The 144,179-nt window shown below is 39.6% G+C and overlaps 1 protein-coding gene and 1 long non-coding RNA gene across 12 annotated transcripts; one reads left to right on the forward strand and one right to left on the reverse strand.

Annotated features, from left to right (window-relative positions):
* Positions 1-9,908: 9,908 nt before the first annotated feature.
* Positions 9,909-112,706, reverse strand: RBM33 (RNA binding motif protein 33). Of its 11 annotated transcripts, none has more exons than XM_074868756.1 (19): positions 112,470-112,706; positions 102,190-102,268; positions 98,465-98,513; positions 95,745-95,821; positions 93,346-93,646; positions 92,109-92,219; positions 85,789-85,960; positions 78,497-78,705; positions 76,414-76,570; positions 70,660-70,718; positions 53,454-53,613; positions 51,683-52,014; positions 50,589-50,840; positions 49,503-49,790; positions 41,309-41,956; positions 27,996-28,205; positions 26,371-26,559; positions 13,362-13,450; positions 9,909-13,165 (listed from the first exon to the last, which is right to left on the reverse strand). In XM_074868756.1, the coding sequence occupies exons 1-19, from the start codon at positions 112,495-112,497 to the stop codon at positions 13,117-13,119; spliced, it is 3,459 nt and encodes a 1,152-aa protein (XP_074724857.1). In that variant the 5' UTR covers positions 112,498-112,706; the 3' UTR covers positions 9,909-13,116. The 11 variants fall into 11 exon arrangements, 9 of the variants coding, with proteins under 9 accessions (XP_074724857.1, XP_074724847.1, XP_074724837.1 ...); XM_074868746.1 differs by having other exon boundaries at positions 27,996-28,202; positions 76,414-76,732; XM_074868736.1 differs by having other exon boundaries at positions 76,414-76,732.
* Positions 112,707-132,135: 19,429 nt separating this feature from the next.
* Positions 132,136-134,694, forward strand: LOC141953699 (uncharacterized). Its single transcript, XR_012631973.1, has 2 exons — positions 132,136-132,369; positions 132,724-134,694. It is a non-coding gene; the product is annotated as an uncharacterized LOC141953699 (long non-coding RNA).
* Positions 134,695-144,179: the final 9,485 nt, after the last annotated feature.

The raw sequence follows: 144,179 nt of genomic DNA on the forward strand, positions 1-144,179 counted from the left end.
AGAGGTTTTTAGAAAGGACAGAAGCAGCTGGACAAAGGAAAAAGCCTGAAGGAGAATAAACCCTGAACCACTCACTTTTTTCAGGAGAGAGGAAAACTCATTTCTTTCTGGCTGTCTCTGCACCAGAGCATTTGGTTACCCAGACTATGTTTCAGCACTGAAGGTTTCTCCTCACTTTCCCGTAGGTTTCCTCCTGACTCCTGGGGTGAGCATTGCCTTCACCTGACTCCTCACCCTGCTGCCAAGACCCCTTGGCTTGACATCCCAGGTCTGGTTCATCTCCTTCATTGTAAAGGACATCAGCTGGATGTTCACAAGTCCATGGGCCTGATGGGATTCATCCCAGAGTACTGAAGGAGCTGGTGGATGTTGCGGCAGGACCCCTCTTGATCATCCACTGAAGGTCCTGGGAGTCTGAGGAGGTCCCCACTGGCTGGAAGCTAGCCAGTGTTATCCTAATGTACAAAAAGGGCGTGAGGGAAGACCCAGGGAACTACAGACTTGTTAGCCTAACCTCAGTTCCTGGAAAAATTATGGAGAATATTATACTGAGTACTATTGAAAGGCATTTAAAGAATAATGCAATCATCAGGCACAGTCAACATGGGTTCACAACAGGAAAGTCCTGTCCTCAAGGTTTATTTTTTAGCAGACACATGAAGCTGGGAGAGCTGCTGGGCAATCACTGGTGACCAGGAGCATGTGCTTGAAAGGCATTGATAGTGGATGGGAGAACAGAGTCTTTCCTGGTTGGGTCTTTCCATTTGGTGTGTTGTCTGATTTTGTGGGTGGGATTTTTGGGTTCTTTTGGGATATTTATTTATACTCTTCTCATAAAACAAGTATTTCTGTGCTCAGTAAACCACCTGCTTTAACTGTTCCCATGGAAGGAGAAGGAATCGTGAGGATGCAGCAGCTCCCAGACACATTTCTTAACCCTTCCCTTTCCCAAAAAAGAAAAATGAGTAGCTCCTTTCCTACCAAAACAGAGAAACAGCCAGCATCGCAGGGAGAGGATGCTCAGAGCATGCTGCAGCTGCTCTCCCCCAGCTTGGTGAAGATGCATCCTCCGATGAAGACCACCAGTGTCGGCCAGGGGCTGTCACTGGGGTGGCCGTGAGGTTCGGCGGTCTCTAGCACACTGCTTTGTAGCCAGTGCCCAGCCCATCTCTTTCCGAGACCAAACCAAGGGGGAAGAAGCTAAGAAGGCAGCAGCTTAGATCAGGAGGAGGCCAAAAGGGTAACACACTGTGTGTGCACTAAATGGCCTGTTACAAACCACAGGACCTCAGCCATTTCATGGGTGAAATTCTCATCTCAAAACACAGAGTCATCAGAAACAGCCACTTAAAAGAGGACTAATGACAGAGAGACCAGTGCAGAGCCTCACTGAGCTGTTCTTTCACTTCTGAGGCTCCACCGGGCCCTATATGCACCATGGTGGCTCACGGCAGCCATCTGGTGACCACGGTCATCATCTTCTAAAGAAACTAGGTGAGTGATGGTGACAGAGCATTGTCAGGCTGCGGCCAGAACATCCTCCCACCCTCCTGAGCTGACCTGAGATAGTACCTGGCTTTGCTTGGGCAGTATGCAGCACCACTTTGAATGGACTTTTGCACAATAACAATTAATTTAGTCGTATGTTTCAATGTATCCAGTGTTTGCATCCTCATCAATGCAGTAACATAACTAATAAAGCCAGAGAGACAGTGGCATTCAAGCCATCACCAGCATGCTTATTTTTTTGTCTCATTTCATGGTTTTTTGCATGCTCAAAATATTAAGGGTTTGAAAAAAAGAGGATTTGGCTTCAGCATGATCTGCGAGAATGCAGGTTTCACACTGGAGCACTGCAGGGCCATTCTTTCCCTGAACACCCTCTCCAGCCTGCAAACAAATGCACTCATTATATTTGTTCCCTGGAATTGATTAGAGAAGAAGGAAGACAAAAAAAAAAAAAAAGATGCTTTTAGATCCTAATGCACATCTTTGCAATAAGAAACACAAGGGCTCTTGCTTTGAAATAAAAGCATTAAGAGACACTTGCCAGTTTTAAGCAATAATGCAGGGAATATTTTGGCTCTGGGTTTATCCCTGTTGCGTCAAGGTTTTGAACCTCCCTGGGACCAGAAAAACAGGAGAGATATGCTGAGTCACTGAAGGACATCACCCTGTGAGAGAAAAACTTTAGTGCAAGATGCTCGTGAGGCATTTAAGCAACCAAGATGTAGGCATAGAAACTGTCGGAAAGGATCCTGCCTTCTCCTGGGACAGCCCCTTCATCAGCAGCATTCATAGTGTGAGGACCCATTTCACCTCTCTGAGAGGGGGTAATTATTTCTTGTCAGTTAGACTCAATCACTGAACTCTAAACAGCTGGTGGTAGAGAACCATTTAGCCTCATTTACCATCGTGATAGCCTTTTAGCTCTTCCACATTTCACACGGTCTCTGCCATTTCACCCATAAATTCTCCTTTAAAAAAAAAAAATCATAAAAATTTATGAGGGGAAAAAAAACCGCATAAAATGGAGGCAGCTAAGAGAAAAGGTACTAAAATTTCCAAATGAAGATGAGGTTATGTACCCCCAGCTGTTTGAAGTGCAGTGATTGAGGGTCTCACTGATGAGGGATGATTATATTCCTCCTCTCCTCACCCCCATTAAAGGTGACATACATCCTCCCTCTGGATATGGCTGATTAACAGTAACACAGGGAAGACCTGGGAACAACCGCATCTTCCCTGTTTTGATGCGATCCACGAATTTTCCGGACCTTAGTGATTGAAAACAAGCGCTTTCCAATAAGATAGCACCTTTAAACAGTCTGAAAGGTTTACAGCAGTGAAACTAGGTATCACTTTGCAGAGGCCAGTTTATAGCAGTCTTTAAGATGGAGAATATACAAAGAAATTATCTCCTCATTCAGTTAAATGGGGTTTGGCTTCCAGGACTGCTTTTTTCACACAAAAATCCAGGCTAGAAATAGAAAAGGACGTATTTACAATGCAGGGGTTCTCAAACAGTACCCTGGGCTCCATCAACCACATCCCAGTTATTTCCCTGGGACCCAGATTTTGCATCCAGCTGTTGTTTGCAGAAGCCCCAGTTTCAATAATAAGGTTAATAACAGCAATAATAATAATAAAGCAAATTATAGGAGGTGACAAAGAATAGACAGATATTAATGCAGCTGAGTATCTGTAGAGAAATCTTAAATCCATCCCAGAGCAAATTCACAGCAGCCCCTCTGTTTTATTAAAGACCTATCCAAGCACAAAGTAGTAAGGATTCAGATGATGAGTGTTCAGTGTTATCTGTAATTGGATTTGCTATCAACTTTTCTTAGAGTGTTAGATTTCAGAAAGATACTATATTTAAAAAAAAAATTAGACCATGCTAGTGAACTAGATTTTGCCTGCATGCAAAATACTCTATGCCAGCCGCCACTAACATAAATATTACCCAGAAAGCACCCTATGCTCATGACTACCTGACCCAGGACCATTTTGCTCTGTGCAGCACTAAACAGACACTTCATACTTGAGAAAGCACCCAAACTCCCTGTGATGTATCTTGGAAAAAACAGCTTGAAGACCCCAGTCTCCTCTGCAATCAGGGCTGTAAGAGCAGCCAGGCATCCCAACCCCCTGAATACCTTTTCACTGCTATCAAAACAAATGGAACAGCTACCCCTTACCTTTTTCTTTGAAGCTTTTAGCTATTTGCCCAGCCCTCAAGCCCTGCAGTGGGATCCATGTTAACCAAGGGTGTGGAAGGCACAGAGCACTGTGTCATGGAGCTGACTGACTGCATACATGCATGAAGGAGAAAAAGTTTCCAAAAACCCTCCCTCTCTGTTCTTACTAGCTTTGCTGCAAGGAAAGATTGTGTGATGCTGTACAGAAATATCCAAGTTTCAGAAGACACAGCCTAATTCGTTCATGACCCAAGAAAATAGGATTGGAAAAGGCTCCTTGGGGCTAGTCAATCCTCTCACCCATTGCCTTAGAATTCTTCTATGGAGTAGAATCCTCTCATCAGTAATTTAATGAAAAGCAGTTGTTAACTTGCTAACAATTAGTAGAATATGGGACTAGAAACAGAAGAAATAGAAATTCTGAACTCCCAAGTCCTCTCCAAAGCATCCTCAATGCTGACCACACCTCTATAGAATGATTTTCCAAATTCAGCATGTTTAATTTTCATCAGTTGAAGGTGCATCTTCCTCTGGGATCTTTTCAAAACAGCACAGATGAGTGAAAATATTTAATGTATATTCAGCAGTTACCAGGACTGACATTTGAAACCAAGGAGCATTGGCACTGTGTAACTAGTAAATTCTCTTCGATCCCATCTAAGGATGTTTCTGCAGCTTAAGTCCTTGTCTTTGAAAGGCCAAATGTGTAGAGCAAAAGGAGAGAAAATCCTTGATAGCTGAACCATTCAAAAAAGCTCCCTAAAATAACCATGCACAGGGCAGGTTCTACTCAGGACAGTAGGGAGGTGGTTGATTGGGTTGCTATTTTGAAGTCCAGCACTAAATCTTTATACTACACATACTAAGCTCTCAATTCTGGAAGTGCCTGACCCATCCATCCTAAAAAGGCAGCCGTCTTTTTTCTCATAGTTCACCATATCTGTAGATCAGCTATCTGCAATTAATTCACTGCTCGTTCTTTTCCCAGTGACTTTTACAGCAAAAATCCTTATTTATTAATACCAGAGTGCATGCTCTTGCACTTTGCAAGATTAAATTTAATCTCACCTCTATTATTCCAATTCTCTAGCTCATCCAATTCCTCTAAGATACTCCAATCCCCTTCCTCATATGAGCCCTCCCTCATGCATCTCCCAACATAATTGGTGATCACACTCTCCACTCTTCCTGCCCAAATAATTACAAATTAAGGTCAGGCAAGACCAATTTTTGAAGCACTCTGCTAGGCACCTCAAAATTTCATTTTAAAGGTTTATCTGTACCTCCCTCGGTCACTCCCTTTCCATCCTTTCAGTAACTAGTTTTTAGCTGCATTGATTTCCTCCATCACTTTGCAGTTGTCAGCCTTTGAATTCTCAAAATACATCCCTGCATGAATCCTGAAATCTTGCAAAATTACAAGTTCATTAGCAGGACATTTTAACTTCTAAAGACCACATGGACTTGTATGCTTGATCCCTAACCTGTGCTCTCAAAGAGAGCTTGTTTTTCCCCTGTACTGTGCAATGGTTAACCTGTTTATTGCAAGAGTGGACTGATGATTTGATGCTCATTGGTGCATCAACTTCACCAAAACACAAATTCATGCCCCAAGGCTGCAGATCGACAGAAGCAGGGAAAGAAGGTACAAAGCAGCAAGGAGATACAAACTCATCAGGTCTGGGTTTTAAAGAGTTTTGGTGAGGTTTACTTTTGCTTGGAGCTTTCTGTAGAGATGTGGAAGAGGTGATGCTGCAGTCGAATGGGTATTTACAGTGTGCTCCTACTGTTAATTCAAATCAAAATTGCAAGTTGAAAACCAGGTCAGAATGGTTATTCCTAAACTGCTCACCATAAAAATCACTGCATCAGAGGTGGTTTTTTTTTACCTCGATGAGCTTAAGGTCACTGTGTTGCTGGCCACTAACATGCCTCTTTATCAGGGTACAAGCAGAAACAAACAACTTGGAGTATCACTTGCCTGCCCTCAGGTAACAATGTTCTCTTGAGATCTACCCCCAGTAATAATGTGACATGCTAGTAATGCTTCACTGAAAACGTACGTGCTGGATCACAAGTAGCCCCTTCCAGTGATACCAGGGTGATAAGTGGGATTTTTTTACATTTAACATTGTGAATAATTTTAACAAACTATTTAAAAAACCCTGCAAAGTGCAAGGCAGCTGATTCTGACTGCTTGTCTTGATACACAATACACCAGTGGAATTGGCCTCCATTTATGTTGATATAATTGTGTTCAGAATAGAACTGATGGTGACCATAATGAGCTCGCTGAGAGCTCCTCTTTACGTCATATATTAAGACAGGCAATTTTTGAAAGTAGAGATCTCATCAGACACATCACAACAGTTGAAAAGAAACAGAAAAGCTTTTACACTCACAAGCTTTCCTCCTAAACCTATGAGATCCTTGTTAGCCTCCAGACCCTTTGAACTAGCCACACAAGCACAAGCCCCTTTTACCATCACCTATTCTCACTCGTTTTTCTACCTGGGGCATCTTTCACAGCTCTGAAAGAACCCCATCCTATGATGCTGATGTAAAAGTAGGGGCCCAGAGATGCTACCATAGTAAAAATGGTAGAAGAATACAGTATGTGAAGCTTTTTCTGACAAGTTTGAAGTTCAAGTTGTACATCAAGCAACAACAGAGGAAATATGATAAAGATCAAGTTTTATTGACATCTTGGGTACAATAAATATATATACATGTTGACATTTTAAACATGGAATTACATGTAAAAAAGCTTGTACATGAGATCATCTTTGTGCTTCCATTTTTACATTCACTTAAATACGTACGACAAAGATCTTTTATGCAAGGGAAGGATTTGGTATAGAGTTCAATATTACACTCAAGAAATTAGTAGTAAACACCTCGTGCAGATGACGCTGTAGAAAACATGAGGCAGACGAACCCCCAGTGGAGTCAGTATGATACAGTCGGCTGTTGAATTTATATCCTGAACTGCTAGCAAACAAACTCTGTAATCCAGATTAGAGCAATACATTTGAAGTGATTCTCAAAACACCCAAATATATACAGTGTTTAAAACTTTACAGGTTAGGAAGGATCACATTCAGTAATAGTAATAGGAGGTAGAACTGTGTCGACAGTGTTCATATTTCTACATGGCAATAAAAAAAAGTGCTATTACTATCACTGAATTCAAGAACAGAACTCCTGAAAAAGTGAAAAGGATAAAAGAGTTGTTAATCCTGTTTTGTCTGGCTTGCCACAAATGCTAGAGAACACGTAAACAAAATGTAAACGAAATGTAAACAAAATTCTCCAACACAGGTAGAACTGCAAAATAAAACCGTTAAGCGATGATTCTCCAGTGCTTTGGGATGGCCAGCATCTTCTGTGGCGACACCTGTAAAAGCAACCTCAACTTTACATATCGAAGTCTGCAAAGAGAAGTACAGTACAATGTGCTTTCAGGGTGTGAGATTTGGGCTTCAGGTATCCTCAGAAGAGCTACAAGAACAGAAAATAGAGCAAAAGATTGAGTGCAATGCACTTAGATAGGAAAAGGTCTGGAGAGATGATCAGGGATTGAAGAGACCAGGAACATAACAAGGATACAAATATCCTTGTGGGAATGGAAAACAGGGGGCAAATGAGATGGTAATGAGGTAAAGCACAGGGTAGAGGCAAAGGGTACCAAAGGAAAAAAGAAAGCTGACTTATTCTAAGGGCACTTTGTATCAGTAAAAATTGAATGCAAATGGCACGAAAGATCAGCTGTGAATAAACGAGCATTAGCATCTTGTCTTTGCTGTATCTGTAGGTGAAAATGTGTATTAATTGGAAGTTAAACTGTTGAAAGATGTTTCACCATCTGAAAAAGAAATCCTGCAAAATAATGGTTTTGTTATTATTTAAATAGAAATAAAACTGTAGGGTTCCAAAGTCAGCCTGACAGACACTAGGAAAAAAATACAATGCATATTAAAAACCATTAAATGCACACAAAGAAAATCCTGAACCACTGAAGAAACATAACATTAATACAGCAGTGTTTTAAATTGTGATCTTTCAAGTGACTACACACAACATTGCAATACAGCCACATTCAACTATACACAGGTTCTTTTACAAAGATATTCTTAATCTGTAATACTGTTTAGAATTATTTAAATGGTAAAAATTGCTTAACCCAAGTGCAGTTATGTTAAATAAAAGCATTGTCACCTGTTGAAAAACAGTGTATATATCAAGCCCATTTCCAGTTAGTTAGAAAAATCAGTGCATCCAACCAAGAAGTGAGAAAGCAACACAGGCACCTAAAAGACCCAGTGAAGTTAACTTTCCCCTTGAGGTTTTCTTTAGTACAACAAGGACCACACTTTCCACCAAAATAAGCACAGAAGTAGAAAAACAGAGGTGTTTTTTTAATAAAAAACCCCAACCCTGCAAAAAGCAGCATTATAAAGAACAAAATGATCCTTCCCAACCATATTATACCAGAAGTTGGTATACGTAAGGATCCAATATGAATCAGTGTTTTTGTACACAAGACCCTGTGCTCATGTGGATAAGTCATTTCCACGATTAAAAATCAGGTTACAAAAAAACCTTACATAAAATCCTTAGGATTTGATACTAATTGAAGATAAAATACTTTCAAATATGTTTAGGAATGAACTAGAGGTTAAGGCACGATTTAAGGTAACATTGAAACAAAAGCCCTATGTTACCCTAAATGACCTTTATAATATAGCTAACTTTCTGCAATCTGTTCAGTATTTGTATCCTTCACATTTAATTTCTCATCCAACATGCTGCTAAAAAAAAAAAAACAAATGCACAAAAAAATTTTAAAAAAAGGTTCATGTCTCTCTGAACAAAAATGCCTTTTTGACAGTGAACAGGTGAACCCAATTTTCCACCTTTGAGTATCACGACCCACATAAACACAGTACCACGCAGAGGACAAGAACACCACAATGCTACGCCAGAGAACAAATCCAGGATATCTCCCGAGTTAGACAAAAAACAGGCAAAAAAACCACCCATGAAATGAAACCCCACACCCTCCCACCCACCCTCTCACTCCAGCTATAAGGGCAACGCACCCACACACACATACAGACACGCAGTTACTGTGTGCAACAATAAGTGCCTACAGCAGCTTCTGGGACAACTGCACAATTTCAAGCTAAACAGACAAAAGACACTATGTTTAAAAAAAATATAAAAAAATTCAGCACCAAGTATAAGGTTTTTTCTTATTCCAAATAACTAGATAATGTTAAGAAAAAACGATGAAGACCCTTAAGGTTGTTCTGAAATAACGCACAGTTTTATAAAAAAAATCTCTTATCTATATCCTTGAAGTGGAAACCTAACATCAAAGAACTAAAATGCTCAGTCTGCTTGGCATTTTAATGGCTAGAAGGGCTTTTTTGCAGAAATTTGGAAATCTGAAGTGAATCTTCAGATTTAAACTGGGGAATAAACTAGGTATCTGAAGATACTTTACAGAGATGATGCCAGTATTTACTGTTCTTTCTTGAGGTCATATTAGAGATGTATGTGGGTGAAGAACAGTATCCCTGTCTAAATTTATTCTCTACCACTACTTAAGAGAAAAACATTTGCATGGCAGCTTCTCCAGCTGTGAAGATGCTATGGACCTGCCCTCCTCCTGCCTAGCATGAATTACATCGAGCTTTTCGAACACTGCACATCGATCCATCATACAGTATGTGTGCCACATCAGTTGCTAACATTGCGATGAACCAACGTGTTACATGACCAACTTGAATTACGTGTAAAACCAAAATATCCCAAACTTTTGAGAACAATGTTACATGACAGACCAAATTTGCACCTGTACAGCACAATGGAACAAACCTAGAAACCTCATGCCTTGGTCTGACAGTGCACTGTATCTCCCCTCGTAAGTTAAAGGACAGAGATTTTTTTTTTTTTTTTAATTAAAAAAAAGTAGAACATTCTACTAAAATACCACAGATCATACGGCCAATCCAATCTTTTAGTCAAGGCAAAATGGTTAGTTATAAAGTGAATTCTCCAGTGCTACAAGATGAAAACAAAATAATTTGAAAAAAAAAGTTGGCTCCATATAATCACCTACAGGAGTTGCCTATTAAAATAATTATAAAATTATGCTAATAAAAACTGTGAACAAATAATACACAGATCAGGATATATGTATTGACTTACTAGCATCTTTATAAAAATTTGAAGATATACACAAAAACACATCAACATTTATGGAACTGTATCCATTAAACTTAGATAAGACAACACAAAACTAACAAGTAGCTAAGATGTGGTGACTGTAAGCACTTTGAGTAACATTTTAATTTTAAAAGGTCAATATTTACATACTACATTAAATGCCTTTTTTTTTTCCATTTTGCATCATATTTTGAATGCATGATAAAGAAAGAACAAGATAATGGTTGCAACAGATCTTCCAAGAAAGTTAACTTAAGATGCTCAGATTTAACTATGTGCTGAAAGAGAACATGGCAAGAACACATCTGTCTAGCTTTACCTCTACTTCCTTCGGGTTTTTTTAGGAGGAGACAACAAATGGATCCAAAAGAGCTGTTACCATCCAAACTGATCATTGCCAAGAGACCCACTTTTAAGTTAGGATTTGAGAACTAACAAAACACAAACATTTTAACAAATGACTCACCTAATTGCTACTTTTGCTACTGAGTTTTTTAAGATATTAGATATGGTGACAACACAGGGTGTGAGTATGTATGTATGTGTATAATAAAATGCATATAGACATACATACATATAGTACATTTACATGTAGTAAGATACCCAGGTACTGCAATAAGCAGCTAAAATCACCACCAGCGATCTGCCCGTACCCTGCCTATGCACAAGCAATAATCTACTGCAACTGCCTTTAAAAAGGATGCATCTAGTCATTAAACAGGCATTGCTTACGTTGCCTCCTACATTTAAATAGATCCGAGGCGATTTCATGTCTTTATTCCAAAGCCACACATTTGTCTCAAAATTTTTTTTTAAAGAAACCCAACTGAATAAAAATTCTTAAAACTTAAGTTGGCTGAACCTCAGCCTCTTTGGGATGGATTCAAAACCCAAAGCAGGAGTGTTTCTAAAAACTTCTTTGACTTTTGAATCAAACCCATATTCTTCGGCTCCAAGAAACCCTCTAACCCCAATAACGTTTGCTTCTGACAGGACAGCTGATCAACTGCAGATGTTCCTACTGCTGAACTCAGCTGCTGGCCTGTCTGGCATTTGCATCTAACCCAGATTTCCAGACACGCACTATTATCGCTCTACTCTGAGATGACTTTCCATCCTTCTCATTACAGAGAAGCTGCTCCCTAACAGTGGGATGAATAACTGTTTAATGACTTGTTTTAAAGATAAGCATTTATTTCTTAAAAGTAAAAATTACATAACCTGAGGAGGCAGCGTAGGGGTCCTAGTACTCATGGTGTGAGGGGTTAAACAGCACTGGGCAGATCACCTCACAGGAGTCTCCTGGGTCTGCTCCCACCATGCACTTCCTACCTGCGGCTCATTCTGTCCTGGGCTTGGGTCTACCCTGAAGCACTAACAGCACCTTATGTACAGTAATTGTACTGGATGTTATTAAATATTATGCATAAATGGGGAACTATACAGATGGGTGTAAAACTCAATTCCATGCAAAAATTCTCATGCTACTGTGTCTTGTCACTAAGTTGTAAATGGGCTTAGAGTATTCTTTTATTTTTTTTCCCAGTGCAGTATTTCCAAAGTACCACATTACTCTGTATTATTTCAATGAACAAAGAGCAGTTTTACCTACAACACTTTTGACAGTACTTATTATTCAATCACTATTTTGATTAATTTCTACTTAATTGAAAATCTGGTCTAAAACTGTAAGAAAGCCAATTAGGTCTTTGTGACTTCATTACCATTAAATTTTTTTTAAAAAAATATAATCTATGGCACTATAAACTTGCTCAGTTCATCCTTCCACACTCGGCATGCCTATTTTGCACCCCATTCGCAGCTGTTTCCTTACATACCAATACTGTTCTTCTGCAGCCACTCAGGTAACAAACCTATAAGGTTTCTGCAAGTTCCCCCCGTCAAATAGTAGGTGAAGTGCTTAAAGTAAGGGATGAGGCAAAAGCTTCACAGTCTAAAAACTAAGGAAATGTTCATAAAAACTGGAATCCAATGTAAAGATGACATTTTAATAAGTTTATTCGGAAGTAAGTGAAGAAATTGTTCCTTTGGCAACACCATCTAGATGGTTCTAACCAAAAGGAAATATTACGAATTTTACTTTGAATAAAATATAAGCTCCTTAATGTTTGCATGTAATTTTTGGGAACTGTCACGTTCACCAACAGATTCACAATGTCCTTATAATCCTGTATTTATTGGGAACAACACATCAAACCAAGTCCTTTTGGTTATGGGTTTCTTATGGTTCAGCATTAGTCACAAAATAAATCTCAAAGAAAAAAAAAATTAATCAAAATAAAGCATAAGGCAATCTTGAAACACTAGCCCAAAAGAACTATTAGGAATGCGCCATTCTTCCTGTGTAACATTTTTGAAGTGAGCCACCAAATATTTCTTTTTCCTTGTATCTGGCAATGTCATTTAAAACCATCTAGTTTCAACTTGGAGTTCACAACCCCACGATGCTACTGAAGGGTAAAGATCCTTGTTTTTAAAAACCAAGGGAAAATACAGTAATGTTATTCCTACACAGGGTTTTATGGAGTAAGTGGAGTTGGAAGAAGATGGAAGTCTGTGTTGGAATAGAAAAATGCAAAGACAGACTTAGCTTATTTACAAAGAACAAAACTACAATTTTCCAGTGTCACCTCCAAAACTTCTCAGCATACTGCTATTCAGTGAAGTAGACCACGTTTAAATCTATGCAAGCATACCTTCTGTGCTCTCAAGATATACAACATAACTAATGTGTTTTGTTTAGAAAAGCGAGTTTTCATTCAAATACCTTGCACTGAAGATAAGAGCAACCATTATCAAATATTCTTTGCTATGAAGAAAGTTTTTAAATCTTTCGATGTAAACGTTCTCTCTCAAGTCACTGTGGTCACACAGTAGGATCTTGAAGAACAGTGTCTACATGCATTGAAAGCATTTTGAAAAAAAAAAAATCTGTACTTCCACGTGGTTACAACAGAACGTGAATAAACCAAACAGAAATTCCACCTTTGCAGATCCTCTCAAGTTCAGCTCTTCTGGAGAACATCTTGCTGCTTTCTGTAGTTCAACATAGCAATTAAAGACTAAGCCGAAAGGTTTTGCAACCCGATGGTTTTGCCACTGTGCCTCATGTAGCTCCACAGTATACTTCTGTTAGTGTCAGGGTTTCTCTCAGCAGACATCACTCAACTATCAGTGCCACGTTTATGTGGGACAGATCTATCATGTGCCTGTTAAAAGTTAAAAGAAATTTAAACCTGGTACTCGAACTGATTCTAGGGGTGGACAACAGACAAGGAGGTTCTATGAAGGTCACTAATAAACAGATGCTTGATTGGAATAAGAGAAACATTGAGCAGAGGAGACTGATTTAATCTTTTGAAGGGAGGGAAGGAACCGAGGCGGCAGAAGCACTTAATTATTTACCTGTGGAATTTCTGTTGAAATGCTAAAGCATGTGCTGGCTCCTTGAATTTTGCTATGGCTTTCCGTTGTTGAGGAAGCATCTGTAAACTCTGCAGAGACAAAATGCCAAAATATATTTTTAATATTCAAAGTTCCACTTTAAAAGACCCTTCATTTTGCACCAAACCAAATGAAATTCTTCCATATTTCTCTTCTCAGAAACATACTTCATTTCTCTTATTGGTGTCCAAGGAATGGAAGGAGAGGAGACCCAGTTGAAGGTGTTTGAGCAGGTGCATTAAGCAACTGTACCAACTGGAAAACTCAGACCACCACTCGTTAAGCAAAAACAACAGTTCTTCAATTCAATCCATACAGATGAACCAAACTCTGTGGCCAAACTCCCACCGAGTAAGAAACATTCACTGGGCAGAGCTCAACTTCACACACAAGCACCTGGAGTCATTCATCTGATGTACATTAAAGGATACAGGCTTTCCACGGCTTAAACAGGACAGAAACAGGAAAAAGAAGTGGTAGGTTTTGATCTCTAAACTGCATATCCTCACACTGTTTTAAAACAGTGGCTAGCTTTTGACAGACACTAACCACCACACAATCCCGATGAGATGACTCGGGTCACCACTTCCAAGTCCTGCTAGTAACAGGACACCATGCAACACTCACCTACCCAGACAAGTCCATCTGATAACGTGCTTCCCATACCATGAGAGCAGCATTTCACAATGCTGTAACTATCAAAAAACCCCCTGTGTAGTACTGAGGTCTCCACAACTACAGCACACCTCAGTCAGGGCTTTGGAGAACTCATGTCCTTGCTCCCTGCTGCAGCAGGAAGCCCAGGTAATGCCAAGATGATCCCAGAGAGCAGTCCTGTGGCCTTGGTAATGAGAAGTTATCAGACTTACTAAGACTGAATTTGATGCTCTGAGTTAGAGCTTCAGTTATAATAGCGTATTTTTCAAAAAGACACTTGAGAAATTCAAGATGAAGTTTTACACGTTCAGTAGGTACACACCCAACAATCAGTGAGAACATACGACTATTCAGCATCACAGAATATTCAGGATGGAGATGCTATGATCCTGTCATCTCACTGCCTGTGAACACAGGCCACAGATTTCACAGGAACTAGGTTAAAACAGATCTTCTGAAGGCTTCGGAAGTGTAATTTTAAAGCTCCATGTCACAGTGATTCCAGCATCTCATGGCAAGTTCTGGATATTTAATGGCCTATGCTGCATACATTCAAGACAGAATTGTTCTGATTGAGGTTCCAGTTTCCAACTGTTCTTACAACTTCGGATGCAGAATTAAAGAATTACTAACATTGCTCTCTGTGCATAAGTTTCTACATAAAGCCAATCCAGTTTTGTACTGAGCTTTATATGTATTTTTTTATATATATATATACTTACACATACAAATATATACACGCACACATATATAAAGAGAGACTTTAAAACTTTTCTATATAGAAATATTTCATTATATATATTTCATTATAACCTCCCAATGGGTAAGTATAAAGATAATTCTCTGCTCCTGCATCTCCCCTGGAACTCAGCAGCATCCTCACACATTTGGATGATTCCAGCACTCTGGTGGTCAGTCTCCAGGATTTTAAACTTTACCTGCAAAAACTCTGTATCATCATCTAGACTACTAAAGTACCACCACTTATCTTTAGACAAACAACTACTCCTTAGGAAACCATATACAACCCCACTTGTTGATACATTTTAAGGGTAACATACTTTTGAGATCTCTCAGTGAAAGAATTTTTAATTCAACTAATGTGTTCCCTGTTTGTTCAAGCTAATGCAGCATTTTAAGCAAGATGTCAAATGCCTAGATGAAATTTGCTATTAAAATTACCTACTTACATCTTTTTTTGAAGAGGTAAGACTCACGTTGGTAAGATGCTTATTTAGCAAGAGCTGCGACACCCTATAGTCATATTTCTTCATATCTAAGCCAGACAATTCAGCTCTAGGTTCTTTCTGTAACTTATCTACCTGTGATTTTGAACTAATTAATTTTGGCAGTAGCTATTTTGCACCTTCTTGTAATTGACAGGAAACCTCCCTCCCACCAGGAAAATCACAGAAGTTTAATACTTCCATCACTCCTGTGATTTCAAAGTGAAAGCTGAGGAAAAGTTAAAAGGTTTCAGCAAACTTGATAAGCACAGCAGGTTAATCTGCACTGTATAGTTTTTGGAAAGCTGCTGTGATGTAAAGATTTAGCTAAGTCACTGTAACTTCTTGGTTTCTCAGCTGGTAGGAATGGGATTTAGCTGTAAAAAAAGTAGAACACATGGCAGATGATTTTTGTTTTCTTAATCAGAAAGCTCTTGACAAAGTTAAGCACATTCTACCAACAAGAATACAGTCACGCTGCAGAAAGTGCCAATGAAAGACCCTGGACAAAGCTCAGCTCTTCTGGAGGCTATCTGCTAAAGTTTGTGTTCTTCTCCTTTACTGGTCACTTCATTATGATTTATAGAACTGTATCTAATACACATTCTTCGACATCAGTTTTCTAGCTAGAAAAGAACCAAGGACCAGGTAAATCCTATCACTAAACTTTGAAGACTAAGAATTAATCCCAGCCATTAAATAAGATTTAGAAACAAGAGACTTGTAAGAGTGGGAAAAAAAAGAATCTCTGAAGTGCAGTTAAAAAAAAAAAAGTAGTAGATCTGTTCCTTTCAAAGAACTTGACACTTAATATGAGAAAAAAACTGTCTGAATCACTGAAAGGACAACTATTTCAGAGAACAGTTGGAAAAGAGCTGGAAAGGAACCTGGGACACATCCCTTCAGCGGTACCCTGCATGTCCTGTTGTCACCCATTTCTCTCCCCTCTCCTCAACCATCTTCAGCCCTCCTGCTGACAACCAATCCTCACAACAACGCCAGGTCTCACTCAACTACCACAGGAGATTCTCCCAATGCTTTATGCTCCAGAGCCCTGTTGTGATCAACTGAGGAAGAGAAGCTGCATTTAGTAACTTTTTCCACAAGAACTGAGCTATTAGTGCATTAATATTCTGGAGATGCACAAAAGCAAAATGTGATTTTGCAGTTTATACTATAATGATAAATTATTAAGAAGCTGCTCATTAATCAGCATATAAAAAAATTGACTAAAAGAAGATATTCTGGTATAGTGCAGACTTACTAGCAAAATTAGGCAAAGTATCTAAATATTATTATAGATAACTTATTTATACTTTCATATGAATTACTAAAGTTTACTGACTGACTAGTTTGGGTATTATGTCACAGCCTGTTCTTATGCTGTATTACGGCTTTATTTTCCAAAGAAAAAAATGCAATCAAAGCACTAAATTCATTTTAATTTCAATACTCAATTGCTTTGGCAACAAGGCATCAATTCTTGGGTAAGTCTATTGAAAAGTATCTTTATCAGACTTAATTTCACTTGTCAATACAGACAACTGTGGAAACAAAACTCCAACCCATCTGATCCTTCGCTGAACTACCTAAATACCATCCATTAAACAGCCCAGGGTAAGGCAGTAACTTCTAGCACCAGGTTCTTCTCAACTACTGCAGTTACACATGCCCATGCTTTAACAAGAGAGAGAATTAAGGACTGCAAAATGAAAGGATAAACTAATGCTACACAAATGATACTTCTCCAGTTAGAAACTGTCAAAAAAATTTTAATTCAAACTGTTTTAATACAAATTCTCAGCCTCCACTGTGCTCAAACCATGGTAGTGAAAACGATGCAGAGTCACTTCATGTTTGTTTAGGTATATTAGGTATATACACCTTATTTAGGTATTAAAAAAAGTTCTGGTTTTATTTTAGCAAGAAAAAAGACAATTACTAAGCTAAATCACTTTGATGATATGACCACAATGGCCTGAAATATCACCATAAATATCTTTGCTGACAAAGATTTTTAATATCTCAACATAAATCGTGATCTACATTGTGTTTTCAAATGAACCCTCATCTATCATGACTTGCAAGTATGAACATTATTCATCCTCCTAACAAAGATTTCTTGAAAATTTATGTTCTGATTTTGGGACAATATCTACTTATCTGCATTATTATTTCAACTCTGAGTTTTATGCTTAACAGAACTGTCAGGCACAGAGCAAGTAGGTGCAATTTTGCCAGAGTGTGCAGGTCCTGAGCTGCTGCTATCCCACCCTGAGCAGATGAGTTATCAGCTGGGAATGCAAATGGGTGTTCCACTTTAGCAGAAACCTTAAGTAAAATAACTGCATACCCATCCTACTGGATTATTTCTGTCTCTTTGAATTTGGGATGATACACGGTTTAGAGCTGATCCTGCACTTAGATGATGTTAACAGCGATAGTTTGAAGAAAACACATTTTTTTGCGTAACCTGTGGAATTTTTGGACTACTGACCTCAGTGAAGTTAAAACTTCCATGTGAAGCATGAAATTATGGATGCCTCTCCTACAGATCACCAAGCCTTGAAGCAAGAGCTAACTAAAACAGCAAGAGGCTGAGAAGATCACTGCCAAAGTAAGGTGAGAATACAGATCTGAGAGGGGAAAAATAAGATAAAGAAATCCACAGTGTGTGACAATTAGTAGGAAGCACAACAATTTTTAGTCCTGAAGAAAATATTTCTGCTTGACAAGGTTTAATATGGGCAAGACTTACAAGATCCTTGGTTGCTCAGAATCTTGTTTATCCATCATTTGAGCCAAAGCCAAACGGACCTACAACTCTCTGTAAATATATCAGTCCTTTGTGAGAAGTGCTAGCCCTCCTGCAACACCAATTTCCAAAAATACCAAAGGATTGCTACAGAGGACCACACCAATGACCTGTTCCACTGCCAAATCCTTAACAGCTCGTGCTATGGCTGATACCCCGAGTGCCACAACACAAATGCCTTGCACACTACTGGTGGTAAGTTTTGGGTTTTTTTCTTTACAAAATCTAGATGACTTCTGGTTTGTACTCTAATGCTTGAGTAATGTGCTACGTGGAGACAGATACCTTCAAATCTCTATTAAATACTTCTTTCAATAATGTTCAGATACAGTAAGCACCACAGATTAATGGCATTTTGTGATGGGTTGACCCCGGCTAGATGCTAAATGCCCACCAAAGCCGCTCTATCACACCCCTCCTCAGCTGGACAGGGGAGGGAAAATATAATCAAAGACTCATGGGTTGAGACAAGGACAGGAAGAGATCATTCACCAATTACCACCACAGGTAAAACAGACTCAACATGGGGAAATTAATTTATGGCCAATCATACAGAGTAGGATAATGAGGAATTAACCCCAATATTAAAAACACCTTCTCCCCACCCCTCCCTTCTTCCCAGGCCTCCCTTCTTCCCAGGCTCAACTTTACTCCTGAGTTCTCTACCTCCTCCTGAGCAACACAGGGGGACAGGGAATGGGGGTCGCAGTCAGTTTATCACCTGTTGTCTCTCCTGCTCCTTCCTCCTCAGGGGGAGGACTCCTCACACTTTTCCCCTGCTGCAGCATGGGGTCCCTCTCACAGGAGACAGTCCTCCACAAACTTCTCCAATGTCAGTCCTTTCCACATGCTGCAGTTCTTTATGAACTGCTCCAGCATGGGTCCCCTCCATGGGGTGCAGTCCTTCAGGAACAGACTGCTCTAGTGTGGGTCCCCCCACAGGGTCACAAGTCCTGCCAGCAAACCTGCTCCAGCGTGGGCTCCAGTCCACAGGTCCTGTCAGGAGCCTGCTTTAGCGTGGGCCTTCCACGGGGTCAAAGCCTCCTTCAGACACCCACCTGTTCCAGCATGGGCTCCCCCAGGCTGCAGGTGGATCTCTGCCCCACCATGGACCTCCAAGGGCTGCAGGGGCACAGCCTGCCTCAACATGGGCTGCACCACAGGCTGCAGGGGAATCTCTGCTCCAGCGCCTGGAGCACACCCTCCTTCTCACTGACCTTGGTGTCTGCAAAGTTGTTGCTCTCACACATTCTCACTCCTCTCCCAGCTGACATTGCACAGCAGTTTTTACTCTTTCTTAAATACGTTATTTCAGAGGCGTGCTACCACTGTCGCTGATGGGCTTGGCCCTGGCCAGCGACAGGTCCTTCTTGGAGCCGACTGACATTGGCTCTGACAGACACAGGGGAAGCTTCTGGCAGCTTCTCACAGAAGCCACCCCTTGTAGCCCCGCCCTACTACCAAAACCTTGCCATGCAAACTCAATATACATTTCTGAAAAACTAATTCAGTGTGTTGGTTTTAGACCTGAGGTAGTATCACAAAGAAGGTAAGAGCATCAGACAGGTCTTCATATAGTACTAAATGACAGATGTTCTCTCATTTTCAAACACCACATCATACTAAAGTAATCCTTAGTCTTATGACCTCCATTATAATGATAAAAATATGAGTCTATCTTTCCAAAAGTATCATGCCTCATTAGGAATTTGATTTGAAATTAGTATTATTCTGTAACCTACTGATTTTGAAAGGCCAGGCAGGGGAGGCAGGGAATGACCGGCCATGGAGCACTGCCTCTGGAGATAAGCTGGTTCTACCGAGCACCACTTGGCCTCCCACTTAAAACGTTTCCTCCCCAGGAGCTTTCCCTATTGTCACACTGTGCTCCCCTAGAATTCTCCTTCTACCATGAATTCCTAAACTGAAATATCACAATCCTCCCAAACATCACAGCTCTGAGAAAACAACTTCATTCACATCTTCTCTTTAAATTGACCTAGTCAGATGTTCACCAGAGGATGAAAACCCCTTCTCGGATCCACTCAGGTGTAAAGGATTGACAATACATACAATAAAACTTCCAAGGGATTTCAAATGACTGGTTACTTTACGGATTCAGGTATACAGATCCACTGTACAGCACTTCCTGAGACTAACTTGAGATCAGAGGTATTCTGGGCATGTTCCCATTCAATTCTGGGGAACAGAGATTACATTCTGACATATACCCAGCATTAAAAATAAAAAACTGGTTTAGGCTGAGGAGGAGTATTTTATATGGAAAGGATTTAGGCAACATAGAGCTCATACTGATCTTGATTATTTCCTTTTTCTGCTTCCTTAGGCAATGCCATGGGAAGATACAAATCTTGTGCTGAATGGAAAATGGAACAAAACCAGCATTTCATGATCACTCATGCTTTTGATTAAGAGTTTGCCTACAAACTGTTTTAAAACATACTATTTAATTCAACAACATAAAAAAATCAGCAGCTCTGTTTTTTTCTGCAACTGAACTATTACCAGTGACTAATCATAAAATGACCATTCCCTCTGCAGACGTTTCTTTAGGCCTGCAGACCTACACTACCATCAAATTTCTCCTTTACACACACTCTGTAATTAAACCTACACTTTTACAATATCAGTAATATTTACAATAATATTGGAATAGCCTGTATGATAACAGCAGCCCAATAATCTCTAGTGAAGCTTCACTGCAAGACAAAGAGCCTTGAGACAAGCAGCAGGACATCCATGAGTAGAAAGCAAGAGATGGCTTGCAGAAAGCAAACATCTTTGACACCAAAACTCTCAAGAGGTTACACAGAGAGGAAGAAGTTAAAAGGGAGATAACAGAGCACTGGGATATGAAAACCAAGCAGGCAGGAGTTGAGACTGGAGCAAGAACTCATTTCAATTATAGGAGACACGTGGGAAATAAAAGTTTTCTCCTTAATTTCTTTCACTGAAGTAAATGAACTACCTAATAGACCACACATTCAGTTCATCAGTGAGTTTGGGATTAGGAGTAGCAGTCCATACGAAGCTGCTAAAAAAGGATCTATGTAAAAAGAAAGTGTAAACTTTCCTAACCAACATCATCTCCAGTGAGTGATCCAACCTGATTGGAGTAAGTTCAACAACAACACGGCAGACACTTTCTAAAAAGAAAGACTGGATTCTATTTATTCTTCCCTCCCATCAATAAATGCAGACACATTTTTATTATCCTCACAGTCTCCTGACAGCTGGGAGCAACACTTCCTAGCCATTACCAAGAGACATGGAGGCTGGGACAGAATGTATTTGTTTTATCCTCAGCTGTTGTAACTGATCTCTTCCACCTTTTGTCCCTCCTTACTGCTTTTCTGCCACCTTTGACTTCCTACTGTCTTCCTTTAAAAGTGCTCAGCTTTCCACCTCCGTATGCAAGATGAGATGAGAAGAAAGGATCTGTCATTGAGATGGGCATCTGTAGCTCACATACCGCTCTACAGCAGGGCTGAACTGGACAGGCTCACGATGGAGCTGCTCCTCTCTTCCCACAGCCCCAAGGATTCAGCAGAACCACCCATGTCTTCTCTCACATCTTCTGCAACAGTTAAAAAGGTTTTTTACAGGAGGAAGACCACATAGGTCACCACACTGGCCCTGCATGCCTCGTGTGCCGTGTCACACAGAGTACGGCCCTGCTGATCTGCAAGAGCACTGATGTTCTGGGCACGCTCATCCACAGGTACTTGTTTCCACGGATATCTCTTTAAGCTAAAAATAAATTCAGCAATTTTGAATACCGTGTCAGTTCAGAGAGCTGCCTTTACCCTGACTGAGCACTAGGTAGCACTGTCACTCTAAGAAAGCAAAGAGAAGCACATCAACACGGCAATTGTTTTTCCCCTCTGAGACCAGAAAAAAAATGACGTTACCAGAGTAAAACTCGGTTTTGTAAAACTACTCAAAATACACCTATAGTCACAACATTCTCGTCACCTCTGATATACAACAGTGGTGTTTTTCAAGTATTTTTCTCTTAACATCAGAATTTATGATCTTAAATCTTCACAAAGCAATACTGAGATTTTGCACTGATGTTTTGTTTGCAACATTTACTGTAAGAAAATATGATTAAAGACGATGATGAAACAGCTCCACAGAACAGTCACTCAGTGCTCAAATTACCTGGCGATCTAGCAAATGATCCCCTCTACCTGCTACCATCCAAAAAAAAAAAAATCTGAAGGTGGCAATAAGTAGCTGAACACAAGGCTCTTTAGACAGTATAAACATTAAACCCAGATTCAAGAGCACCAAAGAAAAAAAATGCGCTGGGTTTTACATGACCGTTGCAACTTATTAGTAATCTACTTTAGCAAGTGGTTCTGGATGGATGTGTACTGAATGTCACTGCTCCAGCATGATCCCCAGGAGGCTTTATTTTGGTGGTGTGCTCGGAAATCTTCTGTAGTTTCCAACACTTTGGAATGCATAATTTTATTTACAGCATGTAATTATCTTAGATTCAGCACTCAGATTTTACTGCAGATACATTGTGTGTGAAAGCTTACCCTCTCCAGAAAGAGTCTGACAGCAAACCTTATGTGGAAAGGAAGCACTTTTCCTGCTAATTTAATCATGTTTGAGTTGTAAAATGCAGCTATGACTAAGGGGCTCTTCCTGAAGTGCCAAAGATTTTCTTCTATTCAGTATCTTGAGATGGTATTTTTAATGGTATTTTTTTCTCCTATGTTAATAACAGAGAAGCTTTAATGAAGCAAGGATGAGAATTAAGAGTCTTCAGTGATTAAGGAACAGAAGGTATTTCAAAGCTCATATATGGGAAAAGATAATTTCCTCCATTTCTAGGGTATGGAAGGGAAAAAAATGCTGAATTTCCAACTTCATCTGTAAGTCTCCTTCATCTTCTCTTATGCATGCCCAGCTATTCTCAAACCCTGACTCAGAGCTACCACCTCAATCCTAGCCGATGGCAAAGCTAGGAGCACTGAACGTCATAAATCGAGGGAGGTATTCAACCTCCCTTCCCAAGGTTTGTACCTCAATAATGATACTGACATGAAAAAGCTTAAAAAAAAAATTCCAATCCTTTTGTACCCAGAAAAACAAAGTAATGTCTTCTTCCCCATTCACTCCATTGATAAGTTATAGACTTTTTCCATAAATACGTTAAAACTTTCTGTTATGCCAGGAAAGATCCTCCTCCTGAGAAAACATATGCAGGTAAAGTGCATTGCAACAAAACCAGGAGCCAAACTATATATCTGAAAATAGGAGCCAGTGTGGGATCAATTGCTCTACAGATGCTCTACAGATGCAGTAGTATGGAAGGTGCAGGTTAAGCAGAGAACCTGTACTAGGTGGGACAAGTGCTCACAATCTGTTCTTGCTGTCAAAGAGCAGAGAGATCATTGGAAAGTATTTCTGCCCCTTCTCTGGGAGCTAGCCTCAGTACAGTCATTCCCACATTTGTGTGTTGACTGCAGCAGAAATTGATATACAAGAGGCAATATTCAGATTTATGAGCTGCGTTTGCACGTCACTGTGAAGCAAGATGCTTGCTTATTACCATCCAAGGCGTATGTCCTACAGTTTGGGAATCTTTACCGTTAACCAAGGATTTGGGTGTTGGGTAATCAGCATGTGTCATTTCAAGACGCTATCCAGGCAGGAAGATAACTCCTTAAGTTCTGATTCAGATTTTAACTTTTTATAATAATTGCAAAAAATAAGCATGAATTTGACACTCACATGTCCCCCTCAAATAAAATTCAAGAAACAGAGTTCAGTTCATTAAGGAAAGTTTTGCTGAATATAATCAACAGCTAAAGATACAATATTCTACATCCTAAAGATGCAGTCAGCTACAACTGACCCACCTTTCCCTCCTCTATCTTCTTGAACTTCATCTGAACAGCTAAAAATACGGGCACCTTCTTTAATTTCAAAAAAAAGCAGTTAGAATTTCTCAAAACAGCCATCTCCCCAAATCCCTCTTATTTCAGTTCATCAGGCTGCAACACTTCATCTTAGAAGATTACGAGCTCTGCACTACCTGAGATCTCTTTGCTCTGGCCATGGCCATGACCTGTCCTTGCCTCTCCCACATACTGTCTGCACACATGAAACCCCCAAAGCCCACGTGGCAAGGAATCCTTCCATCCACTACTCAGCTCTCTTCAGTAGCTCACTTCTGCACTCCTCATTGCAAGCCACGTACATGAAACACATTTTAAAGGAAGGATGAGGAAATAACCAAGCAGAGTATCCCTTCACTATCCCGACCACTTCCAGCTGCAGGTGATTTTGTACAGCCCTGAGCACAAATACTAGTAAAAACATTAATTTACAGCCACAAGAAAATCCACTTATGTGCTTCAGGATATTGATCTCTTTGAAAGATCTAGCACCATCTGTGTAAGAGTGATTTTTGTGAATAGGGCAACACAGATTTTCAAACATTTTGGTTTTAGATTTTGTCTTACAAGGCACTTAAAACTGCTGCTGCCTCTTCCTCATCTGGTGTGTTAAGACTTCTGTGGTACCACCTCTCATGGTACCAAAAAAAAAAAAAAAAAACAAAAAGCTAAATATTGCATATGGTGGTAGTGTCTCATATTCTTCCCTCAAAAGGATCGCTTCTCCCCTGCATATTTCACTATCCACACTTGTGAAACATCAGTCGCAAACAAGCCAGGAAATTTCTAGGCTTCTACAAATCAGACTTGAATTTCAAGTGGAGAATTAGCACAAAAGCCTTTTACATCATTAGCTAAATTCAAGCATCTCTTTTAAGTACTACTTCTAGATCTCTAATAAGGTGAAAATAGGTGATGATTTAGAAACCATAATTTCTAAAAGGTACAGCTGACGCTGCTGCAAGAATACCAGTTCTGTAGGGCACAGGGATGCATCAAATCCCACTATAAAATTTGTTGTTTTTTTTTTCCTGTAAGTACATCCTTCCACACTGGTCTGTGACACTGAATTGAGAGACCAGAGTTCGGAGTCTGCTATGAAACAGCAAGTACTGAATAAATTTTTTTAGCACATTCTCAATAACTTCTCTCAATTGTGAGTATTTCCTAGCAGGGTTTTTACTAATCTCCTTCTAATATTCTCATGCAAGATTTAGCAAGTAAACACTGAATAAATGTGCTTTGGAACTGTATGAATTATTTCCTTGAGTACTACAGAACATCAAGGGACAAAGTATTTTGTGAGAGTATTTTTGCTTTCACAAACAAATTAAACCTCTCGGAATTGACGATGTAAATAATTCAGCATTATTCCATTTACTAAATTGGGAAGAAGTGAGGCAGAGTGTACATCTTTAGGAGAGCAGCGTGTTTTGCAAAAGAAAGATGATCCCACTAATAGTCTCACAGAATAGCTCCAATTCATGCACTGCTTTTGTCTGAAAATGTTGATCTTGTCAAAAGGAACACTCAGAAGGGAAAAAAAAAAATCAAGGAAAAAAATTCTCCTCATCTGTATGTTTCATTATTCATTAACTGGTATTTTCAACAATAAGTCAGACAAGGCCTCTGAAGTCCTTCAGTGCTTTGAAAACCTCCTGTTTTCCTAAAGTCAGTTTAACTGATACATCAGTTCCAGGAGGCAGTTTACGAACAGAAGCTTCACAGTAGATATACAGCATGTGCATGTGTCATAACCCTGCTCACAGGCCCCTCCTAAAGAGAACTTTATAAAAAATAAAGGATAAATACAATCCTTCAAAGGAGACTATGTTTTCACCTGAAAAGATAGATGGTGCTACTACATGGTACAAAATCTCCACTGAGTAGCAGTCATTAAGTGCTCTTACCCCAGGACTGCAATGACAGGAAAAGGTAAATGTCAAAGAAGAGAGTAGGTGCAAGTCAACAATAAAAACAAGGACAGCAACCAAAAATACATTTTCTTTAATATGTTAATTCGGCTTTAACAACCTCACAGAATGGACAGGGTTGTATTGTCTAAGAAAATAATGGAGATAGCACAGGAACTCCAAAATGAAGGAGACTCTTTTGCAGCAGGAATGTGATGGTTAGCAAAATCCTACCATACCTCCCCTGCCGCAGTATCATCATGTGCTTGTCTTTGCTACCAGGTGTAGCATGTGTGAGTGGGGGTGCCTTCAAACATAAATTACCAATAAACACACATTGTATTTAGTGTCAGGGAATTAATTGAGCTTTCCGGAATGAAAGCCTTTTGGCACAAAAATGATAAAGCGAGGTTGACCTACCTGAATGGGTCCCACTGACATCAGCAGGTTTTTCAGTTGGACATCAGTAGTTGATGAAGAAAGCCCTTCAACTGACACAATACAGGGCTGAGGTTTGCACTCCACCACTCGCAGGTTCTGTTTATTTGGCATCAAGCGTCCTCGGCCCATCTGGCCTGCTACTCCTCTGCCTCTGCCGTGCATAATGACCTGCCAACAACAAAAGTAACAGTATTTTGATTTACTTACCTAGTGCTTCTGCTCACTGCATCTGACAGACAATATAAAAGTTGGCGATTTACTAAAAGACTTGATTAAAGTACGCGTTGATTTAAAACAGCTTGTTGCTGTTTGCCCATTTGAAAGGCCACTTATTAACATATTCATCCACTGCTTATACAGACCTCTTTTAGAAGGATAGCAAGTTATATATTGAGTTACATATACTGCATTGAGGCTAAAAGCCTTTGCTTTAGCACAGACTGACCAAGCAGTGGAAGGTCTCAGACCAAAATCTATAACCTAGTTTTCAACAATGATCACATTAGCAGCATGTGTTCAGCTACCATATTTTCAGCCTGGCCAAAAAAACCAACCAGTGATCCCTCTCCTTTTTCTCTTCTCATCCCACAAATAAATTTAATGTCTCCACAAGACCAGCAAAGTGCTTTCAAGCACCGCCAGTCTCTTTTACTAGCAACTCTTGGTCTGATATCAGGATGGAGTACTTGCATATGCTAAGTAACTTTAAAACAACTTTTTTTCAAAGTTCCTTTCCCCCAAATCCTGTAGGATCTGGCACCACAGTATTCTCTGGAGTAGGAAATGTGTGGGTTTTGTTCTTATAAATTAAAGGTTGAACAGTTGGAGAGAGGAAAAATAACAATGCAACGAGAGTAATGAACATTAAACAGAGTTAACACTTCACATTGAGTTAACACTCAACACAGTTTCTCGATTCCTACTTGAAAAGCCTATGGAGGGTAACGACTTTTCACCCCCCTCTGTATCAGCAAGGAAACTTTATCCTTACATGTAGCAGGAAGATTATACCCAACAGTTCAAAACCAAGAAATAACTTAAAAGCCAAAATACCAGCTATCTTCAGGGAGCGTGCCAGTTTGCAAATGCTGAGAAGGCACACGCCACTGCCACTCAAATCCTCTCCCTGCCTCCTCCCCGTGCATGATCAGTGCAAAAATCAAGTTATGAGATCACCAACTGTTCGGAGTGATACCAACTCTGAGGATCGACCAAAGAGCATCCTGAAACAGTCACTGTGTGCTTCCACGTATGCAGGAAACAGCTGGAATAAAAGCTTAAGCACAACTTCGGAAAAACTCTTGGTTTTAGAGCCAGAAAGCAGGTTGGATACCGTCTCCTACAGTAGCTATGTCGGGACGCGAGCATTTCCCCCAGGGAGTACTGTGCTGGCCAGAAAGCCAGCAGATGAAACAACCTGCAGGCATCGCCAGTCTGTGCTGGACACAAACAGGTCTCTCTAGATTAAAAGCTTTATATGCAATTATGCATCTCCTGAGTCATGCAGCCCTGCGCTAGCAATTGACAAACAGAATGCTAGTTATTAATAGAGCAACACAGCTAGACAGTAAAACTTCTAGCAGCAATATGCATCTAAAAATCACCTTTTTAGGTTGATGGATTCCCTGGATGTTTTTGACTCCTTGAGGAGCTGGTGAATGGATCTGAGCCTGCTGCTGCTGTTGGTGCTGCTGCTGTTGCATTCCCTTTGTCAATGTGACCTTCCGCACTGGCTGCTGTTTCGGCTCCGGGGGTTGTTGAGGCCGCTGGGGCTGGCCCTCTGGGTGAAAAAAGCCAGCATCCTCTCCCCCCTGCTGAAATCAACAACACAACAGGCGGCTCAATGTCCAGGCACTGCAAACCCTCGCCCTGAGCAGCCTCCTGCCACATCCAGCTCGCTCAGCGCACAGAGAACGCCCAGCAGTTTGCCTGCTAAAGCAAACTGGCGGCCATGGCAAGCGTGTGCAAGGGCTCAGCCTGGAAATTGTGCTTCAGCCTAAAATAAATCCACGGTATCTGAAGAACAGTTTACTTTGTTCAGACTTTATTATAATTACAATGTTCAAAAATGTCTTTTCATATACAAAGCATCAAGGCGTTTTCACTTCTCTTTCCAAATTATTCTTCCTTCCCAGGTTACATGTGAACTACGGTGTGTGTTATTTTTTTATTACTTTTTTTTAAAAAAAAAAAAAGACACATACACACTGCAGAAGAAGGAGCAAAGAACTGTGAAGGCTGGAAGAACCAGGTGAATACTCTGCTCATCTTTAAAACTTCAACCTCTCTTTAGTTAAAAGCTGGTATTTCTTTTGAAGCACGTACTTATTCTGCTAACTTCTATGCCTGCAGCCTTTTAAGCAGTCTCCTTCCTCAAACACTGTCCATACTAGGAACACTTCTTCCTCAAAGTGGGGGGTTTTTTGTTTGTTTTATAAAGCTATTATAGATATTTATAATCACAAGTACAATGAAACACCACCTCAGTGCCTCTTTCATCCAGTGCAGCTCTTTCCACTACATCTCTGAGTGCAATGAAGCTCAGCAAAAGCATATGCTGCAAGCACTGAGAAATAATTCCTTTCCACTGCCTCTACTCAAACAGTTCAGCTTCTTCTACAAACAGAAAGTCGATTCTTGAATTTGTGTCCTGCTACCCAGATCAGCTCAGTCACTCAAAAATATCCCATGGAGCAAGAGACAGGAGAGCCCAACAAATGATCAGGTACTTTTGCAACTGTAAAGCACATCGGATTGTTGCATGGTTTCAACAGCAGTATCTATACCTTGACTCCAATTTTAGAACTCAAATATTAGTGAACATTATATATCTGCACACAGAAGGCTTTGCCAAAGCCCCTAAACCCACCTCAGGTAACCCCGCAAAAGCTCTCAAACAGAAGGCATGTCTAAAGAAAAAAAAAAAAAAATTAAAAATATTGTGAAGGCATCTTTATTTACATAGGGTTTTATTCACTCTCCTTAAATATTCACAAGTCAAAACTCCTTCTGCATCTGTAACATGTCAGGAACCAGAGGGCTTCATGTTTCAGGTTTATGGTCTAAGAGCGAGATTGACAGTGTCAGTCATTATGTCTCCAACAGAATTACAAAAAGCAAACAAAAACACCTACCGAGGACTGGTTACCAAGTCTCTTCACCATCATTTGAAGATAGTCAGTCTGGTATAGGTGATATCTAGGATAGTCTCATGTTTGCAAGTTCACTAGTACAGAATTGACATCCCTAAAGTACTCTGTATTATCAAGTATATGCAGGCAACAGCTTCTCAAGAACTCAACTACTTCAATCCCAAACAAATCAGGTTCATCAGCCCTTGCACCATCGACGCTTAAAAACCACAATCCGTCATAGGGAAAATCTTTACGGTCTTCCCACTTAAGGACTTTCGTCCACAGTGTCCAAAGCAAGAAAGCAACTGAAAACTGCATTTATTTTTTCCGTTTCTAATCAAATATGTTTTTTACTCTGCTAAACTGAATGGCTCTGTGGTGTCACAGAAAATTTTGTATATAACCTTTGAGAGCAGTAACTAGTGAGAAATTATAAAGCTTTCCTTTCAGAGTCTCTCTCTCTTCAATTACTGCTCAAAAATGTAAAAGTAACAGCTCTCCTCCTCCCCTGAAAAACCCAAATGTATGCGCACAAACAAAACCTTGCCAGGAAACCAGCATTAAATCCCCCTCATTTTAGTATTAGTTCCAATATCAGCATCACCATAAGCCCTATGCCCTGATCAGTAATTTATTTTATTCAACCCTACAGCAGCTGGGAAGATGATGAAACTAAAAGGAACAAAAAATTTCTAGGTGGGATTTAAATGCCGTAATTGGGAGTTAAAAACTAATCTCTACTAACTGCCTGCTGTGAAAAACAATCATAAATATTTGCAACAATTTCTTTCCAAACCAAAAAGTAATCCCAGCATATAGGAAGAGCATCTGAGGGTGAAGCCCTCAGGTACAAAACACATAGAACATGCTCATTACAGAAACTTCAAAAGCAAAGAATCATTTCCCATAAAAGGCTAGGATGGCCAACAACCACGTAATATTTAACTACCAAGCCCAGTAATCACTAAATAAAACTTCATAAACTAAAACACACAACTATAACAGAATCAAAGGCATAAGCACGCAAAATTGGTTCACACTGACGAAAAATTTGACGGAGTTTGTTCCCTGTTGGGGTCTCAAATGCCAGCTTTGTGCTTCACTGCTAGCATGATGCTCCGGCAAAAATCTGAAAAGATAGAAACATCTCCAGACTCAGAAATAAGACCACCTATACAAACCAATATAAGTCCATAGGATAAGAAAAGGGGGTGGAGCAAGGTCTGCTTGTTCCTGCAAGAAGGAAGAAAGGGCAATCGGATCAAACCCTTTCTTTTACTATTGCTTTGAACATCTACTTTTTAAGATGACTTGAAGAGGGGAAGCAGACATGAACCTGCAAGCACCACTTCTCAAGAGAGATCTGTGAGCGAGCGACTTGGTGCTCAAGGACTAACAGTGCTCCCTACAAGTCAGCAAGACATTGTTTCCCATTACAAGTAGCCCTGGCTTCAACTGAAGACAAAATCCGGTGGTTTTCTTAAGAAAATGAAAACCAAATGCAACTCCTAGGTCACTATGTGCCTAACAAGTGAAACAACACAGGCTCAGATGATAAATTTTAGCACCAATTCCTTTTTCACTGGTTAAAGACATGGCAGCGCAAGGACAAGCACTGTCCGAGCCAAAATGAACAACCTATGTAGTACTTAGTGGCAGATTAGACTCACCATCAACATCATCCTTTAAACAACTTTTATGCAAGACAATTAGCAGCTTCTTCAGGCACACCAATGAAGAACTGAGTCAAGCAAAACACCCACAAAGAGCTTTTAAGATCTGGACTTAAACCTGTAAAACCTCTGAACATTACTTACAGGTCATATGCTTCTATGAGAACATGAGAGTTTTGGAGGAAAAGACATACGATTGTAAAGATGACTGTACATCTATTGACTCCTGATTTTCACTCATGAGGTATACAATAAGCTGGCACCCAGAAGGTAAATCAAAACACACAGCAAAGATATACAGGCAAGCAGCTAAGCGAACTGAAGCTGTACTGCAGAAGCTACCCAAAATGACATCTATATCATAGAAGCTAAACTGCTAGCATCTCTTCTACTTAAAATGTCTCAATTCTAGCTCATCTGAAATCAACTCTTGCTTTTCCTAAAGACAATTTCTGTATTGTTAATTTTTCGTTAGCTTACATGACTGCCCTCCCCAAATTTAAACACAGAGCAACAGAAGAAGGTATTAAAATTTCAATTTTTCTCTTGTCAAAATACAGTTTATCTCATTTTTTCTATAGCATTTTGGGATGTACAGGGCAACACTAAATTTTTCAGAGATGCATCTATTCATCATCATGGTCTGCCTCATACAATTTGATGCACAAAGTGCTGAAACCAGGTAGAATACTTCTCAGTCCCCCACAGAAACCTGAGATTGATTGATACAAGCTCTGCTATTATACTGCAAGTTTCCTCTAACTTTCTCAGCAGAAAAGTGAATTTCCAATCTTTGTTTGTGAACAAATAAATGAAGAATGTTTTTCTGTTATTGTCTACTGCATAATTTCTGTATCACAAATCATTCTGAGCTTCAAGCTCTGAATTTCCAAGTTATATAAAGGGTCGACCTTCCTAACATATAGCCAGGAAAGAGCTCTCTTGAAACTTTACCACCATTTGGTTAATTCTGGAGTAATGAAAATGTCCTTTTTTTACGTGGCAGGATTTCAGTTCAGGGGAAAGTATAAAAGCTATCTTTCACATTTCAAGTACTGCAATATTGTTAGTGATGCCAAAACAAGTTAATTTCAAATACTGTATGTAATATAACTCAAAAGATTGCAGCAAAAAGGTTTGATCTACATGGTGAATGGTTCTTCTACTGTGGAAGAGTCTATACAGTTTTGAGCCGAAACTGGATTAACAAAAAAGGGAAATTATGCTACTCAATAGCATAATTGGCCATGAATTTTAGAACTGATTCCCTGATACTTATCAAGGATGTTTTTCAATAGTGAGACTCTCTCACTATACATATATATATATAGTCAGCGTTGTGTTTTGAGAAACTTAAAAGACCATTCTGTCAAATATGAGATCATAAATTCTAAAAGCAGACTTTTATAAGGGACTGCTTAAATTTAGAAGCTGAAGCTCTCTATCATAATCACGATGACAGTTTTACAATGAAGATGAAGTTTATTTGCCACCAACATTAGCAGGACAAATTTATTTATAACAAATGCTTTAAAATGTACTGATAAAAATGCCTATTGATACTGTCAGAGCTGCTTGCAATTTGACAGATCAAATCTTATTTTCATTCTTAAACCCCATGAAGGAATGGTATCACCAACTTGCATTCTGTAGTGAGCAAATTGATTAATCCCCCTCTATAGAAATCTCAACTCTTGATTACACCTATCAGACGTTAAGCAGCATTATTCTAGAGTGACAACACTTGACAAATTCCCAAACCATTTTTCTCAGCCTTTGTGGCCCTGCTAGCTTGTATTAACCCTGATGAAAAATTAATTTTCCTTATCTTCTGCTAAACCCCAAAATCCAAATCCGCCAAACTGGCAACTCTTTCTGTAAAGGTATTATGAAAACCTCTAAAAGATTAATTGCATGTCTTCAGGTGACATTAAATTAATTTCTGTACTCGTGACAGACATTTGATACTCCGTACTGAGAGGACAGATAACATTGTCAGGATACACAGAAGGACAGTGGTGCAGTGTCCCAGGGCAGCCTCTTATGAATTCTCCTTTCGATAAGGCCATACTTCACTGTCATTGGCACTGTTAGTGATCTTGCAGCCCATAGACCTCACTGCACAGGTTTCTATTAACTACGACAATGCTGTGTCTATCCATGTAATCTTTATAAAGCTAATTCAAAAATCACCCAATAGTAAAGGGATGCGTATGCCAGATAAAGCACTTAAAGGAAATAAACTCAGGTTGATTTGTGTAAAAATAACACAGAGAAGCAAAATGTTTTCAACTTTTCTCAGATGCACTATAACTCAAATTGTCTGTAGCATGATGGAGGCTTAAATCTTGCAGGGAAATCTCAATCCAAAAATGTCTTGTAATTGATTTCCTTTAAGAAAGGAGAAACCCCTCATCTGTCACCAGCCTAAGTCAATATTTCTAGAAATGAGTACCCTCTACAGTGTCACAGTAGTTAAGAGGAGGAAAAAAACCCCATCCTTTAGGTTACTAAATTAATCTTCACTTCAAGGACAAGAGAAATTGCTATTCATCAGCTATATAGGTTTTCACATGTTGCATTTTACTGATACTGCAATTGACTACAGTAAAAAAGTCAGACATCTGCACTGACAACTGTGATCCCCATGCAACAAAGAGATAGAAACAGTAAAGCAAAAACCATGTAGGGCAAGAAAACTATCATCTAATATATACGCAAGTATTTTCTCGTTACAATTATCAGAAACGTGTATTAATGGCAAAGCTATTTCTCTTTGGTGCTCCAAATGCTTTACCACTTTGATACGGCCAGTTGACAGACTTGGGAACAGGAAGCCTTATCACTTGCCAAATATCCCACAACCAAGTGACATGATCAAGCACTGCTCGTGAACAGGTAAAGATTTGCTTTCTATCTGTCAAACGCCAGTGAGACACATCGGGAGACCCTTTTTTAAAGGCCTTCTAAGACCTTTAAAAGTTTTCTTTAAAATTCAAGAATAGCATTACTTAAACTCCTGCTCTCCAGCCAGGGAGGAATACACTACTCCATCAGCAGAAAACTCATCATTAATAACTGGTTTAAGACATAGTAATGGTCTAGTTCTGACTCAGAGTACACACAGAACTAGGCTACATCGGGCACAGAAGGGTAGAACAAGCAAAGCACTCCCTGTTCACAGCAGAGAAATGATGCTTCTGGTGCTGGCCAGTGAATTATGGGGTTTTTAAACTTTTGCACGGGGCAAGCTTACCTCCAACAAGAGTACCCAGACTAAGCAATAAAATAAAATGCAGAAACAGTTCCCTTCCTGTGATAAAAAGACACCGCTAAGCTGCTTGAGCAAGCCATGATACAATGACTATCTTCTCTTCTGTGCCTAATGGTGTATGAAAAGCCAGGACAGCAAGATGAAAATGTCTTCTAAAAAAAGCAGCTAATTCCATTTAATCCCATGTACTAACAGAATATTTACCTTAAGTATCTCCTCATCTGCCAGGGAACTAAGGCATGGAGAAGGACTGGCGAAAGAGATGCTAGAGAATCCTAGTCATACCTGTGCTACATTGAAGTTTCACCAGGACTGATAGAAACACAGTTGATCAGACATTGAATCATGACTACGTGTTTTTCTAGTACAACCACCCACCCGTTCATTATGAAAAAAATATAAATTCAGTGTCAAAGCTACAGAAAAATCAAGGTTCTGGACTGACTATGCATAGTACTCTCAGAAGCACCTTTGTTTTTACTTTGTTGTCTGCAAAATGCATAATGTAGATGCCAATAAACATGTTTTTCAGCAAAGTTTCCTGGTTTGCTTTTCACTTGTCAGTTTCCAGGATAATTTTTTGTACAAAGAATTTTAGTAAAGATCAGACACACAGAGAAATCACCAAGAGAAAAACGCTCCTGTTGGAAAATATCAATGATTCAAAACTTCTGACAGCCCAAAGCTCCTGAAGGAGCACTTCTCAGCCAGACACCAGCTATGGCACAGAAAGCCAGTACTGGATATCAGAACCAGTACAACTGAGTTTCCCTTCTTGTGTCATGTCTAGTTTTTCTAGTTCATGTTCCTTCACCCTTAAAACTGATGCCAAGTTGAATCCCTCTGGTGCGTTGCCCTAAGGTCCTCATACATTCTTGACATCGACAAGTCATATTACCTCCCTCCCCAACCACTTACAGTGCCAGGATTCTCCCAATTCAAGAGTCACACCTCTGTACTGAAGGTCTATTCACAGTGGTCAAGCCTGAAATACCATTTAACAAAATCATCTGTGTCTTCTCAAAACATTAAATTTGAATTGGACAAATCTGTATGCTTCCCCCCCAAATTAAGAGATTGCATTCAATTACTTTTCATTTGAAAACTAGTTCTTTCTCTTTGTAATGCACTTTAACAATGTTACAGTTGCCTTTAGTTATTTCCAATCAGGAAACTGGGCTACTAGATAATGAATAACACCACCACTCTATCAATATGAATTTTGCCATATAACAGGCTGGCAGAAACACTCTCCTTTGAGACTTAATAAGAGCAACAAGCAATATCAAATGCCTTGATTTCAGGGTGTTCAGAAGGAAGCAGCACTCTTCTTCAACATACAATTTAAAAGTCTCCTGAGGAAAAGGAGAAACTTGTTCTGCAGTCTACAAAAGAAAGTACTTTATTGCACTTTAGTTCTAAGATATCCACAGCAAAGTTAAATTCAATTCAGGTAGATATCTCTTCCCCCTTTCTAGGATTTTATTTCAAACCCAGAAAAGTACTATCTGCGAGTGGTTTGTTTGTCAGTCCCTCTAGTTGCTAAGTGCATCCACGCATGACCTTGTATTTCATTTTTCCAGCAACTAAATATGCCCCAAACAGTACAGCATACCCCACCTCACTACTCCCAAGCCACGAAATATTCTGTCTCTACATGGACCATCCTCACTGGAGGTCTGGGAGGACAGGGTTTATTGCTCATTTTCAAATGTTTCCTGAAAATACTGTGTCTTTTTCATATCCAGAATAGCACAGGGCTCCCCAACTTCCTTTTTCTTATGTTAGTTTGTTGAGGTTTTTTGAGGTGGAATTAAAAAATTAATGCTCATTTGTGAAATATTTCCAGAGTGAAATCTTGCATGTTGTGGCAGGTAGACTCCTTTTCCAACAGCATTTACATTGGTACTGCTTGACAGGTCTTGCCCATTTTGACACTAAATGACAAACATGGTAGTCCGCTGCTGATAGAATATGGACAGCATCGATGTCTTCTTCAAATAGTGGGATACAAATAAACCACAACGCCATTCTCCTGCTTCTAAAAAGTGATAGTACGGTATGCAGTGAGAGTTCCTGTGTTGTTTCTTGCAGCTGGTAGCACTGCAGAGCTGGGTGAAGTGCTCCCTCAAGATCGTGTCATGTAAATGCCAAAGTTCTTAGTGTTTGTAATTCCTGACATATTTAGATGAAAGGCGCTACAGAGCTTTCAACTCAAATACATTTAAACTTGAACATACACATGGAAGTAGAAACAAGTACAAACATTAAGCAAAGTTGGTTGATAAGATTACATTATCAAACAATAATTTCTCTATCAGTATCTTTTTCCATATTTAGAACTCCATATTAATCTCTTACACTTCTCAGTTACTCTAAATATGAATAAAGTTGCCTATCTTACATTCCAATTCCCTTTTTCTTTTCACAATCCACGGACATTTTGTGTGACAGACTTCTCAAACAAAAGAACTTGTCAAATCTTTCTTCAAGCTTTTCAGATGAAGCATCATCTCAGGTTTTCAGGAATCATGACCACTAATAAGATACTGCTTCTAATCCAACAGGGAAAACAGATGTTTATGTATTTTTATATATACGTATTTATGAAAAACGCTCACTGTGCAGCTTTCGACAGAGACAAAGATTGGAGTGTTCTTGGTGCAGCATAAGAACCAGCATTTTCAGGCCTCTGGGACAGACACACACCTCTCTGAGCATGGCAGGCCATTTTCTGGCTAGAGAGAAATCACCCAACAACAATGTAAGATGACTGAATGATACAGATTTTAAGATATTACCATTTCCCACACAACCTCCAACTAAATGAAAAACACATTCAGCACATATTTCATAGGATCTTAATATATTTATGGTTGTAGCTGGTACAAACCTGTTCTTCCGTGAGTAAAGACACTTCTAATATATTGGCCTAAGGATTCAGTTGCACTTGGTACTAGAACTATTTACTGATAGACTGATCACAGAGAGCCCAAAGACGACCATCACCAACTAGGTATTAGAAAATATGTCCCAACAAGAGGGATTGAAGGATACTAGTGCTCAGAAACAGTTAAGAGATCTTTAAAGAGAGACACAGACACAAAGAAGGATATAAATTCTTTCCTATCTCTCAAAGTACAATACAAATAGTCATAGATTCAAAATTGCAGCAAGAAAACGTGGTTTGGTCACTATGAAAATTCCCCTAAATGTACGCATTAGACACTGGAATAGATCACTTAAGAAATCTCCAGTAATGAGATATCAGAAAAAGCTTAGACAAATCTGTCAGGAATGCTACAGTGCTCATCCCCCTTCAAGACAGATAAATTATTTCTACGGTCCTTTCAGCCCTATTTTTTATAATTTTATGATCCCATTTTTAAGTGACTTAGAGTGCTTCTTCCCAACAAACACTCTACAATCTCACTGAGTTTATTCTTATGAGTATTTTTGAATGATTGACTTCAGCCTCCGGGCAAATATCAGATGTTTTCTTAGTAAAATACACTAGTATGAATACTCAGCAAATACACTGAACTTTGTATCTGGAAAGGACAACTCTGAAGACATGCCACACAAGCCATAAAGGATATTGGATCCATCAAGAGATATTTGGGCCTCCATTAAGAAAACCTCCAAAAATCAAAATCAAAGTTCATCTGCTAAACACTAAGCAGCACTGCCTCATTTTCCAGGAACATAACATTTAAAGGAGTAATTAAAATGGAAGACTATCCACTGTACTGCCATTCCTGCATAAATTACAGGAGTATTAGAAAGGGATGGGTATATCAAGGGGGAAGGGGGTATTTGTCTAAAAAAAGCATCAGACAAAATCATTAATGACTACCTAATGTGTCACCTTCCTTTATATGTAGACTTAAGTCTGATGGTGAATCATTTTCTACTTCCCTTTTCTTTAAGTATAAAAAGGCATAAATTAAGGCATCTTATGCATCAGGTAAACTGGACAAATTAAAATATTTCTTGGAATTTAATTAGTAATTCTTATAATTCCATAAAAATACTTAAAAAGTAAAATCCGTCAAGAGAGAATACTGTGGAAACAGATGAAAGGCCATTTTACCTTCTTAAGAAACAAGGGATACTTCTACTTGGAGGTCAGAGATCCTCAGTAGTACTGCAGTGCCCAGCAACACAAAAAAACATAGTTAGAAGCTTAGACTGGGAATGATACTTGCCCTCAAGAGAAGAAATCATCCTCTTCTGACAGTATTTGTATACTATAAATCTCAGCAATACTCCAAGTACATCTCCTTAACTGTTAAACAAAAAACATCACAGCAACACACCACCATTTAATCCTGGCTCTACGGATGGTCCTACTAAATTTATAACAGTCCATGCTACCAGCTCCTGTTTTAGGTCAATTTGGTCTAGAGTTAGTATGGGTCTGGCCTCAATCAGCTTCTTCAACTGATGGCTCTACTATCATGCTGTACCACACTGGCAGGCTGAAAGAGAAGGGCCTTTCAAAGTCTTTACCAACACGAATCAAGAGAACTTCAAAAAGGAACCTGCATTGTGTCTAATCACAAGCCATCTCACTGTACATGGATATTCAAAACATCTCTGCACAAAAGAGCTCTAGAAAGGAAAAAGGGTACGATTAGACTGAGAGAAATGGCAGGGCTGCTTAACTGCAGGATCAGTCGGCGCATATAAAGAGATACCAGCCATCCCTTTGGCCAAAGGAAGGGAACTGGATGAAGCACCATTATATGCTAAGGAGAATGGCTAGGAAAACATGAGATTTGGCTTCTGCTTTATATCTCAGGTTGAGGCAGAAGTTGTGAAAATAAATAAAGCATGTGTCAGGACTAAACACTAGAAGTGCAAAATAAATGTGATCTGTGATCTTTATAGTATTCAGAGTTCAAGCAGCTTTTAATTCTTCTTTAAAATCCTGTCAAAATAGACAAGATTGGCCCCCCCACTGCTCAATTTTTTCTTTTTCCTTGTGTGCTCAAAGAAACAAAGTCATGGATTCAGCTTGTCACTAACTGATTAAAAATTAATCAACTATCTTGATCAGTGTTAAACAGCTAATTGCAATGCTTGCTTTTATTCTTCCACAGTTGGAAGGAAAACTTAAAATGTCCATGGCAATATGAAAAGAGTAACAAAGACTACGTGTAAAGAACCTACTTTACCTTCCTAAAGCCTTGGTATCTGAAAGTTAAGAAGGTCAGAGCAAATTGCTTCTGTATACAATGAAAGTGAGGTTACACATGCATTTAATGAAGCTAATTGCTCTTGCTTACCATGAGACTTATCTGAAACAAATCATTTATGGTTTTCCAAAAGAGCATTATGATAAAAAACTATTTCATTGTGAATGCTACTGCGGGCACTGATAACCATTTGTTACAAAGAGCTGTATACAGTGGTGACTCGCATTGTTTGGTTTCACCACATAATAAAAGAATTTGTGCATGACTGCTTTATTCAATTATTCATGAATAACAAACCTGATATACCTCTTGCAGGCCACTAGGATTCCCGCAGACATGTTTATATATAAATATTTTTAGACCAACAGAATCACTTTCAACTTGTACTTTATTCTTCTGTACTTAAGTTGTCTGAGGAACTAAACATCCTCCAAGTCAGGTTGTTTTCAGTTCTATGTAGTCAATAAGATCCTTTACACTAATATTTTGAAAGACCACATGGTCATTACAGAGTTCACAATTTTAAGCGTATTTAAGTTTTATGAGATGTAGAAAAACGTTTATAAAAAGTAGTTAAAAACTTTGACATTTTGACTTCCTCCCCATTTCTAGAGAGTATAGCCTAGCTTCCAAGGCCTTGTTCAGTCCCTGTTAACACAGTTCACTTCATTACAGACTTAGAGCAGTTCTGCAAGTTCCCCTAATTAATGCTCTGAGTAATTTAAGAAGCATTCTTCCCAAAAAACAGCTCCAATGTACCACAACATTAAACCACATCACATCCTTCTTTCCTCCTCAGCAAAAACCCGAGGGCAGATTTCATGACAACATGATCTCACTATGTCCCCTCATCTCCGCTTCTTCACAGCCCTAACAAATTAACTTGTCTTTTCTTTAAGACAGAACAAATTTGGTTGAGATACTTTCTAACTAAAGCCCCAGATCTTAAATATGCACACTGCCATCAAGACCAGCATTGTGAATCCTCCACAACACCAGTGCTCAAGGGACACTCTGCAGATAATAGACCCCCTCATCAAAAGATAAGGAAATCTCATTTAGATGCAGAAGTGAAATGGTAATGTTTTAAACCCAGCCTCTAACAGAAAACATCCCCCTCCAATATACTGCTTAAATTAAGTTTCACAACATGCTTCTCAAGAAAATAAAACCAATCTTGAGTACAGAAACCACACTAACACCAGCATCTGCACACAAATAAATCAGGTGACTTCAACTACCAAATAAGCAGAGCCTAGCTTTTTAACCAAACCTTAAAAACAGCCATTCAAATCTTTTTCTCCAACACATTTTTAGACCCATCAATCATAAGCAAAAGGAGCTCAGTTGAGAAGTCTTTCAGACTGAAGTTACAACTTAAAACTTAAAGAAAGTATTATTATTTTAGTGTGATTCCAGTGGTAACTGCCTGGCAGTAAAGTATTACAGGACATACTAATTTCTGAATAACTGTTAAAAACTTACAGCTTTGAAAATATAAAATACGAGGTCTGGTAAACCTGCTACTTCCCTTGTCAGCTTAGGCCCATTTTTTATTTTGGAATTACATAGAATGAAACACACAAAACCAAACCATGACAACACGCACACAAGAGATGAGCCTTGGAAACTTACCCCTCCTGACAATTTAATCACCCTGACTTTGCTGCCGACATGGGGCACATCTCCACTACCACTGTTTGTCCGCTGCATGACAGTCCGTTTCACGCCAGGTTTCAGTTCCTGGGGCCTTGCTTGTACTGAAGCCACTCGACCAGTCTGTGTCGTGGGTAGTGATGCTGCAGCAGGTTTTGTCTGTAACACTTTCTGTGGCGCCTGAGGCTGACTCGGAGGTACTGTTCTAGTCTGCCTCAGCTGCTTCACTGGCTTCATCTGCTGTCCTTGGTACTGCATAGACACCCCGACCTGTGGGAAATCTGGGGGTTTGGGTTGGGTATTTGGAACTATTGTATCTTGTTTTTTAACAAGGAGTCTGTTTTTCACATTTTGCCTGGTCTGTAAGCCCGAGTGGGGTATGTAAGGGCTGCCATTGGTGGGGAACTCGGAGGAGTCATCCTCCTGCTGCATGTAGGACTGTTGCGTAGAAGGTTGCTGCTGCTGCTGCTGCTGCTGCTGCGCAAGTCTTTCGAGCAATTCTCTCTTTCTAGCACCAGCCTGCTGCTGTCGTCTCAGCTCCTTTTGTTTCAGAATTTCTTCTCTTAGACGCTTCTGCTCTTCTATCTTCAAACGATACAATCGAGTTTCTTCATCTTCATCTGGATACTACAAAGGAAAAAACAAATGAATTTATAAAGTTCTCAACAAATGCCCAGCTTGGTCAAAACAACATCAATTGTTGTTTCAGATGTTGTAAAGCTATAACTCTCTGAAGAGCTTTTTAAATTATCCCCTGTACCAAACTAAGGCTATTAGTGGAGTATATCTGCCAGTAAGGTTTATTTGCTATTCATTACAGACAAACAGCTCAAATCTGGTTTAGGACTTAGATATACTACTTCCTAGACAGAAAAGCTTTAATACCAGTTGAGAAATCTTATCAGAATACTTTAAAAAAAAAAATAATGAAGTTTTACAAATTGGAACTCATTTAGAAGTTTCTAAAACCAATTAAACTATTAATATAATTCAAGATATCAAAATATGTTTCAAATGGAAAGTAACAATACGGAGGCAACCCACTGTCACACAGGTTTTATCTTGCTCTCTTCTGACAAAGTAACAAAAGGTAGGGTGGTAAATGACCTGAAAGGCTCTGATTAGAACTATTGATTTTTCTCACAGAATTTTCAGCCTGATCTCAAACTCATTTGTCACACAATAATTGGTTATAATGAACAGCACAAGTCAATCTCTCTGACCTTGAACTCATGCACTCTCTTCAGAATCAAAATGTTGCCAAATGCAGTGTTGGAATATTAATGGTATATAGAGAATGCCTTTAATATTCCAGCCCTGGGCCCTTCTGAAAGTATTACGCATCATCAAATAGCCTTTCTAAAGATTCTTCAACTTTGGCAGAACAGACTCTTATGAAAAGCTGTGTAAAAATGGACAAGAGTCAAGCAAATGCAGATTCTCATCATCCTGGAAAAGAAATGAAATTGCTCTTATGATAAAATCACATGCATTTTGAAAAATTACAAAGCGTATTTTTTTGTTTTTTCTTTTCAACCATTTGAAGTAGAGACTTGTAGAGAGTGCTTACAAATGGTAATGAGCACAACATTCTACTTAAGATATTATTAATCATCCCTAACAAAAACAGGCTCTCAAAGTAACAATACTTTGCATGTTGGTAAATTACAGCATAAAGAATGCTAAAATATTTCTCAAAAACTGGGAATCCATGATGAACAGTTATTTACCTTGCAGCAATCGGGGTGTAAACTCTCATCAACCCAAACGGCATTTTTTGCACATATACGACCCAAATATGCAACTTTTTTTTTTTTTAAATTCAAGTGTTTTTATTCCTGGTACACCTCAGAATTCTTCCCAACCCAAGAAAAAAAAAAAAAAACCAGAACAGATTCAACCATAAAGTTGAGATACAAAAGCCTAGTAGAGTCATAGTTGTACTCAGAATCCAGATGCACAAATCCTGCATGCCTGTTTCCTTCAGCTTCTTCCCTGTGCATGTATTGATAGGGATTATTCCCAGTTACTAAAAAAAAAAAAATAGCTGCATGTCTCACACTAGAAGTCCAACCTAAACAGTGGCTAATATAAGACTTCAACAAAACTGGAATTTTAAAATTTGTGTTTAGTTTTTCAATATGGGCTGTAGTTCAGGGATGAGGTCTAACACTGTCCTTTTCATGAGAATGCTTCATATACGAAAAGGTTCTGATCTTCCTCTGTATTTTTTGGACTATGATGGTGGCAATTAATGACTAATCACTGTAACAACTGGATTACTGGTCTTTGTTGATAGATGGTAACAGGAATGTACTTTTAGAGGAGTAAGCAAATATTTCATCTTATACTGAAAACTGGAGATGCTGGATTGTAGTAAAAAAAAGAATACAACCATTATAAAAGGATAAGACCCTTAAACATAGTTTGCATAGGATGAGAAAATACAGATAAGCTCTAGATAGAAGGAAGATGCACTGTTATGCAGACCCTGATGCAATGAATAAAATTTTCAGTCACTTTATCTCAGTTATTGAAATTGTCCAAAAAGAAAACTTGTTTCACTTCATGAATTAGTTTATTCACTTGCTTCGCTTTAGATCAGAATATTCTACATTTTATCTAAACAAGTTTGATGGATGCCAGTGAGCCAGTACCAAATTTACCTTTTGAGGTAGCAGCATATTTTTTTTCCTTATGTTCAATTGAAGGTGTCAATACCAGCATGAGTCTGGAAGAAACCAGCTCTTCTATCAGTTGTCCTTTATTTTTAGGGACTTGTCTGCTATTTTATCATCTAAGAAGTTCCGAAGGCCTTGGAAGATGTAGATCACAATGTGGTAGGTTCAAAACACTAACTCAAAGGTTATAGCAGCACAGAGATGTGTACTTTGCAGCACACTTAAATGAGTCTTGCCAGGAGACGAGGAATGCACATCCTGAGGGACTCTGACCAATACGTTCGTGCAACACCCCTTGGACAGATACACTTATCTCAGCTACACTAGCATTAAACACAGAAGATGACTGACAAGCTATATTACCAACACATATGATATTAGATGAACACTTAGTAGAATATTCAGGCAACTTGATCTCAAATATAATCTGAAATACTTAGGAATTCAGTAACGATCCTACGAAGTCAACCCCTTCGTGAAGGGTAAGCTTCGAAATCAAGAGCCAAGAGCTCTGAGGTTATATGACAATTGATGATCAGCCTGTTAACAGGCTAGGTAGACCTAAATCCTTCATCTTCATAAGCAAGTTGTTACTACTGTTAAGTTCTCAGTAAAATACCCTTGCAGCTAGAGGAAGACCAAACAATATAAAGGCCCTGTGATGATTAACAAAATATTTGCTTTTAGGAGTCAGGTTTTTTTGAAATTAGTTGTGCAATGACCCAACAGTACAGATTCAGAATGGCAAACTCCTTACTAGCATGAAAACAGGGACAGTTAAATCCTCTGCTGCTCAGCTTTAAGAGCACCTTATATATACACTATACTATAGAGTGTGGGTGTGTATATATATGACCTATAGTATATATAAATGACCCATAGTATGTAGTAAGGAGCTTCATCATACAGAATAGACAAGACAGAATATCGGGTCAAGGTGGAAACAGTACACAATGCCTATTGCTAATGATTTTCATCCCATTAGTTTAATAGGCCCAGTACAGATTTGTCCAACAACCAGCAGCACTGTCTAAAAAAAAAAAAAAAAAAAAAAGGCAAGTATTTTGCCCAAAAAAGCAATAGTAGAAAGTAGACATCCTTCAAAGTTGTCATAAAGTTCACAGCTCATGTTTGGAAGTTCGCTGCCAAAAGCAACATTATCTGTAGGTGAAGAAGCAGAAAAACTTAAAAGCCGCCTTTTCCTTGGATAAACTATTGTTGTTTCACACTTTTTCTGTAGAAAACTTTCTGTAGAAAACATGAAGAAATAGTACATTGTATATGGCTCCTCCTTTTACAGGAGGCTACAGAGTACAAAAGGCTGGAGATGCAAATCAGTTCCCTTGGTTTTGCGAAGGTGTACGTTTGTGGGTTTTTTGTTGGTTTTTGGAAGCTTTGTTTTTGTTCTGGTTTTTTTTTTTTTTTTTGGTGATTTAAGTAAAGATTCTCATCCATCTTTGAACAGATCTTGAACACAATGTATTTCACTGTGGTTTGAAGGGAAGACCGAGCCTTAGCTATAGGTTTTTCTTCTGCCTTAAGGTCCAAAGCAGCTTTGACAGTAGGTGCCAAAAGAAAACGTTACAGGCTGCTTTTCTGAGTCTAGCAGAAGAGCAGCACTAAGAGAAGCAACAGTCCTAACTCATTCTCCAGAACTCAGAATGGCACTGTTGACTGAGAAAAAGACAGCAAAGACGTGCTCTAAAACAAGGGATTAAACTTTCTGCTGAAATTTAAGTCCTAGTATCAGTAGCATGCTTTCAGTATAATGAATTTTTTTTGATACCCACACCTTTTCAGAGGTCTGCAGGCTTTATGACTCCACATTCAGTTCTATTAACTAGTAATAAGAACCAGATACTGTAAGTGTTCTGGTTTGCTATCAACAAAAAAAAAAAAAAAAAGGAATCATGCAACCAGGCTCACTTGTGTCCCTCAGCAGAATGGGTGCAAGGACAGAGAAATCAAAACAGTTTGATCTGTGGCATAAACACAAATCTATTCAGCAGGTTTATCTTTATTTTTTCAGCTGTAACATTAGAAACAAAAGAGGCTAGAATAATTTGTCCAAAAATTCACAAGTCTTCATAAAAGGTAAGGCCAGCTCCAAACCTCATCATTTGGCCACTTGTGTTCAAAAACCACAAAATATCTTAATGGCGCCTGCACACACACTACATTTCACATTGCTGATAACATCAGCTCCTCAACCCTACGAAGGTATGAGTCACCCTTCAAAACACAGGTGCTGTACATCTTGGAAAACAGGGGGAGAATGAAGAACAAGGTTACAAGATACTCTGAGAAGCACACTGCCGTCTTGTGATCTTCCAACTGGAAAAAGAATGCGGTAAGAATCTTTGAAGCACAAGACAGGGAACACCATTATCAAATTTGGAAATCAAGCCTATTTAAACTGGAGAAAACTCAAATTCAGACATGTACAATTTTTCAGGTAGTTAATTTCCAAAAAAGATGAAAAGATTTAATACATTTGGTCTAATAATTTAATGCAGCAACTATTTTCCATATTGCGAGCCTTGTTAAAAAAAGACAGAAACATAAAAGCCAACAACCCAACTTCAAAATTTACTATATTTGGGACAATGAAGTATGAAGGTTTTCTTTCAGTGTATCTGGAACATTAGCTGCAATATAAGTAATAATATCAGTACGCCTATGATTACATGGCGTTCTACTAATTTCTCTCCTGTTCTCAGCTCCAATATCCATTTCTTCTAAAGAGATTCACATCACCTTTCTACAGTCTCCCCCTTCTTTAAACTCAAAAATGCTTAATATTGCCTTAATTCCTCTTATCCTAAACTGACCTCACCATGAGCAGAACTAGGCCCACAGTCATCAGTCATACCTTGCAATTTCATTGGCAAAATGATTTTTCAGACTCAGGATATGCAAGTTTAAATCTTAGAGAGTAACAGCTATTCTAAACAATGGCATTTTAAGTCAGTATTTTGCAGCCTCACAGGAACGAGAACACAGCATACCATTAGTCAAGTAGAAATATAGTTTTTAATCTTCTAGTCACACTCAGGTTTCAAACCTTTCAAATATCTATTTTGAAGGTGAGCAAAACCTTTAATAGCCAATATTGCTATTTTTTTGGTGCTTCCTGAATGGTAGGGCATTCATAAATATGGCCACTGACTCTTCAGGAAGAAGGATGCAAAGAAAAGTCTTAATAATTTTCCAGTTGAAGACACTTGCAAAATAACCTGCCCGATTCAGTTATGAGCAATACAGCTAGAAAAGATGACAGAACTTAACTCTTTCCCATCTTCACAGAAAGCAAAAGAAAAGGACGAAGTTAGCTAATTACAAGTAAAACACACAAAAAAGACTGGAAAACATTACAATTTGCCTAAGGAGAGAAGTGTAATAACCTACATTGCAACAACAGCGAAGAATATAATTAAACGCTTGGAAATGAACATTACTAGTGCAGCAATCCTCTCTGTACAAGTGACAATAAGCAGCATGAGTGAACAAGACTACCACAGCAGCACAGCTGAAAAAGGACAACTGCAACTACGCTGTTGGCAGCACAAGGCTCTATTTCAGGTCTGCTTTGAAAGGAGAAGTGTTCTGCATGCACACACATTCACACACTTTTCCAGTACTTGCCAACTTGCTTATCTACGCAGGCTTTACTTTTACAGTTAATAATAGGAAACACTAAGAGACATCATTTTTTCCACGGCAACTTTTTTTTAATCCTGTTTTGCAAAAGCTTACATAAAACAGGTATCAAACTGTTTTCAAAGATAGCTTTGACATAGAAATAAAAAGAAAGCTTTACTTGTAAAACACCACGAATTCACCCAAGTAAGATTAGTTAAGTCTTATAACTACAGTTTTGTTAAGATATGTTTAAAACTTAAAACGGAGAGAACAAAATGACTGCTTTGGTTTTTTTGGGGTTTTTTAATTCACTTAAGAGGAGTGAAAAAATATTCATTCATTTTTCCAAACACTGTCAGAGATATTTCGGAACTAATGCCTTAATTTTCATACGACTACACCATGAAAGAACTTTTAAGATATTTTAGATGGAGAAGCCTGTGGCTGATTTGCTTCAAAACTTACCTTACTAATGGCCTGAAAGACAGAGGCTTCTCTAAGAGGCATTACATTTTCCGTGACTTAGATTATTCCAAGAGACTGAATTGAGAGGAAGGGGATTAAGTAATTTTTTTAAAAAAGATCAAAAATTAAAGCTGAAAAAAGGATATGTTTTATATTTCCATTGAAAAGCAAGTGCACAGGAGGTCAAACACTGCTAGCTATGGGTTTCTTTTGTGTCTCATTTGTGAAAATTAGTTATGACCATCCCTAATTCAAGAACAAGATAAAAAGCTAATCATGAGCAGCTTAAAGGGAAGACAGTATTATCAAAATTAGAGCTTTCAACAGTTGTTGAAGAAAACCTGGTCCTTGAGACAAGATTCATAGTCAACTAAACTACAAAGAATTACAGTTCTGCTCAGAATAATCTGACACTCAGAAATTATACAGGGTGCATTTAGCCATAATGTTCCTCTGGTACCTCCTGACGTTCAGGATTAACGGCACCATCAGTGCAATCCTACCCACTCTATCAAACTAACAGCGTTCATGCATTCTTCTCTAGCTTCCAGAAGAATCTGTGCGGGGAAAGGGTCAACTGTTCACACTGCATGATCCTGTGGAGCCCAAACCACCAGCATCTCATTTTCTGACCGTGCACAGTAATAGAAGAGCAAACAGCATTATTTTCTCCAAAATGGAAAACTTAAGAGCATTTGCTATTTTCCCTTCACACCAACAGGTTTCATAAGAGAGAGATTTTCTTCTTCAGGAGCAAGAAGTTCCATGGACAATGCAGCTGCAACCTCCTGCATGAGTGCTCAAGACCCTAGAGGAGACTGAACAGCCTAAAGGAAAACAGCATGAGGAAGACAGCTCTCCAAATAGCCTTTTTTTTTTTGAGCCATACAGCATCATAGGAAATGGAAGAGAAGAGGCTTTCTGACTTAACGTCATTATGTGGGGGGAAAAAAAAAGGGATCATAATCCTGGAAGATAAAAATGGGTACAATGGGTATTTGAGAGGCTTGTATCATTGATTACCTTTACTCAACCTCTGCCTTTTCATAATAGAAATAGTTCACTCCTCCTGCAAAACAGACTCACCACAGCCTTGCCAACCTTCCAGACTTCTTTTTTTTTTTGGTCAGTGGAGATCGTTTTTGCTATCACATTAAAGAGAAAAATGCAACTCAAAAGGGAGGCCTCTAGTGGCACCAAAAAATATTGGGTGAATAATACGTTAAGTGTGCTTACAGTTCACAAGTCAGACTAGATATGTTCTTAAAAGGTGGGAGTTTTTTGTTTCTTCTTATTTGTTTTTTGGCCATTTGCTGGGGGGGGAGGTGGTGGTGTGGTTTTGGTTTGATTTTTTTTTTTTTTTTTTTTTTAAAAAAGTGCCTTACCTCTGGTTCAGATTTTACTTCTGATTTTGCTTGACCCACTGGTGTGATCACTTTAGCTTTCATCTCAGGTCTGCCCTGTGAGTTTCCAACACCAGCTACAGACTTGGTGGCAGACATTGTGCTGGTAATGGGTTTGACCTGAGCAGCTGGGGTAGACGTTCGCCTGTTGTTGCTCATTTCCATAGCATGTGATGGTGCTATCGGCAACTCACGCAAGTTACTATTTCTTGGAGCAGTTGACTGTAGCTGCTGATTTGGACGCTTGACAATATTTTGTGATGGTGTATTCTGAAAAGCAGAAAGGAAGAAAACCTGAAGACTTCCACTACAAACCAGGCTAAAGTATTTCCTGTTTCACATTTTCATGATTTAGGTAAGTTGAGTGAAAAAAGCTTTTCAAAGAGGGACAATATTTTCAATGCTTCAAGAAAAATTATAGAAATGAGAACATTTTAACAGATTTTTTTTTTTAAATTAAAAGCAAAACTGAATCTCACTTGTTTAACATCCTTCTCAGAAACTGGCTTTACTGTGTGATTTACTTTACTAATCAAAGCAATTATTCTGAACTACAGTCACATTGTCCTGAGCACCGCTACACTGTTGTACTACTACAACTACTGAGCAACGGAATATGCTGCAAGGGAGCAAATCCATAAAACCTAAGTGGCACCATCTGAACCAGAAAGCTAATTAGCAGTGGTACAGAGAAGCCTTTAAATGGAAAGACAGCATCACAGAACTAGGCTCCCACACCATCAGTTTTAAAATCTTATTAAGCAAACCTATCCTCCAAAAACCATCTATTGCTAGTTCTTGGGCAACTGCATCATCTCTTATTGGACTCGTATCAAGAAAAATCCTGGAGGAGAAAAGAAAAAGGGAAAGATACATGTGCTACTTTTGGATGTAGATTATAAAATGTTCACGGCAGAAAAGGAGCAAGAAATGGTGAAAGAAGGGGACAGAGCAGGAACAGAATAAATGGGACTGAAAAACCACGCTGGTGAGTTTTGAAACCTGTGCTTACATGCCTGCTACCAATGCAGATCTATGCAAGACAACACTGATGTATGTGGTACTTACATGTCTTGGCTTCACTGGACCCTGTCGCGGCTGACACTGCATCCTGTTGTTATTTGGTTGCTGCTGTGTGGCCTGCATGTGAGGCCTGAACTGTGGCTGGTTCATGGGCATCAAGGGCTGTGGTGGCCCTTGGAGATGGTGATGGTGCTGCTGCTGCTGCTGCTGGTGATGGTGCTGCTGCTGCTGCTGCTGGTGATGGTGCTGCTGAGGCTGAGGTTGTGGCTGAGGCTGTAATGGAGGATGCATGGGACCCTTTGCATGAAGAAAAAGATTGGTTTTAGTTTCAAAGTAATAAACTCCTGAAAAGCAGCTCCAGCCTCCCAAGTACTCAAAACATCTGTCAGCAGCTATGGACAGGCTAAACCAAAAATATACTGAGTAAAAAAAACAGACTAACAGCAGCTGTGCAAGGTAGTTCCTTGTGTAAGTCAACAGCTGAAGTGGAAAAAAAGGAATGCAAGGGTTCCTGCTCTCTGCCCCCTTTTCTAATGACTTTTAAACTGTTTGGATTTTGGTGGGTTTTTTTCTTCCTTTGTTTTTTTCCTCAACATCACTAGACTGCGGCATTTGCCCCCATTCAACACACAGACACCATGAAAAGATCCCGCACAAAGCCCACTGAACATGCAGAGCCCTCCAGGTCCCCCGACACATCCCCAAAACATTTACCCTGTAGTTCAAGCGACAATTCTGCTTCCTCCCGGTTTGCGGGAGGCCACCGGCTCCCTGCCGAGCTCCGCAGCTGAGCGGCAGAGGGCGCTCCCGCCCCGCCGCTGGCCCCGCCGGCCGGCGCCGGAGGACTGGGGCCGCAGGACCGGGGCCCCTCTCCCTACCCCTGCGGAGCTAAAGCCATTTAAGTAGCCAGGGCCGGGGGCTGCAGGCTCGCTATGGGAAATACGTTAGTGCTGGCAACTGGGGAGAAAATTCATCGCTTTTTCAGCCACAGCAATAAAGTGCGTTACAGTTCCACCTGCCTCCTACCTGTAACCTCAAATAACTCCACTCCAGTTACCTCACTCCTGCCAGCCTACAAGGCCGCACTGCGCCCCTTCAAAGACCCCTCCCGCAGGCCCCTCGCTGCCGTGGAGCCGTACCTGCATGCTGGGCTGTGTGTGTGCAGCAAGGAAGGGCTGTCCAGGGGCCTGCAGGAACTGCTGCCTCGGAGGGATGAACGGCCGTGGATTTGCCGAGCCCGGCTGGTTGAAGTGGAGAATCCCCACAGGACCTTGAGGCTGCATGTTCGGCCGTACCGGCCGCTCTCGGGGGAACACGGGTTGCTGTCCCTGCTGATTGAACACCGGCCCGGGCTGGCTGAATGGCATCGGGTTTTGGGTGGGGACAGGATGTGCACTGTTAAGAAGCGGAGGAGGTGGCGGTGGTGGGGGGCTTCGCTGCTCAAACAAGTGATGACTTGGAAACCTTGGATCTGTGGGAAGCAGGTAAGCGATCAAATGACAACCTCCCGGGACACACGCACACATTCAAAACAAAGCTCTATTTTGATTTGGAAAAGTAACCTGAAATTTGTAGAAAGCAAAATTGTAGGGCATGTTTTAATTTTAAGAGCTACGTGTTTGTCTTGCTTCTGCCACTTGTGTATAAAGGGAATTGATGCTTGAAAGACCAGCACAACTGGAACTTTGCTGGAGTTAGTAATACCTTTTAGAAATTCTACTTTAATGAAATCAATGAAGGATTCCAGGGATTATAGTTTAAATCACACAAAAACTCATAAAATGTTGATACCATTTGCTGACCAGGTATTTGGCAATTTTTTACATATTTTGTGTGCATAAACTGTCCACAACATATACATTATATATATGCACATTACATATCTATGGCATATAAACATACACACACACGCACTTACTATCTCCTTTGTTTGCTATGCTCTATCACTTTAGCTAACCTTAACAGATTTCTCACAGTACTCACATAGTCCAGGCAGTTTAAAGAGTTACTAGCAGAAACCAAAGTGTATGGAGAGTACTAGTTAACTAAAATGTAACAAATTACAACAACTTTATTGCAACAACCACTTCGATATTAATCTTATTTTGTATCTGTATAAATATCCAAATTGATGGGAGTTAGATGGAGACATAAAATTACATCAAAAAATGTAAAAAGATACCAGACCACTGGCATTTTTTTGGCATGTATTAGTCTGGCTACATCGAATAGGATCTTCCAGCTTTCAGGTTCTTCTGAACACTTCATGTTACACAATACACACTGTCCTGGTTTTGGCTGGGACAGAGTTAACTTTCTTCCTAGTAGCTGGTACTGTGCTGTGTTCGGGATTTAGTGTGAGAATAATGTTTATAGCAACAACTGAAACACCAGTGTGTTAAGTAGTGTTTATCCTAAGTTAACAATTCTTCCATTTCCCATGCTCTGCCAGCAAGCAGGTACACATGAAGCATGGCAAGGACAGCTGACCTGAACTAGCCAAAAGGATATTCCATACCATAGAACGTCATGAGCCGTATATAAACCAGAGGGGGCAGGAGGAAGGAGAGTTGGCTGGGAAGGGCGAATCACTGCTCCAGCATCAGTCAGTGTGATGAGCAATTGTGTTGTGCATCTCTTGTCTTTTCTTGGGCTTTATTTCTCTCTCTTTTTGCTATTTTCATTACTATTATTATTTTATTTTAGTCATTAAACTGTTCTTATCTCAACCCACAAGTTTTACTTTTTTTTCCCCCGATTCTTCTCCCCATTCCACTGCAGGGGAGGGGGGAGGAGGAGGAGTGAGAGAGCTTAGTTGCCAGCTGGGGCTAAACCACAACACACACTTACACTACATAGCCACTTTACAAAAAGTGGATTTTGTATGTTAATAAAAAAGAAGATGCTCACCTGCTATGAAGAAAGGATCTCTTTCCTGAGGAGGTGGTGGAGGCAGCGGTGGTGGTGGTGGTGGTGGTCCTCTCCACTGGTCCTGGATTGGCAGCCTCGGAGCTTGGGTGAAGTTGGTAGGAACTGGTCCAGGTGTATGCTGCTGAAAGTCTGGAGGGCCCTATTAATAAGGCAGAACTAAGATTAAAACTACCATCCATGAATTTATCTATTGCCTGCTATAACTTTCTCTTAAAAATACAATTGTTTTATGAGTTACCTCCTATCATCTGGACAAATTGGCAGCCCTTAGTGAGTCATTCTTTCACAATGGAAGAGATATTAAACCCCAGTACAGTATCTTGAAATGAATTCACAACGTTTTAATAATCACTAGCACCACAGGAATGCCATTTCTTCTCAAGCTTATTGAAATCCATGCAATTATTGACCTTCTTTCCCATTAATCCAAAAAAATCTGAATGTCTACTTTAGAAGACATTCCTGACATTTATCTTCTTAAACTGTGCTATTCTTCACCATCAATTTAGTACAATGTAAGCTACAGAAGTGAAGCAGATTTACTTAAAAAAAAGGGGGTGGAGGGGAAGGACAATTTATGGCATCCATAAAATTAAATAAATTATCTTTCAAAAAAAGTAACAGGAGAGTAACACTTCTGTCTATTCACAACTTAGAATCTGAAGCATTAGAATGAAGAATACAAAATTGGCTTTCCTCCAGTGTTTTTTTTTTTTAAATGTAAAGTGAGCCTTTACGTATTGAGGAAAGCTGGATGTCAGTCCAAAAGCAGACCTTTGCAGAAGACACACTTAATCAAGTCACACTACCATTTTTTTCTCTTTTATATCAAAAGTTTACAAAATAATATGTTGGCAACCTCTTGCTATAAACAGAAGCAGCTTTGCTTCACGTAAGTCATTATATTTACAAGCATTTCTTTATTATGTATGAGTAAATCAAAGAAAATCATCTATGAACATCTTTGTTTTCATTATATGGATTCTGAAATCAGTGGTGGCATCTGTTCTGTCTACATACGCTCACCTTAAAGCTTCAAACTTGCCACTGCTAAAGACAAGTTTTTCAAAACAGATTTCAGACCAAACACTCCCTGCTAGACTGAAATACGGCCATCAGCAAAGAACTAAACTAAGTTGCAGCAGCTTATCATTTGTCTATTGAGCTGCCCTCACCATGCAGTATGTGCAGTCTCACTATCCTATTTGTACAGTAAAAATACTAGCATTTTAGGCAAATAATTTCTCATGAAGCAAAAATGGGTATTTGCCCTGGAAACTGAAGTCTACTCACTACTGAAGTAGCACAAGACAAAGCTGCTTCACACCTTTCTACCAACACAATACAACTGGGATTGGCAAAGCCCAAACAAGTAGATGAGAGGCACTGAGGATCACAACCATTATTAAATCTGTGGCCTTCTTGATAACACCTAAACAGGGATATGTGAGATACTAAGACCTCTTATTTGGAAGCACTACTGTGACTACTTATTTTATGTCATTATACAGCCATCAACTGTAAATACTTTTATCATTCCTAGAGATTAAAGGGTCTATCCCATTGCCAGTGCTCCTAGCCAGCCAGTCTCCTGTGGGTATTTCATTTAGCGGAAAGACACTATATTACACTCAAGCATGACAATCCTCATAGCATACATACTGCTTGCATGAGGAGCTGCTACGCTTCTGCAAGTGAACAGTTACCAACACAAAATATTCTTGCCACCTCAGAAGAGCCTAGCACCTTTGAATTTAACAGGCTGCCTGCAAATAACAGCTGGAGGAAGAGGGAGCTATTTGGGATGGAAAAAGTGACATTTATTTGTCCCATCAAAATCCATTCAGGTTTAGCTGAACAAGGCTGCTTCAACTGCACTGCCCTTCCCTCATGTTGAGCAGGACAGCACTGGCTGCCTGCCAAAAGAGCAACTGAACACAAACCTTGAGGATCCTGACCCTTTGCTCCGAAAACACACCTCTACCATCACCGCACGTAGGAGCTGCCAGATGTACTTTCAAACTAAGGTTAAATGCACTCCCTCATCTTGGAAGCCTTGGTGATAAAAGCCTATTTCTCAAAGCATTGTTCTTACAGCCATCCTAGCGAATACACAGCGCTCCTCGAGGAAGACACCCAGCGAACCAACTGATATTTAGCTATTTAGTTGTTAGTTTATCACTGCATAATGCATAAGGTCATTGCAACAGAGGCAGGGGAGAAACCAGTTCCATCAGGGCAGTTTCACACAAGATGGTTTTTATCTTGCATCTTATTTACTGCACATAGTCCCACGAACACAATGCACCTTGGGAGAGAAAGCAGTCTTGACAGACAACCTGCTTTTTCCTATTTTCTGAGAGCTTGACTTAGAAGCTCTGAAATTCTCCTTGTGTTTTTCTCTAGACACAATATATGTCTACATATACCTTAGGTATTTCTAAAATAGCCAGTGGAAAACAAATTATACAGAAACTTACTGAAACCTGGGCTAATAAAGTGTAAGTATCACATATTTGCCACCCGAGCTGAAGAACTGGCAGCAGTAATGATCTGGCTGGTCTTGTTTCCCAGCACCAAATGGTACTGCAGTGACCAGTCTCCTCTACCTGCTTCTTCCAAACTTGACATTTTCTGCCCTGTCAAGGTAACAGATCCTTATCAGTCTCTCCCCTCACTCCCTAACTTCAGTTTTAGGGCTAGGTTACAAAATACAGGCTTAGACTACAAAATAAGCAGGCATCTCCACTTCTATGGCCAAATTTGTAACCCAGTCTCAAGCATCTTCCCCAATATCAATTATTTGTCCAATTAGCCTTACTGTTCTCCTGGTCTTTCAGATACATTCTTTCATCCCCATCACGTCCTTCACTCTGCCCACTGGTTCCTAATCCCAGCATGGATCCAGCTTCCCAGCTCCCTGACTCCAAGCTGGTGGTCTTGTCTTGTGGCAGTCAGTCAGGAGCTCCTATTTACCCCACTCAGACCCTACCTTTCTTGTCTGTACACTTACTCCAGGCAATTTCTGTCCTTTTTCCTGCCAAGGAAGGAGAAGTAAATGAGAGCACAAGATCCTTTACTTGTATTTTAAATAAACGCTTCTTCGTACCAGCTTCCCCTCTCCTGCCAACCTGTACCCTCATTATTATGCACGGATCCACCTCATCCCAAAGCACCCATGAATTGCAAATGCATGGAAAGTCCTGCTGAACTTCACACAGCTCTTATGTACCAAAACATACTAAGTGCAGCCAAACTCAGTTTTCTTTCTTGAAAAATTGAGCAAAAATAAAACATGCCTAAGTAAGTCACTTGGGCATAACAATTATTTTTCCACTTTTTCAATCTTGGAATTAAAGTATTTGAAAAATTTCAACCAAAACAATTCAAAATGAGGCAGGCAGCCAGTACAACATCTTGGTTCAGACCACAGAAGTCTGGTAGTACTACACATGCTGAGAGTAGCTATTTCCCGTCATAAGGAAACTTTAAATCCTTATGAAATAAGCTTTAGTTAAGTTTTAGAACTGAGTAACACAAGGTTATTTTAGACCTAAAAAAGTTCACACTTAAAAAAATGAGATTATAGTTTATTTACTAAAAATTACAGAAACCAATAACCTGCAAGATATTTTACTGTTAAAAATATAAGCAATACTGAGTTCAAGCTCCATTCAGTACCCAAGGTGTCCATCTGTCTTAATTTAAGAATCAAATGTTTACTGTCCTCTAAACAGTTTAATTGATTTTAAGAGAAACTAAGAGTTATCCAACTGTTATCAAAAAGTTGGTATATCCAAAAATCCCAACAAATTCCCACCAAGATACATTGAGAAAATATTTTTTTTACTCTAGTCTTATTTCATAGAAGTATATCCCACAACACAAGTTTGAGTCAAAATAGCTCCAAAACAGTCCAACAAAATCAGAGCAAGGAGGAAATATTTGAAGTTTGGAACTCTTCCTATTGTCTCTCTCTTTTCCATTCCTCACAGTTAAGAATACTGGGATTTTTTTCCCCACTTTTTAAGTAAGATTCCAGTTAAACCTTGAGGCTGAGAAGTTTAAGATAGCAAGTATTTTTCCAATCCTAAAGCCAACCCTCCTTCTCTATTTAGCATTTAAAGTTACACGAAGATGCTTTTTATATCCTACAACAAACATGTTCCTCATTGTCAGGATTCATTAGTGCCAAAACAATGACCCTTCCCTGCCATAGCACTTACTCCACACACAATGGAAGAGAGGGCTGGGTGTTTTGAAACCTGAAAGTTTCAAAAATGGCAAAACTACAGAAGTACAGCTGATATAAATCACACCACAGTAAAGCTGCATGCTATAGAGACAACTGAGTATCGCTAAGAAACACCTACTTACTTGACCACTGAACAGGTTTTAACTTTATGTATATGACATTTTGAAGAACTACTAAAATATGACCAATAAATTTTTGGCAGATAACCAAAGGCCAATCATGCAAAATTAATTGCGAAGACATTTGTTATTTGCCAAAAAATGAATTACCAATATTTGCTTCTAAAAAAAATTATATGTATTATTTTGATTATTTTCCTTCCAACATCCGTGAAAAGAGACTGACCTCTACTTTTTTCCTAGATCAGCTTTGCTTCTACTGTCCCTAAAGAGTGAAATAAAATTCTGCCCTAATTACAGTAAAATGGGTAATGGGAAGCTTGTATTTTCAGATTTTACATTGCTGAGATTTTTCGTCTGAAAAAAGCTTTCAGGACTATTCCAACAGGAATTTAATTGTGTGATGGATCAATTTCACACACTACATGTGAAACTAAAACTCTAAGGTTCAACTAGAGCTACTACTTCCAGACACAAATGAACTTTACTTTCAAGAAAATATGTAAACTACGGTGGATATTTTTCCAAGTTATGAGGTGCTGATCTATTATTCTGAAATATCACTAATTTCCCCCCCCATTTAATAGGAATACACTAATAGTATAACTTCAACTTTTACTTACGCCAAATTCTAATCATCCTAAAAATAGTACGAAGTAATGTAACAGTTCTCAGTTACTTAAAAGTTTTTGAGGGTGGGTTGAGTTTGTTTTTTGCTTAACAGTAGTTCAACTATAATTCTAGGAGTGAATTATTTCACCATGAGTGTTAAACTCTACATTCAGCAAGTATTTGCTACTAATAACCCCCAAGTGTCCTCTGGTATTTCGTAGAAAAGACCACACAGAGCTACTAACTTCAAAAATTAATGAAGGGCAGGTGCAAAAGCCAGTTTTCATAAAGGTCTATTTTTGATAAAATAAGCATACTGTAACACAGATGCATAATAAATCTTTATATGCATAGTAGCTACTCCCATTTTTCATGGTTTTGCTATACGAACAGTTTTAAATTACAACCAACTATTCAGTACACACATCAACTAAGACTCCCTACAAAAAATTATTTTAACTATTACTTCACCACTTTTAAATGTTTTAGGAAACTTCTCTACTTAATACATCTCTCCGTCTTCAAAATACCCATTTTCAAGTTAACAGGTTTCAACCTAGCAAAAGAGAGAACTGCAAATTCATATGATCAGCCAAGGCTGCAAGGTTCTACATTTCAGTCCAATACTGGGGCCTCTCTGACACTAGTGGAAAGGAAAAAATATTTATTAATGCCTTTCCAGTGAGATCCCACAGGCTGGTTCACATTCATACAGAAATGGTTACAAAGACTGAGCTACCAAATGTCCATATCAGAAAAACCCCGCAGAGCACATACGGTAACTTCTTGGAGGAGCCTTCTCCCCTTCTCACTGGAATATACGGTATCATTATTACCGATTTAGTATCATTATTATTGACTATTTAGTATAATTATCAGATTGATTACTTAAAAGTGCATCAAATTGCAGGGAAAGACTCCCAAAATGAAGTTTTTAGCTAGATTAAAAGCTAGTTGCACAAAGAGCACAGAATCAGGAAACAGCATGAGACCTGAAGCAGATGTACCCATCACGCCACAGTCTGGCCTAGAAGTCCTGAACAAAGTGACACGTACCCCTTCACAAAACTGCCACCACTTCAGCACTGCAGTTCCTTCTAAACCACTACCTGCAGCCCTGGCGTTAACAAGTATTTCAACGACCTCAGCAAAAAATTGTCATTTTGGAGAGCTAAAGGGCTCTTGAACAGCCTCTCAGCAAGGCTTCATGGGCTGCAGAAGGACACAGCTCTGGCCATTCTTTCTTTTCTTCTGTGAAAACCAAAACATTTCAATGCCTAAACACTGAAAAGCAAGGTACTGAACATCCAAGATTTTTCTTAAACTACCAAAGAAAGTAATTTTTGGTCCGTACTTCTTCCTGTTTTTAAGGAGCGTGTTGAACTGTATCATTTAATTTATCCTCGTATAATTTCACTTTGAAAATTCTTACGTACCATCTTTTTTTGAATACAAGAACTGAAGTCTAGAAGGAAATTACATTGGAAAGAGGGTTCTGTGTGGATTTCCAAAGAGACCACAGTCAGACATCTCAGAAATACTTCAAAGGAGAAGACAGCAACACACTGAAATGTTACTGACACGTATTTTATTGTTTTATCTCTTTAATTTTGTGAAGCTTACTCGGACAAAGAAAAATAAAATTATGCACTCTTCCTCCCCCACACACTATAATTTACAGCACCTCAGGCTGACATTGTTATACAATTCCACATGCCTACAGGTTGTACAATTTCCCCTTTTACTAACTTCCATTATTCAATATAGCTAAGGCATAACTTATACCTTATCAATCACTTTTGGAAAAAAAATGCAATGCAAACTTGTGTCTACAATTCATTAGAGTTGTGAATAGCTCATTGAGCATGACTTTCACACTCTCAGGCAATCCCACCTTCTGAAAGAACATGAGATAAGGTTACTTTAATCCTTTCAAAGAACTCCACTATTTTGCCTCCCTTTTATCCCTTTAAATATCCTTCCTAGTTAAGAAATTAACATTCTCTCTCATACAATTCTTACACAAATTGTACTTTTACTTTTCTGCATCTCTTGTTAATTACATGATGTTATCTCCAATAATCTATTCATGAAGCACAGATAACTTTGGTTACCAATAAAAGGGAAAACTTAGCATAAATTGCTTAGCACAAAGTTAATCTTATAAAGCAAGGAATAAAGAGGATCTAACAGCTATTATATGACTTATCAGCTTCTCTAAAAGGGTCACTTTTTTTTCATGAGACTAATTAAATACCTTAACAATGTCATTGAAACTTCATGAATCTTTCAATAAAATATACCCTGCCTCTACAACATGTTTTCATTTATTAATCTCACTTAAAATGCAAAGAGCTAGGAGAACCCCATTGACAGTTAAGCAGGGCCACTCAGTTAATTCTTCTTATACGGTTTAAATGCAAAGAATAATGACCACTATAACATATGACAATTAAAACTATAGCCATCTGTCACAAGATGTTAATCCTCTTATTTCAGTCGCTACCAGACTTTTTGAAAAGCTCTCCTAAAAAGCCTACCTTCCAGTGCAAGGAACTGACTTTTCATCCTCTTATGTAGGAAGCCCTGCTTCATATATCTTGGATACGATTCAGAAATTTTCAAGCAGAAATATATATATGCCACAAACCATGTCTCTTCACATTTAAGTTTCATAGTATTCTTATTTACTGCGCACAGCATACAGAATATTATTCACCAGAATTTTATAATAAAAACATTTTATATTTTGTAATAAAGCTTATTGTGATACATCCTTAAATACAGCCTAAATAACTCAGTAGTGTCCCTGTGACGTCTATGACAATCATGTAATTCCATCAAGGTGAACTAAAACCTAGCAAGCACCATGATTTTCCCAATGGATTTAGTATTATAAGAAGATCTTATATAAAAATTAATGCCTTAAATACATTTCAATCAAGGACAAAAATTAAAGTTCAGAGCAAGCATAAAATTCAAGACAATGATTGCACGCTACCCATACATGAGTCTTTTCAAAGGTTCTGGAACATATTATCTCCTTGCATTTTCCCCTCAAAGTAAGCGCTGGTTCAAGTGTGTGGACTGCACAGACCCTAGTATTACAGGCAGATTTGAGTCAGAGAGAAGGGGTTGATATTTTCCTTAACTGATCCAACAGTAATTTTTAATATTAAAGTGTACCACATAACTTGGACAAACTTCTCTTTGATACTACATAACTTCAAGAGATACGAAAGTGTGTTCGGAGGTTTAGGCACAAGTTCAGGTCACCTGTAAGAGAAAGCACTAACGCCTAATTTCAATGTTTAAGGTCCCAAAAATAGAATTCAGCCATCATGGAAAAGCAGTACAAGAGCAAGGAGAGAAAGGCACGGAATCCCTTGTTATAGCCAACTCACGATCAAATAGCTAAAACAAGGACACAGGCAATACAGAAAGAGGAGGATACTCCCAGCATACTAAAACAATCCCAAACAGTTCAGGAGACTAAAGCTAAAAATTCGTTTCATTGTACTCCTTTTCAGCAAGCTTCAGGGCATCCCCCCTAATACATCAAGCAGGGATATATTCATGTCGCTAACGGAGACAAAAATACTCCCAACTTCAGTATGCTTCTGTAAGAGATGCAACAAAACAGAATGGCCCACAAGCAACCAGTTCTACATAGAAGGATTGCTTCACAGATAGGTTTCTTCAATCTTCATCTGCTCTACCATTGAGGTACATATGTTAGGAAAGGAAAATCTGCAGGACAAGCAGTCCCATTCAAGAACAATTCTCAGAAAACTCTCCTAAATGAAATGCAGACATAGGAAAGGTATTGTTACCTAAATCCCAACTCTAGCTTTAAATTCTTAACAGTGCTGATGTGCAGGAACTCCTATCCATCTGTTTTGTATGGATGAAGAAAGAGTGTCTCCAGCAAGCAGAGACAGGCCATAATAAGAAATAGTGTGACAGACAAGTTGTAGGAGTCTGCGCTGCCTGAAGGAAGAGTAAACCCAAACCTCTCAGATTAGAGCACAAACCTAAGTAATTTCTTAAACAGATGTTTTAAACTAATTCATCTGGAAAATTCCATTTCAGTTTAGTTTGTAATCCTCTTCAGGGGTCTGGTGTAGACATTTTTGTTTGGTACCCTCAACTTTTTAAGATTATGTACAATAGAAATAGAAATTGGAGAAAGATTATAACAGACATCAGTGCCTTTTAGAATGATGAACGCTCCCTCAAAAGAGAAGAATTTCATAATCATTTTATTTGAAGACAGTAAAATCCTTCTGCATATTTTTCGTGCTGAAAACTAATAGTTTTAGGGATGCATGAAAAATTAGGGACCCAAAAGTTTTGGACCTCCTCTGCTTTCAGAACTAGTGAGACAAAACATCTAACAAAATTCATACCTTATCCTTGGACTTACCAGAGACTACTCCATGGAAATATTATTACTGTGTTTATTGGCCTAGTATATCTTAGTGACCTGCAAGTCACTGACTATTAGAAACAGTTCTGAAGTCAGAACTAAACTGGATCATGAATCCCAAATTCAGGATTTCTACATTACACTCCAAGCCTGAAGGTGCAGTTACAGTTAATTTAAAAACAATCTGAAAACCTCAAAGACAAATACATGTGACTTGGGGATGATGTCTCTCCCTTTAAACAAAAAATGCTCAGATTCCTACAAAAAAGGCAAGAACCAGCCAGCTTTATAGAAGTCAAGTATTAGAATTGCTGCTAACATGGACTTTGATCTGTATTAGAAAATGACATTTGAGACCTGACTATTTAGTAGTTAAATTACTTGATTCCTGATTTTTAATTCTGTAAGGAAATCTCATTTTTGAGATGTTTTACACATATCTGACCTTGCAAACATATTGATGCAATAACTTTACATACCCAGAGCTCCCAATGTGCCTGCAGGTACTACTCACATGTTGTGTATGAAGGCCTGAATGTTTTTTCCCTTTTTGGGTATGCTACAGTCAACCCAGAAGATTCCTCTAAATTACCTCATTATATTGTAAACAGTAGTACAACTTACTGTTTTATAATGAACGAAACATTTTTTCCTTTTACATTCTAAAGAATTAGCAAGAACTGAAGGTGCAGAAGGTAAATAAATACCAGTTTATTAATTATTTGTGTCATCACTATACAAAAAAAATGTACTGACTTATCTTTTAAAAGGACATTTTCTCAGCTCAGTGAAAATAGCTTGAGAGCTATACTATCATCTAGGACTCGTAATTTTACAATAAATCCATTTTAGTTCCCCATTCACTGTTTAAGCACTGGATTACTCTTACTGCATTGTAGTAGGAAGTGAATTGTAGATTTTAATTGGATTTCTTTATGCGTTGACTTCTGTAAAATATCTCTTTAACAGTGCCTAATTAATGGCTATATAGCTATATGCATAATGCTTCTTCCTCTTTGCCTCAGTAAAAATTTGTGCTTTGCTTACAAAAATTAAACTTCAAATTTCATTCACACAAATATATAAAAAATAATGTATATACCTATACATGAAAAAATATATCTAAATAAGCACTTTTTTTTACCGTGAGGGTGACTGAGCACTGGCACAGACCGCCCAGAGAGGTTGTGGAGTCTCCAACCTTGGAGATACTCAAAAGCCATCTGGACACGGTCCTGGGCAACCAGTCTAGGTGGCCCTGCTTGAGCAGGAGGGTGGACAAGATGACCTCCAGAGGTCCCTGCCAACCTCAGCCATTCTGTGATTCTGTATTTAGCAGGTACTAAAGCTGAGATTGAAGAAAATCTAGCATCGCTAACACAGGAAAAAAAAAAAATTATTTCTACAACTCTGGTTTCCTTGGCAGTGCTAAATAGCAATCACTTAACAGAAAGGTAAATTACAATAACTACGAAATATAAATGCACAAGTTTTCTGTTTGATTTTAATATCTACAGAGCATGTGCACACTGGAGCTAGAATGACAAGTTAAAGGGTTACTGCATTTAGAAACCATCTATTTCTCTCTTATTTAATAGCTGTTACCATCATGTTTAGCTGCTGCTGCTCCTCCTGCAGATGGGAATTCATTGATATGATTAAATTTGATGGTATGATAATGTATGGTAATCGTGATTAATCAGAAGCCCACTAGCAAATGGAGGATGTTGGGTATTATGTCACCTGCATTTTAAACTGCATTCCCTCTATGCCAGCCTGACAATATTTGACAGCTGGAGGGATCTCATGCTGCATCTGCTTGCTACTACTTATAGATCTGATAAGAGAAAGTGCCCATCATTCCTTCACTACCTTAAGTGCTGTAATTATAGGGCTTTGCAGTCAAGTTGTGAAAACAGTAAATGTTAAAAACGAAAGCTTTTTGCTAGCTGCTGAACAAGCCCTGTCTCACATCTGCAAGGGCTATAATATGAAAGAAATGTAATTTGATGCAGCAGTCTCATTCAAACATGATTTGCATGAAATGCTGTATAAAGCAGTATCCAAGAAATGTCAATCAACACCACCTGATACCATGTAGCCTGTTAAATGAAAACAAAATGCTTTCTACACTACCTGTGATCTGCCACTGCTATGCAGTAATAGAGTGAAAATTTCATTTACTGTTACTCATTACAGTAAAGCCATAGCTAAAGCAGAATAATTGTGAGGAAGTAGGAGAACCATTTTCACAAGTGGCTTTTTATTTCCATTAACAGTTTGCCTCCTACATACATACTGTTGCAAACATTTACCAGTTACTAGATACCATTTCTTACTAAATACCATCTTAAAATGATTGACTGTACTCAGATGCAAGACTGTTTAAATTTTCCTTACTGTAAGTACTGGAGAATATGAGCCACGACCTTAGTAACAATTGCAAAAACCCTTATTCACATGTGGCAATTCACAATCAAGTTTGAAATGATGGAAAAAAATTTTACTCCCTATCTGCATTTCCCACAACAAACAGCAAACACTATCACAAGGAACTCTGTTTTCAAATGCACCACAAACTTCTGGTTCTACATACTGCAAGAGGTGTTTACATAAAGACACACCCACAGACCCAGGTACAATTTAATATCCATTCAACTGACCCAAGTTTGCTGAAATGGTGCTGTAGGCTGATCCAAATCTGCCCAAGGATGACTTTGGGGAAAAAGGAGTAAACTGTATTCTGATGTACCTTCTGTAATTAATTTGTATAGTATTACTTATCTAAAATAAATGTTTCAAGCAAGTGGCAATGAAGGACAGAAACCTCTGTTCTGAGCAATGACTGGGCACCTGTTTAAAAACCTCTCAGATTAAAGCATAGAGTTTAAAAACAGTGTCTGAATTACATACAACACTTGAAAGCTCTCAGAATTCATCAAACTAGAGTTTTCAGAGACGGTGAAAAAATTAATCAAAACTAATCAACTGCCTTTCACAGCATCCATTTAAGATAACACCTAATGCCCCAGAGATCAAGTGGAAGCATTATGAATGAGAATATAAAGAAAGTTTACTAAGGTTTTTGCAGTTTAAGGGGTGTGGGGGGGTGTGTGTAAATAATCAAGTATTCTTTGAGATAAAGATGATTTTGAAAAGAAACTGTAGGGTAACTTCCAAACCCAAATCATGTCAAACCCCCTGGGAACTGCAAATACATGTGATGTAGAATATTCACAAGGGCCTGAGGACAAGTCACTCTATTAATAAAGTCTTATTTTTAAAACTGAATAAAACAATGTAACACAATTCACCTTTTGCAGACTTCAATTCAACAGTTATCTGAAAGGCACCCAGTGCACCAACTAAGGTGTCCTATCAAAAGAGAAAAGCCTTCCTGGTATAAATTAGTCAGGCAGATACTAGTGCCAGTTCATCTTGTGCTTCATGCCACTTCAGACTATTCCTAACTTGAGCTCTGAAACTCGAGTTAACAAAATTAATAAAATGTGTCTGTGAGATGGACACCTGCCCAGCACACACCACACCCAGGGTGTCAGGTTAAGGACAGCGGCTAAATTGGAATTTATCCCAACTTCCTGAAAATTCTCCTGGCAAAAGGTATAGAGCTGCATTAACAGGCTCTGCTCTCTCTACAGCAGTTTCAGAAAGGGATCCAGGGCAGAGACAGAGGAGGGCTGGCCTCAGATCCAAGAAATTCCTCTCTTCTGCCTTGAGTGTGAGGCAGGTTCTCCCCAACTTTCTCTTCACTCCAAATGCCCACTCCAGCCCCAAATCTGGATGCTAGGGATACCTCACAATTTCTGGCTGAAGAATGTTGACAGGGAAAACACCTTCCCTCAGCCATGCTCTATCCTAAAGGGGGCATGACAACACTAGTTACACTTGTGTATGTCCTTAAAGAATTGCACACATGCCACATATGAGTATTACTTCAGTGTTCATTAAGTTAAATAAATGATGTTTGAAGCAAAAAGTCTTTATAAATTTTTCTTCAGGCAAACATTGAAATATTTCAGACACAGAATGTGCTGATGGACTCATCTAAGGGATGAAAAGATCTGGACCATCAACTTAGCTTGTAATTTTGTATTAAGTAATGATCTGGCCTCTATAATAGTCAGTTAGCAGCAGTCTACCTATAGTGTTTAGAAACACCTCTTCCATTTTCTATTTAATTTCTTCTTCCCTTGTTTTTCCCTCATCATTCTTCACAGAATGCAAGAGTTTAAAGAGAAGTTAGCCCAGATAACAAGCACTGGAGGACAGGAACCACAGCGGTCCCTCTTGTGTAACAAGAAAAAGGACAGGCTCTGTACCTGCACTGGGGCATTGGCAAGAATTTATAATTTCGTCAGAAAACATGTGAAAAGTTTAGAAGACCCATACAACTAGTCTATGAATGAAGTCTTCTGTCACCTTCCTTTAAGTCTATCAGTCCCCGAAGTAGGTTGTTATTTGTGAAAACCAACTGTGACACTGAGACAGGAAGCCAGAAAAAGGCATCTTAACCACTTTAAAGCAAGGGCAGATGGTAAAGCAAGGCCTTCAGAAGTTAGCTTGATCTGTTCGTTAAACAGTTTAACAAACAGTTAAACAAGCAGTTGGCACTTGCACAGTTCCAGGTTAATTCAAATGCCTGGAAAAATATTAGCATTGACTATATTTTAAGATTGGATTAATATCACCTACAGCCACCTGAGGAGTACTGTGCAATTTAGACAAGCATGGAAGCCTCTGCGGAACTGAGGTCTTTAACTCCCAGTTACAAGTTCACCACACTTCTCAGCTATAACATGTCTCAGATCCACCATTTATTCAATCCTAATCAGTTGAATATAGCTCTCAAACACCAAAGTCACCTTGAACGCTTACAGAGTAAGAGATAGACAACTATCTTGCTTGATTCAAATTACTGTAAATGTTAAAATAACTCTAAGTAGGGAACACAGATTCATCCCATTATGTCCTTTCTAGTACTTTTTAAACATTTCAGGAGTTAAGCCTTAAATAAGAAATAACTGAACAATGAAATATCCTGAAATAGTAAAATTTAAATTCAAGGTTAAGTGAATTTAATCAGTCCCAACTCCAAGCAGGTTCAATCATGATCAAGATTACCCTGATTTAGTACTACATTATTTCTTATACTTTAGAACTCACACCAATATGCTAACATGCTCATTACAACTTTGTTCAACTCTTCAATTACATCCTTCTGCAGAAAGCTGTAAGAATTAACCATTACATGGTTACAAGTCACTTCATTACCCCTAAATTAGTAACACCTGGCTTCCAATAGATTTATGACTTGCAATTGATTAGCTCTGATTGAAGCTCTTCCCATGTGCAGAGCACACACAGGCTCTCTGTGCTGAAAGGTTTCTCTCCCAAATAAGATAGGAACTCACAGGCAATTTCCCTTCAGTTAGGGCACTAGCCACTTTTAGGTCTCTCCCTTGCAAGAATTTAATTATTACCTTTAATGTTTCCACCTCTGCCACATTCAATCAAAATAAACCGTCCAGTTCAAAGTTAAAGGGGAAAGGAGGCTACAAATATTTAATTCTAACCCCACATTTTTTAAAAACAAAGCCATCAGAAAAGTCAGTTGACTATCATCCTCTGATTAGGCAATCCTGAAAACAAGAGCAAATTCAAGTTATTACATATCCAGAGATTCTTCCTACAATGGGGAAAAGGATGAATGAACTGCAGTCTGAAATACTTCTTTGATCTTTTTCAAATGGCTTGTCAAAGTTGTCTAACCATTTCTATACTGTTATAAGTCAACATTTATACATAAACAAGTGAATTATAATGGCACAAAAGGCATTTGACATGTAACAGAGCAAAACAGGTAGTTCTGCAAGATAAAATGTTAGTCAGAAAGTAAATTTGTCTTCAGCTCAAGAGCTAACATACTACATTTAATAAAACAAACATGAGATATGTACACAGTGACACTTAATTCCTAATCCTAATATGACTGATAACCTATGCAAAATTTATGAAGTACTTCATAAGGGAAGTTCATACTATACCCATTTTATAACTCAGTGAGTCATGGAAATATTAAGTAACTTTCTCAGGGTCATAGAGCAGGTTACTAGCTTAGGCAGGGGAAAAAAAACCTCAGGGCACCCGACTCACAGTACTAGATCCTCTTAGTTAAGCTAGTCATCCTCCTCTTTATGAAAAAAGAATTACACTGACTCTTTCCTAGTGCATTGCTTACATAAAAAGGCAGCAGTCAAGTATTTTCTTCCAGGCAAAAGAAGCAACAGTCCTACCAAAACTATTCAATATATTTTATTCCCTTTTGCAGTACTTCTCAACTCGCAAAACCAGAAGTGTATAGAATTAAAATCTAATTTCACAGTCAATTTAAAAAAAAAAATTTCCCATTTTTCTACACTGACATAAACCCACTTCAAAGATGTCAATTACAATGCTTTTACAGATATTCCTTGTCCTCCAATTTCTTTTCCATCCTAAATTGTGTTTATTGGCAAAGCAACTTAAGTGTCAAAAGAAAACAAATGCAAGATAATTGTTTTCATATAAAACAATCAATTACTTTTAAAATTATAATAAGGTCTCCACATAATACTAAAGGTTGCTGAAGAAAATTATTTCCTCTGAAAACAGAAAAATATCCCCAGTTAAAGTGTTGATGATGAAATTATATAACAAATTTACTTAACGAAACTGTGGTTTTACTGCTTAACCTTTTTATACTTCGCAGAAGAAACATGGCAATTTAAAAACTCAGTTACTGTAAAAATATGGACATCACAATTCCTCAGCTAGATGTCCTGTATGAAAAATATTCTGCGCCAAAAACAAGCAGGTACGCACATGGCAAAAGTCACAGAAGGTTTCTGAAATACATCTGATCTCTGTGCAAGAGACTTACTGTGTGATACTACAGAGATGTTCATAAATGTCTACTTTCCTCCTTCAACACTGCACACATTAACAGAGGATAGTTTTTGTGTTTTATGTATTTGGGAAACATAATATATGGGTCTTTATTTGAAAATATTTAAGGCAATATTGCATGAACTATTTTTTCTTTTGCTAGCTTTTGATACTCTGAAAACCACCTGAACTAAAAATTTAGGATAACAAAACTGTGAAATGATGAGAAAAGGTCTAGAAGCATGCACTCTCTCCATTCACAGAATTAAAAAAATTATCAAGTGGAATTAGCCTAGTGAAGCAGCTAAGTGCCTTGTTTGTTTTAGAAGTTAGAAACATAAAGAGAAAGCAAGGTCATGCAATGCCATTCTGATTTTTTACATAAAAAACATGAGGACATTCAAATGCCTGAAGTAACAATAAAAACGCTTGCTGATTTTTACAATAAATATATATTACTGCTTTTTAAGCTTAGGGATTATTTCAAATAGTCTTTTATTATATCAAATAAAATAAGAATTCTATTTATACAGAAAGAGTCAAGTAATAAAATGAAGCCCATATTCCTTAAGACAAGATGCATTCATGCCTCTCCCACTGGAGAGACTGGTTCAACAATTTTACAGTTAAACAGAATTAATTCTACTCTCAAAAATCCATTGACCTTAAGCTTTTAACAAACATTTTCAACTGCAGAGTGTATTGTCAATATTTACAAATCCTTAAAATTATATTTCACTAGAACAGCTTTTATTTGCTATATTAATATTTCTTTGCAAATGTATGCTTATCCATATCAGAGAAGAAGAAACAGCTGCTACTCACAGGAAATCTCTGGGGTCCTACAGCAGGTCTTGGCTGGGCTGGAACTGGCAGCAAGGGCACTGAAACAAGAAGCACCTTTTAACACCATTTGTTTTACCTAACAGTTGTTGCTGTTATTTCCAAAAGCAGTTGCAATAAGAAGCCATGATTAAAATCTGCTACATTTACCCTCACATGTCACAGTTCCTACAATTAACTTTCAGCAACCATTCCCTTCTCTGCAACATGCAACAGGGCAATTAGGATTCTCATAGTTAATTTACATAATTTAATTCTGCATTTTCCAGAATTAAATTGCTCCTTGTTGCAGGAAGGAAAACTAGAATACTTATTCAGCCAAAGACATCTCTTAGACAAAGCTGACAGAGACTGTAACCATAATTTCATGTTTCAAACAGAAGGATACATGACTAATTTGCCTTCTCAACTTCACGCCCCTCAAGATTTCATAGGTATCTCCCAGCCTCACCACCAACCTCCCACAATAAGCACAGGCATGAGAGACTTATCTGGTATAAATAACTGTTCATAGGAGGGTAAAATGAGGTAGGCAGTGGCAATTAACAGCAAGCAAAAACTACTTGTCACCATAATGCTATATGCAACTGTGATCAGTTTGTGTAATCACAGAACTGTTGATCTCAGATGAAAGACTGCTATTTCATAAAGAGACACCAAGAGGAATCAAGAGACCCTCTTCCTGAAAAATAACCTCCAACATCAGTATTTCAGAGGGATTACCATGGATGACTGTACTCTGCACTGGTGAGGCCGCACCTCGATTACTGTGTTCAGTTTTGGGCCCCTCACCACAAAAAGGACATTGAATTACTCGAGCGTGTCCAGAGAAGGGCAACGAAGCTGGTGAAGGGTCTGGAGCACATGTCGTACGAGGAGCGGCTGAGGGAACTGGGAGTGTTTAGTCTGGAGAAGAGGAGGCTGAGGGGCACCTCATCGCCCTCTACAACTACCTGAAAGGAGGTTGCAGAGAGCTGGGGATGAGCCTCTTTAACTAAGTAATAACTGACAGGACAAGAGGTAATGGCCTCAAGTTGCACCAGGGAAGGTTTAGACTGGATATTAGGAAGTATTTCTTCACAGAACGGGTTGTTAGGCGTTGGAATGGGCTGCCCAGGGAGGTGGTGGAGTCCCCATCCCTGGAGGTGTTCAAGAGGTGGGTTGACACAGCGCTGAGGGATATGGTGTAGTTGGGAGCTGTCAGTGCTAGGTTAATGGTTGGACTGGATGATCTTCAAGGTCCTTTCCAACCTAGATGATTCTGTGATTCCGTGACTTGTCCATAAAACTGCATCTCAAGACTAGTCACAAAAAAACATTTCCCAAAACATTAACTTAGTATTATGGCATAATGCACAAAGCATCTACAGCTGGATCACCTTGGGGACTGAGTCTATATTTGAATCCCCAGTACAAAGTGTAATGATATATTTCCCATTTTCCAGTGCACTTTTTACTTCCTCTCTCAGTTATCTAAGTGGTTAAAAATACAAATTTTTCAATGTTAAAAAGGCCTAGAGAAGCTAAATAAAGCATTTCAAATACCACTGAATGTGTTTGTTAATTTACTAAAAACTTAACAAGGTTAGTTTTCTTCAGTTTGTTTTTAGCACTTCTGAAAGTGACAAGAAAACATTTCCCACACAGGTCAACTTTGTTCACAACTACTGTATTACACTTCAGAGCAGGAAAGATAGCGAGAGATTCAGCTAATTTAAGGGAAAAGTTGGGTGCATTTCCTAGTGCAGGAGTTTGATAATGCCTCAAAAATCCCTTCTTCCTTGGTAACTGAGGCACAAGAACTAATGCATTAGTGGTTATTTTTAGTTCATGTCCACGTGTGGCTTTTGTCCAATTTTGTTAAGTACATGTGGTTTACTAGTTCAGGGATTGATGGGGTAAACTAATTGCACCAGTCTTTCAGCGCCAAGGGACTGAGTGCAAACTTCATATCAGGTTACATGAAAAAAAATTAGTTGAATAGTCTCATCTTGGCTTCTAATGAACATCTGTCGATATCAAACAGCCATAGCCACCTGGAAAAAATTGACAGGGTGCTCTTGACAGACCTAGGACTAAATAGCTCAGGCATTACAGGTCAGAGAGGCACTCAGAAAAATTGCATAAGGTGGGAAATGTAGAGAAATGTCAACTGAACAGGACACTCATGTCTATTTCAGTATCCTGCCTCTGGCAGTAGCATATATATATTTATATATTTTAAGCAAATGAATTTAATATTCATGACAGACAGTAGTTCAAACTGTGCCCTTTCAATCCTTGGACGCTTGCTGAAGTAGGAAAGAAGTCTCAAATAAACATTTATTTTCCTGATGTCAAATCTTTCATAGGTTTGAAAAGTATGCTTCAAAAATAATACACAGCATATTGTTAGACACTATTTTAAGAAGAATAAATTGCTTTTGGCTGTAAATTCCAATGCTATACCTGAAAAGCAATTCCCATATTGATTATTTAGGAGATTATAATGTAATTTTTCTCAAGACACCAAACAGTTTTTAAAAGGTAAATGGCATACTAATATACTGAGCTGTCATAAACTGCTCATTAGTTCATGCCAATTTTGGCAGCACCACAGTATCCTTGAAACAGTTATTTGTGGTGTAAACATGAAGGGGAAAAAGCTCAATACCTATTATCACAGGTTGAATTAGTATCTCATAGTACATCTATGTGCAGTCCTCCAGAATTTGTAAATTGATCATACTCAAATTACTACTTACAACTCAGAATTAATTTATAGAATAGAACACAAAGAAAAGAGAAAGCTATATGACAACCAAGGAACTAAAAGACATGGGATTCAAATGCCACAAAAGGCACAACTGAACAGTATCTGCAGCAAGTACACGCAGAGGCTCACATAACCATTTTAGGGGTTTTGATAGACTAAGTCCTTCTTAATCATTTATCAAGCTTCAAAGACTAAAAATAGTAGAAATTTGTTTGAAACAAAACCTACTTGAAAGTAACTATTTTTCTGAACCAAGATTCAAGGCAGGGCAGGGAGATGGTGGCCACTGTAAAAGATCTATCTCTGAGACATCAAAGTAATAAGCCAATGACAGGATTCTTTAAGAGTGCTTCAACTCACTTTCAGGCGAAAGGAGTTGGCTATTAGAGCTTTTATAAATCCAATTTTATTCACATGAAAATTTCATAACGATTTACAGGAGGTTTAAGTCTATTTTAGAAAATATTGATATACTCTATGCATTTCAAGACTAACTCAAACCAAAAAGATGTTGAGAAAGTATATTTCTATGATTTACAGTTCGAAAAAGTATCCCTGGTGCTGACAATTAGAAGCATGTGAGCTTAATCCTGCCATAAAATTAGAGAGGAAAAAATGCCAGTCTACACTAAAACATGACAGCACACCATTAAAATTACCAGAACCTAAGTGTGCATATCATGCACTTCCAGACATGGCATTTTTAGCTTCCAGGCATCACATTTTCAACAACAGAATCCCAATAAACTTTGCACCTATCTGACTGAATTCTCTAATGTGTAAAAACCCTATGTATCTGGAAATGTATTCAGACAAGAAGGGACAGGAAATCATCAAGAACATGAAGTCAATCTGATCTTTCATACTTCCTGTTACCCTGAAATAAATCCTAACGTCGTCAATTACCAGTCTCTGCCTATTGGGGCCTCAAGCAGATGGATTGAAGTGAGGAGGCCTTTTTATGAGGAAGTTTAGAACAGCTCTCCCTACACAATAATTTCTGTCTACACTTTGCCTGCAGTAACTGCTTAAAAATTCATCTTAATATGCAAATGCCATTGAAGATTTTAGAATTATGCTCATCTTCCCTGAAGACTACTGATTTCCTACATATTTTCCTTAGGTGTGCAAATGTATACTTTCATGTAACATAATCATACTGCTGCAGACTAAAAGACTGAGATGGCCACTACTCTCAGCCACTGCAGAAGACTCAGCTTCCTATACATACTCTCTGATCAAGAAGATTAAAATTCTACAGTGATTTGAAAGATTGCATTTAATAGTATGCTGCACACCTATTAGCAGAAATACTCAGTAGTCTTGCCAAGGATTCCTTCAGTAAAATGGATGGCACACAGGTATTTCATATGAACCAGCTGCCATCAATACACATAGCAAAGGTTTTCCTCACTGAAATACAGGTCTTACACCATTCAAAAATGGATCACTCATCCTCTCAGGGCTGCTCATTCTGAGAAGATGACTAAACTTTTACCGGTCAAGAAATCAACGTGCACACAAAGTCAGCAGGTATAGGATCTAAAAACAACAACAAAAAAAGGAGATCTTCAATACTGGATTGAAGTCTAACATTCAGGAGGTACAGAATTTTGTTCAAATGAGGATCTGCAAGTAAAGACAGAAAAAAAGACTATACTCAAGATACAGCAAGGCCCCTCCCACGGTGACACAAATGTAGTGGTAAGGCTGAGACAAGCCTGAAGCCACCTGATAACATGAAAAAAGACGAAGAAAGAACAAAGTGGTAAACTTTTGATGCTAGGCAAAAGCGAAAATCCTCGGTAGCCATTGCTGGCATTAGGAGGACACTTGTTCACCTAGATACAGAACATTTGATGACTGTTTCACAGGGAGACAGCACAGGCATCTAGAACAGTCTAAAACCAATTTTTGCTTTTCACAAAACAATAACTGTTGCTTTGGAAATGTTAGGAAAATGCACAGAAGGCATAAATCCAAGACTAAAGGACCTTTTGGACTGCTTCCAGATAATCTGTCACAATGCATAATTTGGTGGGAAGCACTGATTTTATTAGACAGGAAAAAGCAAAATAATCTCTACAACACAGCTACTGTGAAGCCATCTGTGCAAAACCTAATAGATCTCTATCAACTGGCAATATCCTACCCTGCTGAATTCCTACTTTCAATTGGTCAAATAAAAGAATTAAAGATAGCACTGGCTTGGAGTTCTGCTAATTTGAAGGGGGAAAAATACAGAAAACCTAATGGTACATATATATGTATTTCTTTATTTTGTCTAGTCCCAACAGAATCACAAGTCAGAGCTATGTAGGTGTCTTTTTTATCCTCTTAGGGCTTACACACTTCCTAAATAAGTAGTAATGTTAACAGCTCTGCTGAGAGCTGCCCTAAAAAGTGTAGCCCAAAGAGTGCTTGTGTTAAGTTACAGAAAAAAATGTACTTGCAGGCTGTGAATCAAACAATCACAAATGTGGCACTGAAAGGAGAACTGAGGGCGTGTATCTTGTCAAGTAAGGATCGCAGCTGGTACCTTTCACAGAGCAGTTACAGTGCAAGGAGTGTCTCAGTGTACTCTCCCTGAAACAGGTGGGTGGTCATTCTGTGAATGCTTGGCTGAAGCTGGAATGATGTGGGAAATTATAAACTGCAGTACTTACCTAGTTTTGAAACCTGACATTTACTACTTTTAAAATGTTCTCTTTTCGTTTTCCATTTTTACTGCTCTTTGCAGGCGTTACAGTTGAGTAACAAAGATGATAAAGAAGTTGAAAAGGCTTTACTATTTCAGCTGGTCACAGTCCAACAACATTGTATCTTACTTCAGGCAAAATATTTGTTTCAAGCTTAAGGAAAAAAAAAAATCAGCCTGAAGCATATTTCCATGAAGTGATAAACAAACAAATTGTTGCATCTCTGGCAAAGAGTAAGATGAGTCACACTCCCATGACTGGAAGGGTGTTCAGAAAGCTCACCTTGTACAGGTGTCACTACTGTCCCCTTGAAATGTGGATTTATGTGTATGTTCTTCGGTTGCTGAGGTGTCACTGGAGGTGGAGTCATCATTATTCTAGGTGTTTCTATCTGAGGGGGCATATGTAGCCCTGGAGGAGGAGAAGAATGATGCTGATGCTGTAAAGGAAGCAGAGATTGTAACTGTTGCTGCTGCTGCTGCTGTTGTTGCTGCTGTTGCTGCTGCTGCTGCTGTTGTTGTTGCTGCTGCTGTTGTTGGTGCTGCTGGAACAGACTCCTAACAGGTTGCTGGTGTGTTGGAATTAACCTCTGTGAATGAGTCTAAAGTCAGACAAAAGAATAAAGTCAATAGGCTTTAAAGTTATAATATCCGGACATAAACCACCACAAAACCAAGACACCTTTAGAGAACAATTAAGGCCAAATATGAACAGAAAAACTTATTTCCCATATCATCAGCTGGAACTGTTAAGAACCACCAGCACAGGAAAGCGAAGGAACAAAGACATTCATGTGAAGGAGAGGACGGCAAAGAGCAAGGAAGCACACAGGGAATGCAGACATTCATTTGCTCATTTTTAACAGTGAAACCATCTACTGTCATATGTTAGGGTTCTGCATATGTCACTGGAAATTGTCATCAACTGCAAAAGGTATATGTGATGATCACTAGAAATCTGAGTACTAGTATCAAAGCAAATCCACGGTCTCATGTATAGAGCCTCTCTGAATAAAAACAGACCTAGCAGTACCAACAAAAGTCAAAATACAAATTAAGCTAGATTAAGATATCAGTGTAGCCCAATCCATACTACTTCAAGGAAAAACTACTTTAAAGATACCTTTCAAAGGTACATTTTGTAACACAGAAGAAAGTCTATTCCTGCTCAACACTCAGAGCCAAAATCAGTTATAATAAAAGAAAATATTATCATGTTTCTCTTCAGAGACATTCTTCTGCTTCTGAACTCACTGATACTAGGTATCAGTCCTAGACCAGTAACTGCCAAATGATAGTGCAAGAAGAGTCCCAAACAGGCAACCTTTTAGTAACAAAGATGTGACACATCATATTTTTCCGCAGCCATATACATAAAGCAAAGCACCTACAAAGTATGCACAAGAAGAAGATATTGTGATGAACACAAAAATGTTTACAACATTTAAGATCAAAATAAATAGCAAAGACTGCAGCAATACAGAAGAAAAATTATTCCACCTTCACTGTTTTAAAAGCACGAAATATTCTACTGCAGGGCTCTCAACTGCTGAGATATCCACCGACTCCTGCTAGTGATGAGCACCTAGAGTTACTGCTGTTGGAAAAAATCCCCTTTGTTTAATACAGATGACCTTGTCCTGCAAAGACATACACAGGCTTTGTTCTACAATCTCAGCTTCCAGTACATTTTATGACAATTAACAAAAATAAGTGTGGGCTACCACTTGACTCACTGGGTTTTAGGGGTTTTTTTTGATGGAAAAAGATAACACCTTTTAGTTTGTGATACAAAGCACGGGATGGGGGGGAAGAGTAACAAAGCTACATTTCATCTGAAATCCCAAGATACTAATTTATCTAGTGGCAATTACCTTCCTAGGGTTTTATTTGCCTCCATAGTATCATGGCAGGTATACAAATAGATTTTTTTAGAACTATCAGCAAAAATATTAGTCTGACAAAAACCAAGAATTATTTTACAGAATCATATTTTTTAAGCTGAATTACTATTAATAATGTGGGACTGAACATGTTTCCATGTTGCATGTAGAGGACTTCTCAGAGGAATTAACTTTTTCCTCTATCCTTATGCAAACCAGTAGGTAAGCCTGATTGTGTTGTATGAGTTGAAATCCACTTTTCACTTGGAGGCCTTGAGATTCTTCAAGTTGAGGCCAGTAACAGGACTAAGCACATACTTTCACAATCACCATGTTATGCAAACCCCATCTTGCCTAACAGTGCTCTGAAAGAGCAAAAAGTGTACACTGGTATATTCCACCTTTGTAAAGATTCAGTTCAGAATGCATTTCTCCATAATTTCCTGAAAGTATGTTCAAAGAATACTAAGGATTAAAAGGTACCATTGTTGATGGCTGGTTTGGCAGCAGTGCAGGTCTGTGATCCTTCATTCTTCCCCTATCATTATTGTCTCTCCTTTGTTCTCCCATTCCATGGCACATAATCGAGCCTCCTCTTCTCCCTCCTCTCCTTGAGCCATACCGTCCCTGTTTAAGCTGCCTTTCTCTCTCTTCAAATTCAAGTAATGCTGCTTTAGCTTCTGCAGAAAGTTCTGTTAAGAGAGAGATGGGGAAAAAGTATTTTAGCTTTGTGCTGAAAAGACGGAAAATATCATGCAAACCATTGCTAGAACTATAGAAGCATCCCTGCAACTAACAAAATTTGCAGGCACTTTGATCTCCTTTAGGTGGCATGTTAACATTTCATTAAAGACATCTTTAAAAGCACACAGATACTTGTGTCTGTTGCACAGGCAAAAAGCAGCAGGTAAATAAACATGGACAAAAGGTTTGGACAGGTTTTTTTTTTTAAAAAGCTACTGAAGTTTGCCTTATGCTGTAAGAGGCAGCTGTGGTTCCTCTCACATTTGTGTTATCTTAAACAACATCTCATTTATCTGCAGAGATGTCAGGCAGCACAGTGAAACCCCCAGTAAACTAAACTTTATATGGAAGACTCAACATATCATTTACCATAAACAGATTTTATCTACCAGACTCTTCTGCACATTGGCCTGTTCCAAAGCTTTCTGGTCACTGAAGTGTTTTTCCAGAATGTAACTACTTAGTATTTATTCAACTGCATGTGGTTTAAGAACCAAGTGTATTTACAAATGATAATTCCGCTTAAGAGAGAGCACAGTTCAAAACATGTGCTCAGCTCAGGTCAAATACATGGCCACTGATAACACGCACCCAACTCACATCACAGGTAAACACCAGAGAACAGATGGTACTCAACAAAGACTGCCAAATTTGCTTGAAACCTGGGACAATGCTGATAACATTAAGAGAAAACCATGCAGTAACAGGCCCACGTAATCAAATTACTTGGGCATACAGAGAAAGTCTACAACCAACTTCAGGAAACACACCGTGACAGTATGAGCAGGGCCACTCACCCGGTTTCACTTACTTAAAGGGGATAAACTTTAACCCAAACATGCAGCTGAGGATTTTGCCATGTGCCAGTCAGATCCCTTGTTACCTCTAAAATTGGCTTCTACCTCTAACAGGGCAAAATTAAACTACAAGAAACACACTCCTGACAAATAATTTTGAATTCATATAAATAGCAATTAGTGCACGAATTCCAGTTTTCCATTTAAAAAGTTTGCTCTTAACATTAAAGGAGACTGGGAAAGGAACCACTTTTCAGGACAAAGTGTTTTTACTTGCCAATACTACACATAGTGGCTATAGTATCTGAAGATCAGAATAAAAATAGTTTCTGTCCAGCAGCTGAGACACTACTACAACATCTCCACATCACCATATATTCTCCATCAAGAATACATAACTAAAGCAATTACAAAACTATTAAAATGTGAGTCTAATAGCCAAAGCCTCTTAAACCACCATCTTAAACATCTTCATAAGCAATCTCAATTAGTCACTGAAATTGAGGATTGACAGAAGGGCAGAAAAGGGTGAGCACTGCGCATTCCCACTGTGACAGTTGTTCTTACCTGGCTACAAAAACCACCTGCACAACTGAGCTGCAAAGATTATAAATTTGCATGTCCCAGTTTTCAGAGGTATTTAGCACCTCCAGAAAGCAGGGGCTTTCTGACTTTAAAAGAAAAGTTTAGAACTTGCTGGCTGTCTACAAACACACAGACTCCTAAAGGCCAGGATCTGCCATATAGTTTCCTATTTCATTTCTGGATGTTGATGATGAGACAAGTTTCTCTATCTCCTCTTCTCTCCCCTCTGACAATGTAATTATGTGGCATAAAGCCTTAATTTACAATCACACCAGATACTCTTATGAAATGCTACCTTTGCCCTAGCACCTGCTCCAAGACAATGGCAGAGCCCCAGACAATCAGGCTTTATCAGGAAAATCTCATAGCATGCTTAGAAGGCAGCAAAGAATCACACTCCCTCAAGTCTTAGTATGGAATTACATTTGCACACTATGGATTTCTGAGGAAAATTAAGACAAATGTACTCTTGTCCAAAGCAATCAAAAGCATTAGATGAGACTAAACCACCTTATCCATCCTTAGCTGTCAGGGATGAAAAAAGCTGGTTTAACAGGAAAAACAGAGCTCTGATTTCAAGCTTCCTTCCTGTTCACACCTGCAGCAAGTTCAGCTTCTTCACCAGCTTGCAAGTGCGAAAGGGTGAACATCAGCTTTTAGTTGGTCTGCAGGAAAGTCCAACCTGTAGCTCCCACGTACTTATGGGAAGACATGGTGTCATTACACTGCAAAGCAATAGCTCTCCTCCCTTTAATCAGAGCAGATCCAAATCCTGCAGGGCACCCTGGGCATGCTGCTAGCCAAAAGTTTTCTTTTTCTTCCACAAATAAGACAGACAGGGCAATTTTTCTGCATCTTCCACACTACAACCCTGAATTTAGCAAGGTAGTTTGGAAAGCAAAGTTCAGTCATTGCAACAAGTACCTACCACTGATATTCATTCAGGATAAGAAACTATCTCCTATTAAACAGATTAGAAGTCACATGTGAGGAAAGCAATTCTTAATGATCCTGGGAATAGAGCTAGACTTCCTACAAGGCAAGAAGATCATGTCTGAGTCTCTCAGCCTCTTGAGCACGTATCAAATGACACTGAATAGAAACAACTTTAGAAAAAAAAAATGGGCTGCTTCAAACAAAATTACTTCGGAGGACTGTGCTGATTAAGCTTGGGGAAGGGATGACAGCATCCAGGGCAAAGTCAGTCCTGATGATCTTCGATGTGCAGGTACTTTTCACTCTCTTTAAAATAAACTAATTGTTTTCCTACTCACTTTACACAAAGGTTCTCAAACTTTAAAGGCTGAGTCCTTCCTTAAAGGCACAGCCCACATAGTTTTTCAGCCAGAAAAGTGAAAACGTGTAACACTGACCTTCAAAAAATATCCCAACCAAAACAAAAACCCCCATAAATTCACTGCAGCAAGCATCATTACATTCACACCATATCTATGACCACAGAAGTACAATATAACCATTTGATTTAAAAAAAACAAAAAAGTAGGATTACATTAACATCAAGCATACTTCCCCCACTACATGCCACTGCAGGCAAGTGTCCTACCTGCAAAGAATCCTGCTTACACACAAAACTGCAGGTTCAGAGCCTCAGCGACAGACTGCAGAAGGGAAGACTCATGCAGTGAACTCAGGAATACCTCAAGTGCTTTATATTGCTATCAGTCACCACGCAGCAAAATATAGTCAGCTCGATTATTTGGTGGGCTGTTTATTGAATTTGAGAGCATTGTGCCAGACACGCAGAGATGAAGGAGAGGAGAGTGTGCAAGACAGTTTTTCAGGGAGGGGAGCAAGGAAAATAGTCCCTGTCTTCCTTGAAAGCAAGATCAGACTGCTAACTAGAAAAGAGGTGATGAGCAGAGGAAGAAGAGATCCTCTTTCCCTCCCTAGATTCTTCCAAAGCACTGCCAGGTATTCGCATGAAAAGGCCCGCTGCTTCTTGCTGGCTAAGAGCTTGTGTGCATCGTGACCGAAGCACACTGAGCCAGGCTGGATGCTGCCATGTCCCCTGCACAGTGCGTGCAGGCTGCTGCCGGTACTCAGCCACCGGCTCCTGCCTACACCAACCCTGAATGCAGGTCTCCAAGGCTATGTCTGCCTTGGGTTGCTCCCTGAGATCAACAGCATTTCAAATCCCCAGGTTTGAGAATCCCAGAATCCCTATTATCCTGGATAATGCAGAGATTTACAACATAAATCACATTCCAGAACAGCTATTAAAAAAAATATACATATACATTTACATAAATATGCAATTTAAATTGAGATAGCAAGCAAATGTTCTCCTTTAACTTTTTTCTCTCCATCATCCACACTTGCAACCTGACTACACTATGTCCTTCTGCATACAGTGCAACAGGACAACAGTGAAACCACTCATTTTAATTTCCTAGTCTTGCTCAAAATCTCAGCCACTAATTATCAGAGTGAACATAAGCCAACTAAGCAGGACATATACTACCACATCCAATAACCTTTGTTATCGCTTGGCAAGTGGCTCTGCATTAAGTGTAGGGTTTTGTTTTGTTTTTTAAATTAGGTACAGAAGGAATACTTTATAGTTTGGTGATGCCAAACAAAGCCATTTTTCTTCTTCACATTCCTTAACAGTAACTAAATCCAGAGCATAATGACAATTCCAACTCTGGGAAGACTTCAACTACATGCACTGAAAGAAGTTACGTATTTCTCAAAGATGACAAACTCAGTATCTCTAAAAATCAACTGTGTTGTTGTCCTACAATACCTCTCCTTTACACTTTTCAAAACCACTACTTACATTATTTTGGGTAAAGAAATGTTGAGGAAATCTCACCTATGTTCATGAGAATACTCTGTATTTTTACATATTTTTTTACCAGCACACACTTATTCTCATCTTGACTGTACAGTTCTCACATACACAGTTAATGCAGTGAATCAGCAATTATTTTTCTAGTGTCTCTAAGTGTCAAGATTAATTTCACTATCGCTGGTAATAAAATGGTTTCAAATGACATCTTTAATCAGCAAGTAAGAATGCACTCCTCCAATAGAGACAAGCTGTCACAAAAGGTCACCAAAATGTGACAGGATGAAAATTACGTTTGTAACTTCAACTGAAATGTTAATTCCTCTTTAAGTGTTTTCTCAACTATGTTCAGATTTTGAAGTAAGGACATGTAGCTCTGCAATGAAGTTTCATTTTTAAACCAGTAACATCTGTAAAAATTTGCTCTATAATCTCAAAAGCAAGCATATATTTATATGCAAATGAGTATTTTTTGCTGTTTAACTTTCCACCACATGGTCAACCATTTGGTCTCTTTATCAACAAATTAATGTGAAAAATTAGTAGAAATAGAAACCATTTCACAACAGCAAGACTGTATTTTTGCCAAAAATTAGTTTCAGAAAACAGCTCTTCAGTTTATACATTTATCCATATTTGCATCACCTCTTCCCTACATCTCAGAGCTACATCCCAAATCACTTAAAATTACACTGAAAAATAAGTCTAATTCGAATCATTGTTCCTTTAACAGTCAAGCGCCACTACAGGTTTTCTCCTCATTGGCTGGTCTTGTCTTTACATAGAGTAAATCCACAGATAGACGAAAATGCATGCAATTGTCATTTACTTTGCAATTATGTGCAGAGATTTAGCTATTCCAGTGCACTCTTGTTTTTAAAATATTCTGCTTTGTAAAGCCACCAGCACCTTCGTATAAGATATGGTCTGCATGAGGTATGTAGAAACATGGTTTTATGGTCAAAAACACATTTGGAATGCACCTCAGTTAAAACATCCCTTGCTCATACAGACTACTCTGTGCCTCTAGAGGGTTCCCTTCAATTTTATTCTAATCAGAATCAATTCTTGATTATCAAAACAATGCTGAATAAAGGCCCTTAATACACACTTTGCCTGAAATTGCAAGTAAGAAGAGCTATTTGCTAAAAATTAAATTAAAAATAAAACATATGAGAAACACCTTGATTCAAATATGAGAAAGACCTTGATTCAAAATCATGCACTGACATGCCTCTCACAGCATGACACGGCCTACATGAATACCACTGTGAAAGTATGGTTCAGCCTCTGCAGCTGAGTCCTTACTGCTCGTGAACAAGTCCTCTTAGCTGCAACACCTTTGTTATAGAATTAAGGCTTCTCAATTTTTGCAGGCATAGTAAAAGTTGAAATTCCTTGCAACAGAATTAAAGAATTAGTAAGCTATGCAACTCAAGCAAAATCCATAGAACTAACATCCTTTGCAAAGAAAGGCCTTTAAGGTAAGAGGAAAATTTCATCAGGACAAGTTCCAGCAATCTAAGTATGTGCTCTGGGAATGTAATTCCAAAATCCCGTTGCCTCAATCACACTGACTCATGTAGAAAGCAAGCAGAAGCACCCAGCTTCCAAGCTCAAGCTGCATGGCACCCTTCCTAAAGCAATCCTGCATGAATAATCCATCCCTGCAGTCTGGCAAAACTTGAAGTATCATCAAAATATACATCATCTTCCAGTGGTACCTGACAATTAGCCAACAGTATCTGACAATATGCCTTCATTACCAGTTCACCTCTTGCATATCTTGATTCTCTTCAAAAGATCAGGGCTTTTTCTCCATAGTTTGAATTGGTATTTTGGTTCAGTAGCGAAACCATGAGAATGGTACACCTTTCCGAAAGCAAAACTCTCCCTAATATCACCTTTCTAATTTGATTTTTTATTATTACTATTATTATTATTACCACCAGCATAAGGCCAACATGAAGAGGCAATATAGTTATCCCCAGTGGGGCAGGTACACCACCGGTATCAGATACATGAGTACCTAGGGCACATGAGGGGTCTTGAAGTTAACTCTCAAAACCATAACCAGTGTGATTTTATTTACAAAGCAGCTGCAAGAAAGCTGAAAATCTACTGCTTCTTCTGAAACAGCAGCGGCAAATTCATTAGCCGCATGGAGCAGTAATCCTAGAAACACACACACTTGTGTTATGCTACTCAAATACAAAGAAAATATACTCTTTTAGACAACGCCTAAGGAATCAAGGTGGTATAAAAGTTCCATGTTAGAAAAACTGAACCCAGAAAACAGAGGTTTCTGTATTTTTCTAACACACTTCCCAGCAAGTTACAATTTCTCTATGCCAATCCAACAGTAGGAACGCAACAGGTTCATAGCACACTTACACTCCTGGGGGAAAACAGCAAACATGCAGGTATTTCACAGCAGAACACAAGTAACAAGATTCGTTTTATCAACTGAAAATCTTCCAAGGATGGAAGTCCAAAGGAATTCCTTAAAATGTATTCCACCACAATACTTACTGAAGTATAGATCAGATAGCTGCTGCTTGAAAACAGGACAGCTTTTATAGACACAAGAAAAGTCTCAATGAACAAACACTGCACTGGTTTTCAAACCATGGTATGCTTAAACACTATTCCCAAGGAGATGGACACTACACATACTACAACAGACTACACATGGTTTTGGACAACTTAGATGTAGGCCAGTCTAAGTCAGAGGACACTGATCTTTTGCCATGAAACTCTTTTCTAAAAGTTTTGGCAAGCCTTTTACTTTCTTTTATTATAGCTCTTCAAAATAGTCCATTGCCACAAAACCTCACCCAAAGTTTCTGGAATGTTTCTCCTTTCTCTTGTCACATCTGAGAGCCTAATTATTGTTCCTTCTTTCCGTTCAGTTTTGAAACGTAATCGTCCAGACTCTTCATCATCATCCTCCTCTTCATCAGATTCTTCTTTTGTTTCTTCTTGAAGTTCCAGAGATTCAATAGCTGCCTGAATCACAAAATACAGAGGACATGCAAACTGAAAAATCTACTTTCTCGTGATCAGTGAGCGTCAAAAGACAAAGCTTTCTTTAAAGGTCCCTTTGTACAAATTTTGCTGGCATTATACATTGTTCTCATACATAACTCAGTGAACATTTAAAAGCTTAGTGAATTTTTAAAATATGGAAATATGAATTATATAATAAATTATATAGTAAAAATCTATTGAGAAAACCCATTTTGCTACAATATTTAAGGGAATACGGAAACTCCAGTTAGAATCACCATCTGAACAGTAGCTACTTTTGCACACAAAGCAACATTTTATCATGGAACTGACTAAGATGCAAACCTGGGATACTACCAGATTCAAGTAATACAAAGATTACATTTTTTTTTTCATTTCTTAACAACAGATAACCTTACATCTCAGTTTTATTCCTCTAGGTATGTATAACTGTACTTGTTTTTACTTTTTTCCTACTCCTTGAACACTTCCCAATTTTAATTCAGCCATTGACAAAGAGACTAGAGAACAGGATTGGATAAAATTTGAATACACTAAATTTGTATATTGCAATGCTACTCCTTTGTCCTCATTTACCTTCCAGTTCTCCCTATAACAGAGAACACTTATTTAGATGAAACGATGTCCCAAAAGAAAACGGATCCCTCTCCATCAAATGAAAAAAAAAGGAGAAGAATGGAAAAAACAAATCAAGCTCAAAGCTACTCCAACTTTGGTCTGGTGAATAAATGATCTGTACACTTAGTTACTGGGCTTTAATGGGCTACTGATCCCGAGCTATTTTCATTTTATCACCTCCTTATCTCAGAATGTGGTTTATCCATTTGTCCTGGTTTAGCCAGGATAGGGTTACGTTTCCCCAGCAGTGGGGGGAAGCTCTAGCCGGGTTATTCATATATCATGCTGACATCACGTCCGGGCGCGAGCGTGGGAAGAATCGGTGATCGCGTGGATTGGCGCAACCAGTTCTCTTTGCTGTATCGTTATGTACTTTGCTCTGTTCATTGTTATCACTGTTATTGTTATTGTTTGTTGTGTTGCTGTTGCTCTGTTGTATTAAACCTCTCCTTATCTCAGTCTCGGGGCTTTGTATTTCACTCCCTTTGTGGGGGAGGGGCAGCGGCCGCGTGGTCTCAGACCCCGGCAGGGGCTAAACCATCACACCATTCCAGACAAAATTCAAGTACTACATTTCATGACCTCACAAAAATGCTTTACAATATAGCTAAGAAAATAGCTAAAGGTTACAAAAAGCTTTAAGGCTCATATAAAAGTATCTTTTTAAAATAGAACAACTTTATCATATCAAAAAATGCAGCTAAAACCAACAGACAGGATAGCAGGCAAAAAAAAAAAAATCCTTCAAGACTGGAAGAAATCCTAACCTCAAAAGCAAACCTGAACTGAGAACAACTGGTCTGATTAACATTTCCATGTATAATCAAAAAGCACCTCTGAGGACAGGAAGTTGAGACTCACGGAACAGAGGAGGGATGTTAGCAAGGAAAGAGACCTTACCGTGATTTAATAAAAAAGCAAAAATAAGGGAGAAAGACAGTGTTAGCATTTTATTTTCAAAAGAGGGACTCCCAAAAGAGAAAGGAGTAGCACTATCTCTATCAAATCTGTTTTTAAATACCATAAACCCCATTTTACTGTCTTAATGTTTGTCTTCAAAATCTTTCCCTTCCGGGACAGGCTTTGGAAGTCAGAACCGGAGTGGCTGTTTTGCAAAATGTGCTCTCTCACTACACTGACCTTCTGCTTTACTTTAGAGCATAAACCCCAGACACTTACACTTTGTATGTCCATGTCCCTCAAAATCTCCACTGGAATTTGGCGAAGACTGGTCTCAGTCATGTAATCTCATCTGTGAGTGCAAAACTTACTCGTGCAAGGCTCTGTGCGGCTCATACTGCAGAATCAGGACTAGAACAGTTAAGGCAGTCTGCACTGTCCTGAAAAATTTTGCAATGCTTGAATGAAATGCTACAGAAAAATACCTGTAGAAGCTCTGTTGCCTTTTGATAATTATTCATTCTTGGAAAAAAAATCCATTCAAAAAAAAAAAAAGCAAGTTGTAACAGACTGCAAAACAACTACTTTCTATGCAACAATAAAAAACATTTCTCACTTTTCTGGACCAACACTATGGTATTCTTAGCCACTTATACCAATTCTGTAGTCTTCTGGGTCTAACTCACTTTATTCATCAGTATAATGCTCATGCCAGCTATTAACAAACACCAGCCATACAAGCATTAAATATCAAAGACACACAAAAAAAAAAAATCAAAGGAGCTAATGAAAAAGCAGCACTAAGGAAAGGCAGTGCTCAAGAATGCTAACTGACCCATGTCCAAGTCTGATTACATGTATTATTGAGGGATTTATATTAGTTGCGATGGAGACACAAACATGTCTGACAACCAACCATATGTTCTCTACATATAGCTCCAGGAAAGGTTATCTAAGCCATGTAGGAACACACACCCTTCCCCCGCAATCTGTCCAATAGTTGTCACATGCAAGACTTCTTTAGATCATCTTTTCCAACCTCCAGCCTAACAGGATGAGTGGTTTTGCCAAGATTACAGTATATGAATGGATTCTGTTTCAGAAGAAATTTATACAGGCAAAGACACAAGTGTAGACATAGAATTAATATATACTAGTACTTACAGGATTCTATTTAATACTTGCTAATCATGAATATCTCTGCATATACGTAAACAGTCCTTGAACAGCCACTTGAGGTCACTTGACTGGACTAGCTAGCCAAGGCTTCTTAGCAGCTCTCCTCAAAGGGAGCTTAACATTTCCCATTATGTCACCTTACACTAAGCTACCAAAGAGCTTTACTGACTCTTCCTTATGAAGAAAAATAATGACCTTTCTTCTATCACAAGGTCAGAGTTTTCTGCCATCCTCATTAAATAATTATGCCATAAATCCCAGCCACTGACCAGAACTCCCCACGCTGGGTTATGATCTGCTATGGAGAAGAGTACTCCTGTCCCAAACAGCTTACCAAGCAGCTGCAGGACTGATAACAGACATAGCCCAAGGAACACAGGAGAAAACACTAGTCAGCATGGTAAATGCTGACCTTAGCACAGTATCCTCCCAAACACAGGACTGTCAAGTGTTCTGGAGAGCTCTGTGTCGGAGATTGCCAAGATGTACAAAACAGGTAGTGTTATAAAGGCTAAACCAGATTCCTTCCACATGGAACATCACAAAGGTGAAACAAAGAACTTTTATTAACTAGCTAGAAAATAAGCAGTGGAGGCTTCTACCAGAGGCTGGCACTGAAACAACAGCAATTGCTCAATCCTAAGGGATCAAGAAAGAACAGAGAGGAGATAAGAGGATGTTACACCTATTCCAAGGGCACCTCCACTTCACAGATGAAAAATGGGAATAAAAAAACCAAACCTAAGAGCTTCTAAATGTTTAAAACTTGGCTATTTTGATTTGCACTCTTCACCATCTTCCTCCAGGCTGACAGGTAGCAGCTTCAAACTTAAACAAAAGAACTAAAATGCGTAAGTTTTGGCTAAACACAGATGGAACAATTCGACAGACAGATGCATTGGCCTTTTTTTTCCAAGTCTGTATTTTATCAAAAGAAAAGCAGTATGCAGCACTACTTCTTCATTAAATGTTTTCTTGATTGAAGTCCTCATCATTTCTTATCAGCACAACCCAAGACATGGGTTAAATTTATGCAGTGACAAACCCCCTATCATAGACTTCACAGATTAGTTCCAATATAAAAGAAATTAATTCTAATTTCAGGAGGTTACATTTTTAAGAACATTTTGCAGAAATAATTAATGATATTATTCCTATAAAAATATTTAGGACATGATAATTCATGTAACTGACAAGTTTACCACACCTATTTGCTGTTGAAACTTCCGGGTACTGGGTTTTGCTTTGTACCTTAGGAAGGCACAAATATTTTCTGAAGTATTGCTACATTTTTCAAGGAAGTTTCACAAACAGTGTTATTTACTGAAAATCCAAGTTCTAAGCACTGTTTCAAATTAAATATCAAGTGGAAAAGCATGCCTTGAACCTAATTTGGCCAAGGACACAAACTTGCCTCTTCCTCACACCTCCATGAGTGCCTGTCCTAACAGGTGTCTCACTGCCCTTTTCACCAGTTTCCCCTCATCGTGTTCCAATTCCCCAACCAGTCAGCTTCTCTCCTGGTTTACAAAATTTCTTCTTACAATATAATAAGATGCTTTATTCAGTTTTAATGTGGAAACTGATTAAAATACAACACTACGAAACACTTTATCACTCTCAGTTATTTGGATGCCAAGTTTCAATCGGGAAATAATAATGCCATTTATTTGTACTGCATCTATTACAGTTCCATTCTTGTGTTGCATTTTCTCCAGGAGAACGTCAACAATTACCCTTTGTTTACAAGCAGTGTTATGAGATTTAAGGAGGAGTGCTGTTACATAACACTCCAATAAAGAACAAAACCATTCAGAGCTGGAGGCATGCATCAAACCACGTAATAAACAGAAGCGCATAGTCTACAAAGGTTATCTCCCTTTGTGGTATTCTCATTTGGAGAGTAGAATTAAGCCTACTGACAATTGTAAAGAAGCTACATATGAAATAAAGGAATAAAAAGATGATGCTACTTTGGAAACAAGGAACTTGTGGCAATCTGCAAGCCATCAGGATAAAGCCAGAATGTAGACTGAGTGAATAAAGATGTGGCCAAAACGTTCATATTACACGATGAACAAATCCTCTAAAAACAATATCAACAAAATCAATGAAAAACTTGCATTAATGTTATCTTTCGAATGAAAGTAATTTAATTCTGAATTGGACAAATGTAGAGAATGTGATTATTACAGAATTCTCACTAGTTCATACTCTAAAAATGAAGCTGTGCCTTTTTAAAGCAGTAAGTTTGACAGCAAATCCCAACTATGTGCTTAATTTTACACGATGTGCAGCGCTTTCATCAACTCAGACTGTGGCTGCAGACAGCACAAACACATGAGTCTGCTTTTAAAACACCAGAAGAAAAGTGTATATAATCCAGGTATGAATAAAAAGTGTTTCTTTGGAAGGGTAGATTCAATACTTAGGAAATTAACTACGTTAAGGTATATTTGCTGTAAGATGTCCCACTTGCAACAGCAGACTGAATAATGCAGGTGGTCCCTTTCAATGCATCTCTTCACCTACCAAAGAATGTTGTTTTATTGTAGTAAATTTGATACAACTAGAATATCACGGCACACCCATTTGTTAGAACTTCATAGAATAACGCTGCTGCGTCTTTGAGGAATTAATTTCCTGATGAGTTAAAGCTCCAAAGAGGGAACACACTCTGACTACACTTCTCAGCAGGTAATCCATTCAATCCCATTTAATTAAGAACTGGAATAAAAGTAATATTAAATCAGATTCCTGGTGGGGAAAGGAAAAAAATCCCAGATCAAAAACTTGCTGCAAATTAATAACAGGTATGACACCACTGTTCCAGGCTATAACCAGTGAACGTGTATTTCACAGTTTTTGGCCTAAGTTTTCTTCTTGCAAATGAAGGAACTCATCCTTTTCCCTAATTGAAGAATTAACATACACTTCACAGAAATTTAAATCCCAACACAAGTTCTTTCAAAACAACAACCAACCTGACCTTTGTCTTTCTAACATACAGAACCTTCCATGCTCACATTCCTCCTCAAAGGATACCCAAGAACGGTATCTATACTCCCAACAGCAGCAAATTATCCATCTGGAAAGTGAGGCACCATAGCTATTAGAGATTTAACACACAGCATGCAGTATTACTATCATTCTGCTACCCATAAGGGCCCCTGAAGTTTCTAATGTTGAAGCTAAGATTAACTATGGACATTTTGAGCTCTTCCTTACGATTTTCATCCCAAGGGGAAGAGGGGATCTCATCTATCTGACAATATAGATGCTATCACAATTAATCTTATACAAAGAGTAACATCACCAATAATTCAACATTGGCAAAGTTGCATCAGTTCTTACCCAGAAATATGGGCAATTCTACAAATCCAAATTCTGAAACAACTAATTTTAAATTTCCATTAAATTCGCAACATACCTCTTCCGATTCATTTGTCATTGTCTGGGATTCTTCCAGCTCCTCATCAGCTGTATATTCTTCTTGATCTTCCATTGCTTGCTCATTATATGACTGCATGTAGTCTTCATCCTAAAGCAATAACACATGAGGGTGAAAAGGCATAAGCCAACTTTACAGAATCACAAACCTGTTACGAGATGGGGTCTGTATGCATTGTTACAGTTTCCCGAATTGGAAGTATTTTATCTATCAGAACTGGCAATAATAAGTGACATATCATAAGGTATAATTAGCAGGGCTTTTAACTAGACAATGATTTCAATATTAAAAACTGAACCAAAACAGTTTTCATTCAGATGCCAGCAATGTCACCATAAAGATCCCATCTACTACTGTTTACCCCATCTACTTCTGTACTTCTACACCCTTTGATTACAAATTCATGAAGCAAACACTGCAGTACTTTCTTACCAAAGAAAACATGCACTTATAGCACATATACACCAACATCAGACTTTACCCCATCAGAAATATAAACATTCTTAAAACATTCTGCAAGTGTTTACATATGAACAGGTTCAATTCCAAACAATTATGAACATAAAACGAGAAAAAAACCTTTCTTAAATAAGTTTGCTTGTATTTTAAAACACATCACTGATCACATACAGTTTTAATTAAGATTAAATCATTTCACCAGCAATTAAAGCCAGTGCATGTTCTCTAACACACTGCTTAAATTATATTGAATTATGCAGGTGACATTTTCTGAACTAACCTCCAATCTCTTTATTCAGGTTTAGACAGTTCTCAGTTACAAAAAGGATGAACACGCAGGACATCAATCACTTTGGGATATTAGCACCTTAAAGATGTCTTTAGCAGGTCAATAATCTTTTCACCTTCGAAGGACTTTATCAGATCTTGTCTAAAGCCTGGATAAAAGCTTTTGCATTAAGTACTTCTAACAATTGGCAGTGTATCTCCACCACACAAAGCTGTTTTCTTCCTTAAGGATACAATCCTCAAGGTCATGATTCTCAACTGCCTTCCAGCATGACAAAGGAGCATTACCTACCGCCAAACAAGCTGTCAACACAAACTTTGTCACAGCCTAGATAAAGAAACTGGCAGACAGTGATAATAGGTCTAATTTCCCCTCCTCCCCAGGGAGGTAAACAGATTTCAAATCAGTCTAAAACCCTATGCACATGAAGTAATGTTATCTTTGAAGATACAATAGAAAGAAACTCACTGGAAATTCATCTAGGGGTTCATTGATTTCAAGGTCTAGCACTTCATCATCTTCTCCAGGCTCTTCCCCATATTCTATTTGGTCTTCTGTCAGTTCAGGATCATTGACTTCATAATGTCCTTCCTCTGCATACTCTGAAGCATATACTTCAGGTGCTTCAGATTTGTCATAAACAATTTCATCTTCCCCTTGGTCATACTCAGACTCATGTTCTATTGATGGATCATTGATGGTCTCAGAGAGGCTGTATGACGAAAGTATGCCAGATGTAGCACTGAGGCTAACTGTGACACCTTGAGAACTATGGTATAGGGAGGAAAAAATTCAGAGGTTGAAGCGTAACAGTCACTACTCAAAGATTTAGCAAAACAAAGCCAACAAAATCAAATTCTCTAAGTTGGTTGACAAAATTATACCTCATACACTATTTGACTCTGTGCCATATTCCCATAACACAATGTACTGCAGCTTATCACCAGCTGCAGGCTATTTGACCAGGGGAATCAAACCAACCAGATGGTTTAGCAGGTCAAACTGGCAAAAGTCCTGCTTGGTAACCAAAACAGACTGGATTCAATTTTAATTCGAAGACTAACAAAAAGTACACAAAATTACTATAATTGCATCTGTTTTCCCAACCTTTCAGAATATGCTAGTAAATTATTTTTCATTAAATATATTCATATTGTTCCTCCTTGATTATCTTGAATTCAGACTTATATTTTTATGACAGATTTAATGTTCTACTTAATGTAAAATATATAGTCAAGAACTGTCATTTAAATGCCTAAGATTTATTCTAGCTTAGTAATAGCACTGGCACAGACACTGAAAAAAAATCAATACAAAAACTGGCAAGTTTAAATTCCGAGTTCTGCTTTTCCTCCAGACTATACTGTTTACAATAGCTAGTGCCATCAACACATAAAAGAGCAACTACTCAACTGCAGACTAGTTAAAAAAGCAGGGGGGGAAAGCTCTTCTTGATTTGAGGGCTCTGGGTACAAGGAAAACAAAGATTTTTTTTTTTTTTTTATTACATTCCTATTATTCACTGTTTTCCTAAATTTGGGGATACAAGATCCAGGCAGCTTTAAGCTATTTGCATCTATGAGACGGAGAAGATTTAGCATGAAAATGAAAACATTATGCGGGATTATCATTATCCTCCCAACTATAGAGGCATAAATGAGTTTGGAAACAGAGGGAGAGGGGAAAGGAGCGGACCAAGGCTCTCACTCTCTAGCAATAAGACTGCTAAAAATGCAAGACTTGTCTACAGAAACCTGCTTCCACTGAGCAATATTACCACACTTCAGATACTTTCTCATTACTCATGCAGTCATATAGGCTACCTAGGGCTCACAAAGAGGAAATCCAGAGAAGTAACATCAAGGACTGTAACTGGGATTCCCCATTTTGAAAGGAACAGTCCAACCCTCACTCCTGCAGGGAGGAAACAGCAGCAAATGGGAGAGATTGATGATGATCTGAGGTACTTGACCACACCCTCATCAATCCAACACAGGACAGGACTCCTTATCCTAATTCCAGCCAAGAATAGAAAGGAGATTTCAGAGCAACACACACACACATATATATATATCTCTATGTACAACACAGATATATACACACATATATATTCATACCCCTTCAGATGACATGCCTACATAGCATGCAATAAGGAAAAGCTGGGAAAACACACAGGCTGTTAAAAGCAACAGTGCTACTGCATCACAGGCATCCTCCTTCCTCCTTCAGTTCAGCTTGAAAAGTAAAAGTGTCAAGAAACTAATTTTTGACTTGTAATGCCCATAATTCAGTTGTGGAGCTGTATTACCACAGAGTATTCACAGGGCAGGATCCTCAGTAAACTCCCATGGAAGTACCTGCTCAAGCCTATAAACTCTGTAAGAAAATTATTTGCCATGTAATTGTACACAAATATTTAAGCCACAAATGAAGCCTTACAAACTATGAAGTTCCCCTCTTCGGGGTCTTAGGAGGTAAGATATATTTTTAAAAGAAAGATGGCAGAAAATTACTTTATGGGAGAAGGAAGTCTACAACGATACCAAGAAGGCACAGAATAAGAGCTCTGTAAGTATTTGTAAATAATTCTAAGTGCACAGAAGATGATGCAGTTTCTTCTTTATAAGCCTTTTTAATAGATTTGAGTTAAATTTATTAGATTCAAATAAACAAAAAATCATTTTACTGAAATGCTAACAATGCTACTGAATACATTACATATATACACCATTAAGTATCTGGCTAGGTAAAAAGCAAAATAATTTTAAGTATATACCAATAACTTCAGTTTAGTAATTATTAGTTATCAGTAGTAGCAGTCATTAACAGCTTTGAGTTACCCAAAACACAAGATTTAGAAAAGATACCGAAATTCTTGTTCCTCTTCATTGTCACTTTGCAGAAGATCATCATTCAGCTCTTCATCTGACAAGTCTGACTGGTTCTAGGTTTCAGAAAAAGTCAATCATGAACATAAGATATAAATTTTTAACTAACTAGTTACTGAAACTACTGAAACTTCTGAACACTAAGTATTTTTTATGAAGAACACATCCCAGACTAAGACCGTATCTTCAATGAAATTACCTAATTCAATGAGAAAAAATATGCTACACAAGACAACAAATCTGAAAATGTTTGACAGTCTTATGGAAATTTACAAAACTCAAATTTGCCTAGCTATCAACCCCGCCCTGATGCGTTCCCAAATATAGCCAAAGATGACAACTCACTTAATACCAGAAAGAAAGAAAGAAAGGTTTGCTTAAGTACACTGCCTTGTGACCTTGATGCATTAGGCACGTCAAAAAAACCCACCAAGTTACTGCAGTTTCTAAAGAGCAGAGATACTCAGAAGACTGAAGGAAAGGATATGATGATATGAAGAAAACTGAAAAACCATAATGTCTGTAAGTGAAGAAAAAACACAGAAGAAAATATTGTTCCTTTTCTCCTCATTTGTCTATGATACTTTCAGTTTTCTATTTATGTATTTAAATAATTAGCCATTAGGAAGAGATAACTGCAGTTTTGCTCAGCAACATTATTTCCATCCCCTAAAGTAACAGGGGCAGAAAGGTTATACAAGGGTAGATTTATCTAAAAGTACTGGGATGAGATTAAGTAGAAACAAGTTTAGCCTAAATAGCTCAGGGAAAACTTCCCGAGAAATCTATTATTATTCCACCATGAGCCCATACCCACAGATACTGCTCAGTGCCCTGTAACACAGCAAACTGAAAACAAGAATAGAAAAAGCACAAGAACACATAACACATTGGGGAAATCCAGTATTGGTTAGAATTCACACAGATAATTTTTTTTTTTTTAAGATAAGTGAGTAGCTTTATCAACTCACGTTTCAACTACTATGATGTATGCAATGTTAACTGCTTATGTTTTTGATAACTGCATAACACACATCTGCAATTCCTATCCTCCTGGAATTTCACTTTATTTTTTAAACCGGTACATAGAATCACAGAATCGTCTAGGTTGGAAAGGACCTTGAAGATCATCCAGTCCAACCATTAACCTAGCACTGACAGCTCCCAACTACATCATATCCCTCAGCGCTATGTCAACCCACCTCTTGAACACCTCCAGGGATGGGGACTCCACCACCTCCCTGGGCAGCCCATTCCAATGCCTAACAACCTGTTCTGTGAAGAAATGCTTCCTAATATCCAGTCTAAACCTTCCCTGGTGCAACTTGAGGCCATTCCCTCTTATCCTATCACTTATTACTTGGTTCAAGAGGCTCATCCCCAGCTCTCTGCAACCTCCTTTCAGGTAGTTGTAGAGGGCGATGAGGTCTCCCCTCAGCCTCCTCTTCTCCAGACTGAACACCCCCAGTTCCCTCAGCCGCTCCTCGTACGACATGTGCTCCAGACCCTTCACCAGCTTCGTTGTCCTTCTCTGGACACGCTCGAGACATTCAATGTCCTTTTTGTAGTGAGGGGCCCAAAACTGAACACAGTAATTGAGGTGTGGCCTCACCAGTGCCGAGACCAGGGGTAAGATCACTTTCCTGTCCCTGCTGGCCACGCTATTTCTGATACAAGCCAGGATGCCATCGGCCTTCTTGGCCACCTGGGCACACTGCTGGCTCATGTTCATGAGGCAGAAGAACTTCCTTTAACAGGGATTACTTACAGAATAATTTCAAGAAGCTAACTTCTAACATTTACAGTGTGATTATAAAAACTACATAAATTAAAACTCAACTTTTACTAGATCTGGGTTTCTTAACAAACCTATTCAACTCCAACTAAAACTTTAAAACTTATTTTCTCAATTAATTCCTTTAGCAGATAAAGTGGAGAAAGAGATGACTAGCCAGTTTTGGTTTCCCAAACAGAAGCCCTGTCTTCTCCTGCAGATATCTGGCAAATCCAAACATACATTTAGTTCTTTTCAGTTAGTCCAGTTTTGCAAATAAGTATCAGAGTGAGGAGTCTATAGCAGACACAGGGGGACTCCTTTATGTTCTAATGCTAGCTGCTCCCATATTCTTCCCTCATTGTAGAAGGGGAAATCCTTTGCCTAATTGTCACAAGTAGTAATGGATCGTGTGCAGTGAGTGGATCTTTAACAGACACCACCAATTGTTTTTTTATTTACTCTCTGGTAAATACTGCTGGTATTTTGATGAGTAACAAAAAATAGCCAGGAAATTGGCAGTCGAAGTGAATTCTCCAGAATGCTAATCAGCACTCAGGAGGCATAATTGGTTTTTGTTTTGTTTTTTTAATTGTTAAGTCAATATGAGCTACAGAGAAACTGATTTTGGGAATCATCTTTCTGAACCGTGTGTTAAGAGAAGAAATACTATCTCAGAAAAAAGAAAACATTTTTAAGTTATATTTTAAAAAGCCACACTTGGAGGTAGTTCACAAAAGGAAACAGAGCTCTAGGTGCAGAGTGTTCCAGCAACAGGGCAGATCTCGGGTACCTGTGGCTGTCAGGCTTTGGGGAGGTGACCATAAATTACATAAAAGGCCATACCAAATAACTGAAGTGGGTAAGTTGAACAACATTCACATTTTAATATCTGTAACAATTCACTTTAACGCACATTTCTTACCTTTTTGCCAGTTAGCAAATCCTCTCCAAGCAAGTCATCATCAAGTTCACTGGAAAACATTAACAAATTTAAGTTGAACCTTAGGAAACAAACACCATATAGGATATAGGCCTTAAAAAACTAACTGGAGAATTGTCACCAAGTCTGTGCAAAACTATCTTTTTAGCAAAGCATTCAGCAAGTTGAAAATGGAGGTATATATTTGAAATGAAACAATAGACTATACATAGTAAGACTGTTGTTGCGCAGTCATTTCATTTTCATATGCTCTACTTTCCATAACCCTCCAACTGTAACACAGCACATAAACCTAGACAAAACGCAGGCATTTAAAACTGTTAAGCTAGGTCCCCCGCTCTAGATCCTTCACTTCAAGGATGTTTGGGCATATTGTCCAAACTGCAGTTTCCCACCTCCCCAGGGAAGAAGCAAGTGAGACAGTCATGTCCTGTGGGCAAGACTCAAGTCTACAGGCCACAACACGGTCCAAGCTGCACTTCAGCAAGGAGTCACCGGGAGGCCAGCTGGCTTGGGAGCCACTTAGGCCTAGATCTTTCATAAATACTTTATTTCCCTCCTCCTCAAGTTGAGGGTAAGGTCAAACAGACTTTTGTAGGATGACAAAATTAAATGCATGTTTCACCATCTTGGTAAGTGTGGTTAAGAAATCAAGAAGCACAGAAATACCTGGCTTACAGGACTTCTGCCACCACATAGCATCTATCCCATAAATAGGATGCAACACAAAGAACTACAGATTAGTTAAACTTTAGGACAACTTCTTAATCTCATTCTTCCTTCAGTGAAAGAATTATCTAGTGACAGGAATAAACAGATTCTCCCTTTCATAATAAAAACTTATTACTGACAAATGCCTGTATTAGAACATGCATGTCCTAATACTGAGATGCCAGTGATTTGAAATACGAGCTGTAAATCAAGAATGTGAACGTATTTTTACCTGCACACCTTAAAAGAAAGAAAAAAACACTCCCAAAAAACTATGCCTTAACTACTACATAAGTATTAAATATCCCAAAGTGAAAATGGGCTACGTGAACAGAATGGAAATATGTATAAGAGTTCCTTAAGACTATATAGGAAATACTTGAAAATGAGGAAGCCAATCCCAAGACATAAATCAGTGCTAAAAGTTGTTTTTGTAGATTGACACATCTCTTTCAGAGCTGGTTACTGTACAGATAATGCGGGGGGGAATAAAAATCTTGTGGGCTAGAGGAGAACAGATGATATTCCAAATCAGCCCTAAATAGGACGTTATCATTAGTATTTGTCCATAGTTACTGATGTCAAACAGTTCTAGGAATGACTGAACAAATTAACAAACAGCAATTGTGCTCACTGCAATATTAAACAAAAATTAGGAGACAAGATATATCATACATTCCAAAGAACAAACTGACTAGAATTTAAGCCCTTTATTTCAGAGACAGAAAACTCTACATAACAGAAATGTTTTCAGAAGAATTTAGAGTCAAAATTGAAGTAGGAAAAAGTCACTAATCTCTTCAATTGCCAATAATCTGACAAATGCACCAAAACGTTTGGAACTTTCCCCAGCACCATGGTCCACCACTGACAGCTTTTATTAAAACTGCACTAGAGACATTCCAAAAGACAGCAAGAGCATGTGTTACAGCAGCATTCAAAGATGAAAAGCAAGTTTAGGTACTAAGAAATTCAGATCAAAAAGGAATGGAAAAGAAAGCCAAAAATTAATTATCTAAATATAGCTAGGGCTATTGAACACATTAGTAAAACACATCTTCAATGTGGTTCTTGTTCAAAAGAAGTAATTGCATACATATTCTAGATTTTTAAAAGCTTTGACTTATTACTTGACAGTCAAAATTAGCACTAGCACATAAATGATGCTCATAAGTGTTTCATAGAATACCTCTCAAAACCTATCAAAATACTCAATGTCATTCAATATTTTCATTGATAAATTAAAAGAAAAATCACCATTGGTGATTTTTTGAGTAAGAGCAACAGTGAAAAGCCTGCACAGTAAAGTAGACCTATCTTAAGCTTCCTTTAAAATAGCCAAATCTGAAGTTATCTATCAGAAAGAAGAGGGACCAGAATTACCAGATCTGACTATAAAAAAAAAAAAAAAAAAATTAAACCAGATACCAATAGATCTTAGGCTAGCTGAGAAAAACAGACAAATGAATGGTTGCAATCTGATACCAAACAAAGCCACATAAAATAAATTAAACGGGAATAAAAGTACACATCTGTGATACTTAAGGGCAACTCATCCTCACTATCAGCAAGACACAAAGGTCTTTCCAAAACCACAATTATAGGAAATCAGAGTTAAGTTCACTGCTCTCTCAAAAGATGGACCCACTTCCTCCTCTTCCTCAACTCCCAATATTCAACATTCCCCACTAAGTAAATTCAGCCCACCAAATGAGGAAGAGAAAACAATAATAAAGACAGATGACAAAAAGTGGAAAGTTTTCTGCCAGTGTAGAGAAATGAATCTCAAGAGACTGGTCAGAACAAGCGAATTTCAGCAAAAGTCAACTACTAAATCAGCCCTGTCATCTCACAAGATTGCACCAGAACTGCATGCTTTTCCCAAATCCAAGCTTTGGGCTACTTAGAGATAAATGTATAAATTAACAGCCCGTGATAAAGACGTCAGACTGGCCCTTTCTGGCCTCCAATTTCATGAGCATGGCTCATTAAACATGAGCAGTAGCAAGGACACAAGTGTTTCAGGAAAAGAATTTGTAAAAAAATATAATGGGAAAAATTCTCCAAGAACAATGTTACATTTGTACTCCCAAATAACAGGGGCCCTCCAACTCTCAGTTATGATCCTCCAGTGTTTGAGAAAGGAAAGAGAGCTGGAAATTCAAAATTATTTAAATGACTGGGGGATGGGACTCAGTTAGGTAACACCACAGTAAGAGCTGACGGTTGATCAAGATGTATGACTAACAGCATAACCCCTTCACCCTCCCCCACAAAAAGTGATTTAGGTTGCAAAAGCAAGCATGAAGGATTAAAATATCCAAGTCTACTGGGTTCATTTAGCCTTTTTTCCATCTTCAAGAAACTGTGTCCTATACTAAATTAGGCCAGTAGTTAAAAAAATTCAAGCAACTGCATTAGACAACAACATATCCATGTGCATTTGTACAGCATTTGCAATTGCCCAGGCAACCACAGAACCTAACACTTCCAGAGATAGCTTAGCAATCTAAAAAGAATAATTAAAAAATAATAATAAAAATACTAACACATGTAAATAAACTAATATTCTATTAGATACCATTGTAAAAAAAACAAAAAATATATTCATAATATTCAAAATATAAAAATATTTAAACAAAAATATAAAATAAATAATAATAAATATAAAATAAATAATAACTATAAAATTATATAATAATATAAAAATATTTAAAATCAAAACCAGGACATTAATAGCAAAGTTAATTACACACCACAAATACTTTGTATTTATTCAATTTTAAATGGTATCTCTTCATAGTGCTCTCTATATTCCTCAAGGCAAGTATATGTTTGGCAAGTCTAGCATTGGCTGACACATGCATAACAACCAACATCTTCATTAGTATCTAAATGTGCTCTACTCTAAATGTTAGAATTCAACATGCCAGAATGCAATAACAGAGCAATGTAATTCAGCATACAGAAACTGAACATGAAAATATTCTACCTACCTGTCCCAGTCATCATCTCCAGCTCTTCTTCTCCAAGACCTTTCTGCACCAGGCTTATCAAACTGATCAAAGTCATCATCTGTAAAGAAGGTGACTACATTAAATAATTCTTACTGAAATGAAAGGTTTCTGAAGCAACCACATAGGTGGGATTTTTAGGAGGGGGTGTTGTTTTTCAAAAGATGCAAAAATACCTTTCTTCTAATTTCCATGTTAACATGAGGAAAACAGATAAATACCAACACGCTTCAATAATCAAAACCAATACTATACAGCTTTCCCTCTTTTCACTATTGAGGCAAGGATGAGACAAGGAAAACAGATATAGCACAAGATAAATAAATCACTGGAAAATTTTGCCAACAAAGGTCATTCCAGAGACAGCAGCTGCCCAGAAATTCATAAAACTGAGGTGCAATGAAGGTGAAGGGAACCATGTCTGCCAGATCTCTGCTTGCCTTGGGGGCCACAAGCCCATCTACCCACACTGGGCCTGCAAAGGCACTTTGAATACAGGAGTAAGCCTCAGGTGAGCAAAAGGCAGGACAGTACCAGCAACTCAAAACAAAAGAGGGAAGTCAGGTGTAATACACCATCAATTACCTCAACTGGGGCATTAAAAACACTAGAAGTCAGTGAAGCAGGTTACACTGTATATCTAAGCACGCACATGCCTTCCAAGATAAAACTGGTGCTCCATATATTTCCCTCAACAAGTACCTTCACTTCAGCCTATCAAATCACAAATTACTCTTGTATAGCTTAGTTTGCAAATGACAACTTCGCTAGTTAAAAATATTAAGTCTTCCATTTATCTGCAAAAGAAATGTAAAGCTCAACTGCTCTGTCAGACATGCAGATATCCCATCATCTATAAACTGGAAGCACATACCTTCAGAAACACTCAACTCTCACTCCCTGTGCTGCAGCTACAGCCCAACAGAGAATGCACTCCTGGATTTAGTGTCTTTTCACATATTTTAATGACTTTTGTGAGAGTCAGACAAATCAGCAAATAAAAGTTATGCTCAACACAGGGGGAAACCGGCTGCAGTTTAATGCAAAATACAGGGGGTTGAGCAATCCAGCCCTTGCAGTCTGAATCGGTGATCACCAAGATGCCATATATCCAGTCATTCTCCTGACTATTCGCACTCAACTTTTTGACCAAGTACAATACCAAGGATCAACTGAGATTTTGTCTTTGCTTTTTTTTAATGAACCTTCAAAACCAAATCTGTCTTTAGCATTTTAAACCCAACCCAGTGTCCTTTAGTAAATATTCCCCACATGCAATGTCAAACCCATTCACTTCTTACTTCATATAATCAACACAGGTGTAACCAATAGAAGTTTAAAAGGAGGCAAAAACAGTAAGAAGAGAAAACTCAGTTCTTGCAACATCACTAAATTAAGAGCTTTCATGCCAGAAATTTCAATCATAAATAGCTATGAAAATAAGACTGCTCAGTGTGAATTACAATGCAACACAAGTGCGGCAACTCTTCTGTTTTGGAACAGTAGGTAAAAACAATCTCCCTTGATCAGGTTCCCCCCTTTACTGCCTACAGATACTTCTATATTTTAACTAATCTTCTATATTTAAGCTAATTTACATGGGCTAACACCATTGGAACAGTTGTTTTACATTTCTCTGCTCAAACATCTACATATTGCAACCTCCTCCTATTACAATTCCTATCTCACCCACAGGGGAAAGCCAGACACATATACAAGCATTTACTATCTTTCTCTTAAACACTAAATTATCCAATTTCGCGGTCTCTGAAAAAAACACCACGCTGCTCTCCTTATGGTCATTCAAAACCATGCTGCAGTGATCATCTTAACGCATTGCCATTTTAAGGGCACAAATACCCTGCACTGTCATTGTTCTTACAGCTGGATTGCAGTATTCCGCTGACTTGATGCAATCACGTCCAGAGACTTATTTTTTAAGGTAATGGAACTGGTTTTGCAGTAACCCAAAATATGAGCGTCCACATATTGACTAACACAGCTTAAGACAACGACCACCACCAGGAAGACAGTAACTTCTCTTTCAGTTACGCCTGCTTGCTTGCAAGATACCATATTTTTTCATACCAGGCACCACTTTTAGAACTAGAGTGCTGTATTATAAACCACTGCTTGCAGACAAGATCTTAGCTCTTCAGCACACAATTCTCACACAGAGGGACCTTCATGTCAGCCAGGCTTAAATCTAGATAAAGTTACATGCCAAACCCTTCTTCTCTGTTGAGATCTCTCTACAGCAAAAAGAAACACTCTTCAGTATAATTCATAGTACTTTTCCAGGCCAGACAGTTAAGTTTGATGGCCATAAAAGTGCTCCAACCTAGCATTAGTGCTAGCAAAGAAACAATACCAAAAGGTCCAAGTTCCTGCCAAGTTTCTAGTTGCAGCCAACATCACGAATCTTCACCCTCCAGCTTTTCCAACCCCTCCAAATTTCTCATGTCCTATTCCTTATTTATGAGCAACTCCTACCAAAATCCAAAGCTGAATTACATCCATGAAAAGTCCTTTTCACAAGTTCCCTATAGCATGATGCACACAAAAGCCTCAAAAATTACTGGTCAACCTGTATGTGGTGACTGCAGCTTGTAAGAACTACTCCACATGTCCCTGCCACTTCCCTGTTCTCATCTCTTGTCTCTCTGTCACATCACACACTTACAATATAAAGATCTTTGGGACAGAGGGAGCCAGCTTTTCTTTTTTATGCTTATTTGTTCTGTGACAGCTGACACTGACAATGAGCATTACAAATTATGCCATTTTGACATTAAGTGTTGTCAGAGCCCAAAGCAGGCTGTAGCTCTCCTTTAGCAAAGGAGGTCACAACAGTCACACATCTACAAACGGCATTCATTGCCAGTTTCATCATTTGTGAGATCGCAAGCACTGCAGTGGACACAACAGAGGCCTTACACCCACAGTGCGATGTGATACCAAGCAAACCTCAGAGAGGCATCATTTTTTTTCCATTTCTGAAACTACATATATTTTCATATTTTCTTCTACTTGTCTAGGCAATAACATTGAAAGATATCAGTAAACAACAATCAACATAACATTTATGGATGTTTCTCCTTGAGAAACTCTTGTAAGTCAATGTCTGTGTCAAGCGTGGTTAAGTGCCTGTAAAACATTAACATGTACAGGAAGAGGAACACTCAGCATCAGCAGAGCACAAAACCACTGAGAGCAACAGTCAAAGATAATTTTTTTTAAAATAATTTTCAGTACTACTGTGTGGGAGGTGAGAAGAAAAAAAAAGGGCAGGGGCGAATCCATGAACATAAGCTTTTTAAGCAGGAAATGTCCATTGTAGGAGTTGGAGTGATGTTTTGTATTTCTTCCAGCAGTCTCAGTGCAGCCTAGAAAGGCAGTCGTACATAGCAACTGTTGCTAAGACATGCAATGGCTATGGCTCCTCCTTTCACTTCAAGGCTCTCATGGCAAAGCTCACCAAGATCTCTGTGTGTTAGCTGAGTATCAACTGGAAAATCCTGACAGGTGATCACCAAACACAGTAAACCCCCTCTAACTTTCAGGCACCACTAGAAGGAAAAAAAAAACCAAGACCTATCAAATATCAAAAAAGCACTAACTGAATAAGGAAGCAGGCCAGGCCAGTTATAGAAGAAAACAAAATAAATAATCCACCACTTGGCTCTTCCTACTGCAGCTCTAGGAAAATTGCTATTATCAAAGTGACAGAGAAATTGCAGGATGCTGCAGAGACTAACACTGGCTGTTTTGTTAGACCAGTCTGTCTCACAAGGCTCTGGCCAGCTGAGAACCAGAATAAGCACAGAGTCAAACACACTTGGTTTCTCACACTAAAAGGTTCCTATCTGCTTTATACCTACCCTGGTGTAGCACCAGCAGAGCTATAAGCTGTTCCATACAGCTTATTTTTTGGTTTTATGATATATGCCCTGAACTGTTATCTTTTTTCCTGCTTAACAGGAACAGATCATTCACACTAGAAATCCACAAAATACAAGCCTCATTTCCTCTTCGGTTATGCTGATGGTAGTTTCTAACTCTGTGGACACCCTTTCAATAAAACCTTCACTAATCATTTTTCCACGTAAAATGGAAGTCCTAAGCTACACAGTTAAGTCTCACAAGCGTAGGAGGTGAATCAGCAGGAACACTGCAGAGCTCTTAATGTCTTAAAATGGTACCAACATAGCCTAAAAAGGTAGTCCTACATAGCAACTGTTGCTAAGACGGGAGTATTTTACTGCAATGAGATGGCCAAAACTTCTGGACTAGAAAAAACATTTGATGACTGCACCGTTCATCTTTCTAGAAATACACCTGCACACTTTCTGGAACACTAACCACATGCTGTCTCATAAACCTTAACAGTTCAAAGTTCTGTAATTTGGTTCGCTTCAGTATTACACCATCACGAACATAAAACATACTATTAGTTTTAGGCATTGAAAGAGCATCAAAGATTTCTCCTTATCCAAAACAAGATGGAGATGCCACAATGATTCAATAGTTCAATGGATAAAAAAGTATTATGCACTGTTTACCCAACAGGTCTTTAAATAAGGTAACTAAGCTGCATTGCTTTTGGGCAGAACAGGTAAGTGAGCTATTAAAAAAGAAAATAAGAGTAAAAAAGTCATTTACTACATAAAAACACATCACTTCTCTATGCTTAGATTTAATGCTGAACAAGTCCATCTTGACCTATCCCATTCCCTGATATCATATTTAAAACACTCAACATGACAACTTGACAGCATTTCAAGCACAAGTCTCCAGATTAAAAACAGCTTACCAGCTTATCTGTATTTAATAGTTTATTTCAAATAATATTTTTATTCATATTTCATTGTAAAAGGTTACGCAACACATAGGTATTGTAACGCCTCAACTTGCAGGAACTGATCATACCCTTTAAAAACAGACCTATGTTTCCGCCCAATAGCGATCTGAATTTTGGTATCTCTTGCTACACAATACAGAAGAATAACAGGTTTCACGAGGAACAGCTGTGTCTAAAACATAGGCCAGCAGTGTAACTGTACTATTAACACCAGCTGAATGAAAACTTCTGGTAACAAACCGCAACAGCACCTAGCAATAAAAACACATGGTCAACAGGAACTCCTGAACCTCAGTCCGTGATGTAAACCTGACATGTTATGAAGCACATTGTGAATCCAGTCCCATTTATTACAAATAATCAAGCTCTCTACCTCATCATAAAAATCACATTCACTCCTACTACTGCATAACAAGAACACGTGCACAAATAGAGCACACTCAGACATGAACAGCTTAGTTTATTTGTTCAGAAACAGGGATGTAATCTTTACATTGGTACACAATTACTCATAGAAGCCTTAAGTATTCAATGACTAAATATTTATAACAATTGCTTAACACGTTCTTCAACTTGTGTATTTTGTGTTTTCTTTCCAAATTACTCCTATGGGATAGTGTAGTTTCCTTAAAGAAATAAAGTGGAAAAATTAATTTCTACAAGAGAAGTTCTTTCTATCTTCTCAAAACCAACTTTTTTTTAGGGAGTTTATCATGATGCAAAGCAAGTCACTATCAATAAGCAAGAACAGAACTGATTCTGATATGCTGCCTGGAACTGAAGCTCTCTAACCACTGCTTGAAAGAAATAGTACTTTTTTTTTTTTTAAATAAACTACATCTAAACCAAAAACCACCAAGCCACAAAAAAACTTTTCCAAAGTCTGCTTGGATTTGAAAACACATTTGCTTTGGAAAAACATTTTTAAAGTGTCATAGTCCTTGCCTCATAAATGCTTAACAGTGAATGAAGGCCAAGAGTTTAAATGAAATCCACATGAACTCAGTTCCCACATGGCTTTGGACACTGATGAGAAACTGCAACTCTCCAGAATCTTACACAGTCATCAAAAGTTATAGTTAAAACTGAAGCTGCATTACAGTAAAATATAACACAGAACCAATCACATTACATACTTGGGAGGTTTTTTGGTCAAGTCAGTGACAATCATCATCATAAACTGGACAAGTTCTATGTGACCCAAGATCTGAGGTTTAGTGTTTGATGCCATAAAGCATGGTTTGGCTTTTGTAAAAACAAGTGATACTAAGGCTATTTTAATTTAGATGACCTGAAATGAGAAAACATTCTGAAGAATGCAACTTCCAGTGAAAGCTTGTCAAAGCAGCATAAAGAGATTAAAAATTGTTATGCTTTAAAGCAAATCTGCCTGCCACAAGCTCATTCAAGTAGTAATGTCTTTTGGCACTATCCCTTAGCTAGTACAATAACCTGTGATCATATATTTGTATTCCATTAATTGTAAACTCTATAGGCCTTTGACACTTACGAGGAGTTTTAGTGCATGAATATTCCATTACGTGTAACTCCAAGTTATAGTGACCAGTTGTATCAGTCCACCTAATAAAGTAGGATGCAATACCCACAGAGACCAAAACACACCCAGCACTCCAGCCACTTTCATCTACACACAAATGCAGAATCTATTTCCAGTCCCTGTATGCTGCTGCCGAATAGCCTGAAGCATGACAAATTCAATTGAATTTGTCACACTGGAGAATTTTTACTACATCTTTGAATTGGATAGTGACCCACAACACAGAGAAAGGTGCTTGCTGTGCTAGCAGTATAAGCTTTCTTCCAATTTTTATCAACAGCTTCACAAGAGGTTTTTGAAGCCACTACATTGCTGAGAGCACAACAGCAGCCCTCAGATAAGCTGTCATCAGGTTAACTTCATTTTAACTAAAGTTCAAGCTGGAAGAATAACATAACAGGATCAGAGGTAGAGAAACACCTATTCAGCTACTCTTGGTACAGGACTCCAGCACGAGCATGGGGTAGACATGTATAGATTGGGGCCTTCTTCAGTTTCTCCCTTGCCCCATCCCCTGTCATGATTCACACCCCAAGGATATCTACACTCAGTCTTCTAGACCACTGAAGAAGTGAATTAACCTGAAAGGAAGAAAGGTTACAATAGTTTTCCCTTACTTCAGTATGACAGACAATCAAGATAAGAAGCACTCCTTGCTTTGTTTTAGTGATGGTTTGTTGTCTACCTTGTAATCATCTCTCCCTAAATGAGATTAAAATCTAGCTGTAAACTGATTGCAGTAAATACCAAGGAAAAATTTCAGCATATATGCAACACAGTTGTTATGTTACACTATAAGCAGATGATCATGAAATCATAGAACAGCCCAGGTTGGAAGGGACCTCAAAAGACCATCTGGTCAAACCTTTCATGAGAAAGGGAACCTAGATGAGATATTATGATACGATTATATATATGAGATAATTATCCAGCACCCTGTCCAATCACATCTTGAAAACCTCCAGTGATGGAGTCTCTCTCCATCATGTGCCTGGAGAGGTTTTCCCAGCGATTGATTGTTCTCATTCTAAAAAATAAAGTCTGTCATATTGAGTGAAGCCTCTCCTGGTGCAACTTGTAGCTCTTGCCCTTTGTCTTCTCTATGTGGTTACTTGTGAAGAGAGAGCCTTCAACCTCTTTGTAGCTGCCCTTTAACTAAGATTATGTTAATCAACATTCAACATGTTTGCTCTGGTTCTGTTTTTATATAAAAGTTTGAAACAAAGTTTGGGAAACACTGTCTTAACCATATCAATGGACTAATGAGCAACTGTAAGCCCCCAAAGTCCCTGGTCACTAGCACACCAACCTTGAGCTTCTATGTTTCAATACAGGCATTCTAGAATTAGAGTTAAGTTAAATCAAGCTCCACAGCAGAGGAATTTATGAAGTAATACAAAGCTGTGAATCACTCCCTGGGACCTCACAGACCACCACTTGAAAACTTTCGAGTTTATGTTTGTGAAACCTATCCCAAAAAGAGCCTTTACCTTCACCCTTGGAAAGCTTAGCTGCACCAACAAGAGTATCTGGTCACAAAAGTACATATGAATACCTTATTCTTATGAATCAAGCCAGTATTTCCCAAGAACCTAAAAAATTATAAACAACCAATAACTCCACACATGCTGTCCAACAGACAAATCACCTCCCTTCCATCAAATATATTTAAATGTTCAGCTGACATAAGCATTTCACATTTCATTTTTCAGCCTTACAACATATCCTTACAGAAGATTTAAACTTTAATCTGCATCTTCCAAGCCAAAACTACCTCAGTTTGTGAACTGCTACCCTGCAATGTCATCAAATTAACACTCTTTATTTTTCCAAGACCTATTCTGTACTACTTCACCAATCATTATAGCCTTTTTTTTTTTTAATAAAATACTGGCGTGCTGTTATTTCCACATTTTAAAGTCTTTCCCTCTCCCCCAAAAAGCCAAAAACTAAATCCAAAACATTAGTTCCTACAGCTAAAAGTTTAACTGACCAAAACCATTTAAGCCAAAAAACGACTTAGTCCTGGGCTTCTTTCCCATTTGTTACCACTATTAACTTTGGATAGTACTCCCTTTCCAAGAATAGTTGCATATACCATTCCTGTAAGTTCTAGGCTTTTTCACTCGGTTTTAAAAGTGTATTTAACAACTTCAGCCAGGAATTTTCCTTCACTAGTCATACAGACAGAAGTGTGTGATACCTCTGGATTTCTTCAGGCAAGTGCTGAGCAGTGATCACCTAGACTAAACAAACACTTTATATGGGGCAAGGATCGTATTTAATTGGCCACCATCAGCATAGTGTTAAGGCTGAATAAACTGCTTGTGCCCACTTAGTACAAAGGGATCCTAATTCATGGTTAGTCACAAATGGTACTCCACAGCAAAAAAACTGTCTTGAAACTGCAGTTTCACCACTTAGTTGAAGGTTGTCTGCTGCACAGACCTTTGTACATGAGAGCATGATCATTCAACTTGCAGTTTTAAACACAAGAACCAAAATGCTTCCAAAGCAACACTTTACTCTGTCCTCATAATACTACAAAAAAAAACTTCCAGATAGAACATGCATGCAAAGTTTACTTCCACATGACATATAACTGATCTGAACCACAGAAACTAGCAAAAATGTTTTTGTAAAATAACAATATAACATTGTAATATATTTAACATAATTAAAACAGTACCTAAGATATTAAAATATTTACTGGTTTACCAATCAGTGCTGTTCTTCCTAGCCTTCTTCCCAAACTCAAGTCCTAAATTTAGGAGTTTCTTTGTAACATTTACTTTAGTAGAAAATTTCATTGTGTTTATGTACTTTGTTAACAATGAAGCTAACAATGGCAAGCAGTCTGACCACTTAGGTGAGTGATCACAAGGGCAAGACACACTCTTCTCTGTGACACCTGACAGAAAAAAAGACTAAAATCATCACAAACTTTTGTACAGACAAGGACAAGTGGGCCAACTGACAACTCTGACCAATATTTAATCAAAACTGTTGTTCCTAGTGAAAACAAGGCCCACAGCACCAGAAACAGACATGTTCTCTTAACTGTGTCTCTGTCGAACACACCAGGGTGACCCCTGCAAGTCTTTTAATCACTCAACCAAATGTTTTCTTTTTAAAAATCTACTTAATATACCAATCAGAACCACAGAGGGTTTTGAGTTGTCATTTAAAATGCTATGAGAAGTGTCCTTAGTCAAGAAGAGCAGTGGCATGCCTGAGAGTCCTGGGGTCAAGCACTGACTTCACTTTACACTTTCCAAGTGAGACGTTCTGCTTCTGGGTAGTCTGCAAAATAAATTATAACTGCTCCCCAGATGAGAAATAAATTATTCAAACAGGTCACACACTGTAGCTGTAAAAACTATGGGAATGAATGTCTCTAAATAAACATATTCATCCCACGCGGAGGTCTTGCACCTGTGGTGAGGGATGAAGCTGTTGCCCCTTCCCAGCACTGGCCCAGCCAAGGGGAGACAACAGTTCCCATCACCGCACGACGACAACTGCCACTAGCAAAAGACGAGCCCCTGGGACCCTGCAGTGCCAAGGAAGCTCCAGCTGCCCCCCGGAAGCGCGGGGCCCACCCGATCCGCGCCCCACCGGCACCCCCGAGTACGCCAAACCCGCCGCCCCCGCCCAGGCGAGAGACAAGAAGCGGCGGGGGGCGGCGGCGCCACCGCCCCAGGAAGGCCCCGCAGCCCACGGCTCCCCTTCTCCGCCAGCCAGGTCCCGCGCCGCGCTGCAGCCGGCCCCCCCCCGCCCGCACGAAGCCCCCGAGCCCCCTGCCCGCCCCCAAGCAAAGCCCTTCGGGGCCTCGGCACCCACCTGCGCCTCCTCCCAGAGCGGCAGCCATGGCTCTTCACCTTGCCCAGGCGGCGGCGGCTCCCGGCAGCGACACTGTGCCGCCTCCAGGAGCGGATGGACGGGGAAGGGCTCGGATTCAGCGCCCGGCGGTTCCCCCTCCCGCCGCCCCTCCGCACGCACCCACCGCAGGAGAACAACAAACTACCACAACATGGCGGCCGCCGCCACCACCGTCGCTGTCGTCGCCGCCGCCCCCGCGCTGCATCATGGGATGGCGGAGGACCGGGCCCTCCCTCGCGGGGGGGGGCGGGCAGCGGGCGCCGCTGGTTGGTTAGCCGGGACCCAGGTGCCCCGCTCGCCGGCCGGCCTCCGCGCCCTCTGCGCATGCGCCGAACGGCCTCCTCACGGCGGCGCCGGCCGCCCGCGCTGGGCAGGAGCGCGCATGCGCCACAGCGTAGCACGTGCCACCGCGGAGGGGCGGGGGTGCGCGTGCGTGCATGCGTGCGGGGTGGGGCGGGGGAGCCGCGCGAGTGGCAGGGTGGGCGGGAGTCGTGCCGTGGGGCCGGGGCCGGGGCCGAGTGGTCCCGCACCGTGCCCGCGTCCCTGCGGGTAGTCCGCAGCGTCTGGGCCTAGCCTCCCCCTCAGGGGAGCAGGCCCGCCGGCCCTGAGGGAGGCTGCTGTCTGCGGCCTGGCTCTGTGCGGCGGCGGCCCAGCCGGCTGCGGTGCCTGTACCTCAGCGGGACAAATAGTGGGGAGTGGGGACGGTTGAAAGAGGCGCCGCTTTTTAGCGCTCCCAGCCCTCCTTGAGGAGGATCTGTAGCTGTGTCTTGTCAAAGCGGGAGGCTGCTCACCACACCCCCAAAATGCTCAGGTCACATTTGTCACATCCCACTCAAACGAGGGAGACAAGTAACTTGGGTTCCTAAATCCCCAGCAGAGTGGACAACGGTGAGACAAGTCTCAAAGTCCAGACATTCCCACAACGTACTAATTGGATGCATGATAACTAAGTATATAAAGAATTCTGGCAAGCGATATAGTATGTTTCGTGTTACCTAATGATAATATGGAAAAAGGGAAAAAAGAAAAGAGAGGCAGAAGTAGAGATCACTGATCTGGGTTCCTGTGTCGGTCCCTCCAAGGAGGGCCCAAGTATGCATCCATCTTCACTTCTCTGTGCGTCTTTCTCCCTCTCACTCCTCACACCCCCCCTCATTTTATACACACTTTCCTTGGGTCCCTCCCCTAGCTTGACCTACTGATACATCTACATACCCCATGTATAGGGAGGGGTAAGGTGCTTCGTGGGATGATGTAACTAGCATGATCTTGTTAATCTTCATTAGCATATGCAGGGGTGTCAACTTTAATATGCATTTCAAGGATAATGAGCAAAGGTCATTCACCAGACAGATGGCCCTCGAAACTTTACAAGATGCACCACAGCAGAACCATCCTGCCTTCACAGGGCTCCCTCCTCCAGCTGCATCCTGTGCTATCCCGGCAGCCTTATCAGCTCCAAACTCCACACTATCCAGCCCGTGACTGTAGTTTTGCTACTTGCGTGTGTTTGAGACATTCCTCGGGTCGGAGGGCCTCCGCTCCCCCTCATCCCTTACCTCTTTCTCAGGCTGTTTTTCTCAGTCCTTGTTTCTTGCAGGCCCTGTTCCAGGGAGTTACAAGTCATCTCCTACAACGTTGGGCCACATTGAGACTTCAGCAGGTCGTAGGTTCAGCTTGAGGCCCCAAGTTAAGCTGCCGCTTGAGTGGGAAAAGAACCCCCATGAGTTAATGAGATTAAAATACACCATGAAAGGGATGGTTTGGGCTATGTTAGATAGATTTGCGGCCTCCATCTTTTAAGACTTGAACATGCAGGAAAGTTAATGCTTGCATAAACTAAATTAAAACAGTTCAGGCCATGTAGTTCTTGCTTCTCGACTCAAACTTCATCTGGTTACATACTTTACAGGCTCGGTGTCATAACATGCTAAATCCAGTTTCACTGAAGCTAAAAGTCCTTTTCTGCTAGCCCTTTCTCTAAGCACTTCCCTCCTGGCTGCTTAGCTACGTGCTCCCCCTCTCCTCTTCAAAGGACCTAGTGATCGTGTGGCTGCAGAGTAGATCAGTTTGGACCACTGATCCCACAGAAAAGCGATTCACCAAAAAGAGTTTTGCTTTTGAGTTTCCTTCCTGCCTTTTCCTAGTTTTAATGGGGGAATCAGGACTTGCGGCATTCTGCCTAGATCGGGTTAAACACAGTATAAAATTGTGCCTTGAAATAAAACAAACTTTTAGGTTACACTACTTTTGAAGAAGCCAAATCTGATCTAAAACATTTTAATGGAGCCTGCTATAACAAGACTAGTTCAAGTAAACGGCAAAACTTTCCCAGGTGGACATGTCCTCATGGAAATAATTAACAATGTTAGTATTTAAATTATCGGCATTATCTGATTAAACCCTCGCTATGAGAATAGGGAAGTTCTCATGTCACTTTGTTCTGGGCTCCCTGCAGATTTATCTCTGCATTGCATTTGGTCTCATTTTTTAGGTTTTCTTCACAACTGTACAGCTAGAAATTTATTCTTTACATATTCCTACAAACTCACAGCCAAATTCTGACTTTAATTTAGGAAATAGACCATCAGTAGGCAATGCTTGCCGGTCATTTAATACATAGTCCATCAGTCCAGCTCTGATTGCCTGATGTGGAGGTGGTAAGTGAAGTGAATACTACTACTATTAATGGTAAAAAAGCATGATGATTTCAGTGGGGCCAGGATTTCAGCCATCACTCCTTGGTATTGGTCTTTCCTTGGTACTGGTAGCTGGTTTGCAACACAAAAGGATTTCATGGCAATGGAGGGAGATTTCTGGACCCTTTAAAGGCTGGATGGAGGAGAAGTACAAGACTTGGCCAGTTTCAGCAGCAGCCTGTTACAATTCACAGCTCTCTTGTCATAATTCTCTGTATCCCTTCTCTTTGAGGCTAGGAAATTAAGTGTTAAACATAAGCAGTATTCATAATGAGTGTCTTTGTGTCACTCAGATATGTAGAAGAGTGTATTTTATGGATATTTTATGCTTTATGTTTTTGCTCATTTTAATATCTGATTTGTTTTCCATGACTGACTGTCCAACCACAAATCAAGTTACTGTTTGCTTAACACACCAATCCAATATTAAAGAGGAATAACAGGATAGTTCACTATTACTCAGTTTCTTAAGATACAGACCTTTCAGCCATTTTGCATAGCTCTGGTATGAAAAAGTGACCATTCCTAGATGTCTGAATTGCAGCAGGTGTGGAACAGGGATATAAACGATGACGACAGAGACAGGTATGGTGACTCTACTCACCTTCAGCTGGGAATTTTTGTGAGTTTTCAAATTCCAGGAACTATAGTTGCTCTGGATTCTGTATAAAAAACTCAACTTTTTCTCAATACTACCTAACCTGTGCTATAAAAAGCAAGTATGCTCATGTCTTTGAGGGTAAACCTCATGTAAATGAGGGTTAACATACTTGCTACCTCTGGAATCCATGAATTAAGATGACTTTATGTGAACTAATCATCAATTTCTTAAAGACTTTCGGAAGTTCTGCATAAATAATGTATTTGCTCGTGTGTCTTCCAAAGCAAATCCATCTGCATTTGGGAATGCAACAGATTGTCTTGCAAGGGGATTAAGTAAATAACTGAGCCAGAACTCAAGAAACCTGTAATCCTGGTTCTGCACTCCCTTGCTGCATTACTGGGGCAGGTTGCCTTGCATCTGGTACCTCAGATTTCCCTCTCTAAGCTGGGGAGAATAATGCTGAACTTCTTTTTTTCTGATTATTTGAAACCTTTTGGTAAAAATTGTTGTGTCCCAACTTCTATACATCAAGCTGGTTCCACTGCAATAGTCGTTATCAGTTTTATTTACACTGGTTTTGGATATTAATATTTTTTTCCAAAATACTTAGTAGCTTATTTTTGGAGCAAGCACATTCATTTTTAATCTGTATTTTATTTAAATCATTATTCTTTTTTGCACGCACACTCAAATGGTTAAAAATCACCAGTCAGAAATCCAGTAAAGCAGACTTCGAAGTTTAATTCCATTAAACACTTAATAAAAGGATATTAAGAACAGTGCTATCAATGGCAAGTGGCTGCTAATTCCCTAGAGAATATGTGCATCTGGCTTATTTTTTAACCACAGTTACCTTCTTGTGAGCTTTCATTCTAGTCTGGCAAAATCAGACAGAGTTTTCCTAGTGTGGCACACTGGCTGAGATGGGTGGTCCGGTCATGGGTTTGGCTCATAACCTTCTTGTGATGAATGTCTCAAAGTGACATCTAACTCTGAGGTACTGGCTTCCTTTCAAAGTTAAGCCTGTCTTCAGATGAGTTCCTCCAAATCGGACACTAAACAGGTCTTGGGTTATTTCAGCAATATCCTGTGATGCAGCAAATGTTCTGTCACACCTGACAGGAAATTCTGGATTTAAAGTCTACAAATGAGGGGTGCAAAAGCAAATTCACTCTCTTGTAGGTACCACTGGGCCTGATCTATGACCTATTGGCAGTGGCAGCAATCGTAGGAGGCAGCAGTACCTTTTACAAGATATACACAGTTGAAAGATGCTTTCTCTTTGAGTGTGTTCTCCAGAAGGGCAAAGGCAGAGTAGGAAATAGGAAAGACTTTAAAAAGTAGTAAATATCTTACTTAAGGAAAGAGAACAGTGTGAGTTTTAAAACAATTAAAATACATGAAAACCACTGATGTGATAAACTTTGAACAGAAAATATTCTGAGTGTATTACCACCTCCAGACTAACCGTTGTTTCGGAACTGCGGGCAGTCTTCATGTGTATCAGAATTTGTTGTTGCTGTAATTTTTCCTTCCGTTTTTCCCCCATTCTTGTTACTCATTTATCCACTTGTTGCATCTTACCTACCTTGTTGTCTGCAACCCACTTGATGCATCTTATTTCAGCTGCAATTTCTTCCGAGCAATGTGATCTAAGGACCCCTGAAATAGCTGCTAGGTGTAGAATAGGAGAGCTTGTGTGCTGAGAAATGGTCTAAACAAGCAATGTGTCTGTCAAGTGTGTTATTAATGTGTCACGTGTGGAGTCCCTTGAAAGCTGGTTACCCACCAAAGATCAGAATCTCAACAGAATGCATACACTGTTGAAGTATATTGTAAAATATATAAATTATTACCAGCTCCAACTGGCTGCAGGGAGGTTTGGCCTGTAGCCTTGGGTTCTGAACAGAGAGCAGCATGCAGAAGCCTGGGTATTGCCCTGAACCCCAATGTTTGCAATATATTTTAGGGATCTAGAGATAAGAAATCAAGAAACACCAGAGAAATCCAAATGTTAAACATATTACAGATTTTTATTGTAATTTTTTTTTTTCCAGTCTGGATGCTGGACTAAGCTTTGGTTTGTTTCATCTGGAAGCCCATCTGCTGTCAGGGGCAGCAGGGGAATCTGGGTGAAGCGGACAAATGTAAGGCAGTCCTTCCTTTCAAGAATGACTCAGAATATAGTGGAAAATATCTAAGATGCCCCATTCTTAAGCAATGGGAGTGGTACCCCATGATAAACATATCAGAATAAGTAAAGGATAGGAGTGTTTCTCAAGGTTTCCTGACAAGGAGCCAATGTACAGCATCGTTGGCCTTGCCCAAATGCTGAGTTTTGGGAAGGGCTTGCTTTCTCTGGACACAGGCCAGTTTGGCCTCTTCCACTCTGTAAAGAGCAGAAGGACATGCAGTGACTCTAGACAAACCCCAGAGCATCACAGGCAATTTCTGTGGCCCATACCTGTGAGCAAAGCCCGGTGCTCTGTGGAGCCCCACTGAATGTAGAGACATTGTACGCAGATACCAAATGTCAGCTATCATGCTTGAACTTCCGGATCAGAGCTTACGTTCCTAAGAACTCCTCATACCAGAAGGCTATAATCCCGTTCAAAGCCTCTGGGAACTACTGCAATGCAAATAATAGTAGCAATAATTAGCTCTGCTTTAATTGATACTGTGTATTCCTCAAATGTCAGTGAAAATTTACTTTGCTAAGCCAACAACTTCTCCCATGGAACTCTGCTGGCTTTATCAGAATTACATGAGGGGTGAATTTGGATCATTGTAGGTTCCTGGCATAAATAATCAGCTGTTGATTCCTTGCCCTTTAAAACTTGGCAAATGTACAGGAAGAGTTTGCCAGACATGAGAGAACTAGGTCTATGCATTTATGGGGAAATCCTTTGGGACTGTGCACAGAAAGGAGTACAATTTGCTAGAAGTACCCAGCTGTGAAATCCAAGAACTCCGGCACACAGCTCTAGCAACTTAGGGCATATTTAGCCTGGCCTTGATACCAGTGCTTCCTGTAAGCAGTTTTTGTGCCCTCAGCTTTATGAAATCATGAATGTGATTGTAACAAACCCTCTAAATGTGTGGAGATGCTAAGTTTACAGAATAGCCCTAACAGGGACAATTTTGGTTGGCATAATCTAGAGTCCTTTTATGGTTAGTCCTGTTTATCCCAGCGGCCGGGAGTTGTCTCTGCTTGACATTGAGAGTGTAGTTCTGAGCATATAATTGGCATAAATAAGTAAAGGTAACACACTTCAAAGCAATCATCATCTTCAGTATGAACAAGACTGCATCTGGACCTTTTGTCTTACTGAGCACCCAAGAATTTTGATGCCACATCCTTCATGGACAGACCTCTGTACTGTAGCACTGCTACAGCTGCCTGCTCAGACACTCCTCAGGAATTCTTTCTAAGGGAAGGATAAATGGTCTTTAGCTCTAGTTGGCTAAAAGTTAAATGCATAATCTATGCTCGTTGTGTTAACCTCCTCCATTTAGTTACATTGATGGGCTGAATGGCGGCTCTTAGCTGTGAGAGACCTGTCTTGATAAAAGTGAAGGGAAATAAATCCCAGTCATAGACTCTCTAGCAAGATTAGAGCCAGTAGCAGATCTCAAGTCTAAAATTTTCCACATTTACCAGGAAAAGACTTCTGGCTTGTAGAGCTTCTGTGCATATTGCAGGATGAAGCCATTTCTGTGTTTGCTGGGCCTAATGGTTAATGAGTTTAGACTATAATGGAGTCCTTCAGAGACTCGGAGATACAATGCACCCGATTTTATGGATTATCCATATGTACAAAAGTGTTGTTGCCAAACAAACTCAGGAACAGATCACTCTAGCATATTACCAGTAAGCCAATTAGTGAAATGAAGCATTGCAAGTATTAGACTGCTTTATGCAAATATGTTTGTGTGGAAAAGAGAACCACTTGAACTGTGTTTAGTATCCAGGAAGACCTAGTCAGTATGATATCTGGTGATGGTTTCTGTAGCTATTATTGACAAGTTTCTTTTTTTACCCTGTTATGTGTGGATGTAAACACAATGGGTGATGTGAACTTTAATGAATAAAAGGATGGTCAAAGTTTAGACCTTATCATGTGTTTTTTCAGTAGCTGTGTTTGTTCCACAGGTTTCACAACATCTACGAACATTAACTTAGTTATACTGTTTTTCCATTATAGTGATTCACAGCATCAGTATTTTATTCGGGCCAAAATCCACAAATCTTTCACATTTAACTAAGTTCCTTACAAGGAAGACTGACAGAATTAGGCCCTCCATATGAAATCAGTTTCATCCAGGGACCTTAGTTTATCTAGTCGATCCAACAGATTTATTTATCACAACCCATTCACATTAAACTGGGCACCTTTTCTATAATGAGTTCCTTGCAGCCCAGGAGCAGGTTATGGAACATGACCCATTACAACGTGCTGTGGTACAGGGAACCGATAGAGATGCATTATCCAATGCAGCCATGGTTTGAAGTGCTATCTTGTATAACAAATTATTGACTTCATTGTACATAGTACTAGGATTTAATTAAGCGATAAGGCCCATCATAGTGGTCCTTTATCTAGCAGATAAGGATTTACCAAGCTTGCCCAAGAGGTCTTTATCTGAAAGATAAGAAAAAGGTACATAAGGTGCCTTCCTCTGTTTTTAAATTGTTAATTGAAAGGACCTTATTTTTTAAGTTGTTGGTTGTTGTTTTGTCTTCATGGCTTAGTATTAAAGATTCAGATGGGCTTTTATAAAGGAGGTTGTAATAGGGAAGAGTGTTACCAGTGGCCTTCACTGGGTGACATTAATAGGATTTGAATAGTTTTTATTCACAACGCACCAGCTCTCAGCTCAAGGGGAAATTTGGCCTCTGATCTGCAGAAGATTTTCCAGTGACTCCATCATACCATGGCCCTAAAAGAGATTAATTCATTGCTGATCTCAGAGGGCTACAATTGTTATTATGTTGTAAAGTTTAGAAAAAATTTGGATTACCCAATAGAAGAAAATGGCAGATACAGATAATTTCAAGACAGTTCTTTTAAATGACTGTGTTGCCTGCTAAGCTAAATGATGCCAAAATCTCCAGTCCTTTACCTGTGTGATGTAAAGACATATAAGCAGAAAACATATAAAGAAATTAAGGCTAATGCAAAGAACTGGCACTTAAAATAAGATGAACACACTGGAAAACACAAAATATTACTACTGCTAATGCTCAGTGGAGAAGAACATAGAGGAAATTCCAGAGAAAGGAGAGAAGATCATATGATTTTTATGAGAAAGACACATAAGGGCTATTATGTGGTTGAAAACAGGACAGGATCTTTGGATTTAACAGATTTAATCCCTAATGTTACAGACACTTTTTTAATATAATCCTTTCATAAAGGTTCAATCTTTTTTTAGAAGTAGCTAGGGTGTTGCCTCCCCCTCCCTTAGAGGAAGGCTGTTGTGCAACATCCTTATACTAATAGTTACCTGAGATCTTCCAGCTTACATTGTGACTGTATCCCTGGCCAGTCCATACTTGTTTGTTCTTATGTGCTGATATTATCTTTTAGCATAAGTGACATTTCTCCATTCCCAGTGTTTTTCCTTCCTATCCCCATGTAAACCCAGACAGCAGTCAGCCTTTACTGCACTATGTAAACTGAGCCCCCCTTGGACCATTCTGCCCTTGCAGGTCCAGGAGTGACAACCATGAATTGACTCTGTACCACTTTGGAGACAAGGGACGTATCAGGCTTGCTGTTCGTTCCACCTCAAGTTGCTTTGTGTACACTCTGTGAAATTCTGAATTTCCAGGCATCCAAGAACCTAAGCTGCCAGATACTGGAAATCCAGTAGGTTACTGCCCAAAGCAGTTGTCTACCACATAAATTGATAGCGTTGGCAGCTCTGCTTGTGAAAGACTCCCTGTTCCCCAGATTGTATTAATCATCCTGCTCTGCACCTGTTCCAGCTTGAATTCTTCATGCTTGAACAGGGGCAATAAAGCAGGGTCTGAAGGGATCATATTGTATTAGAAGTGCTTGGAGCAATTCAAGCCAGGACCAAGTAGCAATTATAATGAGAGATACCCTCTAGGTTACACAAGAGGCAAATTGCCTCGGCGGTGAGCAGAAGTTTGTAGTGCTGCTCCGAGCCTGTTTGTTCAGTAACCAGGGGATATCATTTCCGTTGTTGACAATCTGACACCTTTTATGGGCAATTGATTCACTTTTTAAAAAAGTGTCTGGCATGGAAGCAATAAGTGAGTGGAAAGGTGCGAATTAAAATGTGTACACAGCTAAAGATGATTACTCAGATATTTGCTTAGACCTGAAATCCCAGCTGCGAAGCTGGGATTATTCTCTCTTGCTCCAACTACCCTTTGGTAATTGCCTGGTGAGCGATTTTTCTGCTGTCTTTTTATTTATTTATTTGCAACTTTGATTGAGCTTTCCGCCTCAGAGAAAGCTATAAGCACAGCCCCTCACCTTAATACACCCCATATAGAGCTCCCTCACCTTGGAGTAGCCTCTCATGCCTGTAAGCCTTTGAAACAGGTCTCTGATGGCTCATACACCAGAGAAGCCAACAGAGCTTCATCCACTGGCTTCAGCACCACATACTTCATGCTTATTTTACTCAGAAAACGATTTTACTTGAGTGCTGCTAGCAGGCACTCTGCTGTCCTCTTCTTCCCTGACAACTAGGCAACAAAATCAACCCCCTTCGCTTACATGTATTTCAACATAAAATTCTTTTGCTTTGTACATCTGAATGGTATCTTATAAAAAGGGATTTTTCTTCCTTCAAATCACACTCCGGTGGGAGCTGCCCCAATCAGCAACGTTTGCTGTCTCGCTCTCTCTGTGTAGTTGTTCCATTAAAGTAGTGTGAAAGCAACAACTGTGTGTCCACTGTCATTCTGTATTAGAAGTCAGGGGTAAGGTAATGATATGCAAGCTTGATCCTTTTGTAATACTTTCCTTGGAAGTACAGTTCTGCCATTTCTGCTGTCAGCCTGCATTTAGAGTGCAGAGTGCTGCATGACTTGAAAGCAGCAGTAGGCAATTCCCAGTCTAAGCCTTAGACATTTACATATTTATGCTCACTTCAGTGGAGTAAATATACTATGAATAAATCCTATTATGTTTGAAACTGTACTTACAGTATAATAAAAACACACAGTACGGTGGTGCAATCTCAGGTTTTCTTTTGCTGTCAATATGGGCATATATTTACTAAATTATGTAGTGTTAACATGGTATTCAGCTTCCAAAAGCTGTTAGAATACCTTGTATAATACGAGAAAATAATGAGGGAAAAGTCCTTTAGTCTTTAAACAAGAATTGAAGAAAAAACACTGGCTGCAGGTAAAACACTTCTGCGGGAAACGGCCAGTCCATAAGGAATGATGCTACAGCTGCTACTTTTGTTATTATTGCTTTTGAAATTGTGCGCATCTGAATGTGCCATCTAATGCAAGTGATTTTTTCAAAGGACATTGCCAGGTATCACTGATACAATGCTGCGGTGTTGCACGTGTCAGAACCATATGTTGGTGCTGTGTTCTGGAGAAGAGATCATTTGACACCTGCCAAAACTTCTCAGAGTTTCCTTACTGGAAAAGGTGGCTGACTGATGCTTGGGTTTACATAGTCCCTTCAGCAGTTACTTCAGCATTATGCTAAAATGAGGGATCCCTATGAGAAGAGAGACAGTGTTTTCTTGCTACAAAAGCCCCACCACAGAACACCTGGATCCTGTTCTGGGTCTTGCTACCAACCTTTTCTGTGACCTTCCTTAAGACACAACACCTTTTTCTGCTTCCATTTCCTTCCCATCCTTCTCCATGTGTATGTTGTGAACTCTTCATGATATTATTATGCAAAGGAATTTTAAACACTTTCATTATTTCAAAGCAATGATGTTTCTGGTGTGCAAATCTTTAGCACCAGCCATACAACATATCACCCAGAGGAGTCCCAAAGAAACCAACGGCTGTTCACTGTAGAAGGCTCTGTATTAGGCTCCACATCACTGTGGATATCTCTTTGCTTTTACAGCTTGACCCTAAATCCACCGAAGTAGAAGAGTTTTACTTTACCTCAGCACAGACAAACTCCTAATGTTTGCAAAGAGCCTTTCAGTAAAGCCAAAGATCAAGTCTTACTCCATCTACTAGACAGTGTATGAAGACTACCCATCTTAATTGGAATAGTTGTAGGATTTTCTGTGGAGTATTTTACAGCATCCATCTAGGCTTAAACTTTCACTTCTTTGGAGATGACCTATACTGCAGAGGGAACTTCCAGGCTGAGAAGCAGGCTCAGAGGAGCTAAAAGTGTAACAGTTTTGTGTATGTCCTCCCACTATAGGGTATGAGAAGTCTCTTATGGAGAGCCTAAACAAAGGAAAAGATGCTTAGAAGACTTGTGGAGTAATGATTGTTGAAAAATAAAGGTAAAGAACTATAAAAACTGTAAAAAGAAGAAAACAGAACTCCAGCTAAGCACAACAGAATTCAAACTGTAGATAGTCATGTCAGGTTGTTGATGATAATTCAGGCTTTGCTGGACACAGGGTTTTGGGCTGAATCCAGTAACATCTACTTGACAGAGTAAAGATAAGAATATCCTTTAAACGCTTTGATATTTGCCATTGAGACCAAAATGTTCTTCTTAACTTTGAGGGAAGAATGAAAAAAAATGCTCCAAAAGGCATTTGATGCTCATTTTTCAGACGAAATATGATCTGTGAAATTTCCAGATGGAATACTTTTTAAGAAAGACCAATTTTAATAGGCAGTTGCAGAAAGAAGTTTGTGCTAGTGCAGTCTGCAGCCTTGAACATGCCCAGGACTGTACGTTGAGTGTGTGATGGGTAGAAGAGTTGCTGTGACCTGTGCTTATCTCAGAACACCTTTACACAATGCTGAAATGTCTGTGCTTACTTTAGGACATAAAACATGCAACTTGCTGTATGTGGAGTTGGCGTGCTGTGACAGTGTCCATTTCAATTCTCATAATTGCCCCTCTGTTCCTTTATGATCCTCAGGAATGTTTTTTAAATACATTGTCTTGCTTTGTATGTTTACTTTGTGAAGTCTCTGAGGTAGGGACAGTCACAAAAGCTAGGAAAAGGCAGATCACATTCTCAATTAGAATCTTCAGGTGTAATGAAACACTGTCCTGGTTTTGGCTGGGATAGAGTTAATTTTCTTCCTAGTAGCTGGTACAGTGCTGTGTTTTGGATTTAGTGTGAGGGTAATGCTGATAACACACTGATGTTTCAGTTGTTGCTAAGTAGCGCTTACCCGAAGTTAAGGAGTTTTCAGTTTCCCATGCTCTGCCAGCGAGCAGGTGCACAAGAAGCTGGGAGGGGACACAGCCAGGATCGCTGACCAGAACTAGCCAACGGGATATTCCATACCACAGAACGTCAGACAGAAACCGGGGGGGGGGGAGTTGGCTGGGGGGGATCATTGCTTGGGCATCAGTGAGTGGGTGGTGAGCAATTGCATTGTGCCCCACTTGTCTTTTGTTGGGGTTTATTTCTCTCTCTCTTTTTTTATTATATTCCTTTTCATTACAATTATGATTATTATAATATTTTATTTTTATTTTAGTTATTAAACCATTCTTACCTCAACCCATGAGGTTTATTTTTTTTTCAATTCTCCTCCCCATCCCCTGGGAGGGGAGGGGAGTGAGCGAGTGGCTGTGTGGTGCTTAGTTGCTGGCTGGAGTTAAACCACCACAAGCAAAAAGACCTCATAAGAGCATCAGTTTGAAGAAAGATAGAAAGAACTGAAGAAAGTTAAGAATCAGTATGCATTTCCACTCTGAGCAGCTACTGGGAAAAGCAGCTCAAGAAACAGAAGAAATATCTTATTTACTGCCTTTCATTGAAGTCTGGATCAAATTTGCTTGTATTTCTCTGCAGGTTTTGTTTAGGGAAAATAGAGATTTCCTTCTGTTGGGCATCAATACTGTCAGGAAGTGTTGAGATTGTGATACATTCAGTATCAGGCCATTTATTCTGTCAGAAAAATCTCACTTTACACCATTTACCATAGAATCATTATTTAAAAAGCAAATGAGTCCTCGAATGAAGAGAGTGGCTACACCCGTATCAGTAAAGACAAGACATCAGAGATTTCCCCCTGGCCCTGGGGATGAGTGCCCCAGCTCACTGAACTCTGTTACACTCAAAACAAGGTGTCCAGACTCACCTCACCAGTCAGCATTATCATCCCCGTTTTAAAATGAAGAACAAAATGATAACAGGAGGACTAATGGTCTATAGAGATATTTGAGCTACCTCAGTGTGGGAATGCAATGGAAGATTGGTGAGGAGGATTGTAAAGACACTCAAGTAACTTGCAGCTGGCATGCCCAAAAACACTTGTATCACACTAATTGTTGCTTAGCTCTGTGTGCTTGATGGGTTTTGGAATGTCTGCACTTAGATAACATAGGCCTGTGAGAAACCCTGAGGCACCCTATCGAACATCCTTGAGATTCCTGCCCTGCTGTGGGAAAGATCAAAGCACAGTGGAAAAGTACGCCTGTGAAAATCCCTGATATATACAGGCAAAAGCAGCAGGTTCAAGATCTCTTCCTTCTTAGCCTCTCTCTGGATAGCAAGGACTGAGCTCCGCGGTGCCTGCGTCCCCACTCATGTGCCTCTGCCTGGGTGCTGCTGTGGAGATCCCCCAGGTCACAAGGTAACAAGAATAAATTTGCTGTTTGCATTTCATCCATGGTTTTGTGGCTGTTCCTGTGTCCTGCGTGTGCCAGCTCACACACTCAGCTACTGCTAGAAGTTTGATGTCACAGGACTCAATGTAGGCTAATTTTCCAGTCTTCTCAGGTCTATTACTGCAGATATACCCTCAGGGTTACAATGCAGATCAGTGTAAAGATACCAGCATGAACTCATTTGGACCTGGCTCAGGACACAGAAATAGGGCAGTCACAACAGCATGAGGCTCCAGGTACACCAATTCATCACAGTCAGACTGCTTCCCAGACAGTGCAGTGTAGACCTTCACGAGGGAGTTGTCCAAGGTCACAGAAGAAGTTTGACCTTATGGCAAAATTTAATTCCTCTCCCCTAAATCTCGGACTTATATGGGACTGTTGACTCATTGTTCCTCTCTTTAGGAGATTAGGTTTCATTTCTGTGGCAAATCAAGCACAAGTCTCCTGAAGACTGTTGTTCCACAGAACAGACTGCTGGCAGTTGTTCCCAGACTTGAAGGCCCATAAAATAAATTTTTGGTTACCTATTGGGGGAACAGCAAGATACTTTTAAATCTGTAACATATTTATTTCTATCTAGATTTAGATTGAGCCTGTTAAGATTGTAGCTGATAGGAATTTTGCCATTGTTTTCAGTGAATATAGCCCTGAGAAATCTGAAAGCACGAAGACCTCGAGTTTTCATTTTAGAAAACATGAGAAATAGTATGCAGAGAAAACTTTTGTACAAACCACAATAACTTGACAGATCTTCTGCTGAGGATAGAGTGCACCAGAGCAAACCAATATGTCTTAATTAATAATCCTGTCTACTCAGTACAACTGCAGTAATACTAATCGTTTCCTGAGAAGAGTCTTGGCTGAATACAAAGGCTTTTTAAACTTCTGTTTCATTCTTTCAGAACTGTAGTGTTTTGAAGATAAATAAAACCAGCTAATGAATATGTATATTTTTCCTGATGAAGAGTATCTCAGTGAATATTCTAGGATGGTTTTGTAGACTGCAATGGACATGCTTCTTTGAAGTTTTTACTGATTTAAAAATGCAGTCATTACGTTTGGGTCATGCATCAGTTTACTGATTTAGTTAGTCAAAGAAACTAAGCTTAAACAAAATATTTCAAGACAAGAACATTCTTCAACCTCAAACAGCAAAATACATTGAAAATTCTTTTCAATAGCTGCAAGACATTTAAAAATCCATGTAACAATATGGAACAAGCTTGATTTTCACCTGTTAGAAAAAGCAACAAAACCCACCATTTTCTCACCCTCTTAAACAAGAAAACTGAATGAGTTGAGAGTCACCAGAGGACTAGAGATGTCCATATGAAGGTCATATGGAGACTATACTGTGCAGCGCCTGCTGCCCAGTATGCTGACTTCATGCCCTGCTGTCCAGGGAGAACGGTGGCAGCTGGGATCTGGGGGGGCAAGCGCTCATGGTCCGCACCCCTGGTCAATCCCAGGGACAAGAGCAGAACTGGCTGCATGGCCATTTGCTTGGTGGCTGTTCATGTGGTCTGATATCAGAATCACAGCTGCGGAAACATCCTTTGACTCGACTTTGATGTGAAGCCAAGGTGGATGAAATGAAGTCTTCAGTTTTACTTCAAAAGTAGAGGAAACAATTAAGCACTCAAGAGTTAACATTATATTTCCATTTTCTCTTTGTGTTTTCAACAGTCCAGTGTCAATGTAAAGACTTTAGTGAGAGCATCATCCTGTTGCATAAGGTACTGCACAAGCTCAGGATAAGATAGTTCCTGTCCCAACAAAATGACAGTCTGAAAGATAAAACAGGGAAGATGGGAAAAGGGATAAGGGCTCAAAAAGACAAAGTTGCTTACACTGGATTATAAAAAGTGAAGAATGTGATGTCCCCTCCAGTCTAATTCACAGACTGGCAAGAGATTTGTGGGCAGCAGCCTCACAGAATCACAAAGTGGTTGAGGTTGACAGTGACTTCATTTTGTGCAACTCCCCTGCTCAAGCAGGGCCACTCAGAGCCATTTACCCTGGACCATGATCAGACAGCTTTTGAATATCCCCAAGGATGGAGACTCCGCAACCTCCCTGGGCAACCTGCTGCAGTGCTCAATTACCCTTACAGTAAAAAAAAGTGTTTCCTGATAATGATGGAGCCTCCTGTAGTCTTAGTTTGTGCCCATTGCCTCTGGTCCTGTCACTGGGCACCACTGAAAAGAGCCCAACTCTGTCATCTTTTCACCCTCCCTGCAGGTGATATACATTGATAAGATCCTCCCTGAGCCTTCACTCATCCAGGCTAAGTGGTTCCAGCTTTCTCAGCCTTTCCTTATAGGAGAGATGCTCCAGTCCCTTCATCATCTTCATGGCCTTTCATTGGACTCTCCAGTATGTCCATGTCTCTCTCTTGTACTGAGGAGTCCGAACTGGACACAGTATTGCAGGTATAGCCTCACCAGTGCTGAGCAGTCTCCTAGATATTAAAGGTGAAACACTCAGGGAACAAGCAACTAGGGCTACCTAAGACTAGCACCTATGACAAAATGCAAGACAGATTTATCCAGTGATGTCCTTGCACTTCGCTGTGTAGAACACCTGGAGGACGTTTGTTCTGAGCCAGTAGGGCTCTTCCATTTTGTACCAAACTGGTACCTAAAATTGGGTGACAGGGAAGGCATCTTACAGCCTGAAATCAACATTCTGCTGGTGTCAAATGGGGAAGGATGTCTTACCAATGTGTACTTGAGATTTGAGCCATGTCCTGTTGAATTATGCTCTTGAAGTCCTGAAGAGTGGCTTGCTAGCATAGGTTGTAGTGCTGAGAAATACAGTAACTGGCTTCCTTTGCAAAGACCGTCCTGCATACTGTGTGGAGCTGTTGTGAGACTCTTGCTCTGTCCCTTGCCCTGAAAAGCTGCAGCTCTGCAATGTTCTGCTGGGCAAGGTAGCCACAGGGGGATATAAGTACATGAGCGAAGCAGCAGGTCTGGAGAGTGATGCGAATGAGCTGAGAGAGGAGCAAGTGGTAAAAGTGCCTTAGAGTGGATGCTGCGAGGATTTGGGGGAAAAATTGAAGGTGCCCCAGGCACAGTGTGGTCATGCTTGGAGATACTGTGAGGGTGCTTTAAGGGTCTGCTGTGTGGATCTAAATGAGTAGTCCTCATGAATAAACTAACAGTCATGTAAACATGGGCAATGTGAACCCCAAAGTTAGCAGACATCTCAACCTAGCTGCATGAACTCAAGATTTTCTATAAGCCAAAATGCATAATATTTTTCTCTACAGAATCCACCTTACTAGATTAAATTTTATTTTATCAAATAAATGCTATGGTTAGTGTAATCCATGCAATTTAGTAAGTGAAATTAACTGTATCTGCAAAAGCTGTTTTAAGTCATCACCACTGCCCCTAGAATAGATAACATTGCACACCCACTTAGATACTGCATCCAGCCTCTCCCCAGTACAACCAAATGGTTTCAGGTATTAGAAACACCATACCAGAGTTGCAGAGATGTTCATTTGAACTTTTGGTAGTCTGGGACAAACAACAGTGCTATTTAAATATTTTAGGTGACACTTTCATCATCATTTTATCTTCCATAATTGATTGCTTGGCCTTCTCTCCAAACCTGGGCATGTCTGTAAAAGTAGAGCATAGATCATATTCTGCATGTGAGCACTCGTGTAACCTTCCCATAAATGCTTGTGATTTACTTTTCAAGTAAAAAGAGCTTTGGCATCTTTGCGTGTCTCATGGATCTTGTTCTTGGTACCAGGAACAAGATTACTAGATAATCTAGATTACTAAATTATGTCTAGTAAATTAGATAGATTAAACCTTTCCTTGTTTCTCTGTACCTCTCCAAATTGCCCTGGGCAAGATAGCTCACTGAATTGGTGGGGTTTTTTTCATGTTAGGGAGGATTCTGCATCCACCTCTGGCCCTAGGAGCACTGCTGATAGTTGTGTGCAAACAGAGCACTAGGATCAATCTGAGGTCATTAACAAATGGGACCACACTCTTTCACTGCAGAAAGCCCATTACTTAATGAGTGAGCTGAGAAGTGGGCTTTTTATACATGCTCTATGTATCTATTTCAGTTTAGTCTCACAATTCCTTCCTGGACTGGACATTTTTGGGTCATTCCTTGTGTGCATGCATAAATGTACATATGTGCTTATACCTAAAAATGTGGTGGCTTGCTCACAAATAGTAGTCTTTAAATCAGGAGTAGAATGTATACTCAATGATATTTCTTAGCTCAACTAGAAATAATAGGCTTGGCAGAGGGCATGATGAAACTCTGTTGCCTGTTTGGTGCAGGAGATGAGACAAAATAACTGCCACCATCCCTTCCGATCTTGGAGACCTATGGAAGGAGAAGCTGAGAAATAACCAGTGTAAGAGAGGGGAGACAAGAAAACTTAAAGCAGATAAATGCTACTAAGTGTCATACAGCTCTTTTAAGCAAAAACTTATGCTTGATTTCAGAACAATTTTCCTGGATATGTAAATGTCATGGGACTGCCCACTGATTGTGGGAGCAGCTGCTTTCCCTCTGGCTGCACGCTTTCATAGAGCTTGAACCCTTGATCCTATGCAAGTGTGGTACCTCTTAATTGCAAGGCTGTGTGATTTAAGAGAGCTTGCAGGACTGCCTGCGACCGTGAATCAGTACAACCAGGTTCTGAGAGTGCCTGCCTTCAACTCAAGGTATATTTAAGCACAATGAGATCAGAGGAGGTCAAATAATGAACAAGATCAATGTGGGGTAAGGTCGTGGAAGGGACATCATTCAGTCACCAAACATCTTGGTGCAACTCTTGGTACAGTAACAAAAATCCCAACCTTAGCTACACCTTGAGGTGTGTCAATTAATCTTGAAATGGAGGAAGAGATTTCCAATATTTGTTTATATCAGGATGTCCTATATACATCCCTTCACACACACACACACACACACACACACACACACACCCCACTTCCCAAAACTGCTGTCCAAGCAGACCAGCCATGTCCAACTGTTTGGGTTGCATTTAAGGTTATTTTGGAAGTACCATTCACCTTTGCCATGGGATGAGGGGACTATGCTTAATGTGAGAGCATTTATAAGACTTAAAGCACAGACAGTTGACTTCAGTCACCAGTGCTGAAGCCATTGCAAGCTGCAGCTCAAATCTCCTTACAGCCCTGAAATCCTTGTTGTGGATCTCTCAGGAGCAGGCGCTGCTCTGTGTGTGTATGTCTGTGCAATACTCCTGTGATGCAACCAGCTGGGGATTAGCAAAACCCTATTTTTACTGATGACTTAAAGCAGGATTGCCAGTCCCTGAGAGGGAGGGGACCAGTCCTGCAGCCATCGATGCTCAGCACCTGACATAAGCACAGCACTGCAGTCTTGTAAGAAAATTAACATTACAATCAGCTTTACTGCATCCCCCAAAAATCCTGTAAGGAGGAAGTCTCCAATGAGGTCATTTCATGCTGGGTAGTTTTCCATGGTAACTCCAATTCCAGACTCACACTGGTGCTACCTGGCTGGAGCTTGGTGCAGGCAAGGCAGGAGGCTCTGCCGCTGAGGCTCCCCGGTTCTCCATTCATTTATGTTCCTGGTGTCACCGCCGGGGCTGGTGGCAGTAGCAGAGAGCCCTTGGAGCAGAAGCATGACATGCCAGCAATTGCTGTTTCTCTCCGACATAGGTGCCAGATTGCAGATGCCAATGGGAGGAAGGACATTGATCGACCGGCATCGGGTTCTGAATGAGTCCAGCCTGAGCTCAGGTAGGGCTGCCTGCTCCCAGGCGGAGCCAGTGGGTTTGGGGAAGGTTTCAATCCCAGCTGATGAAGCTGACAGGTGTCAGGCTGCAGCTGCGTAGGGAGGGCTGCTCTTTGATGGGAACTGCTGACTTTCTCGCTAATCTGGGGGAGAGCCGTGGCCAAGTGCTCCCTGCAGTTAGAGATTTGCAGGGAAAGCTGCAGCATCTTTTGCCTACTTGCTGTTTTGTCTACATCAGGTTTGTCAGCCACTTAAAGAAAAGATTAATTTTCTTGGTGGGGTTTTTTTTTTGACAAGCATTTTGTGTATAGTTATTTAGAAGCCAGGGATTGATGGCCGCATTCCTCTCTTTCCATCAGGAGCTGTACCGAAATGGACGTTTGCTGGCAGTCATGAACCAACGCTGTCTGCTCCAGTACCAACGGTGCTGACTTTGCATTGTACCTCCCAGAACCTGCTCACTTATATATTTATATTGTCAACATGAATCAACTCAAGAGCAAATGTCTTAGTGATTGCACAAGTAGCAGCTCGTGTTCAATCCTTAAATTTGCACAGTTTGTGGAGTTGTGTTAAACAGATTATTTCAGAAAAGTGCTTTTGGACTGTGCCAGGTATCCTGTAAACAGAACAGGTCAGCAGTGCTGGTTAGTGCCTGGATTTTAGCAAAAAGGATTTTCTGCAGCAAGCTAAGGGAACATTGTTATCAAACATTTCTGGTTTGAAAGCCAGACTTTGTTGGACTAAACCTCCTGCCTACTAATTTGATCTTGTTCCAGCAGTTATTCCAAAGAGCTGATGTACATGTAAAGTTTGTTATCGTTCTGACTGTAAGAAAAGAGCAATCTCTGAAACACATTGGCCCAGTTCTGTGAATGCATATGGGGTTGATGTCTCTGTGAGTTTTGGGTGTGGAAACTCTGGCTGATAGAGATGAAGAAGAATGTCAGTGCCAGATTTTGTCTTGTGCCTCCCAGGAGGCTCAACACAAGACAAGGGAGGAAAACGGCTTCGTGACGTCTTTGCATTTCTGGGCCTCGGGACTGATCCAAGGGCTGGCACAGCTGCCAACCATCACCCCAAGCGTTGCTATAGCTTATAGATGCTGCCCACAGTTGCCCACCAGCTGCTATGCAACCCAAAATAGCCTCGACACAAAGCACTCCAGGAAGTCTCCTCTTCTTTTCCCTCCATGTCCCATTTATCTGGCTCTCTGATGTGGAGGGGTTAGACTGAAATGAAGAGGTTACTTCATGAATGAATTGAATTAATTTACTTCATTTTTAATGAAGTAAAAAAAAAAAAAAAAAAAACAGGTTTTCTCTTGTACTTTTCACTTAAGATAATTTTAATACTCGCTTCATCTCTTTTTTCCTTGTAGGAAATAACAAGCGATATTAGGGATTTTTCTTTTCCCTTTTCCATCTGCTTTGCCTCTCACCACTCTGTAGCTATTTAATAGTCTGGTTGTTACAAATGGTGCAGGGAAGAATGGTAAAAAAAAAAAAAATTAAATGTCACTAGATTGATGGCATTTCTTTTTCTTTTCTATTTTTCCCTTTGAAACACTTCCAGATCCGTGAAATTTAGAAAAGCTAGGTCTTGATCCTACAACCATGTAAGAAGTTGTGTACCAGGTCAGAATGAAAGTCCATCTGGCACAGTATTTCTCTCCAAGAATGACCAGTAAGAGGTATATAGAGCCAAGACTGAAAAGGGAAGCAAGAGCAGTTACACATACTCAAAATATTTTCCAGACATTTGTGATTGGGGCGCTAGAAATGATACCTTGATGTGTAATACTGCTTCACTGTTGTCAGTGCCACCTTCCTTTTCACTTGGTATGGGCCCAAGATTTAAAGATAAGGTTAGATCCTTTGCTCCTGCTGCAAAATTGAAGTCATGAATGACCACAAGTGACCATTGAATTTGGGGGGGATGTCCCCAGAATTTCAGGTCATGGACAGTGAAATATTTATAGATATTCTTGGTTTCTAAATGTGTTGTGGCCATTCAGTACAGACTGGCTACAAAAGACCTGAGTACAGCCATGGTGTGGGATGAAAATATTTGTTAAATAGGCAATACCAGTCAAGGAAGTTGCTGGAATGCTTGGATGAGAAATCAATCTTATCAGAGCCATTAGAAAATGGAAAGGATATATATACAGGAAAATTAGAAATTAACTGAAAAATATGTTTAGAAATTTTCACTTAAGCCTCTTAAAAAATGGTGGAAAAAAGCAAGAGCTGTTTATTCACTTGTCCTTTTTGTATTCCTCTTTCTCCTTGGTGCGGTATTTCTTCCTGAATAAAGTAATTTCTTTCTAACAGGTTTTACACAATTTTCTCCTTTATACAGCATTGCTGTATATTATAGCGTAGCTTAAAGATCCCATCTCAACATCACCTATGTTTCACTGTGGAGGAGGTCATCCCTGATCCCCTCACACCAATATCTCATGAGCACCCCTGATGGGTACTGCTCGGGTGCTTTGTTATTCTCTCTCAAAATTTACTGAAATGAGAAACCATTACCACTCAACTGATGAAAAAAATCTTACTGGGGTGCTGGTGGGTGTGCTGAGAGGACAACAAGGTCCCCTGCCTCTCAGCCTTGATTGTATTATATTACAATCACAGAGATGCTATGCTCATAGAGAGGGCTTCTCACTCTCCTTTACCTGTTCAGCTTATGACAGTTTTTCTCTCTCATTGAACAAGACATCCTGCATCGTACAAAAAAGATTATTTTAGTGATGTCTTTGAGGTGTGCAAATTATGAGTGGGATTTGCTGCTTTGAGTTAGTATTTTGTTCCTTGCCATGACGTCAAGCGCAGGATGGTTCCTGAGGGTTACCCTGCCATGCCTGCTGCTAACACACATTTACCACAGCTTTAAACTTACCTCTGAGATAGGAGATGAGCTGTCAGAGAGCCTGGATTTTTTCTTCTCCTCATCCCTTAGGTGCATTGCTCTAATGTTGTCAACCTCACCAGGAAATTTATAGCTTTGCCATGAACCAAAGCTTTTGCCATTGACCCTGTGAAGCTGCATGAGGTTTTCACCCCTTGCTTCGGAGCAGAGGGCTAGGAAATGCAACATGGTGGTTTTACTTTCCTAGTGAAAAAGGCTGTCAGGGAGAAGATGGGGAGAAAGAAGAATGATCTGAAGGAGCCTTCCAAGGGTATCTGGTCAGCTTTAAGGGAGAACAAAGCTGCCTTAACATGTGGGTTTGTTGCTGACTTTTAGGCTTGGAAAATTGCCCATTTGGCTGCTGAGGCAGCAGCCTGAATATTTGTGCAACTTGGCTGTGAAGGGAATGCAAAGGGATTTCTTCCCCTTCAGGTTCACGCATCACTAACCATGCCAGGCATGTTGCTCCGTACTGTACACCCTGAATGAATAAACTGCTTCTAATAAAGAACCAATGTTGCTAATATCTTCGTGTAATTTAAACCAAGGCTTTTTGAATTTAGCTCATTTGGGGAAGGAAAAAAAACCACTGATGTTGCAAATGCTTATGCATCTGATTAACTTTGCCGCTTAGCTTAATTTGCAGGATCAGGGCCTTAGCTATCAAGAGGCTACATGGCATTACAGCCCTTCTATACATCTTCATTAGAGTATCTTTCTTACGAATTTGCTTTCATGCATGTTTTTACAACCTCAGTCATAAACTGGATTGTATCTGCCAGCAGCAGTGTTTAACTATGTCAGCTCCTCGGTGCCTGAGCTAATCCCTTGTCCTTCTTGACAGGAATCGTGGGGAGTGCTGTTTCCTAAGGATCGATGCACAAAAGTTGCCATGTTCCTAGTCATTTGCCTAAAAAATTGAGGACATCATGAGGTTTTATTTAGGCCAGCATTTTTGCCCATTCAAGATTTTTTGTCTGGGTTTTTTTTCAATTTTCTGTAAGAGCAGAATTGTTAATTCTCTCCAAATTTACTCATGTTCAGAATTTCAAGTGGGTGTTTTTTCCTTCTAAAGTTTTCACTTACTTCTACTCCTTTCCTTTCCATCCTGGCCTGTCCACAGCTTTTACTCTTCCATTTCTATTTTTTTTCTATTTCTATTCCTTCTTCTCTTCCATTTCCTTTTTTTTTTTTCAGTGACATGACGGAAAAATAGTTCCTCACAGCTTCCTCCAGCTGTTGCGGCTGCTGCATTCGTATTCTCAGATTTAAAATCTGGCAACCCTAGTGGGTGTCCATCTGGGGAATTATACAGGTGCAGAAAGGAGCAAGTGTTTCTCCTCTCGAAGGTCTGCATTGTTGCTGTCCTTCCTGGTGTCTGAGGACACGCTCCCTCAACCAGCAGCTCCCTCTGAGGTGCCATGACTCTTGGCTGCCCCCCATTCAAAGCACAGTGTGAAAAGCTTGACAGAGACTGAGATATGAATGCGGATATTAAAAAACAAAGAATTCATTTTTTTTAAGGGTTGCGCCTAATCCTTTCTCTCCTGGGGCCCTGTTTTTTGGAGTCCAAGTATTTGTTACAGGACTCCTAACTTGTAGAGGCAGATGTACCACTGGCAGCCTCCCAGTTGTAAGAGACGTGGAGGAAAATTTCAGCTACATGGGGTTCCACATAAGTGCTGATGAACTTGGTCCATGGCTGAAGCATCCCCAAGCTGGGGGATCCTGCCAGCTGTCTCCTTGCCATGCCATCAGAGACGCAGGTGCAATATGTGAACACTCAAAATAAATGCGCACGGGCAGTCCCCACTGAGAGTTCATGGCAGGCAGAGCTCTGCTGGAAGTTGCTTTAGATACAGGGCTTTACATGCCTCAAAGATGTATATGCATAATATAAGATACTTGTTTATTTGAAAACTGTTTTATGAATTGTGGGGTTTTTTTTTTTCCATGGGCATGTGCAAATTTAAATTATGGCAGAAGTAGTGTAGACATCTGTAAATTAAGATATCCTTTCCATTAATCACAGTATTATATTAAAGTGCTTTAACTTTTTTATTTGGTTACACCACTCAGTAAATTAAGCCCCAGTCCTGCAGTATGAGACAGGAGGAAGGAGCCCAATGTCCACACAGAGCACCAGGGAAATCTTTGTGTAGAGCATCTGCCATCTTGCTGCGCAAACTGGGTATCAGTCAAAAGTTGCATTTGGTTATAAAAATCAAGGATGGGCAAGTGTTGGTCATTTGGTGCCTCAGAACTGCTCGGTGGCACCTCCTGGTCCCTCACTGTCCCCAGTGGTTTCTGGGGCTGCTGCCTGGTCCCCCTGGAGCTGGGGCCACCTTGCCTGCATCTGCTGGCTCATGGAGCCCAGCCAGTGTGGGCACAGAGAGCAGGAGCCTGCAGAGCTTTGCAGAAGTGAGGGGCTCAGCTGGGGACTGTGTTCACTGAGGCCAACTGGGATTTTATAAGAAGTGATGGGCGCAAACATCTGCTGGTACCCTAAAATGCTGCCTCCCAAAGCAGCATCCCAGTTCTGTACTTTGAAAGCAGGTTTGAAGAAGGGCTGAGCACCACCCATGACTGGGAGCAGGGCTGGAGGTGGAGGGAAAAGATCCTTCTAACACTGGTGGGAAAAATTATATTTTTTTGGTTCAGTTTTCAGACTTTCTGGCATGTCCACCAGCCTCAGAAGTGCTTCCTTGTCCACAAGGAGCTGCTTTGCTGCTCCTGCTGCTGACTTGGGTCTCCAGGAGGACAGCAGCACTGTTTGCACTGGGAAATGCCACCAGGTGCTGCCACCCATGTGATAGGAGTAGTGCCATGAGAGGAGGGTAGCCACTTGCTTTCCAGTGAAAATAAATCTGATACCAGTTCCTGTTCTGCTTGGGTGAAATACCTGCACCATAGAGACCAGTGAGTGAAGGGTGATCAGAACGGACTGGCTTTGCAGTCCCCTTTCTGTAAAACTTTGCTTCCTAACCAATGTCCTTCTGTAAAACTTCCAGTTTTCAATAAAACTTCCAGTTACAGTCTCCATTCTGTAAAACCTCCCTTTAAAACTTCCAACCTGCAGGCTCAGGAATGGACCGAGTCACACTAGAAAAATGTCAGTTCAACATTAAAAGGTGTGATAATCATCCCTGAAAAAAAGGAGCATTATTGATGCTTAAGTCACTAGCTGCTTATAGCTGTTGGGGGACTGCTCGCTTTGTGTTTGCTTTTTCTCCTGCAGGACTGTCGGTCAGTCAGCAGAGCATGGTTTCATTCGTAGTCTGGAGCACTGGAGACGTGGTGTTTAGTTAAGTGCACACCAAGCCTTCATTGAGAGCTGCAGCATCTCCACAGAGGCAACAGTTGAGGCTTCAGATTTTTTTCTGTGTCTGAGATTCACAGTGCTGTTGCCAGACAGTGATTTGGGGCAAGCACCGTCCACAGCCATCCAGCAGAAGGGTCAAATCTGCAACCAGGGCTGCACGCTGTGTTGCACGAAGCCACGTGCCCTCCTCCTTGAGCTCCGCTGCTGAAGTCATCGCTCAGTGCCCTGCAAGATCACCATCTGCATTCTGGGGACCTGACCTCACCAGCATAGGCTGGCTTTGTTTGTTAAGCTCATCTGCACGCTGTGAGCCAAAGTGCTTGGGAAGACCCATGCAGCACCCTTCTTCCCAGGCATGCTCGTCGTGGTGGTGATTCCACCTGGCTCCAGCTAAGAAGGCTTTGGCATATATTGACAGTAATGCACACAGGGGGAAAAACTCCCCATCTGTGGTCATGTAGTGGAGAGACGAGTGGCTGCATTTCTTAACAGATGGCATAACAAACTACACGAAACGTGCGTCCCCCTGAGACATATAACCTGACATCAGATAGTTTCAACAACATATTGAAATAAGTCCTCCCTGATGACGCTGTGGCTTCAGATGCAGCCGTACCTCTCTCCCCAAATCCCTTGACAAAGCTATGGGTGATGGAGGCACAGCAGTTTTGAGGGGTCCCACCCTGCTGCCTCCTCTGGCAGCAGGATTCGGGGCGGCAGGCTGAGCAGTGACTGAGACGGCCCCCAGATGCCGAGGACTGGAGAAGTGAGGAGCTAAGGCATTAGTACTTCTCCATAGGTATTAAGTCTTTTCAAGCTGAATAACCTCTTTGTTCTGATAAATGCTTACTTTAAACATCTGCGGTAGGAGTTTTAGTGTTTTGCTTTAGGGATAATAGACTTGGGCTTGTCTAAATGGAAGGGGAGCAGAACCACCTTGAGGAATAAGCGGGTCCAGAAGTTACTTTTGCTGTTGGGGAGCTCTGCGTAGTGGAGTGCTGCCCTAAAGCTGGGCAGTGGGCCTGTCATCCTGGCCTTCATGATACGCTGGACCTGTGAAACAATGCTCAAATATGACCAAATTTGAGAATCTGGGAGCTGGAAATCATAGTGCTCAGCAGCCCAGATGGACCCATCAGCACCAGAGGTGCCTGGTGTGACTGTAGGGGCTTGGACAGAGATCCCATTCCGTGTCTGCCCAGGGCTGGGGATGCTTTGTACCGGTACAGCAGCGATTCATGCCTCAACCGTGTCCTCAGTGATTGCAGTGAGTGAGGAAGAGGTGGAAACAGCCCGCCTGACATGCAAATAGCATCAGCATCAGATGAAGTGGGAGCTGGTGGGGAAACAAACATTAAATTAATTTAGTTCACAACTCTCCTGTAGGGTATGGGATCTCCCTGTTTTCCCAGGAAGAAGTCTAGAGAGATTAATGTCAAAAAGATCCACTAATTTTGATGACCCAATTTGCATGCCTAATGACCTGATTTTTCTGAACACTTCACGTTCTCTAGCACTTTATGTGCTGGAAGGACAGTGCCCTTGTTTTCTTTCACAGCAATGAGTGCTCAGCAGTTTTGTGAATCAGAACTTGGGGCATTAATTTATGCATTCAAAAAACAAAACCCCACGCAATTACCGAGACAAAGCTTTCGATGTATGGTTTGGATGACTTGGCAGTATCTCAGAGAAACTCTTCAGCAGAGATAGCAGCCAGTTCCCCAGGACACCATTCAGCTGCCTTCACCATGTCTCCTTCCTCCTCCTCAAATTTCCTGCCTCGTATACTGGGCAGCTTCCAGTTTCAGCAACAAATGAGAGGGAAATTCAGTGGACACAGGACTCTTTCCCAGCCAACACTAAGGCAGGCGTTTTCTGACTTCTGAGATTCTGATTTGCAACCTTAATATATTTGTGTATTTACTTCTGTGTAGCACAGCATGCTTTTTTTAGCTCTTTTATGGTCTGGTACATCAGATCCCATCTCTGAGGAACTTACACTCTCTTTTAACATATGGAGTATCTCTAAGTTCCTTCTTGGGCTCTGCAGTTAATCATGTGGTTTTGAACACAAGGAGGTCCCCAGAGGCCATCACTGTGGTCCTGCAGGGAGAATTGCCATCAAGAGGGGAAGCTCTGCCCTCCTGCCCTCCATTGTGAGCACGTGCTGCAGTCATGCAGGGGGGCAGACCAGAGGATTGGCCCAGGCTAAGACCTAAGGTTGAGACTTCATCCATGGAGCTGAAATATAGAATACATTGCAATATGGACAGACTGCTGAAAAGGAGCAATATTACTTCATTTCAACCTCCCATTGTTGGCTGCACCCATTGGGTGCTGGTCTGGCCCCACCACAGATCAGTGCACGTGGACAAGCTGGCCAAAACCTCTTCCCTGGTATTTGTGGGGTATTTGCTGTGTTGCTTATCCCAGTGTAACTTGTTCCTCAGTGTGAGGAAAGCCTGCCTACATGCTGAATGCATACTGTGCTACTGGCACAATACTGTGCTGCACTATATAGAAATCTGGATTTTCTCTGGGAAATGTAGGCTGATCTGTATGTAGGCTGATCTGTTAAAATATAGCAAATTCAGGAGGAGCGGGGTAGCCTTTTGGCTGTGACAGGTTACACACGGATTCGAGACAGACAGTGAAAGAGAAACACTGGTGGTTCTCTTGAAATCAAATGTCAAATAAAATCAACACAATTTAATTAAAAGGAAAAAAATCTTTCCAAAAAATCTTTGAACTGGATTGAAGACTATCTCTTAAGAACATACTGCAAGCTTAATTTTTGATGTTACAGTTAAATAAAGACATGGTTATCTGATTAACTGTAATCCTCTCATGTTTATTCCTTGAGTCAGAGGCCTTATAAAAATTATCTGAGATTTAGAAGTGGGACCCAAGGACAGCCTGCACCTGGTCTCTGTGTCTGATTGTGGGGAGATATCTCTGTGGCATTACCAACAGAAAATTACTCAGCTGTTTTGGTAATCTCCATTGTGCAAAATGTAAAACAAACATACTTGTCCCTCTCTTTCCACAGTTAGCAGTTCTCACCTGAGATATTTGGACTTTCAGTGCCTTGTAACAGAACTGGAGCATAGACTTGACCAAAATCTAAAAACCCCACATGAAGGGAGTTGAAGCTGTCCTCAACCATAAACAAGAACCTCCATCCCACAGCACTGATCCCCTGATTCAGGCTCCCTAAAGGGGAGTCCTACATAACAGCCTCGTTTCAACTACCATCATCCTCCCCAGCTGAACACAAGGGCTTTTTTTTCTGTGTGGCAATCTCCACCACTCATCTGAGCCAGTCACCACAGCTCCATGTACAGGCAAGGCAGAAGTCAGCAGCGAAATCAAGAGCGTGATTTACCCCGTGCCTGAAATAGGTCAGACCATCAATGGGAATCACACCCTGGATCTCACTCCCCTGGCTGTAACAAGGATGTAGCTCTAGAGGTCTATGTTGCAGATGTCTGAAGGTGAGATAAAACCCATCCAAGGAGATTAATATTCAAATTATTTTATGTTAAACTCATATTCTGACTGTGGAAACGTTTCAGGAAAATCTAGTTGGTAACTGTATTTTTAGACATTTAAAAACGAAACGCCAAAAATGGGCTGAAAGAACATTTCAAAGAGTTTTTTCTGCTCTGCTCTGTTGGGAGTGACCGAGCTTTCCCTTGCTGCCGTTAGTGGGAGCCATAGCACAGGGCAGGGCAGGACCCTGCTTTGCTCTGGTTCTCGCTCCACTTCTGCACTGGTTGGGATTTTCTGCTGCAAGAAAAAATAGCAGAAGCCAAAGGCTCAGAGAATGTCTCGGGTGATTTTTTTTCTATCAGCTCGTTTGTGAAAAAATCCTGTTTCTGAGGACGAAAATTTCCAAAAATTGTTTGATGAGGAGTTTCACTGACCCTCTGCCCCCTCCATAGTAAATCTTTAACATCTTTCAAATAAATTAGTTTTAATTTTCAGTTAAAAGTGGTCTTTTCAGCCACAAAATTATCAGTGTGTGCCATTGACCATTATTTTCCTTTACAGTTCTGTGCTCACAGCTCCTTTGCCTGTGAGCAGATGTTACGTACTACTACAGAAAAATTGTTAGGTTTATAAATCATAAGAAATGGCATGCTGAATGGGTCTTCTCTGGACTTCAGTCTTTCCATCAGCTAGCCATTTTCTCAAGTTTTTTATTTCTTTCATGGTAAAAATCCTGTAATATATTACGTACATCAGACATCACACTCTTGCAGGATTGCAGATAGCAATGCTGTTTCTGAAGCACCCGTGGTAGGAGTGGAAATTGAGTTTGCAAGCCACTGAAAAAATGTTTAAAGAACACAGAGCCAGAGGTCTTTCAATAATCTTTCCCATTTACAATTTAATAGTATATACAAAGAAACTGCTGTTCTCCATGGGGAAATGGGTCTTGTGTTTCTTGCCCCTGCAAGCTGCTTTCCTGTGATGCAGAGATGCCATTCCTCCTTAGGCAGACCTTTCCTTTCCCAGGGACTTGCGGAACAGCCCGACTTCCACTGAAGTTGGTGACAGTGCTGTTGCTTTCAGAGGGGGTAGGATCAGGTCCTCCACGCTTAGCGGAACTTCATTACTAAATCTCTGCCTGTGCTTTGTAAGCCATACAGATAAACAATCAAAAAAAGCTCTTCTAACTGCTTTGAGAGCACAGCTGTGATAAAGGTGTGATAAAAGGACCAGCTCCAAAACCTGTGTGATCATGGTGGTCCTAGTGTGAGTTACAGCGACATTTCAGATATCTGTTTATTTTAGTTAAAGAAGAGAAGTTTCAGTTACTGTAGACTTAACAGATTTTTATCTCATATGAAATATGCCTAGCAGAGGACACGCTTCAGTATAGTTTCATTGTTAGCAGACCTTCGGCAGTTTGTGTCAAGTATCAGTATAATGGACTTACACACGCTATTGATTTAATGACAACTATCACTGCAAGGAATTGATCTAATGTTTTCATTAGACTTAAAAAATGTTTTAACAACAAGTTCATTCAGAACCAGATAATTGCAAAGCCCTACATGGCCAAAGATCACATTCCCTATAGAAGTGTAGTTTAGATGATCTTTTTAGAAGATAAGTAGATTAATAATAATAAAGGCACAGTTGAGGGAAATTAAAGCTAGTCTTCATGCCTTAAAAACATAAATAAATTGAATTATCACCCATTATGTTACTGGAGGGAATTTTCTGAACTTTTGAACAAATCTTAATGAACATGCAATGGTATTTTGCTTGCTCTGATAGGCACAGCATTACTTTTTGTTAGCCCTCTGTCTTTTTGTCTGTCCTTTTTGCTTCTCACTCAGTGGGCTTTAGCAGAGATGGTACTCTTCTGCTTGGGTTGGATATAAAATTTTGGTTTTAGCAGCAATAGCATCTTTTGCTCTTGTATGTGAACAGGCCAGGGAGGGGTATTTTGTAGGAGATTTCAGGAGATGCTGTCCTCATGGGTACATCAATAATGTTGGACTATCCTCCAAGGAGAGCTCCACATTCCTGGCTGTTATTGAAGCTATGCTGGACTGATTAGTG

The sequence above is a fragment of the Strix uralensis genome, chromosome 1, assembly GCF_047716275.1.
Source record: "Strix uralensis isolate ZFMK-TIS-50842 chromosome 1, bStrUra1, whole genome shotgun sequence".
In the NCBI taxonomy this organism is placed as follows: domain Eukaryota; kingdom Metazoa; phylum Chordata; class Aves; order Strigiformes; family Strigidae; genus Strix; species Strix uralensis.

Excerpts from the sequence above, each read along its gene's own strand:
- RBM33 (XM_074868736.1), bottom strand. The coding sequence starts at position 112,497 with ATGGCTGCCGCTCTGGGAGGAGGCGCAG. Across the intron at positions 76,733-78,496 it reads CAAACCAGCCATCAACAATG|ACTCATTCACAGAGGTTAAT; the intron begins GTACCTTTTAAT and ends GTCTGACTTTAG. Across the intron at positions 52,015-53,453 it reads AGATCCTTTCTTCATAGCAG|ATCCAAGGTTTCCAAGTCAT; the intron begins GTGAGCATCTTC and ends TGCTTCCCACAG.